The sequence below is a fragment of the Protomyctophum bolini genome, assembly GCF_963924005.1.
Source record: "Protomyctophum bolini genome assembly, chromosome: 11".
Classification (NCBI taxonomy): Eukaryota; Metazoa; Chordata; class Actinopteri; order Myctophiformes; family Myctophidae; genus Protomyctophum; species Protomyctophum bolini.
Window position 1 is genome coordinate 3,715,254 of NC_137872.1, and position 140,772 is coordinate 3,856,025.

At 43.3% G+C, this 140,772-nt stretch overlaps 6 protein-coding genes across 9 annotated transcripts; 5 read left to right on the forward strand and 1 right to left on the reverse strand.

The window, feature by feature from the left end:
* Positions 1-1,939: 1,939 nt before the first annotated feature.
* Positions 1,940-22,670, forward strand: LOC308323741 (casein kinase I). Its single transcript, XM_080775545.1, has 11 exons — positions 1,940-2,148; positions 7,201-7,292; positions 8,439-8,549; positions 9,533-9,681; positions 12,691-12,919; positions 16,324-16,494; positions 17,939-18,087; positions 19,827-20,031; positions 20,447-20,586; positions 20,900-20,962; positions 21,241-22,670. The coding sequence occupies exons 2-10, from the start codon at positions 7,217-7,219 to the stop codon at positions 20,930-20,932; spliced, it is 1,263 nt and encodes a 420-aa protein (XP_080631671.1). The 5' UTR covers positions 1,940-2,148; positions 7,201-7,216; the 3' UTR covers positions 20,933-20,962; positions 21,241-22,670.
* A 1,577-nt stretch (positions 22,671-24,247) lies between these two features.
* Positions 24,248-42,808, forward strand: LOC308323742 (transmembrane protein 184B-like). Of its 2 annotated transcripts, none has more exons than XM_080775547.1 (10): positions 24,248-24,347; positions 24,834-24,956; positions 28,376-28,615; positions 30,640-30,805; positions 33,693-33,783; positions 34,237-34,312; positions 34,765-34,856; positions 35,234-35,403; positions 35,773-35,967; positions 38,605-42,808. In XM_080775547.1, exons 3-10 carry the CDS (start codon positions 28,376-28,378, stop codon positions 38,832-38,834), a joined length of 1,260 nt encoding a protein of 419 aa, XP_080631673.1. In that variant the 5' UTR covers positions 24,248-24,347; positions 24,834-24,956; the 3' UTR covers positions 38,835-42,808. The 2 variants fall into 2 exon arrangements, with proteins under 2 accessions (XP_080631673.1, XP_080631672.1); XM_080775546.1 differs by lacking the exon at positions 24,248-24,347 and adding an exon at positions 24,392-24,503.
* A 1,351-nt stretch (positions 42,809-44,159) lies between these two features.
* On the forward strand, positions 44,160-60,552 carry LOC308323758 (putative ATP-dependent RNA helicase DDX5). The gene is made up of 13 exons (XM_080775565.1): positions 44,160-44,522; positions 45,259-45,418; positions 46,755-46,851; positions 48,148-48,281; positions 49,203-49,268; positions 49,357-49,498; positions 49,851-50,011; positions 50,858-51,030; positions 52,716-52,826; positions 52,936-52,997; positions 53,711-53,770; positions 57,811-58,065; positions 58,534-60,552. Exons 1-13 carry the CDS (start codon positions 44,473-44,475, stop codon positions 59,151-59,153), a joined length of 2,091 nt encoding a protein of 696 aa, XP_080631691.1. The 5' UTR covers positions 44,160-44,472; the 3' UTR covers positions 59,154-60,552.
* Positions 60,553-62,129: 1,577 nt separating this feature from the next.
* gga1 (golgi-associated, gamma adaptin ear containing, ARF binding protein 1) lies at positions 62,130-80,405 on the forward strand. The gene is made up of 17 exons (XM_080775543.1): positions 62,130-62,175; positions 64,255-64,339; positions 64,903-64,978; positions 65,879-65,977; positions 66,646-66,769; positions 67,886-67,986; positions 68,077-68,157; positions 69,087-69,224; positions 69,827-69,908; positions 70,483-70,596; positions 70,792-70,950; positions 71,207-71,280; positions 72,149-72,348; positions 73,432-73,679; positions 74,361-74,530; positions 78,982-79,092; positions 80,187-80,405. Exons 1-17 carry the CDS (start codon positions 62,133-62,135, stop codon positions 80,295-80,297), a joined length of 2,016 nt encoding a protein of 671 aa, XP_080631669.1. The 5' UTR covers positions 62,130-62,132; the 3' UTR covers positions 80,298-80,405.
* A 22,868-nt stretch (positions 80,406-103,273) lies between these two features.
* Positions 103,274-110,817, forward strand: polr2f (RNA polymerase II, I and III subunit F). Of its 3 annotated transcripts, none has more exons than XM_080775562.1 (6): positions 103,274-103,414; positions 104,429-104,498; positions 106,887-107,017; positions 108,619-108,690; positions 109,799-109,916; positions 109,968-110,817. In XM_080775562.1, the coding sequence occupies exons 1-5, from the start codon at positions 103,395-103,397 to the stop codon at positions 109,887-109,889; spliced, it is 384 nt and encodes a 127-aa protein (XP_080631688.1). In that variant the 5' UTR covers positions 103,274-103,394; the 3' UTR covers positions 109,890-109,916; positions 109,968-110,817. The 3 variants fall into 3 exon arrangements, with proteins under 3 accessions (XP_080631688.1, XP_080631687.1, XP_080631686.1); XM_080775561.1 differs by having other exon boundaries at positions 109,799-109,912; positions 109,963-110,817; XM_080775560.1 differs by having other exon boundaries at positions 109,799-110,817.
* Positions 110,818-117,149: 6,332 nt separating this feature from the next.
* On the reverse strand, positions 117,150-135,725 carry LOC308323734 (transcription factor SOX-10-like). Its single transcript, XM_080775537.1, has 4 exons — positions 135,610-135,725; positions 131,871-132,879; positions 122,659-122,909; positions 117,150-120,346 (listed from the first exon to the last, which is right to left on the reverse strand). Exons 2-4 carry the CDS (start codon positions 132,362-132,364, stop codon positions 119,541-119,543), a joined length of 1,551 nt encoding a protein of 516 aa, XP_080631663.1. The 5' UTR covers positions 132,365-132,879; positions 135,610-135,725; the 3' UTR covers positions 117,150-119,540.
* Positions 135,726-140,772: the final 5,047 nt, after the last annotated feature.

A 140,772-nucleotide genomic window follows, 5' to 3' on the forward strand; every position in this document is an offset into this window, starting at 1 on the left:
ACTAAAAACCAAAGCTTTTAGTAACTGAAACAACCAATCGACTACAGTTGTACAGTAGCGTATTTATTGAAAACTAACACTTTGTAGAATAAGCACAAGACGATACAGTTCAATACGAGGTCTGCTAAAAGAATTAAAAAACCCACGAAGGGTCCTCCATTTTCAATTCATCAGAAAATGATCATCAGTAGCCTATATGTGGGGTCCCTGCTTTGTGTCTCAACACTTGGATGGAATGAAATCGGACCTGTGATGTCGATGCCGTACTTTTTATTTTGTCATTAAGGTCCACAGAATGAGAGGCCTGCTCTGCCGGAAACATCGCGAAAAGAAGTTATGGCCATTTTTTGTATACCACACCATACTGTAGAGCGGCCGAAATGAGTTTTCTTCGACGGGTGGCTGGCATCTCCCTTAGAGATAGGGTGAGAAGTTCAGTCACACGAGAGAGACTCAGTAGAACCGCTGCTCCTTCGCCTGGAAAGGAGCTTTGGGGCATCTGGTTAGGATGCCTCTCGGGCATCTCCCTAGGGAGGTCCTCGACGCACGCCCCACTGGGAGGAGACGCCCCCGGGGCAGACCAAGGCGCAGTTGGAGGAAACACATCGACTCACTGGCCTTAGAATGTCTCGGAATCCCCCAGGAGCTGTTGCCCCCCCGCGACCCGACTACGGATAAGCGGTTGAAGATGGATGGATGGATGGACACCATACTGTAGACAACCAAAGGCAACATTTCCCAAATTTCACCATTTTACAATCCTTTAGCACTAAGACATTCTTTCATGATTCATCGTTATGTAACTTTTGTTTTGGATTTATGTTCTTATAAATTGTGACATGTCAAACTAGGGGGTTTTCATGATTCTGCATCCATTCCAAGCTTTAGTTTGGCATGAAAAACACTCCTTGGCCTAAATTCGGCCATAGCCACTTGCCAAAATGTGCCCAAATGTGCTGACCTCATCACATTTGTGATGAGGGCTATCTATGGCCGTTTTTAGGCCAAGGAGTGTTTTTCGTCCACTTCTCCTACATAGCAACTGTAACAAGTCCTTGACCGGAAGTCGGCATAATGCACTGGACTCAGGCAACAGCCTATCGCAGCTTTACTTATCTTAGTTAAATCCCTTTATTTTAGATCGTTTTTTTAGTAATAGCATTATGTTGGTGAATCAGTGGACCATGACAGAGCTTAAACACAACTCTTCTTTACTTTCAAAACTCAGTCAGAATATTAGAATAACAACGGCAAAAAGCAACATCATCACACTGTTGTGTGTCAAGACTGAAGTAGTCGATAATCCCCCAATCATCACAAAGGCAACACCGGAATATGCAACGAGCGCAGCACAATCAAACAGCTGTCAGTCAGGCAGACATAACAAGCACAACATAAACATAGTTGTCACTCACTAGTGTACAATACTTTGTCATGTTGCACACATGCGTGCCTAAAAGTGCTTGATATTTGCACCGCCCTCGTTGAAAACAATGCATTTCATTTTCCAACTCTAGCTTGTCTTGTCACCCTCCCGCAGGCTGCATGATGAACAGCGCGCTCGAGCGCACAGTTATCTGCCCCCTCAATGTCGTAAACTAGAATGTTCAGCACTTAAGACATTCTTTCATGATTCATCGTTATGTAACTTTTGTTATGGATTTATGTTCTTATAATAAAGAAAACAAGGGGAGGTCCAAACCTTGTATCATCATTTGTTTTCTCCAAATACCTTATTTTATGTCATATAATATAAACGTGCATTTTATGTCATATTTTATATTTTATAAATATTTAATATAAAGATTTAATATTATTTCATATAAATATTTTTCATTTTATATGTCATATTTTTATGTCATCATATAACGTGAATGACGACATCATCGATGTTGTCATAGTGCGTCGCACGAGAGGGGGAGACAGAGTCGAGCAGAGAAACAGCCTGGCGTTCTAATCGTTACCGGAGGCTCTCTCTCAGCTCAGGGACTTTCAACAGGGATTGTAAGCCGACGCAAGAGCAAAGAATCGGGGGTATGAGAGCCGCCAGAATCCGCTCCCATCCTTCTCTGCCGGGGTCCAAATCCAACTGACAACTATCGGATCACCACCTCCACCGAACCAGCTCTCGGACAAGCCCAATATCGGGTGAGTAGTGGACCGAGGAGCCGCAGAAACCAAGGGGGAAAGAGGGCCGGATCCGTCCGAACCAAAGGCTCCTATTTACGGGCTATAGGAGAGGGGGAGGGGGCGAGCAGAGATGGCTATCAACAGTAAGCTAACCCCGTACAAGAAGGGTGCGGTTACTAACAATACAGGGCACACGTTTGTGCGATACTTTAAAACTTCGTGCCAAAGAAATACATTTCGTAAAACATGGCTTTTGAATTGTTTTATATGCTTCGGGTTGTGTTTCAGCTGTTAGCCTAGCTGTAGCTACTACAGCTGGTACTGTAGCTACAGCTGGTATTGTTACTCAAGTATATATAATAATATATATAACGCAATACAAAACTCTCTCTGGAGAGAGCTTCTCTAAATTGTGCACATGCATAATTACACAAATCTTACCTTTTATGTGGTAAAATATAAGGTCAAATAATGTGGCTACTCTATGCGATTGTTACAATGTTTACCAAAAACTGCTTTGAGTGGCGTTAACTCCTCGTTTAATCTCAGCACAGGCGAACGGTCCTACCAGCTTCGGGGCTGTTTACATTACATGTAGTACAATTTACAAAAAAAAACCTGTTGTGATAATTCGTGAAATCTGTGCTGCTTGTCGAACTAAAGTTGGGTTTGTGTGGAGAAAACTTGGATGCTTAAGTTGTGCGATCGAGAGATGCAGTGTTTCTGTTGTTGAGGAATCACCATATCCCTTGGTTTGAGTTTCGGATAGTGACAGTACAGTACAGTACAGTACAGTACAGTACAGTACAGTACAGTACATTTTGTTACTTCTGTGAGGGTCACTATAGACTGGCCGAAGGTACAGTTGTCCTACTTCTGTCTCCTGGTAGAGGGGTCACTTCTTACTCTGAGTAAATATTGGTGTAAATACGAAATGCTTGCCTACCACCCTAGGGTCCCTAATTACAATGGGGTGGGGTATATATAATACACACACACACCTCCATAACTACCACGATGTCCTGTCCAACAGCCACAGTGCCTTTTAAACACACTACTGTACTTTCTTTGTATGTGTGTGTGTGTGTATATATATATATATATATATATATATATATATATATATATATATACAACCATAGCATTTGATATCATTTAGCCTTGCAGAGAATATCACATTGCTTATACTGTTATACATTCTGCACTCCCAGAATGGTGTGCTTCTCTTTTAACAACGGAGGGCTCTTCTTAGCGGGCTGTGATATAATAGTGATACTCTTGTCTACCAAAAGGAATTTCTATGAGATACAAACGGGGTGCATACTTAGTTTAGAGTCTATTCATTGGTTGGTGAGGGGTGCATTAAAACGACCGGATTGAGGTTGGTGAGGGGTGTGTTAAAACGACCGGATTAAGGTTGGTGAGGGGTGTGTTTAAAACGACCGGATTGAGGTTGGTGAGGTGTGTGTTAAAACGACCGGATTAAGGTTGGTGAGGGGTGTGTTAAAACGACCGGATTAAGGTTGGTGAGGGGTGCGTTAAAACGACCGGATTAAGGTTAGTGAGGCGTGCGTTAAAGGGTTGGGAGAGGGTTAAGGTTAGGTTTAGGTGTGCTGCCCCACGGGAGGTGAGGGTTTGAGATAGGTTGTAGGACTAATGACTAGTCTAACCAATGACTAGTCTAAACTAAGTACTGCACCCGATACAAACGGATATATAAATACATACATTAGGCCGGGGTCGTGTGTAACATAAAATGATGTGTCACCAAATTCCACACCAAGCGATGAATCACTGGTGCTTAGTGTACACCATCCTGATTAATGTTGTGCCCTACATCGGGTCCCTGCCTGGCTGCACTCCACTGTACTCTACTGTAATGAAACCTAACCCTTTAGTTTAAGCATTATGTTATACTTTAGCTATTGAAAAATAGCAGATCTACAAGGCTCGTAGCTTGTAGGACTCTGCTATTTTTGAAAAATCATGAAAATACGGAAACAAATCTTTAAATTATATATTCTTTCAGAGCAAATGTTTTTTTTAACTGTCTCAAATCTTTGCTTCTGAGGGGTTCCTGGAATAACATATTTTCAGATGGGGGGGGGAGGAGGTCGGTGGCCAATTACATATCATTTTTGGGGTCCTTGACATGAAATATGGAGCACCACTGATAAAGAAACATGAGGTATTTCAGAAAACAGTCAGCATTTAGAAGACATTGTTTTAACCCATTCTGAACGGGAACGCATTTTGGTGTTGGCATCATGTCATGCTTTAGCTATTGAAAAATAGCAGATCTACAAGCTCGTAGCGCGCCACCGAGTGGCGCGCTACGAGCTTGTAGGTCTGCTATTTTTGAAAAATCGAAGAACGACTGACATTTTTTAGAATCTGATCTCGGGTCAGAATGGGTTCATCAGACCAGTGTGTGTCCCAGTGGAAACCTCGTATGAATCTGATCTCAGGTCAGAATGGGTTAAATGTCGGGCCTAAATGGGTTAACTCGTCTATACATCTCGTCTCAACTAACTGGCTGGCCTACTAGTGCCTATAATGTCCCGTCATGTGATCTCTACCTAAAAACAGTTGCTGTGGCTTATTGAATCCTTGGCTTGTTTAACAACCTGATGTAATACAAATAAGTCTCTCTGCTAGAATGCCACCTTTTTGTTGCAGGGCAGGCCATAAACTACCCCCTATACAGTCTTACTGTTTGGTTTAATTTGGATCTTATCAGCGTGGCTCCTTGAAAGGTTTGGCCTGTTGGAAGTTAAACCTAAAGTGAAAAAAGACCTCCAAGGCAGCTTATGGAATATGTTTTTCGTAGAATAGCTGTAGGACAGTAGGAGTCCATTGTCCAGCTTGGATCCAGACCAGATGCAGGCAACAACAAGGCCTGCAGAATTGATTAATCTCTGCCCCATGCCTGAGTTGGTTTGCCCACAAAAACTGAGGTCGGTCGCCTTGAGAGAATGCTTTGTTTAGCAAACTCTCCCCAGCCAGCTCAGTCATGAGACTTCTCTTTTCTTGTCCCATCTTTGTTTTTGGGAGGTTTATGGTGGTAGAGGAGGCAGGTCTCTATTCATAAAGCAGCACGGAGGTCAATATAGATAGATGCTATAGTGTGTATACGCATTGCTGCTGTTGATTTCCCACTAGGCCACAACGCAAGCCCTGGCCTTGAAACAGGCCGGGTGGCTTAAAGATAGATTATTTTTGCATAACCTAACTTCAAGGCAGACAGTTGCACATTTTATATATAGTATAATGCAGTGTTTCTTTACAGAGCTTCCCCGAACTGATGGTGAGGAGGAAGCAACGTTCCTCCATAAATTACACCTTTCTCTGAGTGTCATCTGCACTTTGATGAGTCTCTCGCTCTCGCTCTCGCTCTCGCTCTCGCTCTCGCTCTCGCTCTCGCTCTCGCTCTCGCTCTCGCTCTCGCTCTCGCTCTCTCTCTCTCTCTCTCTCTCTCTCTCTCTCTCTCTCTCTCTCTCTCTCTCTCTCTCTCTCTCTCAGAAGTTCATTGCAGAGAAATCAACTCGGGGCTTTGACACAGATTCAGCCAAACCAACGCTCCTGCCTGCTCTCCCTCGCAGTGCCATATAGAACAGAGCATTGCCTTTTGCAGTGCCATATAGAACAGAGCATTGCCTTTTTTCAGTGCCCTAGAACAGAGCATTGCCCTTTTGCAGTGCCGTATAGAACAGAGCATTGCCCTTTTGCAGTGCTATATAGAACAGAGCATTGCCCTTTTGCAGTGCTATATAGAACAGAGCATTGCCCTTTTGCAGTACCCTGCAGTGCCCTGCACAATGTGGCGTGGCAGAGAGGGAGCTAAATAAATGATGATCATGCTTCCACCACGTCACGTGCAATTCGTCTCAGAAGACCCACCGGCTGCCCTCGTGTGTGTGTGCCAAGTCCTACTGCCCCATGCTACAGTTGATTCTTCTAGCCCAGTGGTTCCCAAAGTGGGGAATTAACATTTAAACATTGATTTTTACAATCTAAATTGGGGGTCCCAGAGATAGAAATGCCCTTAAATGGGGCGTCCGTATAGACTAATGGATGTCAAACTGGGGGTTCTTTGAAATTAAACTCTACTAAAATCTCCTCTCATGGGGGTCCTCCCTGGCATATGTTTTCAAATGGGGGGGTCCACGGGCTAAAATAGTGTCAATTTGGGGGTCCTTGACATGAAAAAGTTTGGGAACCACAACCACTGTTCTAGGCTAGCCCCACTCCTCTACTGACTTCCTGCTGGAACATCTATTTCCAGCCATCTCTCTCTGTTCTAACTTCTCTTGTGTGGAAGTCACTGCAACAACGGCCTCTCTCTGCACCCCTCCCTCCCTCCCTCCCTCCCTCCGCCCCGGCCTCCCTAATCATTTATGGCCGGTAACCTGACAGCTGTTTACTTATAATCAACTAGGCTAACCGAGTTCATGCTGCAAACTCGCATGATCCCCGCAAGCACACTCTCTCTTTGGTCAATTAATTTGTTTGGGATTGACTCATCGTCATGTGAGATAACGGTCTGACTGTCCACAACCGATAACGTGGTTATACAACATATAAGTTATACGTTCGGATGCAGTCGTTAACTTACAACCCTGAGGCAGAGGATATTATCTTTTGTCAGCTCCGACGGTCTGTCTTTTGTACAGTAGCCTATAGTGTTACTTAACCCATTCTGGGCGGGCACCCATTTTGGTGTTAGCACTATGTTATGCTTTAGCTATTGAAAAATAGCAGATCTACAAGCTCATAGCGCGCCACCGAGTGGCACGCTACGAGCTTGTAGGTCTGCTATTTTTGAAAAATCGAAGAACGACTTGACATTTTTTAGAATCTGATCTCAGGTCAGAATGGGTTCATCAGACCCGTGTGTGTCCGGTGGAAACCTCGTATGAATCTGATCTCAGGTCAGAATGGGTTAAGGATTTAGCAGTTAGCGTAAAAAGAGACTAGACAGAAGACATGGTAGCTGAGGTGTCGTGTGTCCTTTTCTTCGCCTGTACTTCTCATAATCCTTCTTTGTGCCGCCCATTGTTCTGTTCACAGCGTTCAACCTGCGACCATGGAGCTGAGAGTGGGGAACAAGTACCGGCTCGGGAGAAAGATCGGCAGTGGTTCCTTTGGAGACATTTACCTCGGTGAGTGGGTGTTTTTTTTTTATTGATTGAAATATTTATTAACAGTTCAGTGCAGAATTACAGTACATTTCAAGCACAAACTCAATACAACAGACTGTTAACTGTGAGTGGACGACCTAATGAAGCATTACACTTGTTTAATTACAACAGGGTCCACCTTGTTCAATTCATCAAAACAATTAGAGACGTACAAATAGACACTTCTATATAGTTAAAGAACAGAACATGAATTCATCATAAAGGGAAAAGAAACGTATACAGTGTGGGGAAAAGGGGGGGGCGGTGGTGGGGGGATTCAGATTTTACGGGGGCCAGTTTCGACGGCCAGCCGTCCGTAGGTGCCCTTTGAGAGCGGTTTTGAAGGAGTCAAGGGATTCACATGTCTTAATGACTGTTGGTAGGGCGTTCCACATTTTGGTGGACGGTGCAGGGCAGGCCGCCACTACTGTACGCCTACTGTACATTCAAGATTTTTCCACCTCGGTATACACTGAAATGCACAGTGTTCATTTACGAGTCCATTTGGTTACTTTTGTAAACTATCTGTGTTAAAAACCCATTCTGGGCGGGAAGTGAACCCCTTTTGGTGTTTTAAGCATTGTCATACTTTAGCTATTGAAAAATAGCAGATCTACAAGCTCATAGCGCGCCACCGAGTGGCGCGCTATGAGCTTTGTAGGTCTGCTATTTTTTTGAAAAATCGTGAAAATGTGGCACACATTTTGGAATGTATATTCTTTTCAAAGCGAACGTTTTTAACTCAAATGTTTGCTTCTGGCGGTTCCCTGGAAAAACATATTTTCAAATGTGGGGGTCCGTGGCCAAATATATATAATTTTTGGGGGTCCTTGACTTTCAACAGGGATTGTAAGCCGACGCTTACTGAGAAACATAGGTTTTTTCCAGCAAACTGTCATGACTTAGAAGACATTTGTATTCTTAAATGGGTTAACAGTCATTTTCCAGTGTAGTCTCTGGGTCTCCCCTTTCACACTGAGCAGTTTGTTCACCTGCCTCCCTGGGCCCTCGGCCTCATTTTGCTTCACATACACCCATTGTCAGGCTCTCTATTTCTGGTCAAATTCTGTGACACTTAACGTGTGTGTGTGCCGGCGGGCGTTTGGGTGTGTCCGTCTGTCTTCTCAGGTGCCAACATTGCCACGGGTGAGGAAGTAGCCATTAAGCTGGAATGTGTGAAGACCAAGCACCCACAGCTGCACATCGAGAGCAAGTTTTACAAGATGATGCAGGGAGGAGGTCAGTGATGCTGATTAGACATGTTTTATAATGTTCTCCCCGTGTCCCCTAGGGTAGGTACACTCACAAAAAACATGCAGTAATCCTGGTCTCTAAACTGCCTCCCCCTGGCCAGCCGGGGCGCCTGATGGAGGGGAAAGGAACTGGTTGGAATAACGTGTTCCTCCCACGCGCTATACGTCCAACCAGGGAAACTCCCCCCTGTCAGGTGTAAAAGGAGCAACTTGGACACTCGGGCATGGAGGAAGCATGAGTTCAAGTCCGTTGCTCTTTGATTGACACACGGGTGAAAATTGTGGGATAAAAAAAAAAAAAAAAAACGATAAATGAACCAAATAAAACAAAAGTAGGGTTTAGAGTGTTCAGCCGGGAAAGAGGTCTTTATTTATTAGGTGGAGAAAAGTCTGGTTCCGCAGACACATTGAACTCGGATTGAGTTCAAATTTCTTGTGGCCAGCTATTGCTAATGCAATATACTATAATGAATTGCATTTTTATAGCGCTTTTCCAAGTGCTCAAAGCGCTTTACAATGGTTCATTCATTCATACACTTCCCACATTCATCGACCGACTCATTGGAGGCAATGTAGGGTTCAGTGTCTTGCCCAAGGACACTTCCACATGTGGACATGTCGAACTGCCGACCCAGGGATCATTGGACGACCTGCTCGGGAGGCGGCCTTTTTTCCGACAGCATTCTAGCCGACGGGGCAACAATCCGATCCGCAGCGGGGGGACATTCGCTGCGATGCGAAAAAGCGATGGTCCGACATGCGCTGCTCCCGTGCTTGCGGTTTGGGTTAGGTTAGGATTGAGGTTTCGGATCAATATGCTGTCGGAAAAAAGACCTGCACCCGACCTGCTCTACCTCCTGAGCCACATATAAATTATAAACACACTAACTGTGTTCCTCTCTCTGTGTCCACCAGTGGGCATCCCCTCCATAAAGTGGTTAACTGTGTTCCTCTCTCTGTGTCCACCAGTGGGCATCCCCTCCATAAAGTGGTGTGGGGCTGAGGGCGACTACAACGTGATGGTGATGGAGCTGCTGGGCCCCAGCCTGGAGGACCTGTTCAACTTCTGCTCCCGCAAGTTCAGCCTCAAGACTGTCCTGCTACTGGCAGACCAGATGGTACGACACACACACACACACTAGGGGTGCAACGGTTCAGTTAGACCACGGTTCGGTTCGAACGTCGGTATGGGGGCCACGGTTTCGGTTCGGTTTCGGTACAGTAAAAAAAAATACCCCCTTGTGAAGTGATCCCCAGGAACGCGCCCTACTGTACCCTCTACTGTACTGTACTGTACTAGTGTCACTGTACTGGCACACACGAAATCATCATATATACAGTTAATAATCTGCGTGTGTGTTAGGTTGTGCACAGGTGGTGAAAAACAACCACGCTGTTTTCATGCTCATACCCAGCCAGCCAGCCAGGCAGTGGCTTGCACCACTCAAAAAAGTTTATTTATAGCATTTTCTTTTCTTCTCTTTTTTTAGCATATATTATTTTATTAGGCATTTCTGCCTTTTCATTATTTTGAACTTGAAAGGGGGAAAAATACCTTATATTGCTATTTTAATGTGCCTCATCATTATTTTCAAGGGGAAATAAATGCACCTATGCGCTCACACGGGGCATTAAGCACATGCAGGAAAGAGGAGAGGAGAGTGCCTCCTGGGAGGGGAGTCATTCACAGTGAATGCGTCGTGTCTCAGAAAAATAGCCTACAAAAGTTTACAATAAGTCTACATGAGGATTTAAGGATATTATGCTTATATTATTAGAAGAAGGGCTTCTATCTACAGTCATGGATTGGACATGGGAGTATTTTGTTGGTACTTTTCTGACGGAATGAATGTCCTGCTGCGGGTTGTTTATGCTCTCACTCTCCCTCTTAATTAGCACTCAAACAGCGAGTGCAGATGCAGAATCAGATCTGAACAAACTTACAACGACCGTGCTTAGAAGCCTGTTGGCGCGAGGTTACTCCGCTGTGTGTGTCTCTGTGTATGACGATCAATAATTATTCCAAGAACGACGTTTAAAGACGAGTGCTGGATTCTCCTCATCATGCCGTCTCTCTCTCTCTGTGTGTGTGTGTGTGTGTGTGTGTGTGTAGGGGGTGGGCCGACAGAGTGCTACACTTCTGTGACCGAAAGAGTGCTAGACTTCTTAGTAGGACGGTGTGTGACCGATAGAGTGCTAGACTTCTAAGTAGGCCAGTGTGTGACCGAGAAATACATTATTCGCAGCTGTAATAAATGAATTAACGCAAACCGAAATAGCGCGGTTCATTAGAGCGCATTGAACCGTGTATGTGGAACCGAACGGTTCGGTTTTCGGTTGAAAACCGTTGCACCCCTAACACACACACACACACACACACACACACGTGTACGCGTGGCCATTATATGAACTTTCAGGAAGTCCCGATTTCCTTAGTGGCTTCACAAAATATCTGTCTGACTGCCCCCCCTGGTCGCAACAACGCAACACATTGGCTACGCTATGGACAGTTAAATCCCCTTTTCATTCAGAATAAAAGTTAAATCCTATTAAAAGTTGTCATGTAAACACCTACAAAAACTTAAATCGGAATGAAAATGGCCAATCTGATTTAAACTTAGATCTGATGTAACTGACCGGATTATTCCATTTTTAAATCCTATTGAAACAATTGTGGACTCATGTAAACACTCATTCGGATTTAAGTTCATTCTGGTCTTTCTGTGCATGCTTGTTTCCATGTAATTGGTATGGCTATATTATGCTCTTGTTTTGCGATTAATTATAAGAAACTAGACATGTTTAATTTCACATCTCTGAGAGCAACCTCTCATAGGCTACAGGATACATCAAATATAAAGTAATATGGCATAAAAGTGTTTTTTTATTATTATTATTATTATTTTGTTTTACCTGAAATGTAGTGGAGTAGAAGTAAAAGTATTGGAAATTGGACTTTAGTAGAGTACTAAAGTACATATCCGCCCCGGTCCCTATCCAATCAGAAGCCTTCCCAGCCCCAAACCTGAGGAATGAAATAATGGGATTTAAAAGTATTGTCCATGTAAACACTCATTCGTAATGACCATTTCCCATGTAAACACGCAGCAAAAAAACTTACTTCTGAATTAATTAATTCTGAAGTTTTCATTCTGAATGAAAAAGCCCTCATGTAACCGCAGCCATTGTGAGCTTGCATTGCATTATTTGTACTTTTACTTTAAGTAAAACAACGGAGTACTTTTGTCTACCACTGGGCAGTGCTAGCCACCGGTCACGGTCATGCACACACTGGCAGCATGTGGAATCACTGTTGTGTGTCTCCTTAATAATGCATGGCTGTAACACTTAAACCGGGACAGTTTGACTTCTGAAGACACGGCATGTTTTATTTGATCATGTGGACTTCTGATTGGTCTCGGATCAGGACTCTTGATTCTTGCCAAGGACAAAGAATCACATTTATTTGCCATGTACTGTACTGTACATGTTGTGTGCACAAGACGTGCTGGCTGGGTGCCGAATCTGTACACGTAGACTACCGTACATGTTGCACAATTCACCAAGGATTCTATGGAGATGTACATTCTTTGAATGCCATTGTACTCTTCATATTGTACTCTTCATATTGTACTCTTCATATTGTGCTCTTCCACGCAAGCACAGCAGCACACTTTGTGCGAAGGCTGCCTTGTAATGCTGGCCTTTACTTGCACTGTGATATGTGCTATATATTGAAATATTATATATTTCATGTCTTTTTTTTTTAGCACACCTCATCTTATCTCCTTTTTTTATTAACCCCTTTTGTTGTTTTAAGCGTTACGTTATACTTTAGCTATTGAAAAATAGCAGATCTACAAGCTACGAGCTTGAAGGGGGGGGGGGGGTAGGGCACGGCACGGTAGTTGGTAGTGCTGTCGCCTCACAGCTAGAAGGTCCTGGGTTCGATTCCCTCTCGGGACGCTGTGGGTGCTGGCGGTGTGTTTCCTCCTCCAAGTCATTTCTGAAAATAGGCGTTTTTTAAACTAGCGCCATAATAAAAAAATAAAGGTACTATTTGACTGTCCACTCGTGAGGCTAATTCCATTCCCTCCCTCCCCCTCCCCTCCCCCTCCCCCCCTTAGATCAGTCGTATCGAGTACATCCATTCCAAGAACTTCATCCATCGGGACGTGAAGCCGGACAACTTCCTGATGGGTCTGGGCAAGAAGGGCAACCTGGTCTACATCATCGACTTTGGGCTGGCCAAGAAGTACCGTGACGCTCGCACCCACCAGCACATCCCCTACCGGGAGAACAAGAACCTGACGGGCACGGCCCGCTACGCCTCCATCAACACACACCTGGGGATAGGTAAGGCCTGACCTCAATTCAATTCAATTCAAAGGGCTTTATTGGCATGAGAAAACATACGTTTACATTGCCAAAGCAGAAAGAACAATACAGCAATACAATCGAAACAAAAATGATGTACATTTGAAGGTCAGAATCTTCAATAGATCACATTCTATGTACAAAGATCACTCGATGCAGGTATAGTGCAGGAATATTATTATAGTTTTAGTCGACGAAATCAACACTGGTTATTTGTCTAGTCACAGCTTTGACCAAAATGTTGTACCGACATTACTGTGTTTCCTCCAGGATTAAGTTCGCGTCACCGTCAGGGAATGTTCCCTTTTTAATCAATGAAGGGTGGCTCCACTGCCCGCGTTGTGTTGTGTTGCGTGACTCTATTACAATTCCCCCGGTTCGTTTTTTTGACGCACGCGCCAGAGACGCAACGCGCCCGGTGGAGCCCCGCCTTAAAAGGGCAGTTGTTTTACAGACGGGTAAAAGGGCAGGGGCTGAAGCCCCCTTTGATGTCTTATGTGTGCACCCTGGAGTGCCCTGAAGCATTTAATATCATACACATCTACTTTTTTATTTGTTTTTTGCCCTAAAAATAAGAAGTCTGGATTGGAAGGTTTTCATGCGGCGTCTCGATGGCCCTTGTCTGCCTCCAGGCAGAACGCAGCCTAGTATAGCCAATACCGGTGCATACTGACGCAAGGAAGCCTATAGGGGCCACGCGTCTCCTGTTTCTGTAGCGTGTGGCAGCTTGGGCAGTGTTGATTTCGTCGAGCTAAACCTATTTTTTTACACAATAATTCATGTGGTTGATGTGGGCTACCATCTGGTTAGAATCAGAACCTTGGTCCAACATTGGCCCAGACAGGGTCGGCAGCTCCTTCCCTCCTTTTGGCCTCTGCCAGCACCAAGTTGAATTATGATTCAACACAGTATGATATTAAATGTGTTTCTATGAGTCATCTGTATAGGCCTGAGGTGTGACGCATAACAGTGACAGGCTTTGGCTGTCATGGTGTATTATTGTAAGAGTAACACGCTCACTACCGTAGCTTAGTGTGAATACACGCTCACTACCGTAGCTTAGTGTGAATATTTCAATGTTTGGTTTTTCTTTTTGCTGTACTCGATGCTGCCTGTTCCATCCAGGAAGTTCCTCCTTCCAGCTTTACATTCCAGAAAGTATTTTTCCCATTGGCCCCCCACTCCCATTGGCCCCCACTCCCATTGGCCCCCCACTCCCATTGGCCCCCCACTCCCATCGGCCCCCCACTCCCATTGCCCCCCCACTCCCATTGGCCCCCCACTCCCATTGGCCCCCCACTCCCATTGGCCCCCCACTCCCATTGGCCCCCCACTCCCATTGGCCCCCCACTCCCATTGGCCCCCCACTCCCATTGGCCCCCCACTCCCATTGGCCCCCCACTCCCATTGGCCCCCCACTCCCATTGGCCCCCCACTCCCATTGGCCCCCCACTCCCATTGGCCCCCCACTCCAAACAACTCCCCTTTTTCCTCATATGTCGCTGTTTGGACCAGTGTTGATTTTGTCGACTAAAAAACTATGACGGAAAATGTTCGTCGACTACCTTTTTTCACTGAGGAGAACTAAATGGAAACTAAATGGAAACTAAGCTATGGTGACTAAAACTAAGACTAAATACATTGACAATTTCGTCAACAAATAAAAACCAGACTAAAATGTTAGGAACGGACTAGTAGTGGACAAGAGATCCAGTACAAGTCATTTTACACTTGCATGCTGAAAAAACAAGCTTGTACCTTGTAGATCGGCTATTTTCAGCAAGTGTAAAAACAGTCATTACGAAAATACATGTTGGTCAACTAAATCAACTGTAGATTTAGTCGACTAAAATCCTATGATATTTAGTCGACTACAACTAGACTACCACTAAGACATTCCAGGTGACTCAAATGTGACTAAAACTAAATGAAAACTATTCAAGAAAAGACTGACTAAAACAAAAAAATTGCTGCCAAAAACAACACTATTTTGGACATTGCAGATCTTCTCTCAAATCCTTTTTGTTTAAATACCAGTTAAATCCTTTTGTTTAAATTCCAGTTAAATCCTTTTGTTTAAATTCCAGTCCTATCTGATCTTACAGGAGAAGAAGTGAAGGTTGTGCTTATATTATGCAAGGGACAGACAATGTTGTGGCAAAAACTATCCAGGATGGAAAACAGTCACACACACACACCTACAATCTCATAGCGCGGCACGATTGTAGGTGTGCTATTTTTTTTTAAATCGCGAAAATGTGGCGCAAATCTTTGAATATATTCTTTCAGAGCGAATGTTTGTTACTCAGATCTTTGCTTCTGGGAGGTCCCTGGAACAACATATTTTCAGATGGGGGTCGGCGGCCAATTGCATATACTTTTGGGGGTCCTTGACATAAAAATGTTTAAGAACGACTGACATAGAAACATGGGTTTTTCAGAAAACTGTCAGGATTTAGAAGACATTTGTAGAATCTGTTCTCAGGTTAAAGTAACTCCTTTTGCCTAAAGAATGGTGGCCCATGATTGGCTGCTCCCCCTGCGCTGGTGCCTGTAAATTGGTATCGTCTGAAATCTTTTGATTAGATCCCATACACTGAGAGAACAGTGTCTGGGGTCAGTGAGAACAATATGTTCCAGTAATCCTTTTCGGATTTGAGCACGCATATCCTTTTATGAATTCAACAAAGTTAACCAATATTCAAATGAAAATGGGTAAACTCACTGAGAACCTTTTTGAAACTGAATACATACAAAGTATGACAACTGTACCATGATTAAACAGTTAGTCCCTAAGGGAGAAGCGGTTTCTTCCGGTTGGCGGGCTGTCCAGACTAATTTCAATAACCACTCCTCCCATAACTCCACTCGCTCTCTGACTTGGTCTCTCGTCCTGTCTCTCCTAATGTCTCTCTTAAGCCAAAAATGTGGCTTAAGTACGAAAGGACTAGTGAACTTTTATCGCTGTATAATTGAAAGTGTCTTAACTGGCTGTATCACAGTGTGGTACGGTAACACGCTGAACAGCTGACCTTGAACTGTATTGCACTGTTTTGTCACTTCACTTTTGTCTTTTTCTTGCACTATAGATGTTTGTTTATGTCCTGTGTATGTAAGACTGAGAGTGCTCTGAGCAAAATCATTGTCGTTGTATTTATACTCTGTATCTATACACATGACAAATAAACCTGAACCTAATGTCTCTCTGTCTGTCTCCGTGTCCACAGAGCAGTCCTAATGTCTCTCTGTCTGTCTCCATCCACAGAGCAGTCCTAATGTCTCTCTGTCTGTCTCCGTGTCCACAGAGCAGTCCTAATGTCTCTCTGTCTGTCTCCATCCACAGAGCAGTCCTAATGTCTCTCTGTCTGTCTCTCTGTCCACAGAGCAGTCAAGGCGTGATGACCTGGAGTCCCTGGGCTACGTCCTCATGTACTTTAACCTGGGCTCTCTGCCCTGGCAAGGACTCAAGGCCGCCACCAAGAGGCAGAAGTACGAACGCATCAGCGAGAAGAAAATGTCCACCCCCATCGAGGTGCTGTGTAAAGGTTACCCCTGTAAGTACAGTTTGTTTTTGATATCTCTCCATTACCTCAGACATTATTTGACAGGTCAGCCGAGAGGGATTATCCTATCCCATTAAAAAAGGAAAACTGCCTCCCCCTGGCCAGCTGGGGCGCCTGATGGAGGGGAAAGGAACTGGTTGGAATAACGTGTTCCTTCCACGCGCTACGTTACGTCCAACCAGGGAAACTCCCCCCTGTCAGGTGTAAAAGGAGCAACTTGGACACTCAGGCATGAAGGTAGCATGAGTTCAAGTCTGTTGCTCTCCCCTTGTCCCCCATATATGGGGACTAGGTTGGTGGAGGGTGTGTAGAGCCCAGGATCACATTAGATGATTGACACAGGGGTGAAAAATGGGTTACAAAATTGTCGGATAAAAAATATATTAAAAAAAAGGAACATTGCATTTTGGTGTTTTAAAGCATTGTGTTATACTTTAGCTATTGGAAAAATAGCAGATCTACAAGCTCATAGCGCGGCACTGAGTGCCATGCTATGAACTTGTCGTTCTTCTATTTTTGAAAAGTTGTGACAATGTGCGTCAGATCTTTGAATATATATTTTTACAGAGTGAACATTTTAACTCAAATCTTTGCTTCTGGGGAGGGTCCCTGGAACAACATATTTTCAGATGGGGAGCGGAAGTATATTACATATAATTTTTGTGGTCCTTGACATGAAATATTGAGCACCACTGATAAAGAAACAAGGTTTTTCAGAACTGGATTTTGAAAAGGAGACGAAGAGAGGATTATGATTAGCTAGTCAGTCAGGTTATCCATATTTATATTCTGTCTTTCAGCACCAGGGAGGTGGCGGTTATCTCTTGACACGGCTGTACTGTGCCGTGCATGTGTTTGAAGCACCGTTTACATAACTTTATTGTTCTTAAAGGAGAATTCCATACTAAAAGGCTTTCTTACCTTTCTCGTCGTTACGTCCCCACCAAAGAGGTCCAGGTGTTATTTTGTGCAAAACCTCCTTATTGGCTATTTCCCCTACCATAAGCCCTAAATTAATTGCATTGAATTGAATGGGAATTGAATGGGGCTATGGGGTGTTATGCTAATTCACTTATTGCCATCGCTCAAAATTATATTTTTTTGGTATATATCCTCTCTTCATAATGTAAATAATATCCCAAGCGGCACACTTTACTACTTATTTCGATGGTAATAAGCGAATTAGCACAACACCCCATAGCCCCATTCAATGCAATTCATTGAGGGCTTATGGTAGGGAAATAGCCAATAAGAAAAAAACACCTGGACCTCTTTGGTGGGGACGTAACGACTACAAAGAAAGGTAAGAAAGCCTTCTAGCATGGAATTATCCTTAAAGTGTGGACGCTAACATAATGATATAGTTATCGTGCTCTGTGTGAATGGCGCTTCTTTATTCTGTGGTTTTGTGTTTCTGCTTCTCTCCCACGTGTAGCCGAGTTCTCCACGTACCTGAACTTCTGCCGTTCGCTACGTTTCGACGACAAGCCGGACTACTCGTACCTTCGGCAGCTGTTCAGGAACCTGTTCCACCGGCAGGGCTTCTCCTACGACTACGTCTTCGACTGGAACATGCTCAAGTTTGTGAGTTTGTTTATTTACTCTTCTGACTGAAACTCGAAAATTGGTCTGATATAAAAGATTGGAAAGAAGTCAGAGGATTTCTAACCTATGTAATGAAGCCAGAATTGGAGATGAGTATCATGTTTTGTTGGAAAATACTGGCATTATGAATTTCAGGCAAAAATACCTGCCACTTTATTTTTTTACCCACCCTTCTATGTTTAAATTAATTGCATTACTAAAATCTGAAAAACAAAAAAGTAATCTATAAATTGGGTGCTTTTCTGAAAAATGTTCTTCCACTGTACAAATAGGGAAAGCCTTCCGATGTGTCTATGTATATCGTGTAATCTGTATTGTATTGTATACTTTCGATTGTATACTTTTATGAATCTGTGCTCCAAACCATGTGATCATGATTGTGAGTTAAATAATGATGATGATGAAAGAGCTACAATATGATCTAAACCAGGGGTGGGCAATTTCTACGACGGAGAGGGCCATTCTATTTCCATACTCACTCCACACATTGCATGCATCTCGTAGCAAAAATATCTATATTTGTATATACAAATCTAAATCTGTATATACGATCTACAACAAAATTAAAATACATTTGACATAAAAAAGACAATGACATTTTAATACTGGTAATTAGCTGAAACCAATAATATATCAGTATTCTAAAATTAATCTGAGGGCCACATTAAGTGAAGGTGGGGGCCGCATGTTGCCCCGCGGGCCGCCAGTTGCCCATGTTTGTATGACGTAAACATAAACTGTGATACAGCAGGTACGGTACCAGCAAAACGTGCGTTTGTGTCTGTCCTATGAAATTGAATAGAGCACCGAAGTCCTGACGTAACTCGCTCATCCCTTCGATTCCCCTGGTTCTAAAGTCCTGACGTAACTCGCTCATCCCTTCGATTCCCCTGGTTCTAAAGTCCTGACGTAACTCGCTCATCCCTTCGATTCCCCTGGTTCTAAAGTCCTGACGTAACTCGCTCATCCCTTCGATTCCCCTGGTTCGCGGAAGTAATTTCTCTATGGAGAATAACATGGGCTCATCTTAAAATCGTTTCATATAAGCGTTGTGGTCCAAAAATAAACAAGCTGTCTCGGCGTTATTGTTAGGGAGGTGTCTCTGTATCGTTATATTGTCAGGGAGGTGTCTCTGTATCGTTATATTGTCAGGGAGATGTCTCTGTATCGTTATATTGTCAGGGAGGTGTCTCTGTATCGTTATATTGTCAGGGAGGTGTCTCTGTATCGTTATATTGTCAGGGAGGTGTCTCTGTATCGTTTACGACAGTCAGTCACTCATATATGATACAGTCTGCTTCTAGCGAAAATGTAACTAATTCAGTAGCAGTAACATTAGCGTCAGTTGATTCTTCATATCCATATGAGTGAAGCGGCCGGGATGACGATGTTTATTTTTCAAACACAGTTCTTATATGAGGCGATCTAAAAAATCCCCCCTATGGGGATTATAATGCAAATAAAAAGTACATGAACCTGTGCATTTGCGCCCTCTACCGATATTGACGTCAGACTTCGGTGCTCTATATAGATCAATACGTAACATATTCCAGTATGATACAGACTCAGAGTCCGTGCCATTTAATTTCAGTGCATGTTGTTTTTTTTTAACCCTCTGGTGTTTCTGGCATTTTGTTTTAAAAACACAAAATCCTTTTCCTTCAGGGCTGATTCAAGGCCGATTCCAGAGGTTTTACTACTTGGTTGTTTTAAACTAGGGTGCCAGTCGAACGGCCGAGGACGGCGAGCGGGAAACGACGCGGAGGCCGGGAGACGAGGAGCGCGTGGCCGGCGTTCCCGCCAGAGGGTCTGCAGGGAGGGGGGTTCTGCCCCCCGGGCCCGCCCCGCCCACCGCCGCCAACAGGGTCCGGAACGGAGCGGAGCAGGCCGTCTCTAACCCCGCCTCCAGAGTCCAGCAGTCTGGTGAGTGTGTTCCCCTTTAAGCCTAACCCCGCCTCCAGAGTCCAGCAGTCTGGTGAGTGTCGTCCCCGCTAAAGGCTTTAATATATCAAAAAGTAGGAATTTAAAAAAAACTCCAAAAAGGTAGCGCATCCAAAAATGTAATAAATGGCGGGCGAAGTACTCACATTTCCATTTCTTTATTGGCACACACCAAAAAGGAAAACTTACGCGTTTCGGCTATGCAGCCTTCATCAGAGCATCCTTCATGCTCTGACGTTTCATGCACTTTACGTCATAACATCATTATCACCTAGCCTGTTACCTGTTTATCTGAATCCTGGTCCTACGACACAATTATTTTCTTGTGCTCCCCGTTTCCCCCAGAGAATGTATTTCTTTGTAATACTGAATGGAATCTTTGTACACCACCTTCCAGGAAACACATCACCCCGTGCGATATCTCGTGCCGAGAGGGAGAGAAAGGTGAGCATGCGTCTCCATCGAGGAGCGCCCGCCAACGTCTCGTCCTCTGACCTCACAGGCCGCCACGACCAGTCCCGGATCTCCACGTCGCAGGTAAGGAAACAGTTTACAGTCGCCTCGACTTTAACCCATTTCTGACCCGAGATCAGATTCTAAAAAATGTCTTCTAACATCCTGACAGTTTTCTGTAAAAGCCATGTTTCTATGTCAGTGGTTCTTCGATTTTTCAAAAATAGCAGACCTAGAAGCTCGTAGCGCGCCACTCGGTGGCCACTCGGTGGCGCGCTATGAGCTTGTAGATCTGCTATTTGAACTAATATTTTACAGATATTTTACTAATATTTGAACTAATATCATGAATATCGATGCCAACTTAATAAGAGTTGTCAAATTTCCATTTTTGCAGGTTAGCATGCCATATGAGCACATGGGAAAGTGAAATCCTCTTCATTTACATTGAGACTGACAGGTGAGACCCACTTCTACTCATTCATACATTATGCTACTTTGTCACATTACACATTTACATGTGTGTAACGTGTATGCAATTTGCTGTATGTTACGCTACGTTCAAACCTGAAGATATATATTTGTTTCCAGTCGCTTCAATCGCTTCACTTTGGTCGCTGGTCAGCGTTGATTTAAAAAAAAAAGGTCCCTTTGTTTCTGTAACTATTCGGGTCTGAACGTAGCTTTTACACAACTTTAAAATGATCCACAATTTAGTATCCCAATTGTCTTTTGCAGGGCTGCAGGGGATATCCATCACTCCTGTTTGGTTGTTTTTTTTAGGTTTTTTTTTTTTTTAACTTTTGTTTTATGAAGATGTTGCCAATGGGACAAAGACGATCTTTTTAGGAATGGACTGCAGATTAAAAAAGAAAAGAAAAAACACAAAGATCATTGGAAGTACTGTATATTGCTGGTGTTTACTACCAGCAACGATACACAAAGATACACAAAGATAAAGAATGATACATCCTCTTCTGTCCTCCATCCCATGGCCCTGTGGTTAGCTCATAACCACCTACTCTCTCTATTCCCCCTCACCTGTCAAATGTGAAGAAGCATTTGCATCAAGAAGCCAGCATTGACTAATAGTGGGGGAACAAGCACGTTACGGTTCACGGACACAAGGGTCAATTTCCACTTTGATGCAGGCTGAATAAAGATTTAGCGTCGTTTGTTTACACTGCAGAAATTGCAAAATGTTCTCATGTATTCTGTCACTGGTTAGCTTTGTCAGAGTAGTGAGGAGGAGGGGGCTAGTTGGCGTGTTTTCCCACTCCTGTTTGGTGAATACACCCCCGTTCATTGAAAAGGCCCTTTTTACAGGTTCCCCCTCCCTTTTGGTGAATAACACCCTGTTCATTGAAAGGGCGCTTTTTAGTTGTTTTGAGGATTATGTTTCATACATTTTTAATAATAATAATAAGAGGAAAAGTACAGCTAAATCATACAGGGTGGAGAGGTGCAGGTGAAAGATAGATCAGGAAAGAAAAGAAACGTTTGAAAAAAAGAAAGGATGAGCAAGTCATTGTTTTAGCTGTTAAAACTGGTGATGTATTTGAAGTAAACATTGGGCACACTTTGCCCCGTTGCTTTACGTCTTGTGAGCCTTTGAGGCCCGGGACCAAAAAGCACAGTGCATCTCAGTAAACCCAAGTTCCCTCGCGTTCTCCCAACACTTTTCTGTGCTATTTTATTCCTTGCTTTTTGGGGTTTGGTGGTTGTCACGAACGATGAGTAGGAGATCTAGAGATATTAACTGCAGATCTCTTAAAAGAGACACTCCGAGCCTAGGGCAAACAAAACAACCCTCAGGAAAGTTCTTCATATATTTGATCAGAGACCATAACAACCCATTTTTGGCTGATTTCTTTTTTTTGTGTTTCTTTTTTTTTTTTTTTTTTTTTTTACAATTGTTCCTAATGTCAGCCTTTTTTGTTTATTTTTTATGCTTTTGTTAATGGAGACTGCAGGCTCTGCAGTGGTTGAATAGAAAGGGGGTAGGGCATGACATGAAATTATTCTTTTCTTCTATCTCTCTCTACTTTTTATTTTATTTTTTATTTTTTTTAACTTCACTGTAAATATTTTGGATTTCCGTGTAAAGCCAAAATGTGGTTAGTCGATTTTAAGTTGTACTACGGTAGAGGTTATTAAAAAAAAAACAACGTAAAAACCAGGACTGGGTTCAGAATTTTAGAAATTACTACTAAAACGTACTAAATTTGGGATGACTTTGGCTATTTACTGTTTACACTGCCACCTGGGTCTCGGACCTGTGCGTGTGTTTCATTAATTTACAGGATCCCCTGCTAGCTAATACTGGATTTGCATCGAAATGTTTCCATTCTTGTATTTGTCTCCGCTTCCCTAACCCTGTTATTTATTTTTAAAATTGTCTTGTTTGTTTTGTCCGTGTATTCACAAACCCCTTTGTCCTCTTATATCCCTCTCCTTTTAGTTGCAATTTGTCTTAAAAATCGTGATATCACTTTCACAGACTTCAATATCCATTATCCAACCTAGCAGGGCTTTCCCTTAAACCCATTTTGAGGCTGGGAACCCCTTTTGTGGTGTTTCAACTAAGCATTATGTTATACTTTTAGCTATTGACAAATAGCAGACCTACAAAGCTCGCGCTACGAGCTTTGTAGGTCTGCTATTTTTGAAAAATCGTAAAAAAATGCGGCACAAATCTTTGAATATATATATATATATTCTTTCAGAAGACGTTAAAACACCAAAAGGGGTTAAAGTCCCATTTTGGGCAAAAAAAAGGTTCATTGATGTCCAAAACAGAGTTTTTATTGAGATGTTGAGGTTTCAACCTTGATGATGTCATTGATTGAGGGCGGGGGGGGGGGGGAACCCCAACCCAACCCAACCATGCCAGTTGCATGGATGTGTAACAACGACCTGTGTGTTTTGTATGGACCACAACATGCCATGACATCATGGCCCGGTGGCAATGTAACCATATTATGGGTTGGGGGGAGGGGGGGTGAAATCACTAGAAGTGGTTTGGTTCGGGGGGGGGGGGGGAGGGGGTTGACTTTATGTATTGTGTATTGATATCTTGTACAGTTTTAACACACTTTTAACTTTATTTACAACAGTATTTGTGTATATTTTATGAAGTAATAAAATGAATAAAAAAAAATGTTCCTCACACACTTTGGATTCTTATAATATCTTTATGTAGATTATTATTTATTCAGTTATTCATAAGTATGTATAGTTTCATTATATAGATATTCCACTGTTATACTTTCTTGGCTTACGCATGTTTCATGATAAATGCTTTTTATGTGATGTATTCCCATGCTTTTTTTTTATGTAAATCGCTCTGGATTAAGAGCGTCTGCTAAATGCCTAAATTGTAGATTATTGTTTATTCAGTCATTCATAACCTGAGTGAGTGAGACAAACTGATTGGAGGAAGCCTCCTTATTGAGGTGTGAAGTCGACGTTTGACGTTAATTTGGTGTGTGTGTGTGTGTGTGTGTGTGTGTGTGCGTGCGTGCGCGCGCACTGGCGCACACAGACAGCACAACAATAGCACATGCAGGACCAGCTGGCAGCTAAGTTGAGTTACATCATTTTTGCTCCCGAAAATGGCAGATCTACAAGCTCACGATGAGTCATTCGCGACGCACCGTGTGTGGTCTGCTGCAGAATTGCAGATATGCGAAACACTCCTAAGAACAGCGATGTCCGTCCTAACAACCTATGTGACTATGTTTAGGGTACCAGTAAAAGTGGTACTGTTGTGCCACTGTGCCAGAAAGAGAGAGAGAGAGGCAGGGGGAGAGGGAGTTGCACCACTCAGTTCACACTTCACACGGGTGTGATTTATTTATTTTTTGCCTGGCTGGTCTCATACTACTAGCCTACTGTGTGTGTGTGTGTGTGTGTGTGTGTGCTGATGTGGATAAGATAACGGCGCATCCAGTCGTTATTGACTTTCAGCAGCTATGGAGCAGGGATGGGGAACCGCAGCGGTTAGTGGTCGGTCTCGGTGACGACGTGTTTTTGTTTGAAGGAAATCATGGATCAATAATTCCTCCTAATCGTATTGTTTTTTCTTTTTGTTGTTGTTTCTTTCACCTCGCCTTATTCTGAGTTTAGTTTACGGGGGGCAAGCAAGACAGAGGGGGCTGGGAACAAGCTAACGGAAGCTACAGTTAGCATTTCGTTTTAACTAGCGATATACTTGCAATACGTACGGGAGCTTAATATCTGGGTATATAATATTAAAGAGAAAATAACAATGCAGTGGAATATATATGTTTAGTTTAACCTGCGTCGGCGTTAATGATTGCTTTGGACAGATTGGAGACTCCATCTTCACCCTGGCTTGCTGTCTATCGACACTAAGAGAAGTAATCAGATAAATTGATGCTTGGATTCAAACAACCGCAGCCCGTTCAGATCATCCAACAACTGCAGAGGAGGTAAGGAGCAGCATGATGCTGTGATACTGATTGATTTAAATATGTATTAACAGTTTGCAGAATTACGGTAGGCCTACATTTCAACTCAATACAAAGACTTAACTGTGAGCGGACGACCCAATAAAGCATATACACTTGTTGTTTACAAGAGAGGGTCCACCTTGTTCAATTCACCAAAGAAATGACCGTAATGAACACCCTTCATTCATTCGGCGCAGTCGTCACTCGTCATCTATTTACGCTAAAGCGCCTATACGTATAGAAAACATTGAAGTTACACAAAGTACGGATATTTATTTATTTCATAGAAATGCAGTGTAATGTTTTCAGGTGTAGGCTAGGCTACGGTATGTATGTTTTTGTATCCACAAACCACAATGCTAATCAGTCACACGAAGCTTCACCGTGTATGTCCAGGGATTATTTATAACTTGATTGGAAGACTATTAAAATTATTGTAGCCTATATATACTTCTATCTGTTAATTATCACTTGAGCGGAACGGTGAATCTCTTTCCATCTTTTATAGGTCAAGTTCTGTTATCAAGCAAACCGTTAAAGCAAAGATAAGCAATTAAACGTGTTTTTTTCCCCTTCCTTTTTGGTATGTTTACTCTTGAGCAGCACCGTCTGCAACATGTGTTGTTCATCTCTGCATCATGACCTAGGCTAATAGCCATTGATGCTTCATATGATAGGCCTACATGTCACAGGTCTTTCCCCTAGCTCTGGGCCATGGCCTTAATGCTTCTATGATTCTGCAGTAAGGCTATGGACCAGACCAGAGCTAGTCTTTCCCCTAAAGAGAGGCTTCGTTCTGATGTCGAGTCAAAAGCCTGCTGTTTGGATTTAGGTCAAAGTACAATAGATGTTTTGAAACGCAGCCTGGGTGCAGTCAGCGCGATTGATGAACTGCCCTGATGCCTGTATCTGTCCCTGCCGTGTCTATGCATCTGTCGGTCCCACTGGGGTAATAATGTACAGTATTATATTATACAGTAGCCTACATAGGTGTTATTTAGTGAATCTGTCAGTCCCACTAGCACTAGGATAATGTACAGTGCATGGGTGTTATTTAGTGAATCTGTCAGTCCCACTAGCACTGGGATAATGTACAGTACATGGGTGTTAGTTAGTGAATCTGTCAGTCCCACTAGCACTAGGATAATGTACAGTAAATGGGTGTTATTTAGTGAATCTGTCAGTCCCACTAGCACTAGGATAATGTACACTGCATGGGTGTTATTTAGTGAATCTGTCAGTCCCACTAGCACTAATATAATGTACGTACATGGGTGTTATTTAGTGAATCTGTCAGTCCCACTAGGATAATGTACACTACAGTGCATGGGTGTTATTTAGTGTTTGCGAACCTTTTTTATTGGAACTAATTGACTCTTCTATAGAACTATAGGCTAGGGCTGGACATTTAATTATTACCAGAAAATAAATCTATCAAAACTGACATTTAGAACCAATAACTGACTTAATCTTAAATCATCGAAAGCAAAGCTTTTTTTTTCTCCTTTTGTATAAAAGATTCAACATCAAAAAGTTGTAATGGATAATGGATTTTCTTTTAATAATTGACTAAATCAATCAGACTGATTGATTTAGTCAATTATTAAAATAATTTCAACCATTCCAACCAATTGCTTGGTCAGAAGAACTACCTGTAGTAATATACAAATATTTCATTCCACTTTTGTCTTTTTTTCTCCTTTTTTTGGGGCGACTCCTCTGTGTAACACTAGAGAGGGGCTCTCAAGTACCACCAGTGGTACTGGTACCAGTGGTGGTACGTACCAGTACCACCAGTTGTACTGGTACCAGTGGTTGGGGGAACCTCTGTTCTGAGGTACTGGATTGCTAGTAGCAACTGGCGAGTGCATGGCTTTGGCAATGATGTGTGTGAGTCCTCCACATCTTAGCCCCTCATATGAGACTTCCATTGGAAATGCATTGGGATCAGTAAACAAGTCTCATACATCTAGCATGCATCATGTTGTATGCTATAGATGGAAAGGTGTGAGTCAGGCCCGAGTCATATGTAGTGTTTCTGTTTGTGTCCGTGTCCGGGCCTAATTCACAGCTCCCTCGCACCTCCTCCAGCCCTCTGCAGAACCAGAATTTGGGTCCGCACCGGCCCCCATGCAGCTCATGGCTGTCACACACACACACCATGTGTTCTGTTTGACTGATGCAATTCTGCTCTCCCTTCCAGTTTGTTGTTATATTCAAATATTCACTGTCCATCCACTCCCCATGCACCCGCCTCTCAGACAGTGTTCCCCTTGCCGAAAATAGCAGATATACAAGCTCACACAACACGTCGCAGGATATAAGACTTATGTGTTTTTACATACTGGATCTCTTGTCCACTAGTCGACATCGATGATGTCACTGGTGGACGGGTTTCTGAACTGCCCACAGCCCTCCTACTATGAGACACAGACGGAGTGGAAGAAATGGTGCCATTTATTTTATCATGATTATTAGTGAGGACCTAATAGGTTGAAAAGTGGTGAAGTACGGTCGTTTTAAGGCTTAAACTAAACAGTTAACCATTAACCCATTCTGACCGGGAACCCGTTTTGGTGTTAGCATCATGTTATGCTTTAGCTATTGAAAAATAGCAGATCTACAAGCTCATAGCGCGCCACCGAGTGGCGCGCTACGAGCTTGTAGGTCTGCTATTTTTGAAAAATCGAAGAACGACTGACATTTTTAGAATCTGATCTCAGGTCAGAATGGGTTAATCAGACCAGTGTGTGTCCCGTGGAAACCTCGTATGAATCTGATCTCAGGTCAGAATGGGTTAACATCCCACCTCTCATTCTGTTACGTGCCCATCCTGCCCTAGTTTGCTGCTCAATGTAATCCTTGTTCTTCCGTCTGTCTCTAGTCAGTGGTTTCATTCTGAAAATCCTGATTGATCTTATACTGGTATTCTCTGCCATTCATGGTTTATTACCTATAGAAACACAAGACTTGTATTAATTAGCCCTTCACTAAATCCCACCCCAAGAAGCGATATTCCAATCAATGCCAATCCAAATAGATTATCAACGGTTGCTATGCAGGTCAAGCTTTCTTCGCTGCTAACATGCCTATTGGACAAGGATGGGTTGGGGAGGGACTTAGTGAAGGGCTAATTGCATCAGATATTTCTCATTGACCCTAATATTCTCATGGTGGCATTTTGGACTAATTAACTCATTTTGGGCTAATTAATTGCTTTGCACCTGACAGGGGGGAGTTTCCCTGGTTGGACGTAGCGGGTGAGGCCGTTTAGAGACCAGGATTACTGCATGTTTGTTTTTTCTGTTGATGTGAAGTCTTGTTTTACGCCGATGAGAAACGGAATCAATTTCCTCTCTTTCGTATCCAACCTTCCTCTATCTTGTCTTTTTTTGCAGATGAGTCAACTTTGGCAGGGAGGCGTTCCCCTATCGGAGAGGTTGGGCAATGACTCTCCCATTGGTCTGGTCCCCCCGGGACCCCCTGCCAGCATGGCTCCCCATGGGGGGTCCAACTCCTCCGTGGTACCAGAGACCCCTCTGGTCACCCCCGACGCGCCCGTGTTCCTCATGACCTCCACCGCCCAGACCATTTCAGGGTTCTTCGTTTGGACCGCCGTGCTAATCACCTGTTACCAGGTAAGGTAATCACCTGTTACCAGGTAAGGTAATCACCTGGTAATCACCAGTTACCAGGTAAGGTAATCACCTGGTAATCACCAGTTACCAGGTAAGGTAATCACCTGGTAATCACCAGTTACCAGGTAAGGAGCTCGTGGAGCAGCAGAGAATATTGACTAGAGACTAGAGTCTTTCTGATGAAGTCTCTGGTGAAGAGCAAACCACCGCTCCAGCCCTTCTCTCTGTTTTTACCTCACCACCGGAGCGGTGGTCAGCTCACCACCGGAGCGGTGGTCAGCTCACCACCGGAGCGGTGGTCACCTCACCACCGGAGCCGTGGTCACATCACCACCCGAGCGGTGGTCACCTCACCACCGGAGCGGTGGTCACCTCACCACCGGAGCGGTGGTCAGCTCACCACCGGAGCATACAGCAGATTTGGATTCAGCAGACCTTAATACCCCTAGATAACATGTAGGCCATAAATTAACACGATTTGCCTTCGGAGTTCATATATTTAGGAAAGTGACCCAGACTATGATGACTAAAACTAAGCCTATATATATTGACAATTTACGTCAACAAATAAAAACTAGACTAAACTTTCAGGAAGGGACTAGTGGTCAAGAGATCCGGTATAAGTCATTTTACACTTCATTTTTACAATCAACTGTAGATTTAGTCGACAGAACTAAATGAAAACTATTCAAGAGACTAATTATGACTAAAACTAAAATCTAAATTTGCTGTCAAGATGAACACTGATGTGCCCAAAGTGTGGTAATGTATGCGCCTAAGCGTTTACCATGTGTACAGTACAGTATTGTGTGTCCTTGTGTACAGTAGGTGAGCTCCAGTAAGTGATCTTTGTCTGGTTTTGAGTGTCCGGTTCTCGGGTTACACTGTTCTCTACATTCAACTTACATACTAGTACAGTGTCTCTTATTACGTTTTTGTGCGGAAGGAGATATTTTTTTAGCTAAGGGGCTTATTTAATCTCAGTTTACAATGTATATATATCCGTGTACGTGTGTAGTGTACGAAGTCTAAGGGCCGATTCACACTCCTATTTTACCGCTGTCTCGGCGCTGTAGAGCCGAAAAGATTTTGGCTCATCAGAAATGTTCAGTAGCACCGAAGAGACGACTTTAGGACGGTACCCGCCCCCCCCCCCCCCACCCCCCCGAACCTCAAATGACGTCACATTGTAGGCTCTACAGCGCCGAACCCACTTTTATTCGGCTCTAAAATAGGAGTATGAATCGGCCCTTACTATGCTACAAGTCTGAAGTCAGTCACCATTGTGTGCTGCAGCAGCTGCTGCTGCCGACTGTATTCACAAATGGTTAAAGATGAGCCTTCGGTCGCTCTGGCAACAAGTGTTCCTGCCTCGTGATGACATCAGCAAAGAGAACGGGAGGGGAGGGGAGGGGAGGGGGGGGGGGTCGCAGTCGCTTGGCAACAACCACTGCAATCGGTTTGCGTGCACTCTGTTAGCTAGATGTGTTATTATCTACTTGTTTGCTATCTTTCCTTTGTGTGCGTGCGTGTGTGTGTGTGCGTGTGTGTGTGCATATACAGGCCAGGAAAGGTTATACACGTATAGGTGTGGTTTTGTGTAAGCATAAGTGAACCAGACACACACACACACACACACACACACACACACACACACACACGCGCACATGCACACACACACACACACACACACACACACACACACACACACACACACACACACACACACACACACACACACACACACACACACACACACGTGGCACACACAAACATTACGTGTGTGTGTGTGTGTGTGTGTGTGTGTGTGTGTGTTGTGGCTTGGCCTGTTCTAGCGCCACCATGAGGCTTATTTGAAAACTGTCAAGTGGCATTTCTTCCAAAGCCAGTGGGAATATGCCCCCCCCCCCCCCGAACCTCAAATGAAGTCACATTGTAGGCTCTACAGAGCCGAACCGACTTTTATTGGGCTCTAAAATAGGAGTATGAATCGGCCCTTACCCGTCTGGTTGTCTCGTTAACAGATCTACATGCACCTGCGCTACTACAGCTCGCCCAACGAGCAGAGGCACATCGTGCGGATCCTCTTCATCGTGCCCATCTTCGCCTTTGAGTCGTGGCTCAGCCTCCTGTTCTTCACCAACGAAGAGTACTACGTCTACTTCGACACGGTTCGAGACTGCTATGAAGGTACGTGCGTGCTTGTAGATCAGCTGTTCCCAAAGTGGGGTCCGGGGTTCCCCCCATGCTAAATGATAATTATAACCAAATGGACCCTTTTTTTTATTTATTTGACATATTCATGATACAATTCATAGGAGAGCAGTACAGAATTATCAGGATTGCACAAAAGGTCAGAGGACTTTTTTCCATTGTGATCCAAATAAATGAATAAATAGTTACAGCATATGATAAGAAGAACATGTGTACTAACATTACAATACTGATGACATTTACCACCGGCCATCATAGATCAATAAACAAAAGACAACAAATGGATACAAATAGATAAATACAGCACTATACTAACTTGCCCATCAGCCACTTATATATTTTTTGAAAATGTTCAAAGACTGGGCAAATTTAACTTTGTTCCAGTCCTCCACCCCTTAGGGCTCTGTAACTCTGAGAGTGTACAAATGGAACCAAACGGACCCTAACGGGTCCATTTGGTTCCTTTTGTACACTCTCAGAGTTAAATTAACATTGATTTTACAATATAAATTGGGGGTCCCAGAGATAGAAATACCATTAAATGGGGGGTCCGTAGACTAATCAAAGTCAAACTGGGGGTTCCTTGAAATTAAACGCGTTGAAAATCACTGCTAGAGCCTTAAAGATCTTCTCTTATGGGAGTCCCTGGCATATCTTTTTGTGTCCTTGACATGAAAAAGGTTTGGGAACCACTGCTGTAGATGGAAGTGGAGGTTTATAGCCTACCCTCTAGTCACGGTAAAAATGGTAAATGGTGCATTTATATAGCGCCTTTATCCAATGCGCGTTTTGTTGGTAAAACTGTCTAATTGGCACATGGACTTTAGAATCATCCACAACACTGTTTTTATATTGTGTTCACTTGTACAGCACTTTGTAACGAAAGTTGCTTTATAAATAAAATGTACTTACTTACGTACTTACTAGCTCTGGTCCATAGCTCTAATAATGCATTGCATTTAGAGCTATTACTCTGGACTTCCGACACTCGCATAAATGCAGACCAGCCTCTCGTCTTTAGAAGTAAATAAAAAGAAAGTTTTTGCTACTCACCAAAACAACGGCGGGTTGTGTCATTAGAAAGCCTACGTTCCTTAGTGGAAGCTTTCTGAGCCCCCCTCCCCTCCCTCCCCCACCACACGTATAAACGGTATGGCAGAAGTGGAGAGTAACATAGCTCTAAATGCAACGCATTAGAGCTATGGACCAGAGCTACTTAATTACTTACCGGTACTTACTTACTGTGACCAGTAGGTGAAAACAATTAGCATGTTCCCTGCGACATTCCCGACTTAATTGATGAAGAGATCTTTCCCTGCGGATCACGACTTTTTGTTTTCATTGTTTAATTCGCTGTCTTTGATCACTTTTAAGAGATACATACTGTATGGTTTCCAGCGGACACAGTAGGATACGTCACGTGTATCACGTCATCACGTGTGATCCAAACAGCAGTGTTATTTCGTCAAAGAATAAAAACTCATTTTTTATTTCATCATTTATTTTACACTTGGTTGCATGCTGAAAATAGACGATCTACAAGTTACGATGGCATCAAGGCCCGCCAAAATACATTTTGTAAAACTAGACTAACACTAAAACATTCCAGGTGACACAAAAATGTGACTAAAACTAAAATGAAAACTATTCAAGAGATTAAATGAATAAAACTAAAAATCTAAATTTGCTGCCAAAAACAACACTGTTATAGAGGTGGAGGAGGCTGGCATTGGCCAGATGGGCAGTCAGTCCACGGCACACACACACACACACACACACACACACACACACACACACACACACACACACACACACACAGAATTCTACTTCCTGACTCCCTCCCAGCCCCAGGAGAATAATTGTCTGTTTGGGAATGTATTTGTTGTGATCCCCCCCAGTGGCAGATGGCCTTTCCAGTGTCCGCGTTTTACGAGAAACGTCCATCTTTGTTTTCCTGATGTTTCCTAAAAGGCCTATTGGGACTCTGCTGGGGAGGGGGAGGTGGGGGGGGGGGGGAGGAGGCTGTTGCCTAGCAACAGTATGCAAACGACCAGAAGCTTGAGGAGAGTTGCAAAAGGGACTCACTTGCTAACAGATAAATCGTTGGCCTTCTTGTAGCCCCATTAAGCCATTTTGGGCGGGGACCCCTTTTTGGTGTTTTAATTTAAAGCATTATGTTATAGTTTAGCTATTTGAAAAATAGCAGATCTACAAGTTCATAGCGCGGCACCGAGGGCCGCGCTATGAACTTGTAGGTCTGCTATTTTTTGAAAAATCGTGAAAATGTTGCGTCAAATCTTTGAATATTATATTATTACAGAGTGAACATTGTAACTCAAATCTTTGCTTCTGTGGGGGTCCCTGGAACAACATAATATCAGATGGGGTGGCGGAGGCTTATTACATATACATTTTGGGGTCCTTGACATGAAATATTGAGCACCACTGATACCGAAACATAAGGTTTTTCAGGAAAAAAAAAACTGATTTTGAAGACATTTCTTTTATTGCGATGTCAGAGCGAAATGGGTTAACCTGCTGACACAAGAATGTCTAGTAGTGTTTAGTGAGGCGTTTGAGTCGGTAAACAGCCAAGGCATTAATTATGCTTATGCAACGTTGGGTGGTGTTGTTGTATTTATAGTATTCTAGTATTTTATGTCTCGGAAGCAGAAAGACAGGTTCACTAAATCACTCTGTTTTTCTGCTGCAAGCCGTACATTATTGTCTGCTTTTGCTTTTGTGTTTGTGTCTGTGTTTTGTTTCAACTGTTTTTAACTTGGGGGGAAAAAAAAGAAAAAAAAACTGAAAGGCGCCTTTATATAAATAAAATGTATTATTAATATTATTATTATCTCTGCAGCCTTTGTCATCTACAACTTCCTCAGTCTGTGCTATGAGTACCTTGGAGGAGAAAGTGCGATCATGGCTGAGATCAGAGGGAAACCTATTGAGTAAGTCTGTGTTCTTTCTATATCTGATCTGAGATCTGTGTTCTTTCTATATCTATCTCACCAAAGCATTCTGATCATGTTGTAAGTTCTTTAATTTTATTTGTATACACCGAAATCATCTATTTTGGAAATTCTATGTTCTTGTTCTAAATGTTCTATTGTATATCTTACTAATAAGTAATAAGGTAGAGGCCCTTGGGAAGGCCCTTGTAGAAGACCCTTGGGCTTCTTGCCTCATCCTAGCCCTTTCCCCTTTCTACATGTTTGTGTGTGTTATCCTATAACTGTTAAAGAACTACAAGTTCAACTTGTAGTTCTGCTATTTTTGAAAAATCGTGAAAATGTGGTGCAAATCTTTGAATTCTTTCAGAGTGAACGTTTTTAACTCAAATCTTTGAATTTTTTCAGAGTGAACGTTTTTAACTCCAATCTTTAACCCGTTCCCTGCCGCAGGTCCAGCTGTGTCTATGGAACCTGTTGTCTGTGGGGCAGAACCTACTCCATTGGCTTTCTCCGCTTCTGCAAACAGGTACAGGTTATCACTGTGTTTGAGGGGCGCTAGCCCCTCCTATATACAGCTATAGGGGGCGCTAGCCCCTCCTATATACAGCTATAGAGATTTCTGTCCTAACGCAAACATCAAATGCCATTGACGTCTTATTATATTCGGGACAATACGGGGTAATAACGTTTTCAAATAATAATTCCACAAATGTCTCACCGTTTGGGACATCATAGTTATTATCACAGTATGACTTCCATTCTGTCCTTCCTTCCCTCCCAGCGATGGGATAGAGTTGCTGGATGGAAACCGCAAGGTTGCCAGTTCGAACCCGAGCTCCCCCAGAGTTAGTGTCCTTGAGCAAGACACTGAACCCCTAATTGCCGCCATGTATGGGTGAATGTAAATAATGCGCCTTGGATAAAGGCGCTATATAAATGCACCATTTATTTACCATTGTCGCTCATTCCTTCAACCAGGCGACTCTTCAGTTCTGCGTGGTGAAGCCACTGATGGCCATGATCACGGTCATCTTGCAGGCCTTTGGGAAATACAGAGATGGAGACTTCAAGTATGTTAGCCACCACACCAATCAAAATCACAAAATCATGAAAATGTTGTGCAAATCTTTCAGAGCGAACATGTTTAACTCAAATCTTTGCTTCTCGGTGGCGCTCATAGCGCGCCACCGAGTGGCGCTTCAAAAATAGCAGACCTTCAAGCTCGTAGCGCGCTACGAGCTTGTAGGTCTGCTATTTTAGAAAAATCGAAGAACGACTGACATAGAAACATAGCTTTTTCAGAAAACTGTCAGGATGTAGAAGAACATTTTTAGAATCTGATCTCAGGTCAAAATTGGTTAACTGGTTCTCCATGTGTCTGTGTCTGTCCCTCATGTGTCTGTCCCTCATGTGTCTGTCCCTCCGTGTCTGTCCCTCCATGCTCCAGCGTGGCCAGCGGGTACCTGTACGTGACGATCATCTACAACGTCTCCGTCAGCCTGTCCCTCTACGCTCTCTTCCTCTTCTACTTTGCCACGCGGGACCTGCTCGTCCCCTACAGCCCCGTGCTCAAGTTCTTCATGGTGAAGTCGGTCATCTTCCTGTCCTTCTGGCAGGGTGAGCAAACCGTATACACCCTTTTCATATGGCCTATAGGTCTTTGCGTTTGTGTGTTCACAGAGCCATCTAATAGAAGAGTTACGATATTGAGGGGGCAGAAACCGAGCGCTGTTCACGCAGCCTGAACTGAGCCAAGCTGGAGTTGGAAATACATTGTTTTCAACGAGGGCTTTTCCTTTTTCTAATTTGAAGTAATTTAACAGGCCAAAACGTTTGGGAACCACTGATTATAGAGAGATCTTTACTTTGCGATAGAATGAGAGGATTCAGGTTAAATACATGTGAAGTTCCCTTTAACATCTGCACAGTGGTGCTTGCTTATGTAGTCTGACTTAACTGATAATGACCTTGTTTCGCTCCATCCAGGAATGCTGCTGGCCATCCTGGAGAAGTGCGGCGCCATCCCTAAGATCAGGTCGGCCGAGGTGTCGGTGGGAGAAGGCACGGTCGCAGCGGGCTACCAGAACTTCATCATCTGCATCGAGATGTTCTTCGCGGCCGTGGCTCTGCGCCACGCCTTCACATACAAGGTCTACATGGACAAGAGGCTGGACTCCTACGGTAAGAGGGGAGAGTGTTATGGAATGTGTGATTTGCGTATCGAGTGTGTGGGAAAACCGTTGCTGTGGGAATTCTTGGTCTCAATATTGACAAGCAGAAGGAAGCATCAGAAACAGGACTCCAGCATCAAGATTCAGGCATCGGCATCTTTATTCAGAGTTCTCAGTCAGTACAGCAAAGTGGTAGCATTACTGCGTCCCAGTTCTCTTCCCCCAGCATCAATGAATCTGCACCCCTTTATTCCCTCCCAGATCCACATTTACACCAATAAAATAGACAGTCAGTAACAGGTGGTCATTCACCATGTCCTTTCATGGTTGTAGGTTGTCAGGGGAAGGCATAGGTGGCACCTACTAGCACCTATTAGGTGCTAGACTTGTTTCTGTTCTAAATGGGATAGTTACACAAATACACGTTTGCCAACAGTGGTATAGTAAGCATGGAGACTCCGCTGTTAGATTGACAGGTGCCGTTCAGTCAGAATTAGCTCAATGGTGAAAGACTGGATGGAAGGATGAGAAACACCCTAATAATGCATATGTATGATTCTAATATTTCCATTACAAAACATGGGGAAGAGGGAGAGGGAGTCGGTCCGAGTCACCAGTGTTGATTTCGTCGACTAATACTAAGACGAAAAATGTTCGTCGACTACCTTTTTTCACTGACGGAAACTGAACAAAAACTGAGCTATGGTGACTAAAACTAAGACTAAATATACTGACAATTTCGTCAACAAATGAAAACTAGACTAAAATGTTAGGAAGGGACTGGTGGACAAGAGATCCAGTATAATAAGTCATTTTACACTTGGTTGCATGCTGAAAATAGCAGATTGTAGATCTGCTATTTTCAGCAAATGTAATGTCATTACAGACTAGTATATAGCATTCAGAGAGTGTGGAATAGTTGTCTGGCTACGCGAGACTATGACGAAATCACACGAGTGTGATTTCTTTCCTTCAGTCTTTCAGTACTGACGTTGCTGTCTCTTGTTTCTTCCTGCGATTATTTCCATTCCCTGTCTATCTTTCACCACTGTTCTGCTCCTCTGAATATGGTTTGGAGGAGTAATCTTTTCCTCTCTGTTTTCTTCTTCCATTCCTCTCTTTTCTTTTTCTCCCTTTTCTCCATTTTCTCCCTTTTCTCCTCTTTCTGTGTCGTCTCTGTGCTGCTAAAAGGCTCGTTTCCGATCTATGGACAGTTCGGTAAGTTTACGTCTCCGTTGTGACCGTTTGTTATGCTTGCTTCTTTGTCTTCAGTTTGTGGTCTTTGGGCATAAATATATGCTCGACACGTCGGAGGTATATCAGTTCAAATTCAGACAATTCCACGTTAATTAGTTACCGGTATATACATTTTATATATTATTACTCCACTCATTTTGGTTTTTAATGCATGGTCGTTGTGGGTTTTGTTTTTGTTCTGTTTACAGTTCATGGATGCAGAACTGTCGACATTGTTTTTAGTTCACTTTTGTGTGTGAGCATCATTTTGTGTTTGTTCATTCATTCATCCAGGCTCAATGGTTTGTTCAGTCGATGGGTCTGAGCACACTTTAGATTCCGTGCGCGGACAGAAGAAGCTGTGTTTTGCGTCATTTCCGTTTTTTTAGACAGCTGGTGGACGGACAGATTCCCGGAAAAGCTTGTGGGTGCAGCTTCATTTCCATCCACCAGCTGTCTAAAAAAGCCGGAAATTACATAAAATACAGCTTCTTCTGTCCGCGCAATGGAAGTTCAAGTGTGCTCATAGGCTGAATGCATTCCCCACTCTTGACCGTTGTCCCAACTCTTTCGATATTGATCTATATCCATTGCTCCCAACTATGTCTCAATGTCCCATTTGAGACCATGAGGACCGGATTTTTCCACAAAATGTCGCGTTAGAATTAATCATACCTCCCGTTGTTGTTGTCGATCCCCTCGGGAGTGTTTTGGCTACATCTAGCTACTTCAGCTGTAGCCTGAGCTAACGTGTTAAGTTTCTGGTCTATAGGGGTGGGTCGCGGCTGAGATTTGCGCATGCCCTGATTGGATCTCACCGATCTGTCCGTCAGCCCTGGCCACTCCTCTCCCACCTAGTGAAGCGCTACGTCACATAATTTGGAGCGACGCCCACCCGGAAGCGTTGACTCCCACTTCTAGACCAAGGCAGCCAATGCGTTCCTCCAGGCTTTCATTTTTCGCGCAGACGAAATGAAAGCCTGGGTATCGAGGCTACTTCAGCTGCATCTGGGATAGCACTAAATGTGCTCCGTTGCTACAAATCGCTGGGCACTCTGATTTGATATTCCTAAGTACCCCCGGACGTTTAAAGGTATATTCAGTGATTTCACTCAAAAAACCTTAGGTTTCGTTTTTGGCTGTGGGACCTAAGCCTTCGTCCAATCAGGATAGAGAGTCAAAAACGAAACCTAAGGTTTTTTGACCCCCATGGGTTAACTGGGGACAGGGAGGAACTCCTTATATGGTCAGCACACTCTATAGTAGAGAGGATTATCACAACAAAACAAAAAAATAAGTGATATTTGAATTAAGTGAAATCACTTACTCTACCTTTAACGTGTTAACATTGTTTCACTATACTGATACTCTCTCTGTCTCTCCCTCTCTCTCTCCCTCTAAACGTCCACAGGTCGCTGTGCCCCCATGAAGAGCATCTCCAGCAGCCTGAAGGAGACCATGAACCCTGGAGACATGGTCCAGGACGCCATCCATAACTTCTCCCCGGCGTACCAGCAGTACACCCAGCAGTCCACCCTGGAGCAGAGCGGAGGCCCGCCGCTGTCCCGGAGCCACAGCAACCTCAGCGCGCGGGCAGACAACGAGAAGACGCTGTTACTCAGCTCCGACGACGAGTTCTGAGACAACGAAGAAGACCCTGTTAAGGCCTATTCATAGTCTGGACTTTCGGTGGTGAGGTGACCACCGCTCCGGTGGTGAGCTGACCACCGGAGCTGAAATAACGTTGAGCGGTGGTGAGTAAAAACAGAGAGAAGGGCTGGAGCGGTGGCGGTGGTGGTTTGCTCTTCACCGCGGCTCGTGACGTCATGTTGTAGTTCGGTGGTCACCTCAGTGACGTCATGTTGTAGTTCGGTGGTCACCTCACCACCTTAAATCCAGACTATGTATGAGCCTTTACTCAGCTCCGACGACGAGTTCTGAGACACTTAAAACCCATTCTGGACCGTCGGGACGGGAACCCCCTTTTGGTGTTTTTAAGCATTGTGTTATATGCTTTAGCTATTGAACAATAGCAGATCTATACAAGCTCATATTCATTCATTGGAATATATGCTTTCAGACTAGAGCAAACGTTTTTAACTCAAATCTTTATTGCTTCTGGGGGTTCCCTGGAACATCATATTTTTAGTTCGGGGGGGGGGTCCGACATAGAAAAACACGCGTTTTTCTGAAAACTGTCAGGATTTAGAAGACATTTTTTTAATCTGGTCTCAGGTCTTAATGGGTTAAAGGCTGGATTATACACATACACACACTTACTTACTTACTTACCCAGTTTCTACAGTATGCCTACTGTCTGTAGGCCACTGTGCAAAAGCGAATGTGATTCAGTTTAAATACAATACAGTTTAAAATGATCTAGCATATTATGCTAGATCATGTGGCGAAAGTGCAGCCAGCCTCACTTTAAACCATGTGGCATCCCCCGTCATGGGAGTGTTGCACAGTGATGTGTACGCCACACCCACACCCTCACAACTCCTTCCCAATTCTGCCTTCTTTACCGAAGCGTTGCCAAATAGAGGGAGGGATATCTTGTCCCAGCGCCCACAAGATGTTCTTCTATTATAAAGGGATTTATGGACGAGCTAGTGCCCTTGAATTACATGGGCCTTATTTTAATATAAGTTTTTTACCACAAACTATTCTTTATTATGTTTTATTATACCTTAAAAAGGTACTTTATCACGTGAAACTATAGCCTCTTGAAGAGCTGTATATTGCAGAGATATTATGTTTGGAGTACAACACACGTGTAAATGTTGTTTTGTGTATAATATTCACTTTGACCATAAGAAGCTTGCAACTCTATGATTCCAGCTGTTGTTGTTTCTTTGGGATTTCTGCCCTGAATTTGATGAAGTTAAGTAGTGTGTTTGACGAAGGATCACTGCTGAGTAGTGGCCTTTTGGCAGAGAGATTTGGGTGTGTACAAGCAGGTGGATGGATGGGTGGTTGAAGCACAGCACCCTGTGTGGCTGACAGATTAACCCATTCTGAACTAGCCTGGGCACCATTTCATTTCGGTATATGATCCGGGCTGGAGCCGGATGATATGCTTACGTCATGTTGTAGGCAATGGTTTGCCTACAACTAAAAGCAATAAAAGCTCTCGTAAGCGAGAGCTTTTATTGAGAGGGAAAAGGAAGTTGTCGCCGCCTGTTCCGACTACAAAACAATACTACAACATGACGTAACCACATCATCCGGCCCCAGGCGGGATCATACGGACTTTTGAAACAGAGACCAGGCTTTCCTCCGAGGCGGTGGAAAGCCTGGTGAGGCGAGGTTAATTCTGAACGGGAACTCATTTTGGTGTTAGCATCACGTTATGCTTTAGCTATTGAAAAATAGCAGATCTACAAGCTCATAGGCGCGCTACGAGCTTGTATGTCTGCTATTTTTGAAAAATCGAAGAACGACTGACATTTTTAGAATCTGATCTCAGGTCGGAATGGGTTCATCAGACCAGTGTGTGTCCAGTGGAAACCTCGTATGAATCTGATCTCAGGTCAGAATGGGTTAAGTGTGGCACCTCTCTCTACTGAGATCACCCAGGGGGGGCATTATGTGTGGCACCTCTCTACTGAGATCACCCAGGGGGGCGTTAAGTGTGGCACCTCTCTCTACTGAGATCACCCAGGGGGGGCATTACAGTATGTGTGGCACCGATCAAGCATGCTCCTGCATTAATAACTGTACGAACCAACTCCACAGACTCGTTCGTGACAGTCGCATAAATACATACATAATACATCAATATTCCCTAATTGAGCTTCATGGGTTATTATATACAGTAGATTGGACCTCATGCCTCATAGTTTTACACCCCCTGTAAGCAGTGGCGTGCACAGATAAGACACTAGGTGGTGCTAGAGCACCTGCCATTCTTTGCCCTCTGGACAGCAATGTGCCCTTTTGAAAAAAGATTTTTTTAAGGCAACCAAGCGGTTCCACGCGCTGCCACAAGGTGCCCTTTTTTTTCTCCACTTGAGCACGGCTGCCCCTCTAAATGTCTGTGCACGCCACTGCCCCGTTAAGCCCCGTGATATTACAGGTTCATGCTCAATACGTACCGGTAGTCACTGATGTGGCCATTTACAATGTGAAAGTGGTTATTATTGGCTTTGTTGCTGAAGCCCTATACAACTGTTGCCAAGATTTATAATAGTGGGGTATATAATTATGCGAATAATAGACTACAGTGATACTTATGCTATAGCTATAGCGTGCAACATTTTCCCCAAGTGACCAAAGGCTTAGTGTACAGTAAGTACAGGATCTAAAAGCATTTCATGAGAACATATTGTCTGACTTGCCGGCTCACTCACTGTCCCCGCCCCCGGGACGGTACTACTTACTAAAGCCTCGGAACTCCCTTTAACCCATTCTGGGCGGGAACCCCTTTTGGTGTTTTAATCATTAAACTTTAGCTATTGAAAAATAGCAGATCTACAAGCTCATAGCGCGGCACCGAGTGCCGCGCTATGAACTTGTAGGTCTGCAATTTTTGAAAGATTTTGAAAATTTGGCCCAAATCTTTGAATATATATATATATTCTTTCAGAGTGAACGTTTTTAACTCAAATCTTTGCGTCTCTGGAACAACATATTTTCAGATGGGGGGGTCGGCGGCCAAATTCAGATAACTGGGGGTCTTTGACCTTTGGCAAAAGGTTGAGAACCTGCACTAACATACGTAGAAACATGAGTTTTTGAAGAAAACTGTCAGGATTTAGAAGAGATTTGTAGAATCGTCCTCAGGTCAAAATGGGCTAACACACTTTAATAATAAACACCTTCCCACAGACACACTTTTCCAGAGCTCCAGGCCAGCTGCAGGTTATTCATCATCATGCTAACCCACTCAAAGCCTAAAATCTCAGATATGACAACGCTCCAGTGGAAAGCTGTACGTGGCTTATATACTGGTTTTAAACATACCATACAATATACTGGTTTTAAACATACCATACAATATACTGGTTTTAAACATACCATACAATATACTGGTTTTAAACATACCATACAATATACTGGTTTTAAACATACCATACAATATACTGGTTTTAAACATACCATACAATATACTGGTTTTAAACATGCCATACAATATACTGGTTTTAAACATACCATACAATATACTGGTTTTAAACATGCCATACAATATACTGGTTTTAAACATACCATACAATATACTGGTTTTAAACATACCATACAATATACTGGTTTTAAACATACCATACAATATACTGGTTTTAAACATACCATACAATATACTGGTTTTAAACATACCATTATGGCTTTAGTGATATCGAATCTGAGATTGGAATTCAATGCCTTAATTCTACTTCAAACCCCCAGCAGGTAAAAAGCATATCACGTCGTCGCTCGTGCATTTTTGATCACGCATTGTTGATCCTTTTTTGATACTGTGTGATCAAAATAAATCTTGTATCTTGATTACAAAAAGCTGAATATATTATTATTATACCAAGAATGGAAAGGATTGTAAATAAACGCTGCGAAAATGTTACTGATTATTATAATATGAATGGTTTACATACTTTGTTTTGTATTTTTCCATTACTTCATTTATTATACCGTTTACTCTTGTTTTATACTTTGATTCATTTGTATATTAGTATTGTTATTATTATTATTATCTCTTAGGTTTTGATGCTATTTGTCTTTGTTGATGTTGAAAAAATAAATAAATGATAAATGAAGACGTACTGTGCATATTCCTTTCCATGGTTTTCTACTGTATGCACTAACGAGACAGGTCAGGTTTTCTACTGTATGCACTAACAAGACAGGTCAGGTTTTCTACTGTATGCACTATCAAGACAGGTCAGGTTTTCTACTGTATGCACTATCAAGACAGGTCAGGTTTTCTACTGTATGCACTATCAAGACAGGTCAGGTTTTCTACTGTATGCACTAACAAGACAGGTCAGGTTTTCTACTGTATGCACTATCAAGACAGGACAGGTTTTCTACTGTATGCACTATCAAGACAGGTCAGGTTTTCTACTGTATGCACTATGCACTAACAAGACAGGTCAGGTTTTGGGTGCAAGGGAGACAAATGTCTCGTCTGGGTCTCGAGACCAAAGGTTTGGCAACCACTGAACTAGACCACCAATGGTACAGTACAGTACAGTACAGCACAGCACAGCACAATTATAGTACAGCACAGCATCACTCACTTCAGACGCAGGTCTGATTTTTGTATATATAAAATATAATATTATATGAGTGGTTAGTGCAAAATATAGTATTCTCATTCATTTCCCTAACTGAATACTGTCAGACATGAAAGACTGAATATAGAATATTTTAACATTAAGGACCGTTCACAAAAAGATCAATAAAACATCAATATAAAGCATAGAATTAGAATGATTACTATCAGACAACCTTTAAAATATGCTACACAATATTTTAAAAGTATAGCTAAAAAGGAAAATATTATTGCTGCTAGTCCATAGTCAACTCATTATTGATGAAGGAATTCATTTCATTTCAACATTTCAAAGGATGACACATCAAATATGTGGTATAGGCTATTCAAAATGAATAATTATATATAATATTACTTTATTAATATTTCAACATTTCACACTTCATACTGGGATAAATTCACATTGCAGATTGCAGATCCGATCTAGAGCGGACACGGAAACAGGTGAAGTGTATTATACGCAATTTACAGGATATAGTAGGCGGGACTCTAGACCGGATCAGAGCACACGATGTACTCTGCTGTAAAAAGACTGAAAATGCTACTCCTGTGGTGGAAGGTTTATCATATATTAATTAATGTATTTTTATTGACCCTATACATTTTTTTATATATGGCTTTTCTCATTTTAGTATTAAATTATTAAATAATGAGTCGAATGATTCTCCTTCCGGCGGCTGTGTCGCAAATCGCAATTATCAGAGAGAAAAATAATAACAACACACTGAGCATCATCAACGGTAGCGCTTGTACAGTACTGTTACCGTACAGTATACGTAACTTGTATTTGATTTAATACTTTGCTTTTGGACGGCAGAAGCTGACTATAGCTATCAATAATGTAACTTTTTTTTAAATTTTTCCGTCTGGGATTCCGCGTAGCCTACGTTAGCAAAAGAAAAAACACTCAAGCTAGCAAGGCCTAGTTAATTTAACACAACCAGCTTATTAAAAAGCAACACATCTGTTTTCTTTTCCGCACCTGCTTATATAATCGATCTATAGTTTAAAATGAGAGGCTCTTACGGGGACAGAGACAGGGAGAGAGGCCGGGACAGAGGGTAAGTAGGACGTTACTTGCATCACACCATGGGCTTAAACTTAAACTTTTTCATTTCAAGGACCCCCAAATTGACACTAGTAATTAGCCCCACGGACCCCCATTAGAAAAGATACGCTAGGGACCCCCATGTCTCTGAGATATAAATGCGATTAATAAATACCTTACCTACCTAACATAATTCATATGAAACTATCGCTGCTAGAGCCGTAAAAAAAAGGCATATCTCTTCAAATGGGGGTCCATGGGGCTAATTAGTGTCAGTTTGGGAACCAACAATCAGAATCCAAAGAATATCTTTATTGTCATTGTACAAGACAACGAAATTAATTTGCAATCCAGCTCAGTGCATTTAAAACAAAAGACATAATACTCTATATAAAATACAAACATTTATTGCACAGTAAGTCCTTTTAGTCCATAAAGTGTCAAGTGTAGTTCAAGTGTAGAGCTATGACTGCTCTGGGGGTAGAAACTGTCCTTCAGTCTGTTAGTCCTTGCCTTGATGACCCTATAGCGCCTCCCTGAGGGCATGAGCTGCAGCAGGTGGTGACCTGGGTAGGATGGGTCCTTGAGGATACTGTTGGCTCTCCTGCTACAATGTCTCTTGTAGAGGTCCTCCAGAGATGGAATTAAGGGGACATACCATGATCCTCTGGGCAGTGTTTATGACCCCCTGAAGGGACTTTCTTTCTGAATATAATTGTCACAATGTTTATGATGTTGTCGTCACCCAGAAGCCCTCGCTTCGGCTCCAGCAGAGGTGGAGGTCCCGCTGGCAAGAAGTTTGGCAACCCGGGGGAACGTCTACGCAAGAAGAAATGGGACATGGAGTCGCTGCCCAAGTTTGAAAAGAACTTTTATACTGAACACCCAGAGGTGCAGCGCCTGAGCCAGGTGTGTGTGTGTACTGTGGTGTGTGTGTGTGTGTGTGTGTGTGTGTGTGTGTGTGTGTACTGTGGTGTGTGTGTGTGTGTGTGTGTGTGTGTGTGTGTGTGTGTGAGAGAGACAATGTATCTGAATAAACTGGTCATTATACAGAACTGTGCATAGTAATTCAGTAGTAATTGCAATAGTACATAATGACAAGTTATTATATGTATGTACAGTATGTATATGGGCTTTCTATTCCATTCGAGGCCCTTAAACAATCCAACAGAGGGGGCACGGTGGCACAGTTGGTAGTGCTGTCGCCTCACAGCTAGAAGGTCCTGGGTTCGATTCCCGCTGGGGACGCTGTGGGCGCTGGAGTGGGCGTGTTCCCTCCTCCGCGTCATCAGTGCCCATACCCGAGGCGGGGGTTGGCGAAAGGGCCTTTCTGTGTGGAGTTTTTGCATGTTCTCCCCGTGTCCCCTAGGGTAGGTACCCTCACAAAAACATGCAGTAATCCTGGTCTCTAAAACTACCTCCCCCTGGCCAGCCAGGGCACCTGATGGAGGGGAAAGGAACGTGTTCCTTCCACGCACTACGTCCAACCAGGGAAACTCCCCCCTGTCAGGTGTAAAGGAGCAACTTGGACTCCTCATGCATAGAAGGAGGCATGAGGTCAGTCCGCTGCCCCCCCCCCCCCAGGTTGGCAGAGGAAGCGTAGCGCCCAGGATTACATTAGATAATTGGCACTGGGTGAAAAAACTGGGTTACAAAATCGTGGGATAAAAATTATAAAAAAAATTAAAAAAAACAATCCAACAGAGACCCTAGACAGACACGTCACATTCGACAAAAGAACAAAGGAAGCACCATTCGTCACAACATTGGTAAATGGTAAATGGTGCATTTATATAGCGCCTTTATCCAAGGCGCTTTACATAGATTGTGCATTACATTCACCCATTCATACACCGATGGCAGCGGAAACCATGCAAGGCACCAACTAGCACATCGGGAGCAATTAGGGGTTCAGTGTCTTGCTCAAGGACACTTCGACAGTAACTCTGGGGGAGCCCGGGTTTGAACTGGCAACCTTACGGTTCCCATCCAGGCACTCTACCCCTGAGCCACCGCCGCCCCAACATTGTCACGCTCGAGCGCTGCATTCCCCCTGGAATTATTTTGTGTTTGCCCAACATAAACCTTAACTTGTTATCATTTTGCTGAATTACTAGTAATTCATATTTCCCACATTCACTGTGTGCGTGTGTCTATAATTGTCTGTGTCTCGAGAACAGTCCGTCCGACTGACTTGTCGTGAGATGTTGTTGCAACTTGACTTTGTTGATGTGTTTGTTTTCAGTACGACGTGGAGGAGCTACGCAGGAAGAAGGAAATCACCGTGCGCGGCACCGGCTGCCCCAAACCCACCACGAGCTTCACTTACGCACATTTTCCTCGTAAGTTCAAACGAGAGCAATCTAACATGCATGTAGACCTTTTTTATTGAAAACATTTATTCCATACGAGTCATAATAACTATTACAAACTATAATCCAGTCTGGCTAGATTAATTTATTAGAACAACAATAGGAGTGGCAGTGGTTTGATTGATTGATTGAAATATTTATTAACAGTTTGCAGAATTACAGTACATACATTTCAAGCACAAACTCAATACAAAGACTGTTAACTGTGAGTGGATGGACGACCCAATTAAGCATTACACTTGTTTACAACAGGGTCCACCTTGTTCAATTCATCAAAACATTTAGAGACGTACAAATAGACACTTCTATGTAGTCAAAGAAGTGGTCAGATGGGAACCAGAGTCGGTGTCGAAGTGTCCTTGAGCAAGACTCTGAAGTCTGAACCCCTAATTGCTCCCGATGTGCAGGTTGTTGGTGCCTTGCATGGTTTCCTCCGCCATCGGCGTGTGAATGCCTGGCATGTGAACCAGGCATGTGATGCACGATCTATGTAAAGCGCTTTGGAGTAAAGCGCTATATTAATGCACCATTTACCTTTAAAAAAAAATTAATACTGTTTTTATTAGGCATTTTTTATATGACAATTTCAGAATATTAGACAATGATAAGTAATTCAGTTAAATAAAAATGAAAAATATAACAGGCAATGTAAATGTTCCACATACAGTATAATAAAAAAAGACATAAGTGTGATAAACATGAAAAAACAAAAAACAGTTAAACAATGACAAGTGTGAACAGACAAACAAAACAGACAACAGGACAGACACTCTTGCTCTCAAACTTCCAACATGTTGTTGTAAATAAAGTAAGTTACAGACATTCTTTTTTAAATAAGAAAAAATTAAATAAAGAAAAAACACTCAGTTCCTTTTCTTTCAGTTCCTTTTCTTTCTTTCCAATTTTCTATTGTGCTATCTATTGTGTAGGAGGGGTTAGCGTGCACCTATTGAAATATTCAATGAAGGGTTGCCATGTCTGGTAGAATCTATCTTCACTCCCTCTCAATTCAAACTTAATCTTTTCCAATTGTAAGTAGTGCATAACATCTCTCATAAGTGAAGTGTGAGTTGGAACCTGTGCTTGTTTCCAATTCAACAGTATCAGTCTGCGAGCCAGTAGAGTCACATATTTTACCATGTTATATTGGAAAGTAGACAGTTTGACCCCGGGCCCTGTGACTCCCATAATTGCTGTCAGTGGATCCGGGTCAAAAGGTCTCATTTACCATTTTTTAACATAATAACGTTTCTCCACCCCATATAGAATATGTGATGGACGTGTTGACGCAGCAGAAGTTCAAGGAGCCCACAGCCATCCAGGCTCAAGGTTTCCCCCTGGCTCTCAGTGGCAGAGACATGGTCGGCATCGCTCAGACTGGCTCTGGGAAAACCTTATCTGTGAGAAACATTTCCTCCTTATAATGAATACCGGAAAGCAAGGGCTTTTTAACTCGTCAAGGGTATGAATGAGGATTTACTGTACATCGTACTGTACACCAGAGTGCTTAGTTAGAACTTACTTATTATTGGAAACGGATACCAAACGAGTCGCCCCTTTACCAACTCGCCCCCTGTGAAGTGTTTTAACCCATTCAGGCCTGACGTCGAAATTAAAAAAAAAAAAGTTTTCTAAATCATGACGATTTTCTGAAAAATTTGAGATTTTAACGATTTTTCAAAAATAGCAGACCTACAAGCTCATAGCGCGCCACTCTGTGGCGCACTATGAGCTTGTAGATCTGCTATTTTTCAATAGCTAAATTATAACAAACAATGTTTAAAACACCAAAAGGGGTTCCCCCCCAAAATGGGTTCATGTAGTTAATTTAGTATTTCCCTCCCTCTCTGAAATCTGAAATGAATCCTTGTATACAGATTCATTTGATTGTATAGTAGTCGATCTCTATACTCTGTCAAATTAAGAAAGAACAACATGACACAGAGACGGCGACTGCTTAATTAAGTTAATTTAGGACCTTCTAGCAGTTAATTTCGTTTTATTATAAACACATTTCTTCCATGTAGCCCATGTTGTGTAATGGCATCATCATGCTATTATTCCCGTGGATATACAGTGTGAACTTAACAATGATAAATTAATATGATAATACCTTTTTATATAATCACCAACATGAATTATGTTTGTTATTTACAGCTAGGTATAGAGTATTGGGGCGAGATGGAAAAGGGGCGACCGTACCTGTTACCTTGGAAACAACGTTTTGTTACAATTGATGCAATCCCGTAAAATTGTTGAAGGGTAGTTTAAAAAAATATTTTAAAATATTTTATTAAATATTGTATCCTTGTGTTCCTCAGTATCTCCTACCTGCCATTGTGCACATAAACCACCAGCCCTACTTAGAGAGAGGAGACGGGCCCATCGTAAGTAAACCAGATGAACACAAAATGCCTTTATTAATGAATATTGCATCTGGACATTATTAATTGAGTGTCTTGTGTTCTTCTGCAGTGCTTGGTCCTGGCCCCCACCAGGGAGCTGGCCCAGCAGGTACAGCAGGTGGCCGGTGATTATGGAAAGTCGTCGCGTATTAAAAGCACCTGTGTGTATGGGGGCGCTCCGAAGGGCCCACAGATCCGAGACCTGGAGAGAGGTGAGGAATACTCCTCTCTTTTTTTCCCATGATTTTACAAAATCGTGGGATAAATAAAAAAAAAGAACCTGCTTTCTTGTCATGTTGCTCTGTACAATAATAGTAAACACTTCATTCACTTCAAACACTTCATCATTTTTCTAACTTTTGAATCAATATTTGAAGTTGTTCAGGAAACCTTAGGAAGCGTTTTTAGAATAGAGTTGATGCAGTGTAAATGGCCACTCAAGCACCAGTTTGTTTATTTCTTCCTTTATACGTGTATGAGAGTATATAACTATATACTATATATAACTATATATTATATAAAGAGGATGGAATGCAGATTACGGCCCTCTCCTTCCTCTCCTAGGCGTGGAGGTCTGCATCGCCACCCCAGGGCGTCTGATTGACTTCCTGGAGGCCGGGAAGATAAACCTCCGCCGCTGCACCTACCTGGTCCTGGACGAGGCTGACCGCATGCTGGACATGGGCTTTGAACCGCAGATACGCAAGATCGTTGAGCAGATCAGGGTAAACCATTAACCCATTTAGGCCTGACGTCGAAACTTTAAAAATGTTTTCCAAATTCTGACAGTTTTCTGAAAGATGTTTCTGTATCAGTGGTTCTCAATATTTCATTTTTGTAATTGGCCACCGACTCCCATCTGAAAATATGTTGTTCCAGGAACCCAGAAGCAGAGATTTGAGTTAAAAACGTTGGCTCTGAAAGAATATATATTCAAAGATGTGTGCCATATTTTCACGATAAAAAGAAGAATTGCAGAACTGTAAGCACGCCACTCTGTGGGAAAATCTTGAAAATGTGACGCAAATCTTTGAATATATATATTCTTTCAGAGCAAACATTTTTAACTCATATCTTTGCTTCTGGGGGGGGGGGGGGTCCCTGGAACAACATATTTTCAGATGGGGGTCGGAGGCCAATTACATATCATTTTTGGGGTCGTTGACAAGAAATATTGAGCACCACTGATAAAAGAAAAAACATAGATAGTTCAGAAAACTGTCTTAAAGGATTTATAAGATATGTTTTTTAATTTAAATGGGTTTTAAAATGAATTGATGCTGCAGGATTTGGATCTTATTGTGGTTCTTCACACAGCCTGACAGACAGACCCTGATGTTGAGTGGTCTAACTGCCTGTCTGTCTGTCTGTCTGCCTGTCTCTCTCTCAGCCTGACAGACAGACCCTGATGTGGAGTGGTCTAACTGCCTGTCTGTCTGCCTGCCTGTCTCTCTCTCAGCCTGACAGACAGACCCTGATGTGGAGTGGTCTAACTGCCTGTCTCTCTCTCAGCCTGACAGACAGACAGACCCTGATGTGGAGTGGTCTAACTGCCTGTCTCTCTCTCTCAGCCTGACAGACAGACCCTGATGTGGAGCGCCACCTGGCCCAAAGATGTCCGCCAGCTGGCCGAGGACTTCCTGCGGGACTACGTCCAGATCAACGTGGGCGCTCTGGAGCTCAGCGCCAACCACAACATCCTGCAGATCGTAGACGTCTGCACGGAGAACGAGAAGGAGAACAAGTAGGTGATAAATAACCCGTTCTGACCTGAGATCAGATTCTATACGTCTGCACGGAGAACGAGAAGGAGAACAAGTAGGTGATAAATAACCCGTTCTGACCTGAGATCAGATCGTAAACGTCTGCACGGAGAACGAGAAGGAGAACAAGTAGGTGATAAATAACCCGTTCTGACCTGAGATCAGATCAATGCATGGAGAACGAGAAGGAGAACAAGTAGGTGATAAATAACCCGTTCTGACCTGAGATCAGATTCTAGACGTCTGCACGGAGAACGAGAAGGAGAACAAGTAGGTGATAAATAACCCGTTCTGACCTGAGATCAGATTCTAGACGTCTGCACGGAGAACGAGAAGGAGAACAAGTAGGTGATAAATAACCCATTCTGACCTGAGATCAGATTCTAGACATCTGCACGGAGAACGAGAAGGAGAACAAGTAGGTGATAAACAACCCCTTCTGACCTGAGATCAGATCAATGCACGGAGAACGAGAAGGAGAACAAGTAGGTGATGAATAACCCATTCTGACCTGAGATCAGATCGTAGACGTCTGCACGGAGAACGAGAAGGAGAACAAGTAGGTGATAAATAACCCGTTCTGACCTGAGATCAGATTCTAACGTCTGCACGGAGAACGAGAAGGAGAACAAGTAGGTGATAAATAACCCGTTCTGACCTGAGATCAGATCGTAGACGTCTGCACGGAGAACGAGAAGGAGAACAAGTAGGTGATAAACAACCCGTTCTGACCTGAGATCAGATTCTAACGTCTGCACGGAGAACGAGAAGGAGAACAAGTAGGTGATAAATAACCCGTTCTGACCTGAGATCAGATTCTATACGTCTGCACGGAGAACGAGAAGGAGAACAAGTAGGTGATAAATAACCCGTTCTGACCTGAGATCAGATCGTAAACGTCTGCACGGAGAACGAGAAGGAGAACAAGTAGGTGATAAATAACCCGTTCTGACCTGAGATCAGATTCTAAAAAATGTTTTCTACACGCTGACAGTTTTCATTCTGACCTGAGATCAGATTCTACAAAATGTCTTCTATACATCCTGAGAGTTTTCTGAAAAAGCTGTGTTTCTATGTCAGTCGTTCTTCGATTTTACTAAAATAGCAGACCTGCCCCGCCGACCCCCATCTGAAAATATGTTGTTTCAGGGACCCCCCCAGAAGCAAAGATTTGAGTTAAAAACGCTCGCTGTGAAATAATATATATTCAAAGATTTGCACTACATTCCGAAAATAGCAGATCTACAAGCTCGTAGCACGGCACTCGGTGCCGCGCTATGAGCTTGTAGATCTGCCCAAAACTAAATTCAATGGACGGTTACATTACATTTAGTTTGAGATTTGAGTGTCTGTGCCTCTCTCTCTCTCTCTCTCTCTCTCTCTCTCTCTCTGTTAACAGAGCGAGCATTGCAGTGTAGGAAGAATCTAGACAGCCTACCGTAGGAGCTAGTCGGATATAAGTCGAATATACGGAGGAAATAAATAAGACAGAAGTAGGCAGCAGCGTCAGTTCACATCATCCTCGTCAGCTTCATGTTGACACACAACAGAACTTACGAGAAGCGTTTATTCAGCCAATTTATACATGCATCTCAGTCCTTCAGAATAAAAGGTTTCATATATGCACAATATAGATCATATCTCAACACTCTCTCTCTCTCTCCAGACTGCTCCAGCTGATGGAGGAGATCATGTCTGAGAAGGAGAACAAGACCATTATCTTTGCGGAGACCAAGAAACGCTGTGACGACCTGACGCGCAGGATGAGGCGAGACGGGTAAGTAACGCCTGGAAAAGGCTTTAACAAGTCTCCTAGATATTATTCAGTCGGAACAATAATTCAGATCTTAGTCACAGTGCTGACAGGTCTCCGGTTTGCCTCACAGGTGGCCGGCGATGTGCATTCACGGAGACAAGAGCCAGCCTGAGAGAGACTGGGTGTTGACAGGTTGGTAAAACAAAGATATGGAGGTTTGTCCACAGCAGTGGTTCCCAAACCTTTTCATGTCAAGGACCCCCAAATTTACACTAATTATCCCGCGGCCCCCCATTTGAAAATATATGCCCAGGGGCCCCATAAGAGAAGAGCAGTGATTCTCAACCAGTTTAATTTCAAGGACCCCCAGTTTGACATGCATTAGTCTACGGACCCCCATTTAATGGCATTTCTATCTCTGGGACCCCACATTTATATTGTAAAATCAATGTTAATTGAACTCTGAGAGTGTACAAATGGACCCGTTAGTGTCCATTTGGCTCCATTTGTACACTCTTGAGTTACACACCCATAAGGGTCCATTTGGTTCCTAACTATGGGGACCCCCTGGAACACCCTCAGGTACCCCTGGTGGTCCCCGGACCCCACTTTGGGAACCACTGGATTACAGTACCTCCACAGACTTCAGGCACTTTTTGACTGATTTTGGTATATTTGCTGATAAATGAGGCATAGAGCTCACACATCTCTCTGTTATCTCATAGAGCTCACACATCTCTCTGTTATCTCATAGAGCTCACACACCTCTCTGTTATCATAGAGCTCACACACCTCTCTGTTCTCTCATGTTCCATAGAGCTCACACACCTCTCTGTTATCATAGAGCTCACACACCTCTCTGTTATCATAGATCTCACAGACCTCTCTGTTCTCTCCTGTTCCAGAGTTCCGTAGTGGCAAAGCTCCGATCCTCATTGCTACCGATGTGGCCTCACGTGGTTTGGGTATGTCACATGACACACGCTCAAATGCCATGCATAGCTGATTACCACACACACACACACACACACACACACACACACACACACTCACACACACACACACACACACACACACACACACACACACTCACACACTCACATTTACACACACATGTACACACACATATTTGTTTGGTAATATACCGTATAATAAGGTAGATCACTATCCTTATAGCATGATGTCGTACATTAGGTTTGTAATCAATATTGTCAGCAACCATGATGCACATATTTAGCTTTCCTTTTTGTTGTGCAAAAGTGTGGCTTCTCTTAACAAAGAACATAACAAAGAACAACAATACTGATTGTAAAATGAGTAAGTATTATAATATGACACAGGTCTTGACATGTGTCAAAGTTTCAGGTCATTTTTAATCCTACTCGAATGAAACATAATATATATAAATTGTGTGATGGATTTGGTGAATGGTGGTTGTGATGAAGATGTGAGGGGTTGGTGATGTAGCCCCTTACACGATGACATTATCAACTATTTTAACCTAATTCTGTGTTCATTTGTTTTTCTTTTGATTTTATTATTTTTTGTTGTTTTTTGTTTTTGTTTCCAAAAGTCTCTCTTCCGGCAACCTAGACGCACGCTGTGGCCCTCGGGAGCCTGCAGCCGGACCTAGGCATGACTAATCGAAAACCTGAGAGACGGCCTGATTAATCAATCCCAGACACTGGCCTCATCTCTGCTGAAAACCCAGACCAGTGCCCTCAAACAAAACTCTCCCCCCCTTCCAGACTCTGACGGGTCGACCTGCAGGGTCGTCAAGGCCGGGGGGAGGGAGACGGGTGCTACTGGGATACCAAATTTGACCCCCGGGGTGGGGGGCGGGGGCTTAAGTCACTTAATAAGAGGGGGGTATGGACAGTGGGGCCTCAGCCAAGCCGACAGCCTGTTACAGTAACTGTTACAGTAACGCACCATAACAACCACAACAGTAACAAAGACACTCCTGTAAAAGCAGTTAATTTCATCCAGAGACTGTATGGACACCTTTTTCCAATATCGATGGCTGTATGCTATCGATTAAAGAAACCCACATAGCCTAAGCCTTTTTCAGGAGTTCTCTTATCATTCCCCAGCCCAGTTCATACTATATCAAAGCTAAAGACCCCTCCCTCCCTCCCTCCCCTCCCCAGAAATTGGACCATGGATGGACTTAGAGAGATTCTAGTGGTGCGTTTACGTTACGAGAAGACGCAGCGGCCAAGAAGTGGGCGGAGGAAAGCACCCAGAGCCGTGGTGGCGTGGACGGCTATGCTGGACGCTCCCCTCTGAACTGCCCCCTGCCTGCAGCCCCCCGATGCCCCCCCTGATGCCCCCCCTTACCCCCCCGACGCCCCGTCCGGCCTCTCCCTCTGGCTGGTCCCTGGTCCCTCTGTGGACGTCATGTCTGGTCCTGGCTGGCAGGAGTCCTGAGCCTGGAGGAGCCACCTCTCACTGCCCCTCTGTCTCTGTCCTCACTGCCCCTCTGTCTGTCCACTCTCTGTCTCTGTCCTCAGACCCACTCTCTGTCTCTCTCCTCTGTCCTCTTGTCCTCTGTCTCTGTCCTCACTGCCCCTCTGTCTCTGTCCTCACTGCCCCTCTGTCTCTGTCCTCACTGCCCCTCTGTCTCTGTCCTCACTGCCCCTCTGTCTCTGTCCTCACTGCCCCTCTGTCTGTCCACCATCTGTCTCTGTCCTCAGACCCACTCTCTTCTTGTTCACTTTCTATGTCCTTTCTCTTTTCTTTTGATCTGTTTTCTCCTCTTCTATTTATCTGCAAGTCCCCCCTTATCCTTTCCCCCTTTCCTTTCCTTCCTGAAGTCCTCTTTCTCTTCTATCTGACCCCTGTTTTACCTGTTGTGAACCTCTACCCCGCCTCCACAGTGTGTCCTGCTTCCATCTCCCTTCCCCGACACTTTGACACCTTTTCTTTCTTTGTGTGTGTCGTACACAAAACTACCAACCCCCGGGCTCTTCTGAGAAGAACCTGTAAATAAACTACCAACCTCAGGGCTCTTCTGAGAAGAACCTGTAAATAAACTACCAACCCCCGGGCCTGTAAATAAATCCTAGTCGTCATCGCTCAACAAGGTCTCGTTCACACAAGTTGAGTTCCCTAGCACTCTGTGTTGGGTTAAAAAACAGCCATACCGACAAACGACTCTTCTTTTTTTCTGCTCCAGTGTCTGTTTCTTGTTACTACACATTAATCCCTGGGCTCATGGATATCTCTGTCAAATTCTGGATATGCCCCGGGAGGCATTTGGATCCAGATCCTCTCTGTTTGTCTCCACCTGCTGCAAAACCCCAACAACCACCCCTGACACCTGACCTATAACACAGTTAGAAACCACCTTTTATGTCCGTGTTAGAAACGCTAGAGTTGAGACGTATTTGCTATGAAAAGCCACCAAAGGGAATTTGTACTCATCGCCACCCCAAAACTAACAATACCCCCAAAAAATTCCCATAGCTGAAGAAGGCTTGGAGACGTGAAGAGGCAGAGATACACAGCCCAGCCTGTGTTCTGGCCCCGGACCTTTCCAGCCATGGGAGGTTCTGAACACAGCCCAGCCTGTGTTCTGGCCAGGACCTTCCTTTCCAGCGATGGGAGGTTCTGAACACAGCCCAGCCTGTGTTCTGGCCCCGGACCTTTCCAGCGATGGGAGGTTCTGAACACAGCCCAGCCTGTGTTCTGGCCCCGGACCTTTCCAGCGATGGGAGGGATGTGGTTCTGAACACAGCCCAGCCTGTGTTCTGGCCCCGGACCTTTCCAGCGATGGGAGGGATGTGGTTCTGAACACAGCCCAGCCTGTGTTCTGGCCCCGGACCTTTCCAGCGATGGGAGGTTCTGAACACAGCCCAGCCTGTGTTCTGGCCCGGACCTTTCCAGCCATGGGAGGTTCTGAACACAGCCCAGCCTGTGTTCTGGCCAGGACCTTCCTTTCCAGCGATGGGAGGTTCTGAACACAGCCCAGCCTGTGTACTGGCCCCGGACCTTTCCAGCGATGGGAGGGATGTGGTTCTGAACACAGCCCAGCCTGTGTTCTGGCCCCGGACCTTTCCAGCGATGGGAGGTTCTGAACACAGCCCAGCCTGTGTTCTGGGCCCGGACCTTTCCAGCGATGGGAGGGATGTGGAGGAGTAGGCGAGGTGGGAGTAAGGACCTGTTTTTGGTGTCCTCCTACCCTTGCACACCTCCCAGGAAAGGTGAGGGGGAGGAGGGTGGGTTGGTGTCCTCCTACCCTGGCTGACCTCCCAGGAAAGGTGAGGGGGAGGAGGGTGGGTTGGTGTCCTCCTACCCTTGCAGACCTCCCAGGAAAGGTGAGGGGGAGGAGGGTGGGTTAACCTTTTAATCTGAGACAGGGTAAGTACGTTCAAACCCCCTGCCCTGCCCCACCCTCGTTCTTCCATCCAACCCGCATTAAGACAGAAGACCCCTCCCCCACCTTTTATTTCTCAGTCAACAGTGTTTTCAGAGCCCTTTTCAACTGCAATAAGAAACAGAAACTTAGACAAATAGATGTTTATTTTTATTAATAACTTCCAAGAGCGTCATTTTAATCGTCTGTCAACTCTTTTTTGATAGCTGCACATTTTAAAAGAATGATTCGTTGGTTCACTGTCTTCAAAAGGTGTTTGTCCCGTACACACAATTTAGTTGAAAGTCTTGAATTGGTATATTACATTTATATTACATGCTGTAGTTGCTGACTTGCTTTACCCTAAAGGGGAGTATAGAGTATTTGTCCAACTTAGGCTTTGCTGAATAGAATGCTCTGTAAAGCGACACAAACTTTAGCTGAAGTCTAAACAGGTAAGTGACGATGGGTGTCTCGGCAAGGTATAGACTAAAATAAATCCCAAATTCCCAAAGCAAGCATGATCATAATATCATTAAATGTACTGCATCAGTCAGGTTCCCTTTCTAATTTACATTTCTGTTTTTTCCCCTCCTCCTATATAAAATAACCCGCCGTGAACCCAAACGTTCTCCGTTCAACCACCAGACGTGGAGGACGTGAAGTTCGTCATCAACTACGATTACCCCAACTCCTCGGAGGACTACATCCACCGCATCGGCCGCACGGCCCGCAGCACCAACAAGGGCACGGCCTACACCTTCTTCACCCCGGGGAACCTCCGGCAGGCCCGGGAGCTGGTCCGGGTTCTGGAGGAGGCCCGGCAGGCCATCAACCCCAAACTGCTGCAGCTGGTGGACAGCGGCGGGCGCGGGGGAGGCGGCGGAGGAGGGGGAGGAGGAGGTGAGAAGCAGTGTCTGTTTTTTTTTGTTTTGTTTTAGTCATAGTCTTAAAATATATCTTTTATCCCACGATTTTGTAACCCATTTTTCACCCCTGTGTCAATCATCTAATGTGATCCTGGGCTCTACACACCCTCCGCCAACCTAGTCCCCATATATGGGGGACAAGGGGAGAGCAACGGACTTGAACTCATGCTTCCTTCATGCCTGAGTGTCCAAGTTGCTCCTTTACACCTGACAGGGGGAGTTTCCCTGGTTGGACGTAGCGCGTGGAAGGAACACGTTCCTTTCCCCTCCATCAGGCGCCCCGGCTGGCCAGGGGGAGGCAGTTTAGTGACCAGGATTACTGCATGTTTTTTGTGAGGGTACCTACCTACCCTAGGGGACACGGGGAGAACATGAAAACTCCACACAGAAAGGCCCTTTCGCCAACCCTCTCATCTCTGTGGTGTGTTTCTCCTGTGTGCAGGGGGCCGGCCTCGGTTCCGCGGCAACACCAACAACTCCTCCTCCAGCAGCAATCCCAACCTGATGTACCAGGACGAGTGTGAGCGACGCATGCGCTCGGCGGGTAGCGGCGGTGGCGGCGGTGGCGGTGGCGCCGGCGCCAGCAGTGCCAGCAGCAAGGACACCCACGGGGGGGGAAGCAGCGGCGGCAGCAGCAACTTCACTCGAGACGGGCGGGACGGCGGCCGCGGCAGCAGAGGAGGAGGAGGAGGAGGAGGAGGAAGCACCCGGGATGGCGAACGCTCCTCGTCCTCCTACAGAGACCGTGGTAGCAGGGACGGCGGAGGAGGAGGAGGAGGAGGAGGAGGGCGCGGCTACGGCCAGTACCAGAACGGCGGTGGCAGTGGTGGTCAGTACAGCAGCTCTAGAGGAGGAGGAGGAGGAGGAGGCGCTGCTGGGTCCGGTACCAGCGCTGGGGCCCAGAGTGCTCCTCCAGCGCCCACGTCTGGCCCACAGCCCCTCATGGCCCAGCAGTTTAAACCCACACAGCCCATGATGGGCCTCATGGGACACTCGCCGTTTACGTTCGCTCCTCCTCCTCCTGCTTCCTCTTCTTCTTCTTCTTCGTCGGCCAGGAAGTAATGTAGCCCACGTGCACACACTTAACACTCACACACACACACACACACACACACACACACACATACACACACACACACACACACACACACACACACACACACACACACACACACGCACACACAAATATACCGATGTTTGTGAAAATTAATGGAAAACGTTTGATATGTACCCAATGTTATGTAAGGATTTGGCTTGGGAACTTAGGTCCTTCTAAGTTGTGTACTAAATAGGAACTTAGTCAATTAGTACATGGTGGTCCCTGGACCACACACACACACACACACACACGCCATGTACCTTCTGTTACAACATTATGGGCGCGCTAACATTAGCACTTTGAAGTTTGAACTTACTTGTCATTTCATTTCCTCATCACCATAAAGTATTCTGTTGAGAGTAACATTAGGACAAAATACCCACATTGTGTAAAAATGTGAAACAGTGAGTTCTTCTTATAGCTTCTGTTTAGTTTGTGGATGTTTTCTCAGAATGCTGTTAACCCATTCTGACCGGGGACCCATTTTGGTGTCAGCATTATGTTATGCTTTAGCTATTGAAAAACAGCAGATCTACAAGCTCATAGCGCGCCACCGAGTGGCGCGCTACGAGCTTGTAGGTCTGCTATTTTAGAAAAATCGAAGAACGACTGACATTTTTAGAATCTGATCTCGGGTCAGAATGGGTTCATCAGACCAGTGTGTGTCCAGTGGAAACCTCGTATGAATCTGATCTCAGGTCAGAATGGGTTAAAAGCTAAAATGGACCCTTCGCTTGTCACAAGTTACTGACCTCATACGCAAGGGGGGGAAAAAAAGTCCCCACACTTGTTTATGTTACAAACCTTTCTCGTTTTGTATTTGTTAAGCTTTCTCTGTTGATGTACAGTAAGCTGCTAATAGTGAGTTTCAAAGTATCTGATTTTGCCTTTAGGTGTAACAAAGGTAGGTGCTTCAGTTACTTTTATCTTGTGTGTGATATCTTTACTGTAGCTGATCTGTTGTAGGTTTTGTACATAACTTTATTTTCATGGTATTTGTAAAGCACTACAGAGGAGTAGTTTTAGAGTACAATGTCTTATCTATCTACGGACTATAATCTCCTGTTGCTGTCGATTGACATTTAAAGGTTCACTTCTTTAAAGTTTAGTTTGCTACAATTTATATTTTTATTTGAGGAATGACTGACTTGTCACCCCCATCCATGCATGTAATGCTTCTTCCAAGTCGTCTTAGCAGTTTTTGTTGTATTCTCCAAATCTGCTGAGCTCCTCTTTCTGATGTCAGTTAATCACTGGTGTGATTTGCTTCTGTGATAAGCTGTGTATAGCTTACTAACACTATGTTCATGTTTTTACTGTCCTTGTTCTCTTTTTCAGGTTTCAATAAAGCTGTAAAGTTTACCATTGAGTCTTTTTTTTTTTTTACATTTTGTCCTAGTGATCTGCGTCATCATTCAACCTAGAATTTCTAATTATTATTATATTATTATGTCTACAGAACAAGAAGGCAGTGTTATCTTACCATTAATACACTTCTGGTGCATAACAATGTTAGACCTATAGATAGACGTCTTTACAAACACATGTAAGGTAATCATTATGTTCTGCATTCACAGTGTCACAGTGCAGGGTTCTGTAATTGATTCAAGACAAGACAAGGGGACATTAATGCATGATGAGATGTTGAAATGTGTGTGAAAATCACATAAATCGTTTCTTTCCCGTCAGTCACTCTCATCCCCATACATGTTAAGTCAGTCACTCATTATCCCCATACATGGGAATGCATGTCACAAGGTTGACGCGACATTGTAATTGGCTAGAAACATTAATTAGTGGGACGGGCCTAGAAAGAAAGTGACACTGAAAATAACACTGAAGCACTGAGAAAACAGTTTTCTCAGTGCTTCAGTGTTATTTTCAGTTTAACTTTTATTCATTTTTCACGAACAAACAAAAACAGACAAACAAATGGACACCACAGAGTATGTTGCCAAACATCTTATGAATTATAGAATAAAATAAAATAAAAATGCTTAATAGGAGATTTCACACAGACAGTATATTTCTGGAAAAGACAAATATACACATGCACACAAAGTGGGAATAGTATTGGACAATAAAGTACAACAACAGAGATTTGATCTTGTTTCTTTCTTTCAGACATTCAGTTTCATTTATACTCTAGGCCTACCTATATATCATATACGCTAAATATGAATATTTAAGCTAAGGGTTTAAGCATATCAAGACTAAGTGAACTAAGTGAGTCAGAAGTGAACCTAACCCATTTGTTTTCAAAAGACTCTCCATTCTTTCAAGTTAGCAGTCATTCCTCTCCATTTTAAAAGACTGGAACAAGAACCAAGAAGTCAGTCTTAAACAGATGGAGGTTCTGCCTGTAACTGTAACCATTATTTACAAGTAGGCCTAATGGCTTTTCCCCCTGCAGACATGATATGAATATTTTCATAAGCTAGCTGTCACTTTCTGTAATTTCATCTGGTAGTGGTAAATCTCCCAGATATAGCAATAAACAGGAATCTAATATTTGCATATCCAGAATCTCCTGCACTTTCTCCAAGACATGTCTTTCCAAAAGGTGTGAATTCCTTAACAACCACAGAAAAAACAGTTCCATTGAATGAATGAATTTTATTTATTTTTATAGCACCTTTCCAAACATAAAGTTACAACGTGCTTTACAGACAGGTTAGAAATAGCCCTGAAACATGACTGCCATGATGATTATCTCGTATGAATACGAGAGTCATGTTTCAGGGCTAGGTTAGAAACAACAATCAAAAAACAACATCAAGATTGATGATGGTTTGCTTCCACATCTCCACAGTTTTTCATGTACAATAAAAGTGATTAGTATTTTTTTTCCCTCTTTCTCTCAGCCTCCTTATCGTACGTGGTCCAAATAGTGTTTTCTCGCGAGATCCAACGCATGCATGACACAAAAAAATCCCGTAGTGATGGCTGCGCCGCCTGATGCGGAGAGTTTAGAGTCTCGTATCAGTAAGTATTTCAAAGTTATCCGTTGCACTGATCGCTCTTTAGGGGAGACGGCCGCGATAATGGCTGTCCGGTGAAGGGCCAGCGGCGGCCTGACAGCTCGTGTAGCGGTGGCTGCGGAGGAATATCGGCTCACCATCAGACCAGGATGCTAACGCGTTAGCTCCCCCTTAGTTAGCTGTTGTGCTAGCCAGCTGTCAACAGCCTTGTGTTAGGAGCGTTAGCAATGAAGCAATAAGCCCTGGCCGTTACGTTAGTGACTCCAGCCAGGCATAGCAGAGGTTACTGCCAAGACATAGTGAAGAAGACACCGGCCACCATGCTAACTTCTGCACGAGAGGGACTGAACCATTGACAGTCTCACTGAATGGGTGTCATGAGTCATGTATACATGTACCAGCACTAGGGATTCAATAAGTGTAGCTTTGATCTCGCTGCAAAGCGGGTGCCTACTGCCTATATATGCCGGGCTATGCTATAGTTCCAGACATTGGAACTATTCCATTGAGATAGAATGGTGGACCCTACCCCTAGCCCTGAAACAGGACTGTCATGAGCGTCATGGCTAGATGGACCCAAACATTGGAACTATTCCATTGAGATAGAATGGTGGACCCTAGCCCTGAAACATGACTGTCATGAGCGTCATGGCTAGGTGGACCCAAACATTGGAACTATTCCATTGAGATAGAATGGATGGTGGACCCTCTTGTAAACAAGTGTAATGCAGTTTATTGGGTCGTCCACTCGCAGTTAACAGTCTTTGTATTGAGTTGTGAACTTGTGCTTGAAATGTACTGTAATTCTGCAAACTGTTAATACATATTTGTATTTATTTATTCAGCACAGTATAAAAACAACACAGTGAACATATAAATATAAGAAGGGTAAAGTTCTAGGCTGAGGCAAAAAAGCCCAAGGGGCTTATATGAGGCCTCTACCTATATAAATTATAGAAAATAATAGATATTTCAATCAATCAATGAGATAGAATGAGCACTTCCGCATTCCATTGTTACAATGGGAGTCAGCACTATATAATAGTGTCGCCACTCTCTTACTAGATTACTCTGAATAAAACATAGCAGTGGTTCTCAACCAGTGGTCCGTGGACCGGCAGAGGTCCTTAAGGAGAGGCGGGGTTCCACTGTGGTAGCCTCGGTCCCAGCCTTTACTCATCCGAGGACCCCTCCTCATCTTGAGGACCCCCCTTGAAAAGGAGTTGCTGCAACTCGAGGGACAATCCATAGCGATGTTTCAAAATATAAATAAATCTGTGAAGACAAAGGGTTCCATGGTGGTCCCCTTAGCAGCTAAACCATGGAGAGTTGGTAACCAAACCAAATGGACCCTTATTAGATATTTAACCCATTCTGAACGGGAACCCATTTTGGTGTTAGCATCATGTTATGCTTTAGCTATTGAAAAATAGCAGATCTACAAGCTCATAGCGCGCCACCGAGTGGCGCGCTACGAGCTTGTAGGTCTGCTATTTTTGAAAAATCGAAGAACGACTGACATTTTTTAGAATCTGATCTCAGGTCAGAATGGGTTCATCAGACCAGTGTGTGTCCAGTGGAAACCTCGTATGAATCTGATCTCAGGTCAGAATGGGTTAACTCCTGAGTGCGTCAAATGAAACCTGTACGGGTCCATTTGGTTTAATTTACGCTCTCAATAATTACATTATTTTTTTAACATCTGCATTACTTACTTAAGTTAATTTACAAGAAGTCTACACAATTAGAGAATGTAGAATAATTATTTTGATCAACGTTTGCCTGTCGTCTCTCCTAATGGTACCAACATCAACACAGCACGGAATTGTGGACAAACGCTTATCCAACGACAACACAATATTCTACGTTTTCGGCCCGTAGAGGCTCAATCTCATCACATGGTGGTCTGCGGCTCAAATGCAGACTAATTTAAATAACGGCCTTTCTGTGAAAAGGGTTGAAAACCACTGAAACAAACCATGGGGCATTGTTGTAATATCAGTAAGTCAGACATAATGAATAGTCTAAATAATGTTGGATTCCTCCTCAACCACTTGACTTGACTTATGATGATTTCCATCAGACAGAGCCACAAACCCGTTGAACAGAGACACTGACTGGGCCAGCATCCATGCCTTCTGTGACCAGCTCAACAATGACTTGGAAGGGTAAGTGGACTGCCCAGTGATGGGGTAAAGTAGACCCTTTAAGCAGTTACCATTACTCATAAGAGTGTGCAGTGTGCACCCTAGCTGTGCTCAAGCAAGGTCACAGAGTGACCGAAAGATTCCTATATAGTGTCTGAAAAAGGAGAGACACGTCAGAATTCTCCAGGACAGACGACCTCTCTGCCTGGCCTGCGCTTCAAGGGGCGCCCCGATCAACAGACTGATATGATCTAATCTGATTCGTGATGTAACAAATGTCCCAAGAAACTAAATAGCCTAGCCACCGAGTTTGCTAGCGCTCTGGGAAAACAGAGCAGCTGAATTCTTTGTTTTGATTAGGTGGTGAACGGTGCTGGTTTGATCCACGGCTAGAAGCCGTTTCAACCAATCAGATTGCTTCCTCCAAAACGACCTGTTGTAGAACTGAAGTTAGGGGGCTTTGTGAATGATTACACCTTTTCAGCAATTGCTCTGACTCGTGCAAGACTCACTCGTGCAATCTGACCACTAAGTACAGTAGCGTGAAGAGTGAAAATTATTCATGACCATGACCTGTGTTCCAGACCTCAGCTGGCCACCAGGCTTCTGGCTCACAAGATCCAGTCACCACAGGAATGGGAGGCCACGCAGGCCCTGTTGGTGAGTTCAGAAACCAGAGACCATTGAATGAGTTACACTAACTTACAGGACCAGGATGTTGACGTTGTTTGTTTGTTTTTATTTATGTGCATGGTCTTTGATGTATACCGTCAAGAAACATGTTTGTAGATCTGCTCTTTGAAACGCTCATGCAAGTGAAACAATCCGTACTAACCTGGGACGTATTTTAGTGAATAATTTTTTATTTTAGCCAATCTGACAGTGTATGTGTTTTGGGGTACCACCATTTACAATTTAGGCATTTACTCAGACGCTCTTAATCCAGAGCGATTTATATTAGAGGAGAATTCCATACTAAAAGGCTTTCTTACCTTTCTTTGTAGTTGTTACGTCCCCACCAAAGAGGTCCAGGTGTTATTTTGTGCAAAATCTCCTTATTGGCTATTTCCCATACCATAAGCCCTAAATTAATTGCATTGAATTGAATGGGGCTATGGGGTGTTGTGCTAATTTGCTTATTTCCATCGCTCAAAATTATAATTCTTTGTACATATCCTCTCTTTATAATGTAAATAATATCCCAAGTGGAACACTTTACTACTTATTTTGATGGAAATAAGTGAATTAGCACAACAGCCCCATTCAATTCCCATTCAATTCAATGCAATTCATTGAGGGCTTATGGTAGGGGAAATAGCCAATAAGGAGTTTTTGCACAAAAAAACACCTGGACCTCTTTGGTGGGGAGAGTTAGTGTCGAAGTGTCCTTGAGCAAGACACTGAACCCCTAATTGCTCCCGATGTGCTGGTTGGTGCCTTACATGGTTTCCGCTGCCATCGGTGTGTGAATGGGGTGAATGTAATGCACAATCTATGTGAAGCGCCTTGGATAGAGGCGCTATATATAAATGCACCATTTATCATTTATTGTGTCTCCAGGTGTTGGAGACATGCATGAAGACCTGCGGGAAGAGATTCCACAGTGAAGTGGGAAAGTTCCGCTTCCTAAACGAGCTCATCAAAGTAGTGTCTCCGAAGGTAAGACCAGGGATGGGTTCCGATTAATCTAGTATTAAAGGGTCAGGACAAGGGTCCTCGTCTCCAACAAATCTCGCATTATTATTCCCACTTATTATTCCCACACGCTCAAAAATGCATTGCATGGGTGACGTGTTGGTCATGTTGTGAACGTGTAGATCGACTGTCGTTGCTACCTTCGCGTGACACTGTCAGCCGCTCTGCCCCTCACCTCTGGAACTCCCTCCCCTCACTGTCAGCCGCTCTGCCCCTCACCTCTGGAACTCCCTCCCCTCACTGTCAGCCGCTCTGCCCCTCACCTCTGGAACTCCCTCCCCTCACTGTCAGCCGCTCTGCCCCTCACCTCTGGAACTCCCTCCCCCCTGACATCAGAAACATGGACTCTATCACCATATTTCAAACTCACCTCAAAACCCACCTGTTTAGGCAGGCTTATGACTCTGTCTGTGTGACCTCTGTGTCTTCTGCTGCAAGCTGTGCCCTAGTTTTGTTCTGCTCTTGTTTTAACTGTGTTCTTGTACTGCTTTTAACCTGTATGTCGACCTTGAGTGCCCTGAAAGGCGCCTTATAAATAAAATGTATTATTATTTATTACTGTCGTGCGACAAAGTATAAAATAATCACTTTTAATCCTGATCTTCCTCCTCCTAACTCTATACCTGCTCCAGTATCTCGGCTCACGCTCTCCAGAGCCAGTGAAGAAGAAGGTTCTGGAGTTGATCTACAGCTGGACGTTGGGTCTGCCTGATGAAACTAAGATCACAGACGCCTACCAGATGCTGAAGAAACAAGGTACAATGGCTGTCTACGTTTTTTCAGCCCTAAACACACCAAAGGGTCACCATGCAACTCCTTCGGGTCCAAACGGTTGCAAGGAGTTAACGCTAAAACCGTCTCAACCCTTTGGTGTGGTTTTGGGCCATTGAATTCCATGCGTTGAATCACTAGGGTCAACGTGCAACAAGACATATCACACTGCAGTGGTTAGGGCAGGGTTCCCCAATAAATTTTCCTCAAGGGCCATATTTTGACTAGGGTACCAGGCTGGGGGGGCCGAGTCAGCACGCGCGAGGTCTTGGGCTGAAATTAATGTTCAGGGCAAGACCCCATTTGAAAAGGACCCCCATGTATGGGATGCAAATCCCATACATTTTCATTGCAGCTCAAAAGGCATCACAGACACAGAAAAAAAATCCCAGACCACAGAAAATCCACTGAATGTTCAAAGTTGAGGTCATGAAACCTAAAAGAAAAACGAAAAATTAAAATAAATGAAAATCAATGTCATGAAACAAGATTGCTCTCAGTCTCAAGCAGCGTAGCCTAGTTTACTCGGGAAAATTAATATACTAGGATCTCTGAAACTCATGTAGGTCAGTCTAATTTTGGTTAAATGCTTTTTGTCTTGCATGATATTTATATACTTGCGAAATGTCATTGCAAGTGAAATGTCATTGCCTGGTGACTGTAGACACATGTACTGTATGCTCCTTGGAGTACGAAGGTTCAAATCCGACTACTAAGGATAATGTCTCGTGTGTCTCCTCTCTCTGAACCCCAGGTTTCCTCTACCTTTTAGACTCTCCTATCGGAATAAAGCATGCAATTATATCTAAATATGTTCTTGTGATTAAGATTACTGTATTAAGCCATTATTTCTGACCTGAGATCAGATTCTAAAAATGTCTTCTACACATCCTGACAGTTTTCTGAAAAAGCTATGTTTCTATGTCAGTCGTTCTTCGATTAAAAAAAATAAATAGCAGACCTACAAGCTCGTAGCGCGCCACTCGGTGGCGCGCTATGAGCTTGTAGATCTGCTATTTTTCAATAGCTAAAGCATAACACAATGGGTTAATGTGTGTGTTAAATCCTTTGTCTTCTCATATTCTCTGTTTGAAACCCCAGGTATCGTCAAACAAGATCCAGACTTGCCTCCCGACAAACTACTGAACCCGCCCCCACCTAGACCTAAGAATGCTATTTTTGAGGACGAGGAGAAGTCGAAGGTGAGGATTTTTGCGAAAACAAAGCAGTTTGTTTCTTCTGGGGGTTTTTGTTCTGGTGGTGGATAATAAAACAATCCGTTGTTTTGTCAGATGCTGTCTCGCCTGCTGAACAGCACTCACCCCGAGGACCTGAAAGCAGCCAACAAGCTCATCAAAGAGATGGTCCAAGAGGTATATGGTCCATTTCATTCTCCTTTCCTCGTTAAAGTTTCAGAAAAAGTGCATAACGATTGATAACGATTATTATCGATCAGGCTCTTCTTATCGAGCTCACTATCGTGCATTTTCTATTTTATGAAAAGACGGGAGATGACAATAAATTGTGAACAGAACAGAACAGAACCTTTTGAACAGAACAGATAACAGATGGAAGTCTGCAATTGATATTTTCACTTTTGCAAAATAATTTTGAAGAAACTGTGAACCCATTCTGACCTGGGAACGATTCTATAAATGTCTTCCCAATCCTGACAGTTTTCTGAAAAAGCTATGTTTTTATGTCAGTCGTTCTTCGTTTTTTCAAAAATAGCAGACCTACAAGCTCATAGCGCGCCACTCGGTGGCGCACCGAAGTCTGACATCAATATCGGTAGAGGGCTCTATTTAAGTCCACAGGTTCATGTACTTTTTATTTGCATTATAATCCCCATAGGGGGGATTATTTTAGATCGCCTCATATAAGAACTGTGTTTGAAAAATAATGTCACCCCGGCCACTTCACTCATATGGATATGAAGAATCAACTGACTGAGAGAAAACTCTAATGCTACTGCTACTGAATTAGTTACATTTTCGCTAGAAGCAGACTGTATAATATATGAGTGACTGACTGTTGCAAACGATACAGAGACACCTCCCTGACAATATAACGATACAGAGACACCTCCCTGACAATAACGCAGAGACAGCTTGTTTATATTTGGACCACAACGCTTATAGTAGACGATATTAAGATCACCCCATGTTATTCTCCATAGAGAATTAGAACCAGGCGAATGGAAGGGATGAGCGAGTTATGTCAGGACTTCGGTGCTCTATACCTGTTTAAATTGTATAAAACAAATCCTTGGTGGTGTGTCCCCTCCCCCCCCCCCCCCCAGGACCAGAGGAGAGCAGAGAGGGTGTCGAAGCGCGTCAACGCCATCCAGGAGGTGAACGAGAGCGTCTGTCTCCTCACTCAGCTGCTGGAGGACTACGACCGGAACGCCGTTACGCAGAGCAACGGAGAACTCATACAGGTTAAAATAATATCTGGGATTTATATAGCGCTTTTCTTGATACTCAAAGACGCTTTACATGTGTTGGGGCCAGGGGGGGGGGAACAAGAACAAAAAAGGACAACTTTATTACAAATTTCAGAACCGCAATCGTCAACGCCTCGATCTGCAATTTCTTCTAACTGGTTAGCTGGTATGGCTACTAAAAACATCATCATTTCACATATTGTGTTAGGACACACGGCGCTATTGTGTGTGTGTGTGTGTGTGTGTGTGTGTGTGTGTGTGTGTGTGTGTGTGTGTGGCTTCTTTCGCGCTGTTATCCAAATTGTGGAGAGATTTTATTTTGCGTGGTGAACGTGGAAAGTAATGTTTACCGTGTTTCTTCACTAGTCCGATCCAGTTTGCCGGCCACTGCAAAGTGTTGAATGGTCTCTGTGTGTGTGTGTGTGTGTGTGTGTGTGTGTGTGTGTGTGTGTGTGTGTGTGTGTGTGTGTGTGTGTGTGTGTGTGTGTGTGTGTGTGTGTGTGTGTGTGTGTGTGTGTGTGTGTGTGTGTGTGTGTGTGTGTGTGTGTGTGTGTGTGTGTGTGTGTGTGTGTGTGTGTGTGTGTGTGTGTGTTTAGGACCTATACCAACGCTGTGAGAAGATGAGACCTACACTGTTCAGATTGGCCAGTGACACAGAGGACAACGATGAGGCTCTAGGTAAGGATTTATTTTTATATTCCTTTCACATCATGATGTTGTTTATTTTCCAGCTACGCACACTGTTGTGAAACAGCCTCTGGCTTTAGGCTTAAAGGAGAATTCCATGCTAGAAGGCTTTCTTACCTTTTATCAAAGAGGTCCAGGTGTTATTTTGTGCAAAAGCGCATTATTGGCTATTTCCCCTACCATAAGCCCTCAATGGTGGTTGGGTTTTTGTGCTAATTCTCTTATTTCCATCGAAATAAGTAGTAAAGTGTGCCACTACTTGGGATACTATTTACATTATGAAGAGAGGATTGAGCGATGGAAATAAGCGAATTAGCACAACACCCCATTGCCCCACTCAATTCAATGCAATTCATTGAGGGCCCCACGACGGCATCAAGGCCCGCCAAAATACATTTTAGTCGACTAGATCAACTGTAGATTCAGTCGACTAAAATCTTATGCTATTTAGTCGACTAAAACTAGACTAACGCTAAAGCATTCCAGGTGACTAAAGAAATGTGACAAAAACTAAATGAAAACTATTCAAAACTAAATAATGTAAATGTTGTGCTTTGTTCCCCAGCGGAGATCCTGCAGGCCAACGACAGCCTGACCCAGGTCATCAACCTGTACAAGCAGCAGGTGAAAGGAGAGGAGGTGAACGGGAACAACACCGCCAACACACACACACGCACAGGTGAGGAACAAATCCATGCCGTTACTGTTACACACACCTCCACATCTCCACTAGCTAAAGAGTGCTGGGTTGTGCTCTGAAAAAAGCTGATCTACAAGCTCATTGTGAGCTTGTAGATCAGCAATTTTTTGTCCAAAGGTGCCCTCTTCAGCCCCCGGCCCCTCTAACGCTCTCTGCCCGTCCTCCCCGCTCCAGGAGGAAGCACAGCATTGCTGGACCTGTCGGGGTTGGACACGTCGCCTCAGTCCCCTCCGGCCTTCCCAGAGTTCCCTGCTCCCGCCACGGACAACCTGAACGCTCCCTCCTCCCACGAGACGGGGATCAGTCTGCTGGACGACGAGCTCATGTCACTGGGTAACAAACACAGCAAACGTTGGGTAATCTGACCCAGTGGTTCCCAAAGTGTGGTGCACCTCCTTGTGGTGCGCGAACACAAGGGGTAATGGCGGTTTTATGGTGTTATTTAACAGAAACTAAGCTAACTAAGAAGCTAAATCCGGTAGACCACTGTTGTAAAGAGATGTATAGAGCAGTGTGGGAGTGTACAGAAATTGCAATATATTGATGCATGGAAGATATTTAATTTGTTACTTCTCTTTGTTTCACCCAGGCTTGAGTGAAGGTACCCACACATCCAACCCTGCCTCCCAGCCCGAGGACTCCACCGCATGGGACTCGTTCCAGGTGCCAGTGAGCAGTCATTAACAGTTCCATTTAGACCGGAACTCCATTCTACTAAATGTTTTCTAAATCATGACAGTTTTCTGAAAAACCTCATGTTTCTATGTCGGTGGTAGTCAAACTATTTCATGTCAAAGAATGTATGGAATGCATATGCTAATAAAAAAACAACTTAATACTTCCTATGGATAATATGAGCATCAAAGGAATATTTTAAATACTTTTTTATTAGCATGTGCATTCCATACATTCCATAGGGCTGAACCACACATGGACATAATGACAGCATCAACTTGCGACAGGAGCCGTTCCCATTGAGTGAAATATTCTCTTATTTATGAAAGAAATTTTAGTTACAGAGGGCAAGTATAATGTTTTAAGGCATATTTGTCTTTTTAGCCAGGGGATCCTTTTAAATATTCCGCGGATAGGTTTCGTAAATTTGTAAAATGGAGGGTATGCACATGACCTCATCGTACCTGGAAGTTATGTGGCAAAAAACTACTTTCTGGCCTTGACAGCCCATTCATCCAAACAGAAACAGTCTGATTGCATTAAACAATGTTAAACTCACCAACATTCCAGCTGTATGTCATAGAAATCCACCATAGAAACGATATGAGCTACTTTCTGTGAAGAAATGCCCTGCATTTGATTATTTTTTAAAGTGTCAGTGTTTGGAAGTGCTTGTTTTCAATAACATTTTGCTGTCTCCTGCATTATGTGACATTTAGAAACGGGTGGTCCGTAGGACGGTTGAGTGATTTCCAACGAGTGCTTCCAAACTCCAACACTCCTCCATGCTGCTCAATGTTTTGTCACTCAGTCTAGATGAGCACTAACCCTAACCCTGTCTGTCTCTGTGAAACAGTCGTCGGACAGCATAGACACAGACAACATCCCAGCAGCGCCCAGCTTACTCCTGAGCCCCGACCCTCCGCCCTACTCCTCCAACTCCCAGCCTCTCTCCTCGGGCTCCACGCCGGGCAGCTCGGCCCTGGACGAACTGGACCTGCTGGGGAAGGCCCTGCTGCAGCAGAACCTACCTCCACAGAGCCTACAGGTCAAATGGTAAGAGTGACTCTGAACTACTGCATGCTAAACCTAACACACATTCTCTCACTCCTCCGATAAAGTCCTTCTGTCTATTCCTACAACTAGACTCAAAACTAAGGGTTGTGGAACGCCCTGCCCCTTGAGCTGAAGAATGCAGAGTCTGTCGACGGTTTTAAGAAATTGTTAAAAACGTATTTATTTGGTCAGCACTTTATTTTATGATATATTTTTACTTGATTTGTTGCATCTCAATGTTTTACCTTCTATTGTTGTTTCATGCCCTTGTTTTAACATGATTGTTTTACCTTGTTGTTCAGCACTTTGTAACATTGTTTCGAAGTTTTCAGAAAAACCTTTTTGTTTCTATGTTCTCAAAAAAACATCGTGTCAAGGAGTTATTACTATATGTAATTGGCCGCCGACTCCCCCCATCTGAATATATGTTGTTCCAGGGACCCCCCCCTCCCCAGAAGCAAAGATTTGAGTTAAAAAACGTTCGCTCTGAAAGAATATAACATTCAAAGATCTGCGCCTCATTTCACCGAGTGCCGCCCTCTACGAGCTTGTAGATATGCTACTTTTCAATAGCTAAAGTATAGCTTGAAAAACACCAAAAGGGGTTCCGTCCTTCCTCCTTGGGGGTCAAGATGGGGGTCCGTGGCCACAAATACAGATAATTCTGCAGGTCCTTGACATGAAAAAGGTTGAGCACCACCACTGACACAGAAACATAGGTTCTTCTGAAAACTTTTTAGGATTCAGAAGAAATGTTTTCTCAGGTCTAAACTGGTTGTTGTTGTTAGCATTACGTTATGCTTTAGCTATTTAAAAATAGCAGATCTACAAGCTCATAGCGCGCCACCGAGTGGCGCGCTACGAGCTTGTAGGTCTGCTATTTTTTAAAAATCGAAGAACGACTGACATAGAAACATAGCTTTTTCAGAAAACTGTCAGGATGTAGAAGACATTTTTAGAATCTGATCTCAGGTCAGAATGGAATACTGTCAGGATGTAGAAGACATCGTTAGAATCTGATCTCAGGTCAGAACGGGTTAAGCAGCTTATTATTATTATTTTGTGGTGTGGTGGGGGCTTCAGGGACAAGCAGTCGTCGAAGCCCACTCTGCGAGACCTCCAGAGCATGTCTGGGTCCTCCGCGGCCACGCCCAGCCCCATCCCGGCCTTCATCTCTGAGCCTCCTCCTCCTGGGTCTCTCCTGGACGCGACGCCCAGCCTGGCTGCCTCGTTGCTGGACATGTCCCCTGTTCACTCCCCTGTGGAGACTCCCCCCGCTCCGGAGGTCACCTTGACGGATGTTTTTGTACCGCTGGAGTCCATTAAGCCCAGTAAGTATATACAGGTTTGCTGGGTTGGTGGCAGTGTTGATTTTGTCGACTAAAACTAAGACTAAAATTTTTCGTCTTAGTTTTTTTACTGACGAAAACTAAATGGAAACTGAATAAAAACTAAGCTATGATAATAATAATAATAAAACTTTATTTGTATAGCACCTTTCATGACATGAAATGCAGCTCAAAGTGCTTTACAGAGCAATGAGAAAAAAGAAAAAAAAAGCAAGGCATAAACATTAAAAAACAAGCAGTAATGCAATACAGTGAGGACATGAATAACAAAAAATAAAAGATCAATTAAAAGTAATGTTGTAGAAGTGGGTCTTGAGCTGAACTTTAAAAAATGTCTATACAGAGGCTGCCTGTCGAAGGTACAGTGGGAGCTTGTTCCACGCCGTCGGCCCGTAGAAGCAAAAAGCTGCTTCCCTGTATTCTTTTGTTGCCATTTTTTTAAGTAAAGCGAGCAGGCCAGCAGTGGAAGACCTTAGGGGGCGGTTTGGGACATATTTACTATTTAGGCAGGCAGTCATGTAGGTAGGTAGGAAGGTGCGAGACCATTGAGAGCTTTATACACAAGTAAAATAATTTTAAAGACTGGCATATGTATATATGGTATATGTTTTTCAAACGGACCACTGCCTCTACTCCATGTCTGTCCCCTCCTCTCCTCTCCAGGTAGTCTGTTACCCGTGACGGTGTTCGACGGCCACAGTCTGCGCGTTCTGTTCCACTTCGCCCGGGACTCGCCCCCGTCGCGGTCCGACGTGCTGGTGGTCATCATCTCCATGCTGTCCTCGGCCCCAACGCCCGTCACCAACATCGGCTTCCACGCCCCCGCCCCCAAGGTGAGGCTTAACCCCGTTCTGACCTGAGATCAGGTTCTAAAAAATGTCTTCTACATCCTGACAGTTTTCCTTTCTGACCTGAGATCAGATTCTAAAAGGTTCTTCTACATCCTGACAGTTTTCCATTCTGACCTGAGATCAGATTCTACAAATGTCTTCTACATCCTGACAGTTTTCCATTCTGACCTGACTTGTAGTATTATGGTGGTCCGTGCAATATACCAGAGGGCCAGTTCTAATACTAATTAAATGTCATCCCGCGGGCCAAAGATAATTCATTCACGGGCCGAGTTTGACAAATGTTCTATGGTCTCTGTATTCCAGTCTATGGTCATTACAGTCTATGGTCTCTGTATTCCAGTCTATGGTCATTACAGTCTATGGTCTCTGTATTCCAGTCTATGGTCATTACAGTCTATGGTCTCTGTATTACAGTCTATGGTCATTACAGTCTATGGTCATTACAGTCTATGGTCTCTGTATTCCAGTCTATGGTCATTACAGTCTATGGTCTCTGTATTCCAGTCTATGGTCATTACAGTCTATGGTCTCTGTATTCCAGTCTATGGTCATTACAGTCTATGGTCTCTGTATTCCAGTCTATGGTCATTACAGTCTATGGTCTCTGTATTCCAGTCTATGGTCAATACAGTCTATGGTCTCTGTATTACAGTCTATGGTCATTACAGTCTATGGTCTCTGTATTACAGTCTATGGTCATTACAGTCTATGGTCTCTGTATTACAGTCTATGGTCTCTGTATTACAGTCTATGGTCATTACAGTCTATGGTCTCTGTATTACAGTCTATGGTCATTACAGTCTATGGTCTCTGTATTCCAGTCTATGGTCAATACAGTCTATGGTCTCTGTATTACAGTCTATGGTCATTACAGTCTATGGTCTCTGTATTCCAGTCTATGGTCAATACAGTCTATGGTCTCTGTATTACAGTCTATGGTCATTACAGTCTATGGTCTCTGTATTACAGTCTATGGTCATTACAGTCTATGGTCTCTGTTGTAACATCTGTGCCCAGAGTCACATTGGTTCCATGCATTTTTTGTTTGCTATGCACCATTTTTCATGTATTTTATTATTTTCTACCAATCCGTTGCGCTATGAAATGTTTCTAATTATCTGCTGGACTATATGCTACAAGAAGCCAGTTGGATACATGGGTTGCTATGGCAACAGTCAGTGATTGTGAAGCCCCGCCCACAGCTCACCTGGGGTTGATGGGCAATCACAATGTTTGGGCCACCTGGGGGAGTTTGACTCAGGCAGTGCAGGGTGAAGGAGCAGGGAGACAGACAGGCAAGAGGAATATTTCCCATGTTCTTGCCTTTCTTTCCCTTTTGGATTGTTCCCTTGAATTTGGATTATTCCCTTGGATGTGGATTATACCTCTGGATTTAGAGAACTTCTTCCTTTCCTGGAGTGTGGATATTGGATATTTGACCAGACTTTTCCAAGGAGTTTAAGAGTGGCCAGAGGAGACTGGCCACACTCTACTGGTTTGGATTTGCGTTATTTTTGGGCACCTGAGTTTAGTTTGGACACTTTGAGTTTAGTTTGGACAGTGCTACCTTTTGAGAGTTTTATTTAATTTAACCATCACGTAGAGGCCTAAGCTTGATGTCCTCATCACCACACGCTGCACCTGCCTTTGTTTTTACCCACAAAGACAAAGTTCCACCATGTGAGTTTTGAGGTTTTGTCCCAGGGCCTTCAGCCACGAGATGACCAAATCCAGGGCTTGATGCGGCCTCCCGGCCCGTCGAAATGTCTCTTTTTTTTTAACTAAATTTTTATCCCACGATTTTGTAACCCAGTTTTCTTTTTCACCCAGTGCCAATTATCTAATGTAATCCTGGGCGCTACACTTCCTCTGCCAACCTGGGGGGGCAGCGGACTGACCTCATGCCTCCTTCTATGCATGAGGAGTCCAAGCTGCTTCTTTTCACCTGACAGAGGGGAATTTCCCCGGGCGGACGTAGCGCGTGGAAGGGACACGTTATTCCGACCAGTTCCTTTCCCCTCCATCAGGCGCCCCGGCTGGCCAGGGGGAGGTAGTTTTAGAGACCAGGATTACGGCATGTTTTTGTGAGGGTATCTACCCTAGGGGACACAGGGAGAACATGCAAACTCCACACAGAAAGGCCCTATCGCCAACCCCCGCCTCGGGTATGGGCACTGATGACGCGGAGGAGGGAACACGCCGCCAGCGCCCACAGCGTCCCCAGCGGGAATCGAACCCAGGACCTTCTAGCTGTGAGGCGACAGCACTACCAACTGTGCCACCGTGCCCCTGTCGAAATGTCTCTACACCCAAACTGAAAGCGTTGTTGAACAAATGTAGAGACTGAAGACTGAATTAAGTGCTGCAAGGATCTCAAGATCAGGTAGGGGGCGCACAGCCAAGAACTCTTCACACTTCCTCCCGGCCTGTCGAAATGTCTCTACACCCAAACTGAAAGCGTTGTTGAACAAATTTAGAGACTGAAGACTGAATTAAGTGCTGCAAGGATCTCAAGATCAGGTAGGGGGCGCACAGCCAAGAACTCTTCACACTTCCTCCCGGCCCGTCGAAATGTCTCTACACCCAAACTGAAAGCGTTGTTGAACACATTTAGCGACTGAAGACTGAATTAAGTGCTGCAAGGATCTCAAGATCAGGTAGGGGGCGCACAGCCAAGAACTCTTCACACTTCCTCCCGGCCCGTCGAAATGTCTCTACACCCAAACTGAAAGCGTTGTTGAACACATTTAGCGACTGAAGACTGAATTAAGTGCTGCAAGGATCTCAAGATCAGGTAGGGGGCGCACAGCCAAGAACTCTTCACACTTCTCCAGATAGGAGATTGGATCCAAGTCACTCCCCCTGTCGCCAAAACAAGGAAACTCCACCTTGACTGGAGGTTTCAAGTGATAGGCTGGGTGAACGACACTTCTCTGGCTGTCGTCTGACATTGTCTTTGCCCCAAAAGGAATGGGTGAACTCTGCTTTGAGTGAGACTTGGCAGATGGATGACCCACCGGCATGGGGGTAGAGGTGCTAACTGGCAGACGAGAATTCATCATGTCATTCCACCGAGCATCTCTCCGCTTCAAGCAGTTCACCATTACAGAGTCAAGATTCTCAATGGAGGACGAGACAAGATCTTTAAGAGTTGCGCACTCCTTGTCAATGCGGTGATTAAGTCCTTGCTCTCCTTTCTTTGCATCTGAATACAGAGCCCCAATATCTGCGCCCTGTTGCTGCAGCAATGCCTCCACTGCCACTAACCTTTGGCTGAATTCACCTTCGACGAGGGCTTTGGTGAGGTTACTATAATGACTGTACAGTTGAGTTATTAATGGCCCCACCCTGTCTTGTGATGAAGGTGGCTCGGCCTGTAAGTCAGTGTTAGTCACCCTACTAGCCCCATCTGCAGGTTCATGGCCAAGCTCGCACCTAAGTGGAAGGGCCCTGCTAAGATACAGAAAAGGTTAGGCCCTGTCAACTATTCTGTGTCACTTCTAGGGCCGAAAGACCATAGTGATGTATATCATGTGCAGAACCTGAAGGCTTACTTTGGCCCCAAGGAGCCTCTTCCATTAGGGGAGGGGAATATGTAACATCTGTGCCCAGAGTCACATTGGTTCCATGCATTTTTTGTTTGCTATGCACCATTTTTGATGTATTTTATTATTTTCTACCAATCCGTTGCGCTATGAAATGTTTCTAATTATCTGCTGGACTATGCTACAAGAAGCCAGTTGGATACATGGGTTGCTATGGCAACAGTCAGTGATTGTGAAGCCCCGCCCACAGCTCACCTGGGGTTAATGGGCAATCACAATGTTTGGGCCACCTGGGGGAGTTTGACTCAGGCAGTGCAGGGTGAAGGAGCAGGGAGACAGACAGACAGGCTGCTGCTGTGGGCAAGAGGAATATTTCCCATGTTCTTGCCTTTCTTCCCCTTTTGGATTGTTCCCTTGAATTTGGATTATTCCCTTGGATGTGGATTATACCTCTGGATTTAGAGAACTTCTTCCTTTCCTGGAGTGTGGATATTGGATATTTGACCAGACTTTCCCAAGGAGTTTAAGAGTGGCCAGAGGAGACTGGCCACACTCTACTGGTTTGGATTTGCGTTATTTTTGGGCACCTGAGTTTAGTTTGGACACTTTGAGTTTAGTTTGGACAGTGCTACCTTTTGAGAGTTTTATTTAATTGTGTTCTGATTAAGTGAACATTATGTGATAGAGCACTTGATTTTCTTTTGATTTAATAAATCACAGTTTAAGCTTATTTGCCGATTTGTTTAGTGATTCTTATTCTGAACTGACCCACCACCTCCCTCATTTTGCCATAATTGGTTTATTTAATTGTCATTATTGTAATCGTTATACTGTATTCCAGTCTATGGCAGTGAAACTGTACTGTGTATTGTCTCTGTATTCCAGTCTATGGCAGTGAAACTCCAGCCCCCGTCAGGAGAAGCGCTGCCTGCCTTCAACCCCATCCTCCCCCCTGCAGCCATCACGCAGATCCTGCTCCTGGCAAACCCTCAAAAGGTACTTTTAGATTTTACACCTGGGGGGGGAAGTGTTGTTTTCGTCGACTAAAACTAAGACGAAAAATGTTCGTCGACTACCTTTTGCCACTGACCAAAAACTAAATGGGAATTAAATGAAAACTAAGCTATGTGATCCTGGGCTCTACACACCCTCCACCAACCTAGTCCCCATATATGGGGGGGACACAAGGGGAGAGCAACGGACGTCGCGCGTGGAAGGAACACGTTATTCCAACCAGTTCCTTTCCCCTCCATCAGGCGCCCCGGCTGGCCAGGGGGAGGAAGTTTATAGAGACCAGGATTATTGCATGTTTTACCTACCTTACCTACCTAGCCCCACAAGCAGAACCCAAATGGTACTAAAGTTCTGGCATTTGGTAGACTTTACCCCATTGGGTCCTATTCCACGGTCGGGTGCCACCTGGTACCGAACAGAAATAAACATAAATACGTCGGATACGTCGTTGCGGCGCCGTTTGAGGGCTTCTGTTGGTTTGAGTTATTCTGAATGTGTGAACTATAAGTACCTATAAATACCGCTGCGAATTCTCCTGTGCCGCGGAAGCCGTTAAGTATTTTTAATCTATGTTTGATTAAAAATGTCGCTTCTTCCTACCTTGTTTATTGACACCTCATTGTACCGCCTATCTGGCTAGCTAGTGGTGCTATAGCTATGACGTTAGCCGGCAAAGCCAACCGCACATCGGGAGGCGGTACAATAAACGGTAAATAAACAAGAGGAAATCAAAGTGACATTTTTAATCAAACATGGATTAAAAATACTTAACGGCTTCCGCGACACAGGAGATATTCTCAGAGGTATGTATAGGTACTTATAGTTCGCACATTCGGAAACCATAACAGGAAAAAATGTAGTAATACCGCGCAGACAGACTAAACGAGGAGTTTGTTTATATCCGCGTTCCAACAATTGCATTAGAAAATTTTGTAATGTCGAGGAACCCTACATAAAGCGATCATCCAAATTTCATAAAAGCTTTATGGAGGGTTCCGAGAGGGGCTAGTACCTACCATAGTTTATGTTTATTAATTGACACACTTCTTATTTTCCTTTTCACCGTGGCCTCCCAGGAGAAAGTGCAGCTTCAGTACGAGCTGACGTTCACCATGGGAGACGACGTCTTCAGCGAGAGCGGCGTTCTAGAACACTTCCCCCCTCCTGAGACGTGGGGGGCGCTATAGCATCCATCACACAGGAACCTGTCTCTCTCTCTCTCTCTCTGTCTCTCTCTCTCTCTGTCTCTCTCTCTGTGTCTCTCTCTCTCTCTCTGTCTCTCTCTCTCTCTCTGTCTCTCTCTCTCTCTCTCCCTGCTTACGCCGCCCTATAGCATCCACACAGGAACCTGTCTCTCTCTCTCTCTCTGTCTCTCTCTCTGTGTGTCTCTCTCTCTCTCTCCCTGCTTACGCCGCCCTATAGCATCCACACAGGAACTCTCTCTCTCTCTCTCTCTCTCTCTCTCTCTCTCTCTCTCTCTCTCTCTCTCTCTCTCTCTGTCTCTCTCTCCCTGCTTACGGCGCCCTATAGCATCCACACAGGAACCTGTCTCTCTCTCTCTCTCTCTCTGTCTCTCTCTCTCTGCTTATGGCGTTGGAACCTGTCTCTGTCTCTCTCTGTCTCTCTCTCTCTGCTTATGGCGTTGGAACCTGTCTCTGTCTCTCTCTCTCTCTCTCTCTCTCTCTCTCTCTCTCTGCTTATGGCGTTGGAACCTGTCTCTGTCTCTCTCTCTCTCTCTGTCTCTCTCTCTCTCTGCTTATGGCGTTGGAACCTGTCTCTGTCTCTCTCTCTCTCTCTCTGTCTCTCTCTCTCTGTCTCTCTCTCTCTCTCTCTGCTTATGGCGTTGGAACCTGTCTCTGTCTCTCTCTGTCTCTCTCTCTGCTTATGGCGTTTGGAACCTCTCTCTCTCTCCCTCTCTCTGTCTCGCTCTCTCTCTCTGTCTCTCTCTCTCTCTCTCTCTCTCTCTGCTTACAGCGTTGGCTTCCCTCTTAAGGCCCTTCCCTATCTTCCACATTAAGACCTGAGGACCTAATTAATACAAAATGCCTTCGGAAATCCAAAACCGTTTTCTGAAAAAGAAACCTTATGCATGTGGTTCTCAGACCACAGTCATAAACCCCCAGAATGATTATGTATTTGGCCGCACGGACCACCATCTGAAAATATGTTGTACCAGGGGACCCCCCCTCCCCCCAGAAGCAAATATTGGCGTTATGAACGTTCGCTGTGTAAGAATATATATATATATACAAAAAAGATTGCCACATTTCCACGATAAAAAAAAAAAGCAGATCTACAAGCCTGCGGCACCTGCGGTGCGGCACTCAGTACGGGCTTGTAGATCTGTTATTTTTTTTCAACAGCTAAAGTTTTAAATAATGGTTAAAAGCTACAAGGCGACTCGGATGTGTCCTCGCGGGTCTTAATGGGGTTAATACTGCTGTACCGTGCAACTCTCCTACTCCACACTTTGCATAAAGCTGTCTCTCTTTTCTTTTTAACCTCTCTGTATTCTTCTGTATGATTTAATATTGATTGTTATCTTTGATTTTATATCACACTCGATCGGTGTATTGTGTTTACGCTATTTGCGCGTCTAAGAATAGTCCGGTATGTTGATCCTATTTAAGCCTGACGTCGAAAATTTAGAAGACATGTTTTAAACTTCGACGTCAGGCCTAAATGGGTTAAAAAACACCAAAAGGGGTTTCCCAAAAATGGGTTAATTAGAAAACACAAACTGCTTTCAACCGTTTTATTAACTCGACCATCCTAGTTGATTTTATTAACTGGGCCATCCTAGTTGATTTTATTAACTGGGACCAGCCTAGTTGATTTTATTAACTGGGCCATCCTAGTTGATTTTTTTTGTTTTAGTTTTTAAACCCGACATCCTAAATGCAACAGACTGTATGTATGCATTAATGAATTACTGTTGTAAAAGTTTGGGTTCGCTTGGTTTAGTTCAGCCAGTCAGAGTGCACAGCAGTGGGCGTTCTGTAATTAATTAAATCTTAAAGGATCATCCCCCTCCCCCTCCACTGAGCTTTTCTTTTTTTGGTCTAATATTCGTCTAAACTCTAAAGGGCCGTCTTTTATCGCTTTTTTTTTTTATCGCATTTTATCGGTCTAACAGCCGTCTATTGCTCAGAGGGCCCCCTCTACTTTTGCATGTTTAACCCTGGGGGGGCGCCAGGCCCTGGGGGTTGCCAGGCCAGCACGCTAAAAACAAGCACACCAAAAGTAGTGAGTATGCACTGGGAGGTACGTGGGTGGAGAAACTGCTACTGCTGCTTAGGGGGGAAAAAGATGGTTGTTGGGGGGAGGAGGGAGATTGTGATAACTTCCTTTTTTCTTTTAGTTTTTCTCTGTTTGCCTTGAGTTTGTTTATCTTGTGATTTAGGAATAACACTGACAGTTACCTTCGACAGTTATAATGATCTCAGTTTGATTTGCACATGGGTTTGACTTTAGTTTCTCTGTGACTTTATGTTCTATTGTGTTCCATCAGACTTCAGTTTGGGTCTGCCATATGTGCCTCTTCATGTAGCTTCACTTTGTCTTCATGTCCTGTTTCAAATCCAGTGCAGATGGATGGGTGGATGGATGGATGGATGGATGGATGGATGGATGATTGGTCTCGGTTTCTTGGTTTACAAGCTACGATTGCCTGTACAAGCAGTGTTGATTTCGCCAACTAAAATTAAGATGAAAGAATGTTCGTTGACTACCTTTTTCCACTGACGAAAACCAAATGGAAACTAAATGAAAACTAAAGCTATGGTGACTAAAACTAAGACTAAATATGTTGACAATTTCGTCAAATTTCGTCGGCTATTTTCAGTGTACTAAAAACAGTCATTACGACGGCATGAAGGCCCAGCCAAAATACATTTTCAGTCGGCTAAATCAACCGTAGATTCAGTCGACTAAAATCTTAACGACATTTAGTCGACTAAAACTAGACTGAACAACATTCCAGGTGACTAAAATGTCTTAAACTATCCAAGAGACTAAAATGACTAAAACAAAAATCTAAATTTGCTGGCGAAAACAACACTGCATGTCCAGGAACAGTCGAGAAGAGAAGCTTGTATGAGATGCACACACAACAAAGAATCACGCAGCATGTTTGTCCAAAAGGTTGAGGAAATAAAGGACCATTTTCCTTATCGTATGTGAGCTTTGAGTCTTTGGCAATTGGTCATTAATAATATGTATTGGCAAGAGTTCTAACCCTGGAGTTCTGGCCAATGAAACGCACACAAATGTAACCCATTTTGACCTGATTTCAGATTCTAAAAATGTCTTCTTACATCCTGACAGTTTTCTGAAAAAGCTATGTTTCTATGTCAGTCGTTCTTCGATTTTTCAAAAATAGCAGACCTACAAGCTCGTAGCGCGCCACTCGGTGGCGCGCTATGAGCTTGTAGATCTGCTATTTTTCAATAGCTAAAGCATAACATAATGCTATAACACCAAAAGGGGTTCCCGGCCAAAATGGGTTAAATTGCGTCTTAATCTTGCGGTGCATGTTAGCCTCACTGAGTTCTACTCTCTCCACCACGGCAGGCGCTCAGTCATGTTCCGCTGCACTACTAATAAAACTACAGTAAATAAAAGACTGCTTTGTAAATACTGTGAAAAATGGCAGTTCAAAGTTATGTACATTTTTGGCCCAGAGCAGAGATCATCATGACACTGAAAATATATGTATGTATGTAATGTATGTATCTTTAAAAAAAAAGGGTAATAAAACTTTTCTGGGGAATTTAAGACATCGTTTTGGAATTTTTTGTTGTATATTTTATTATACTAGTCCTTACCCGTTGTGAGATATTGACCCCCATAAATATATTTAATTGCTGTTCATTTATATATTTTTGTGTTTTTAGTGAATAAAAACGGCACTATAACATGAAAGTATTCGTACAAATGCATGGTAGGGAAATATGTTCACGGCAAGGACTGCAACATTTACACTTATTAGCCCACAGACCCTTATTTGAAAAGTATGGAGGCCCCCCAGTTTGGCATGCACCACAGTCAGACACTATGGACAGTCTGAAGGCCCCCAGTTTGGCATGCACCACAGTCAGACACTATGGACAGTCTGAAGGCCCCCAGTTTGGCATGCACCACAGTCAGACACTATGGACAGTCTGAAGGCCCCCAGTTTGGCATGCACCACAGTCAGACACTATGGACAGTCTGAAGGCCCCCAGTTTGGCATGCACCACAGTCAGACACTATGGACAGTCGCACAGGTACTCCCACATGTATTTTGTGAGACACAGATCAAATTGTAGCTGCATTTGCGTCCAAAATGTGCACAATTCTGAGCTCGATCTGTCTTGAGAAAACTCATGGCTTTTGCAACCTGTGATGTTGTGAGCTTGTAGATTAGCTGTTTTGACCATTTGAACATAGCTGATCTACAAGCTCACGATTCATCGCTATGCATATCGCCATGCAGATCTGCTATTTTCAAAATAATTTTATACATTAGAAAACTCGAAGTTGGACATTCTGCACAATGATTGAGTAATGAGTATACTTTTGGTACTTTATGTTTGATTGATTGATTGATTGAAATATTTATTAACAGTTTGCAGAATTACAGTACATTTCAAGCACAACTCAATACAAAGACTGTTAACTGTGAGTGGACGACCCAATTAAGCATTACACTTAATTGTTTACAAGAGGGTCCACCTTGTTCAATTCATCAAAACATTTAGAGACACTTCTATATAGCCAAAGAACAGAACAGGAATTCATCATAAAGGAGGTAAAGAGGGAAAATAAACAGTGGGGGGGGGGGGTGTGTGTGTGTGTGTGTGTCATGTGTGTGTGTGTTTGTTTGTGTGTGTGCCTAAAACACGAGGCATCAGCACAAACTATCTCTGACTTTGAAAAAGCCGTGTATATCCACGAACAAGAACAAAGGCAATTTAAGTACAGTACAGTAACAGAGTACTTTTCCCCACTATAGGCCTACTGGTCTGTTCACATCTGACTGAGAGATCAACTTGAAACAAGAAACCTGCTAAATTTAGCTCTGTTTAGGTCCCGTGTCCCCCTCAAGCGGTAGACACGGTGTACTACAGCTCACGTGAAACCTATTGGACACGTACAGTGAAGTATTAACGGTTTTGTTAAAGACATTTCTGTCTTCGCTCTTCTTTTGTTTGCGAAGAAATACTCTAAGAAGAATCCCTGGAGAACTCCACCACCACCAAGTCCCGCTATATGTTCCATTGCAGGTTGGATAAATCATCTCGAATGCGCGGAAGTTTCAACTGAGGTTTGTTGTGGTTTGTTTTGATTTTGAACAACGTACGTTTGTCTAGAACTTCAACGCGTGTACGAGGAAACGAAACGGTGGCGACTACAAAATGCCTTTGTAGTTTACGAACTACCGTTAGAAAAAGAAACCCTGCTGGCACTGAATTCAGTTGTTTGTTTGTTTTTAGTTTTTTTGCAATACAGGTTAGTGGGTTTTAGTCTAGCTACTAAAGATGACGCTATACATCTGAGTTTTTATCCGCTGCACGCAGGCAGGGAAGCCGTAAGCCATATGGCTAACAATAACATTGGCTTATCTTGGTTCACGAATCACGAAATCATGTTTCGATTCGAATGGATCGTTCATTCATTCATGCATTATTTTATAATGTACATTTTATCAGTGATTTATATAGAAAAGAGTGAGTGTCCGAGTCCGAGAGGTCGCAGTTCTGTGTAGCAATCCATGATCTGTTTGTGTCTGGAGTCTGGACTCTAGATTGTGAACGAACAAGCTTCTTGAGCAGTGGACACCTGTATCTATTCTGGATAATAAACTGTTATCCCTAATCTCTCTCTCTCTCTCTCTCTCTCTCTCTCTCTCTCTCTCTCTCAATTCAAAGGAGCTTTATTGGCATGAGAAAACATACATTTACATTGCCAAAGCAAAAGTGGAACAAAACAATAAATATTCATATTGATCCATATGCAATTTTCGCCTAGTGTTATAAAATAAAATGCATGATAGCGCTCATAAAGCTACCACTGGTGCAATGCTATCACATGATATTTTCTAACTCTAGACATGTATACCTTCGCAAAAATCACTATGAGCATTATTCAGCCCTACAGTCTACAGACCAACACCCCTGGCTCAATACATATCGAATATAAATAGGAATAAAATAAAGGTGTCAACAGAGCTGTGTTACATTAACACTTTGAGTAATACTAGTGTCTCAATCTCAATATGAAACTATAAAAAAATGGTTAGACATCCATATAGAAGAGGTTAGCTTTATACTTTTGAAAGTTGACAGCAGTAGTATTTCAATGTTTTTGTATTCACTTGGTATAAAACCAACAACATCTCTCTCAGACTCTCTCTCTCTCTCTGCTCCACTGTCTACTTCTGACTAGTCTTTTGACACTATCTCTCATTGTAAATGTATACAAACCACAAGATTCCACATCTGCCAAACATTTTCCTTCATTTCTTTAATTTTAAACCAAACTTTGACAGTTTGTGTGTCTTTGCTTTGCAGCCAGTCTTGCCAGTTTGCGGCCGAGTCACGTGGTGTCACACTCACACACTCATCCAGGAGGAGAGCAACACCTCATGATGAGTTTGAATCCCCCTAAAGGTAATAATAATTTAACAAACACAGTTATGCTAATGTCCTCACTGACACACACCTGCCTTTCCCCCCAACACAACACGACAGGCATCTCCAGGGACGTGCAGAGAGCATTAGAGGGGCAGGGGCTGGAATCCTGTTAAGAGGGGCACTTTTTGGACAAAAATAGAAGATCTACAAGCTCACAACACGTCGCGCTGTGATGCGTTGAGAGCTTGTGGATCAGCTATTTCCCAGCACTCTTTAGCTAGTGGAGAGATGCGGTGTAACGACTGAACAAATTTGTTCAACGCAAAATACTGTGTTCACGTTAAGGAGACTTAACACTTTCCACTTTCCAGCATGGCATGGAAAGGAGTGTGGCATTTGCATTTCTTTCACCATAGTAAATGCATGCATTCGTGGTCTGGAAAAGGGCAGTTGTTTAACTTGTTTTACAGACGGGGGGTAAAAGGGCAGGGGCTGTCTGAAGCCCCCCATGTGTCTATGTGTTCACGTCCCTGAGCATCCCAGCCCCAGCCTGGGGCCCCCCATGTGTCTATGTGTTCACGTCCCTGAGCATCCCAGCCCCAGCCTGGGGCCCCCCATGTGTCTATGTGTGCTCGTCCCTGAGCATCCCAGCCCCAGCCTGGGGCCCCCAGGCCCAGGTGAATCACCTTTTATAGTCCCTGTTTTATGGTCTGTTTTTCAGGGTGGAGAACGTCCCCTCTCACATCCAGCGTCTGTCTTGTATTTGGGAGCATTATTCCCACCTGGTCCAGAGACATTTGATAGAGAGGTAATAGTGTTGATTTTGACATAATAGTCATAATAGTCTTTTGACGAAAATGTAATTTACTTCATACGATAGTTATGTTTTAGTCATCTGAAATGCTTTAGTGTAAGTGTGACTGAAATGTGTTATGGCAGGCCTTGATGGTTTTCGTAATGCCTGATTTTACACTTGGTTGCACTCTGGAAATAGCCCAACAAGCTACAAACTCACATGTGAGCTTGTAGTTCTATTTGTGCTATTTTCAGAGAAACATAAAATGACTTTATTTGTTGACAAAATTGTCAATTGTAACTATAATATTTTTAGTCATCATAGCTTATAGTTCTTATTTCGTTTTTATTTCGTTTTCTTCAGTGAAAAAAGGTAGTCGAACGCTTTTCGTTGTGGTTTTAGTCGACACAATCAACACTGTAGAGATAACATAACATAACATATTACACATGGAAGCCAACGCTATATAATGAAGGATTTCTTTCCATGAAAATTATATTTTGGGAAGAAATAGTAAAAGCTCTATTCTAACAGACTGTACTGTGTAGCCGACATTAAGGGTAAATAATGTAGGTAACTCATTGGTAACTCTAAAATATGTAATATTGTATTTATGAGCTCAAGATATTGTGTATACTGTATGTGTACTTGTCTTACTCATCAACTTAAGTCTTTTTCCAAACCGGTGGGGATCTTCAGTTTTGTTATTTTTTTTTTAATGATTAATACTTTTTTATTGTTTTTCAATCACACAGGGTACAGAAAAAAAGTTTGCAATTTTGTAGAAACAGTTACTTAACTTCGGTTTATTCTTTGGCCTCACTGGGAAATGACTTCAGAATCAGAACTTTATCGTCAACATCACAGTTTTACAAGTTAAAAAAGTGTGTGAAATTCATTTCTGTGCATAGTTCCCTAGCCTGCATTCCACAGATCTGAAAATGTCATTCGCTGCAGCGAATCAGGCTGGAACCCAGGCTAATAGTTCCAATCGTTTTTCCAAGAAATTCAAGAAAGGGAAGAAGAGGGGAGGGAAGTTAGAGAAAGCGTAAAGTTAGAGAAAAGAAAATCGGTCTTTTGTATTAATTCTGTATTTCATTAATATGTAAAAAATCAATTACGAATGCCTCCCTGAGTCCCTATTGATATATTTCATTCTTGTTTTCAGATGTGGATAATGCAGGAGCAGCCAATTTCAAGGGTCTTATAAACAGGGGAATGATTCAGAGTCAGTGACGATCTGCACACTGTGTGCATGTACTGTAACAGACAGTGAAAAGGACCCCCCCCCGGCCTCTGTCAGCAAATTGGATCTTCTGAGCAATTTTCCCCAAATTGGAGTGTGTGTGTGAGGGAGGACTGTCTCTCTCATTCCACTGGTAAAACAGGGCCACGGGACACACAGAGCAGAGACGGAGAGGGGAGAGAAACACAAAGCAGGACAGGAGCTGAGACGTGGGCTATACTTACTGGGTCATGAGACAAAGTGAAGGCTCGAGCTCCACATAAACATATGAGTCGCAGGAGCTGGGGGAAAGCCCGTCGTCGTCCACGCAAACAAGACGTTGACTTGTAGGAAGAAGAAGCAACAAGAACAAATTAAAACAAAGTGTATACCACGTACTTTCAGAAGGAAGTGGTAGCAGGGCTTTTCATGCACAGAGTAACATGACACATACGCCTCCTGTTCCTGCACCCAGGACTAAAATACAGCAAAGAATGAACAGCTCTTCTGCTGCAGGTGAATATTAATCCATTTAGGACTGACGTCGAAATTTAAAAAAAATGTATTTTAAATCATGACAATTGTCTGAAAAAACTCATGTTTTTATATCGGTGGTTCTCAATATTTCATGTCAAGGACCCCAAAGAATATATGTAATTGGCCGCCGACCCCCCCCAGAAGCAAAGATTTGAGTTAAAAACGCTCGCTCTGAAAGAATATATATTCAAAGATTTGCACTATATTTTCACGATTTACAGTACAGTATATGCTGTGTTTACTGTGTATATAAAGTATTAGTATATTATGTTGATGATGACATGCTCATGGCTATTTTCTCTCTTGTAAAAATGATTTAAACCATGCTTTTGTTTTATTCTAAACCTAATCTATATTCTTTTGAGTAGGCAACTCGTCCAGCATTAGTGACGCCCCATCCAGCACCTCTCACACGTACGTATGTTTGTCAGTGTGTAAAACGTTTAGGCATCAACCACAATGTTGTCCATTGTTTCTTCTACAAACGTCTTCTAAATCCTGACAGTTTTCTGAAAAACCTCATGATTCTGTGTCAGCGGTGCTCAAACTATTTCATGTCAAGGACCGCCAGAATTATCTGTATTTGGCCGTCGACCCCCATCTGAAAATATATTGTTCCAGGGACCCCCCCAGACGCAAAGATTAACGTTAAAAACGTTATTCAAAGATTTGTGCCACATTTTCACGATTTTTCAAAAAATTGCAGATTTACAAGCTCGTAGCGCGGCACTTGGTGCTTGTAGATCTGCTATTTTCCAATAGATAAAGTATAACATAATGCTTAAGGTTAAGGTTAATCACTCCTTTCAGCCCAAGTTTGCCTAATTTATACTTTTCTTTTTTTTTCCTCCCTCCAGCCGTAAACCCAAAAGTATCCATCCATGGATGACTCTGGTCCACCCAGGCCCGTGGTCCCAGCTGCCCCCCGCCCCGGCCCCCGTGACCCCTCCCCCGTCCTGGTTTAAGCCACGGGTTCCTCCTCGCAATCCGTTTGGGGAGCCACGCCCAGAAATGAAACCCGATAAATCGATCAACGCTGATGACGACGATCAGCAAAATGACTCGCCTGACGCTCCAGCTCCGGTGGGCTCGAGTGACGCAGATAACACGACGTCTAGATCTGACCGAAAACCAGCATCCGCTGAAAAGCCCATTCCACCCGAGAGACAAGAAGGTTCCGAAGGTACCCAAACCCAACCTGCACCCGCTTCAGACTCCACTCAGAGGGATGAACCCACAGGTTCCTCTAGTCCGTCCACTCAGAGGGATGAACCCACGGGTTCCTCTAGTCCGTCCACTCAGAGGGATGAACCCACAGGTTCCTCTAGTCCGTCCACTCAGAGGGATGAACCCACGGGTTCCTCTAGTCCGTCCACTCAGAGGGATGAACCCACGGGTTCCTCTAGTCCGTCCGGTATTGGCAGAACTGCTGATAATGCTGCTAACGCGCCGCCAGCTGCGAATACCGTATCGAGCACTGAAGTTACGCCGGGAGTGTTTCATTTTTCGGGCACCGTTCGTGGCGATCCGGAGTCTGAAGGCGTGGCCAGTGGACCTGGAATACCGGAGTGGGAAGGAGCAGGTCTTTGTTTAGGGCCGGCAGTTGGTTTTGAACCTGACTTCGAAGAGGTTACTAGTGGAGTCGAGCTTCCAGACCTCAGAGGGTTAAGTAACAGACTTGGGGTATCTGACCTAGCAGGGGCAGTTGGTGGGGTTCCTAGCTTAGCAGGGGCAGTTAGTGGGGTTCCTAGCTTAGCAGGGGTAGCAGGGCTACCTCATTTGTCTGATGTCGGTGGGGTAGGTATTCCTGACATGGCTGATTTAGGGGCACTAGGAGCCCCTGATTTGGCTGGAGCAGGGAATCCCTTCGATGGATTAGGTGGACTAGAGGTTCCTGACCTGGCTGGAGCAGGGAATCCCTTCGACGAAGTACCAGATCTTTCGGATGCAGCCGGCAGACTCGGGATACCAGATCTAGGTGGAGAAAATGGCATGGGTGCACTTGGACTCGGAGACCTGGCTGCTGCAGCGTCTGGTGGTTTGGGAGAATTCGCCGGGAAAGGTGGATTAAGTGGACTAGAGGTTCCTGACCTGGCTGGAGCCTTGGGTGGTGTTGTTGCAGGAGAATCGAATGCAGCCAAGACTCCACTACCTCTAACAAAGAGTGTGTCTGTGCCAGCTATCTTCTCCAGCCTCCCCCAGAGTCCTTCTAAGTCCAACGACGGCCTACCAGAAGCATGTTTCAGTAAGGTACGATGAGCCTCTATAATGTTACACACTATATCAGTGGTGCCCAAACATTTTCATGTCAAGGACCCCCAAATTGACACTAATTAGCCCGCGGACCCCTAAATTGAAGAGATATGCCATACAGGCCTCTCTGTGTGTGTGTGTGTGTGTGTGTGTGTGTGTGTGTGTGTGTGTGTGTGTGTGTGTGTGTGTGTGTGTGTGTGGGTGCGTGCGTGCGTGTGTGTGTGTGTGTGTGTGTGTGTGTGTGTGTGTGTGTGTGTGACGTGTGTGTGTGTGTGTGTGTGTGTGTGGAGGATTTAATTGACATAACGACTAAATCGGGGAGAAAAAGGTGTAAAAAGCAACAACAAATAAGGAGGGGGAATTAAAAAGAAGCGTGTTCAGGCTTGTGTCAGATAGAGCCAAGCTGTATATACTGTACACAAAACAACAAATACCAGCCAGCATGATGGTATTTGTTTGAACAAAATCATGAGGCTGAATATGAATGACACAATATTTTGTCACTAGTATGGATAGAAGAAATTATTCCACACTCATTTACCATAACTTTACAGAACTATACTGATGAATACACATGCTATGCAAACATATCAGGTTGCTCAACCTGATATGTTTGCATAGCATGTGTATTAGCATAGCATGTGTATTCATTAGTTCGTAGCTAGTGGTTTCCAAATGCCACTAGCAATGTTGTCATCTCTCGTTTCCTTTTCTTTTTTTTAAATCAATATATTTATTGCATTTTCTTCTTTTTTTTCCTCCCACAAACGGTACAACAAAACAATACATGACAACACAAAATCAGACGATACAATCACTTAAAATGAGATGTCCGATATTGTTCAACTCCTAATTTACGATACCGATGTCAACCGATGCCGATTATATGCGGCCGTGAATTTTATTGCGACGCATTCATTAATGTTAAGGTTGTAAGGTTTTCTAAATAAATACATAAACCTATCTTCTTCATATCATTGGTAATGCTCACTAATGTAATGTTCATGATAAAATAGCACAATTCTTTTCTAGTGAAAAGTGATTTTCTTCCTCCGAATGAAGGCATCTAGTTAACTCCTTAAACCACTGGGCGATTCTCGGTTTGTCTATCTTTTTCCATGAAAAACGTATAAAAGCCCATTTTGCTTGTAATAAACATAAATCTACACATCTTTGTTCGCTACTCTTTATTTTATGGCCAGTTGGGTAAAGAGTAAAGACCTAATCTAGACCTATATTAGATCTCCCTCCTTTACCTCTTCCCAGAACTGTCTCTTTCACTCTCGGGCATGGCCACAAACAATGGAACAGTGTACCTTTTGTCATCTCCACATCTGATATACACCACGATTATACAGTACAAACGTCTTCTAAATCCTGACAGTTTTCTGAAAAACCTCATGATTCTATGTCAGTGCTCAGTGGTGCTCAAACTATTTCATGTCAAGGACTGCCAGAATTATCTGTATTTGGCCGTCGAAAATATGTTGTTCCAACTTCCAGGGCCCCCCTCCCAGAAGCAAAGATTTTAGTTAAAAATGTTCGCTCTGAAAGAATATATATTCAAAGATTTGTGCCACATTTTCACGATTTTTCAAAAAAATAGCAGATCTACAAGCTTATTATATTGCAATCATTTTAACCGAGAAATTGAGCCTCCCTGTTGTCATCTCTCTTGGTTTGTGTATAAGTCAGTAAATACATGAAGTTGCTTTTCTATTTTCTGTTTTCTTACTGTTTTCGACAGGCCTGCAAAGAGAACCCTTTCGATCGAAAACCCGGCATGCCTAAATCTAAGACTTTCCAGACCGGCACCCCGCCCCCTAAACGGTCTACTGCCCCTGGATATGGGTTCCCCCTTATCAAGAGGAAGGTTAGTCTTATTGACCATCAACTGTAATTACTGTACATCTATTTATTTATTGATGGATGCTTTTATTGACAAAATGAGTGTACAGTTACAGTACATGATGACTGACCACTGGTACATAATATCTGTCAAATTGTCAACATGCTAGATCAGGGGGTTCCCAAAGTGGGGTCCGGGGACCCCCAGGGGTCCTTGAGGGAGTTCCAGGAGGTCCCCATGCTAAATGATAGTTTGGAACCAAATGGACCCTTATGGGTCTGTAACTCTGAGAGTGTACAAATGGAACCAAATGGACCCCTTATGGGTCTGTAACTCTGATAGTGTACAAATGGAACCAAATGGACCCTTATGGGTCTGTAACTCTGAGAGTGTAACACATGGAACCAAATGGACCCTTATGGGTCTGTAACTCTGAGAGTGTACAAATGGAACCAAATGGACCCTTATGGGTCTGTAACTCTGAGAGTGTACAAATGGAACCAAATGGACCCCTTATGGGTCTGTAACTCTGAGAGTGTACAAATGGAACCAAATGGACTTATGGACCCTTATGGGTCTGTAACTCTGAGAGTGTACAAATGGAACCAAATGGACCCTTATGGGTCTGTAACTCTGAGAGTGTACAAATGGAACCAAATGGACCCCTTATGGGTCTGTAACTCTGAGAGTGTACAAATGGAACCAAATGGACCCCTTATGGGTCTGTAACTCTGAGAGTGTACAAATGGAACCAAATGGACCCTTATGGGTCTGTAACTCTGAGAGTGTACAAATGGAACCAAATGGACCGTTATGTTGTCTGTAACTCTGAGAGTGTACAAATGGAACCAAATGGACCCCTTATGGGTCTGTAACTCTGAGAGTGTACAAATGGACCCAATTAACATTGATTTTACAATATACATTGGGGGGTCCCAGAGATAGAAATGCCATTAAATGGGGGTCCGTAGACTAATGCATGTCAAACTGGTACAAATACCTCAAAATTGTACTTAAGTACAGTACTTATAAGTACATGTACTTAGTTACTTTCCACCACTGTGTAAAAGTATCCTGGCTGTTACAAGTCAACTGGTTTAAGTCTTGCTGTTTTTCTGCCAGCTCTTTATATGTGCGGGTGCTCCCTCTGGTGGAATAACCCAGTACTGCCATCACTATAACCTACAGAAAAACGGTAAAAAGTTAAAACTAGATATTTGGGGACCACCTTGTTTACAATCCTCGCCTTATGATTTACAAATGAGAAATCCATGATGAATTAAGTATTTTACTAATGCTTAACTAATACTTAATTGTGTGTATTGTTATTATAAAGTTCTACCTTACTTTCTAATCCGTGTTGGTGTTTTATTGTACTGATTTACTCTAACCACATAAATAATAACTGATGATGATATTTTTAACACTTGCTCTGAATAATAATAATACACATACAATGGTTTTAATATTTATATAATATATATATATATTTGTATAATGTAATGTATTAAAGCTGCTATAAGACAGGCAAATTGACCAATGGCAAAGCTTCTAGGAAAATCTTTGAATGCAGATTGTGTCACAGAGACTACAATTTTTACCCATTGCTGGCTGTCTGAATAAAAATAAATAAATAAAACAACAGCATTAGATATTTGACATAATATTCCTTATAGCAGCATTAATGCAGATAATTATTCTCATTATAATGATATTATAAATATAAATTATATATCATAAAGTATATATCAATTATTATTGTAATATTGAAGATGAAGTCCACGTTCCCTCTACTGTAGGTGCAGACAGACTCTGTTGCTCCCGTGGAAGACCTGGAGGTGGAGATGGGACAACTGGACAAACAGGTGGAGACACTGGATCTGAAAGGAATGGAACTGGAGAAAAGGCTGAGAAACTGCCAGAAAGGTCATTTAAAACCCATTTAGACCTGAGCTCGATTCTACAAAATGTCTTCTAAATCATGACCGTTTTCTCGAAAAACCTCATGTTTCTATATGTCAGTCGTTCTCAAACATTTTCATGTCAAGGACCCCCAGAAATATATGTAATTGGCCCCCATCTGAAAATATGTTTTTCCAGGAACCCCCCTCCCAGAAGCAAAGATTTGAGTTAAAAACGTTCGCTCTGAAAAAAAGTATATTCAAAGATTTGCGCCACATTTTCAAGATTTTTCAAAAGTAGTAGATATACAAGCTCATAGCGCGGCACTCGGTGCCGCGCTATGAGCTTGTAGATCTGCTATTTTCCAATAGCTAAAGTATAACATAATGCTTAAAACACCAAAAGAGATTCCTTCCCGCCCAGAATGGGTTAAGGAGATCCTATTTGTCTCATCCTTGTCCGTGTCCTCCACTAATCTGTCTCTAAGACTAAATTGTAACAGATTATCCGCTGGCAGGAATTTACCACCCGGTCACCAGTCACATGCAGCAACAAACCACCCACTGCAACACTCTGTATACCGTTCTGTACAAACTGAAAGAAAAGAAAAAAACGTTTTCAAGCTATAACAACACATCACATCTAATCAGTTATTTTTGGCAACGTCGTGCGTTGAAATACCAATTTTGTTATTCTATTTCTGTTTTGTTTTTTTACTCGTTCGCTTTAGATGAAGACGAGGAGAAGATGCTCGTTGACTGGCTGACTCTTGTCCGTGAGAAGAATGTGCTGGTGCGCAGAGACACAGAGCTGGTTTATCTGTGAGTGCATTTCATTGGTAGAGACACAGAGCTGGTTTATCTGTGAGTGCATTTCATTGGTAGAGACACAGAGCTGGTTTATCTGTGAGTGCATTTCATTGGTAGAGACACAGAGCTGGTTTATCTGTGAGTGCATTTCATTGGTAGAGACACAGAGCTGGTTTATCTGTGAGTGCATTTCATTGGTAGAGACACAGAGCTGGTTTATCTGTGAGTGCATTTCATTGGTAGAGAGAGAGACACAGAGCTGGTTTATCTGTGAGTGCATTTCATTGGTAGAGACACAGAGCTGGTTTATCTGTGAGTGCATTTCATTGGTAGAGACACAGAGCTGGTTTATCTGTGAGTGCATTTCATTGGTATTGATATTGTTGCCAGTAAAACATGTATTATGTAATTATGCCATCGCTGTCCACTATCATAATTCATAATTTCAGTACCCTTAAGATGGTTGCACACTGGACACGTTTTTCGGAAAACCCCGATGGAGAAACGCCGCTAAAAATCTGAAAAACGCGCTCGGTGTGTGGGGACCTTTTAATCCGAAAGTAGACATCAAAATCCTAACTTAAGAAAGGAAACATTCACAAGTTTTACGATCTCAGACTGGAACGGGTCTCAAAATCACACTTTTATGATACACACTTGACTAAAAGTGAACAAAGCAGATTCTGTTGTATATGTAATGTAATAAATGAGTCCTATCTGGTACACAACTCTTTCTGAGTGTCCCTGTAGTAGTGCTCTGTGATATTGGTGACCTATTGCTTCTTGATTACACTATACATAACTTCTGTCAAGGGTAAGATAACATGAATACAACAATTTGACTTTCCCAAAATTAAGTACCGTATGAGGGGCTGATGTCTTGGTAGAATTTGCTTGGTTTGCTAGGTTGCTAGGTAGCTCTACAACTCCAACATTCTACTATATACAGTAACAGTACCTATAGAGCACTGAAGTCCTGACGTAACTCGCTCATCCCTTCGATTCCCCTGGTTCGCGGAAGTAATTTCTCTATGGAGAATAACTGTTGTGTTGTGGTCCAAAAATAAACAAGCTGTCTCTGCGTTATTGTCAGGGAGGTGTCTCTGTATTTACGACAGTCAGTCACTCATAGTCATATATGATACAGTCTGCTTCTAGCGAAAATGTAACTAATTCAGTAGCAGTAACATTAGCGTTTTCTCTCAGTCAGTTGATTCTTCATATCCATATGTGTGAAGCGGCCGGGGTGACATGTTTATTTTTCAAACACAGTTCTTATATGAGGCGATCTAAAACCCCCCCTATGGGGATTACAATGCAAATAAGAAGTACATGAACCTGTGAATTTGCGCCATCTACCGATATTGACGTCAGACTTCGGTGCTCTATAGTGAGTGATGTTATAACTTCTATAAAGTCCGTTCTAACGTACAGTATGTCCATGTTGTCATGCCCCCCCCCCCCCCCCCCTTCCCCAGTTCAAAGCAACAACACTTAGAAGTAAGACAGTCAGATGTAGAGTATGGACTCCGATGTCTCCTCAACAAACCCGGTGAGTATTTCATATCTCTCTACTGTCGGGAAGACGCCACCTAACTCAAATGTTCATTTTTCAGAAGATGGAGAGAATTTTCTATATATATATTTAAAAAAAGGGAAATAAACCTTCCAAGGAAGCTATAGCACCTGACGAAGCTCACAGCGAAAAGAAATGCGTCGTGCTAATTAATATGTTGATGATGCAGTAAGTTGTCCGTCTTTATTCCCTGGAGTGTGCAGTCCCTTTCCTTGGAAGTTTTATTTCTCCTTTTTGAAGTCTATGCCTGCTAGCTAGACTTGCACCTCCCACATTTTGTTTGGATGTGCAGGAGTATATATATAGCTTTTTGCTACTTTTCATTGGTTCAATATTTTTTAACCAACACACAAGGGTGTTGGTTAAAATAAAACAATATCTCAAAAGCTCTCATAAATGGAGTTAGGGGGTTTCCGCCCGTCAGCAATGAATACTGTAAGCCGTAAGGTATATATTATATTGGTACATGGAAAAATCTGGATTTTCCGTGTGTGGTTATTGTGTATGTGACACAGTACTGTACTTCCCAGAGAGTGACTGGAGTCTGGAGGTTATTGTGTACACTACAGTATGTGATCCATCAGTACATGTACTTCCCAGAGAGTGACTGGAGTCAGGAGGTTATTGTGTACAGTATGTGACACATCAGTACTGTACTTCACAGAGAGTGACTGGAGTCTGGAGGTTATTGTGTATGTGACACATCAGTACATGTACTTCACAGAGAGTGACTGGAGTCAGGAGGTTATTGTGTACAGTATATGTGACCCAGTACTGTACTTCACAGAGAGTGACTGGAGTCTGGAGGTTATTGTGTACAGTATATGTGACCCAGTACTGTACTTCACAGAGAGTGACTGGAGTCTGGAGGTTATTGTGTACAAGTATGTGACCCAGTACTGTACTTCACAGAGAGTGACTGGAGTCAGGAGGTTATTGTTGCGAACGCTGTGAGCACTAACTATGAGACCTAGCAGAACATGTCTGTCTGTGTCTCTGTCTGTCACGCTGTAACACCACCTGCCCGCCACCAGAGGGCGCAGCTGTATCACACACAAAACACACACACACACACACACACACACACACAAAAACGTAACTTCAAAAAACGTAACTTTTTTTCTTTTTTTTAAACGTTTAAAACTTTAAATAAAAACCACACACACACGCACACATAGTCACATACACACACTAAAAAGAAATCTTAAAAACCCCAAATATGTACGAGCTGCGTTCGCTTCCCGCGGTTGCGCGTCTTACTTGTGTACAGTATGTGACCCAGTACTGTACTTCCCAGAGAGTGACTGGAGTCTGGAGGTTATTGTGTACAGTATGTGACACAGTACTGTACTTCACAGAGAGTGACTGGAGTCTGGAGGTTATTGTATATGTGACCCAGTACTGTACTTCACAGAGAGTGACTGGAGTCTGGAGGTTATTGTGTACAGTATGTGACCCAGTACTGTACTTCACAGAGAGTGACTGGAGTCAGGAGGTTATTGTGTACAGTATGTGACACAGTACTGTACTTCACAGAGAGTGACTGGAGTCTGGAGGTTATTGTATATGTGACCCAGTACTGTACTTCACAGAGAGTGACTGGAGTCTGGAGGTTATTGTGTACAGTATGAATGTGACCCAGTACTGTACTTCACAGAGAGTGACTGGAGTCTGGAGGTTATTGTTTACAGTATGTGACCCAGTACTGTACTTCACAGAGAGTGACTGGAGTCAGGAGGTTATTGTTTACAGTATGTGACCCAGTACTGTACTTCACAGAGAGTGACTGGAGTCTGGAGGTTATTGTGTACAGTATGTGACCCAGTACTGTACTTCACAGAGAGTGACTGGAGTCAGGAGGTTATTGTGTACAGTATGTGACCCAGTACTGTACTTCACAGAGAGTGACTGGAGTCTGGAGGTTATTGTGTACACAGTATGTGACCCAGTACTGTACTTCACAGAGAGTGACTGGAGTCTGGAGGTTATTGTGTACAGTATGTGACCCAGTACTGTACTTCACAGAGAGTGACTGGAGTCAGGAGGTTATTGTGTACAGTATGTGACCCAGTACTGTACTTCACAGAGAGTGACTGGAGTCTGGAGGTTATTGTGTACAGTATGTGACCCAGTACTGTACTTCACAGAGAGTGACTGGAGTCAGGAGGTTATTGTGTACAGTATGTGACCCAGTACTGTACTTCACAGAGAGTGACTGGAGTCAGGAGGTTATTGTGTACAGTATGTGACCCAGTACTGTACTTCCCAGAGAGTGACTGGAGTCAGGAGGTTATTGTGTACAGTATGTGACCCAGTACTGTACTTCACAGAGAGTGACTGGAGTCTGGAGGTTATTGTGTACAGTATGTGACCCAGTACTGTACTTCACAGAGAGTGACTGGAGTCTGGAGGTTATTGTGTACAGTATGTGACCCAGTACTGTACTTCACAGAGAGTGACTGGAGTCAGGAGGTTATTGTGTATGTGACACAGTACTGTACTTCACAGATAGTGACTGGAGTCAGGAGGTTATTGTGTACAGTATGTGACCCAGTACTGTACTTCACAGAGAGTGACTGGAGTCAGGAGGTTATTGTGTACACTACAGTATGTGACCCAGTACTGTACTTCCCAGAGAGTGACTGGAGTCAGGAGGATCGAGGCCGAGAGCAGAACCTGATGGATGAACTGGTCACCATCATCGAACAGAGAAACCACATCATCAGCAGCTTGGATCAGGACAGACAAAGGTGCTCGCCTGCTCGGCTCCATTTGGTTTTCCTGCTCATTTCTTCCCGTGACGATTGAACCACTTTGAAACCTATAGCACTGTAAATCCCTGGAACATGTGACGGCGCGTTTAAAACCTAAACACCAGTGTGTAATAATAAAATGCCAAATGTTTATTAATGGTCATAAAATACAGTAGAACACAAGTTCACTCAAACACCTCACGAGAACACCTAGTGTTCGAATTCTAAACACCTATATGACTGACTTTGATTGTAAAAACTAAACACGTTTATGTGTTTAAAAGGTGTTACTGTCGATTAAACATGTTCTTCTGTTTATAATCTAAACACTGTGACACGTTTAAAAAAGTGTTACAAATAAGTGTTTATAACCTAAACGCTTTGGTTTAGTGTAGGCTTTTCTGTGGCGAGCGTTGGATGAAATCAGCTGATCTACAAGCTCACAGCGCCTCGCTGTTCGACTCGTTGTGAGCTTTGTAGCGCAGCTGTTTTTGGTGAAGAGGGGGAAAAGGAGCAGACCCAACTATAGAGCCCTGGGGGACTCCAGACAACAGGGTTCATGGGATCAAATAAATGTGACTCATATCTTCTTTTGTTTACATTTTCAGTGAGAGGGAGGAAGATCTGTTGTTCGAAGCCATGATGAAGCGGAAAGGTGAGGAAAAGAGATATTTCTCCTTTAGAGAATGGCCCTCATGTTTCCTCATTGTAGATATTTCTCCTTTAGCCCATTGATGCCTGAGGCCAAATCTGGGAACGCCTTCTAGGGCCTGACCTAAGGTTTCTGAAAACCTTCAAATTCTGATGATTTTTTTTGTTATGTTGCTACATGTATAGCAATAGCTGATGAGACACAGAGAGCACGGCCGGCATCAAGGGTAGAACAACGTATACGTTACACCAGGCGTCAATGGGTTAAAGAATGGCCCTCATGTTTCCTCATTGTAGATATTTCTCCTTTAGAGAATGGCCCTCATGTTTCCTCATTGTAGATATTTCTCCTTTAGAGAATGGCCCTCATGTTTCCTCATTCCTCACTTGAATCCATTTTAAACTGCCAATTCCCAAACTTAGCTTGGTCCATTTATCTGTATACACTGTTGGTGACAAGTTCTGTTTTCCACATGTTCTGCTTCATTAAGACTTCCAGAAGGAGGGCCTGAAAGAACTAAAGAAGTCCAAGGGGAAGTTCAAGCTCATGAAAGTGATGAGGATGCTCAGCCTAAAGTCAGAGACCGCCAAAGACTCCAAGGACAAGAAGAAGAGCTGAGAGGCAGTGGGGCGTTATTCCATGAAGTCTCTGAATCCGTAGCCTGAGAACAGGGGCCTCAATGCTATGCACAGACATATGTAAATGACTTGTAAAATTGCATTTGTGAAATTAAAACAAGATGCGATATGGAAGAAATATCTTTTTAGATATGAAAGTTTTGAATGTATTATTTGGTATGGTATGTGTGTCTTAAGAGTCTCAGTGTGAATGGCACTTTACAGTATACAGTAGTGCAATTCAGTGCCTTTATTTATTTTACCAAAAGTACTTACTATAATATTGTTTAGTTATAGTTATTCTATTTATAGTGACTCATAGGAATAGACTATGTATGTGACAACCGGGTATAGTCTGGTGACCACCGGAGAGACGGGTGACAGCCGGAATGTAGACGGCACCCGGGTGAGCAGTACGGGTTAGGGTTAGCGCCCCAGCCTGTGTCCTCCGTGAGGAGGTGAGCAGTACGGGTTAGCGCCCCAGCCTGTGTCCTCCGTGAGGACTCAGGAGGAAGCCCAACAAACCTCGGTGAGGCCTTTAGGAGGGCCATTATAATCCACCACTCCTGAATGGAGTGCCTGGTGCTGGGAGTCGCCTGGTGAGAGCAGGAGTGGACCTGGTGAGACGTAGGACTAGGGACCCGGACAGGAGTCAACCCACAGAGCTTATAGTCCTTCCACACGCCAGAATTTGGTTCTCGCAGTCCCGGCAGAGTAGTTCCAGAGCAACGGATTGTGTGGCCTTGCTCATTCCCTGATGGACTGACCGAGGGTAGAGCTACTGGGACGTAAATCGGGATTTGATCAACCCTGGCTGTGTCGACCTGAGTGAGGGGTATGATGTTGAGAGACCCGAAACCCCGTTGACCTCAGGATACATCACTGAGGAATACGTCCCAGTACAGGTGCATCCATGCGATGTATTTTTTTTTGTTGTAGTTGGCCTAGAAATATCCAGTTTTAATATAATATACAATCATATGATTTGATTGTAATTAGATATTCATGCATGTGTTCATCTCTTTAATGTCTCAGGTGTGGGCTGATTTATTTTAATTACTTTATGCATGTGCTGCTGGCAAGCTCAACTATACATTATATTCATGAGTTAATGTAGGCTATATGTTTTATATTAATCTAAAGTAACTTGTAACTAAAATTGTCAAATAAGTGGAGAAAAAAGTTGAATAAGTGTAACGTATATATTTTTCATAATGTACCTGGACCTTGAGTGAATGTACTTTGTAAGTACATTTTCCAAATGTAACTTCACCACTGCTATTTATTTTTGTACATTTTAACTGTTTTATAAAATCTTGCACTTTTTGCCGTTTGCTGTGTTATTATTGTTTAAATGTGGTGGATTGGATATTTAATTTGTCAATATCTGTATATAATAAACGTGTATCTATGTTATATTTCGTCTGTTTGTTGATACATAAGAAGAAAACAAAAACTGTTTCTTCAGAGTATGTGGGATTAGATCGCAGAGCAAGTGGAACTACTCAGCGGGGTCTCCCCTCTCCCCCCTGTGAGTACCCGGAGAATCATTGTGGTAGCACATGCTTACCGGAAATCGTTCGTTCTTTCCGCTCATGTTGGAAACGCAGACGTTTTGTCAACAACTAGACTATTGAGTATCGTTTAAAGCTACGAATATAAATTAACTGGAACTATTTATACGACTTGAAACAGCAACATGTCAGACAATGAAGATAAGTAAGTAAACCAGCGACCAAGAGTTTAGAATAGAGTTGTTTTTTATTGGTATCGCGACAGCATAACGTGGTGTACTCGAGTAGCATGTTGGCGTACACGACGCGTCGACGACACAGCTTTAATAATAATAATAATAATGGCAATAATAATAATACGTCTTGGTTCTAATTGAGCTTTGCCGAGCCTTGTAGGACAGGAGCCTATATCTCGTATCTCCTGTTTCTGTAGCGTGAGGCAGGCTGGCAGCCTGGTTTGTGCAATTTGCACATTCTGATTAATTGAAAATGGAGGACCCTGAGTGATGTAAACAACAAGCCGCGTTTTTCGGAAAACCGATGGAGAAACGCCGCTTAAAAATCTACCAAAAATCTAATCTTAGGCTAGAACTGTTTCTACAAACTGAATAATAAATTATCAATCAATCAATCCCCCGTACATGACGCTAGTATATCGCAGGGACTTACTCCCAATCCAACCTTTGATGCTGAGTACCAAGCATGGATTGATTGATTGATTGAAATATTTATTAACAGTTTGCAGAATTACAGTACATTTCAAGCACAAACTCAATACAACAGACTGTTAACTGTGAGTGGACGACCCAATTAAGCATTACACTTGTTTACAACAGGGTCCACCATGTTCAATTCATCAAAACATTTAGAGACGTACAAATAGACACTTCTATATAATAGTTAAAGAACAGAACAGGAATTAATCATAAAGGAAGCAAAAAGGGAAAAGATACATATACAGTGAGGGGAAAGGGGTGGGGGGGGGATTCAGATTATACGGGCGCCCTTAGAGAGCGGTTTTGAAGGAGTCAAGGGATTCACTCCATTCACATGTCTTAATGACTGTTGGTAGGGCGTTTGTTGCACTCCCTCTGGTGTTGTGGGTGTGGACTTCGTTTACATTAAGGAAGGCACTGGGTCCCATTTTATTTGTATGACCCGGCCAGGGATCGTCTTGATTCTCTTAACAGTTAACATTTTTCTCCATTCGAAACTGTAGCTTCGATGATGGGGATTTCGATGAAGCCGACGATGACGATGGGATGGATGACCTGGAAAACGCAGAAGAGGTGAGTTTTTGTCGGCCATTGATTCCCCAGATGGGACTGAAATTGCATACATTTCAGGTATTCCTTAATATTATACACAGCCATAGATCTCTCATATGCCCTCCTGTGTCGGTCAATCAATCAATCAATAGTCTAATCCACCCGCTCCCTCCGCTCCGGTACATCTAACACTCTCAAACAACCAAGAACCAAACTCCGCACCATGGGGGACCGGGCCTTCTGCTCAGCTGCCCCTCGGCTGTGGAACGCCCTCCCCGACCATCTGAGAGCACCACAGTCCGTGGACGTTTTTAAAAAGGGACTAAAGACTTTCCTTTTTAGTAAGGCATTTGCCCAGTCGGACTCTTAAGCTGCCCTGTTTTTAACTGTTTTATTCTTATTTTTATTTTACTTTTTTAATCTGTAGCACTTTGAGATTTGCTTCAAATATAAAGTGCGTTATAAATAAAATTTATTATTATTATTATTAATCAAACAATCCTTTTCTTAGAGTTAGAGTAAAAGCTTTTTCCGGCACCCTTCCGGCACCCTTCCGGCTCTTTCCGGCACCTTCCGGCACCCTTCCGGCTCTTTCCGGCACCTTCCGGCTCTTTCCGGCACCCCAGAGCTCCTATTTTGAAGGAATCCTGGGAATGATTGTGTTAAATGAATTACCCGTTCATTCACACGGCACATGGCATATGTGCACGTATACAGTATACACACATGCAATATTACAAGTGGGACATATATGTCCTTTAGAGCTATTTGAGATATTTGTCAGGACTAGGGACATGATCCAACATGAAACTGGGACAATCGTCCCGGACAAATGGGTCCATTTTGGTTCCATTTGTACACTCATAGTAAGGGCATTTGATCAGGTATTTGACCAATCTGGGAACTAAATCGTTACCAAGAAATTTCTTCACCAATGTGTTTCTAAAGGTGTCTAATAACATGTACTAAAAGTTTGAAATTCAACTCCCGGGGGAAATTGAGTTATTAGCATAATATGTAACCATACCCATAAGCATAACATTGACTTTTTGGTCTTATATAGGATGTTATGGGTATGGTCACACATTATGCTAATAACTCAATTTCCCACAGGAGTTGAATTTCAAACTTTTAGTACATGTTATCACATTTAGAAACACTTTGGTGACGAAATTTCTTGGTAACGATTTAGTTCCCAGATTTCCATAGATTTCTCTTACTATCAGAGTTAAAATAACATTGATTTTACAATATACATTTGGGGTCCCAGAGATAGCAATGCCATTAAATGGGGGTCCGTAGATTAATGCATGTCAAACTGTTTGAGAATCACTGCTAGAGCCGTAAAGCTCTTCTCTTATGGGGGGTCCCTGTATGGCATATCTCCTCAAATGGGGGTCCGGGGGCTAATTAGTGTCCATTTAAGGGTCCTTGACCTGGAAAAAGTTTGGGAACCACTGTTTTAGTCGACGAAATCAACACAGATCTGTGGTGAATAATGTGTTCAAATGCTTAACCCATTCTGATCGGGAACCCATTTTGGTGTTAGCATCATGTTATGCTTTAGCTATTGAAAAATAGCAGATCTACAAGCTCATAGCGCGCCACCGGGTGGCGCGCTACGAGCTTGTAGGTCTGCTATTTTTGAAAAATCGAAGAACGACTGACATTTTTAGAATCTGATCTCAGGTCAGAATGGGTTAATCAGATCAGTGTGTGTCCAGTGGAAATCTCGTATGAATCTGATCTCAGGTCAGAATGGGTTAATCAGACCAGTGTGTGTCCAGTGGAAACCTCGTATGAATCTCATCTCAGGTCAGAATGGGTTAAGTTCCCGAGCATAGAAAATGTATATTGCAAAATATCTGTATTGGAATTATTTTTTTAGCAGTAGTCCTTACTGTATGGTGTGTGAAATGTGAGCCGACCATAATCACAGTAATCCTTAATATTCCATATGGGCTTTTGGAGAGAAATTAGCTTTAAGCTTCAGTCAAGTCAAGTACACATGTTGAATTTACTTGTAACGAGTATTTCTATATTGCAGTATTAATACTTTTACCTAAGTCAATATTTTGAGTACTTTTTCCACCACTGGAAAAAGACTGCATATATCGGTTGATATCGGTATTGGAAATTACCGGGATATCGGTAAAAAAGTAAATGTCGGACATCCCTAGTTCAAATGCTTCTCTCTTTCCCCCCCGGGTAACGTTTTGCATTCTTCTTATTAATTGGTCCCCCTCATATGATGTTTGTACTTTTGTATCTTGTTCTACTGTCTGAATAATATGTGATGTGAATATGTGTCTTTTTCTATGTCTGTTTTTAGTGCACTGAAACAAATTCCAATCAACTCTAGTCTGTTGACATGACAATAAAAGTCTTGAATCTTTCATCTTTTACCAGGAAGACCATGAGAATGTGCAGATCCTGCCAGCAGGACAGGTGCACGGTGCCAACGCCAAGAGGATCACCACACAATACATGACCAAATACGAGAGGGCCAGGGTGCTGGGGACCCGGGCCCTTCAGATAGCGTGAGTAAAGGCACTTCTCAGCTGGAACCATTATTATCCCATTTAGGCCTGACGTCGAAATAAATATAGAATTTATATTCAAAGATTTGTGCCACATTTTCACGATTAAAAAAAAAATAGCAGACCTACAAGCTCATAGCGCGCCACTCGGTGGCGTGCTATGAGCTTGTAGATCTGCTGTTTTTCAATAGCTAAATAATGCTTAGTTAAAACACCAAAACGGGTTCCCGTCCAGAATGGGTTATTATATCCGTTATTTGTAACCAGACAGTGTTGTTTTCGTCGACTAATACTATGACTAAAAATGTTCGTCGACTACCTTTTTTTCCACTGACAAAAGCTACTTAAAAATGTAATATAAAACTTAAGCCATGATGACTAAATATACTATATAATGTTAGGAAGGGACTAGTGGACAAGAGATCCAGTACGAGTCCTTTTACACGTGGTTGCATGCTGAAAATAGTAGATCTACAAGCTCACAACGCAGTGACGCGTTGTGAGCTTGTATATATGGCTATTTTCAGCAAGTGTAAAACAACAGTCATTACGACACCATCAAGGCCCACCAAAATACACTTTTAGTCGACTAAATCGACTGTAGATTTAGTTGGACTAAAACAGTTCCGTTCCGGACAAAAAAACGGGAGACATATTGTTGCTTGCTTACCTCGCTATCGTTACGATGACATCGCTGAATAATCCCTCGCTTCATATTCTGAACGAGAGGCATGTTGTTGAAGTCAGGAATGAAGAGCTTTAGTTTAGTATATCCATCTGGTCAAAAACACAGAGAGCTCCTTAGATTACGCACGCCGAAGCCTTTCTTTGTGAACGGTAAACAGGGAAGTGAACGAGTTATGGTGCAGAAGGAGAGGCCAACTAAAAATAATAAATCTGAATATTTCTCTCTCGTTTGATATCAATGAAAATGCGCTAGGACGCGTGTCGTGTACACGTCCTTTGGATCCGTCGGTTGGATTAGTTATGACGTTCCCACACGTAGTACGCCGTACGGTCTGAATGGGTTAATGGCGTTCTACGTCCGTGACTCCGCGCTACACACATCGGCAGAGACGTCGCTGTCGAATCCTTTGTTATGCTTATTGTATTCTTTATCGTGTTTTAGTTTAGTATGCCGTCACGCTCGTCTTGCGCTAGTGAAACACTAAACGGGATTATTGTTTCATGTTCGACGTTCAACTATGGGAAGATCAGAAGATGTAACCCAGGTAAAGTAACGCATCACTATGCAAGTTTAACTAAAAATGTCACACCGTGTCACTGTCTAAAGTAATTGCACCACTCAGTTCACACGGGTGTGATTTCTGAATAGCTAAAGTATAGCATAATGCTTGAAACACCAAAAGGGGTTCCCACAAGTGTTGCCACAAGTCCTTGATTAAGTGCCACAGAAGATAAAGTCCACACTACATTATTCAACAGGTTTTTTTTTGTGGTTTTGTTTATGTTTCAGTGTCATTTGACCATTCACTTTTATCATAATTCAATGGTTTGCTGAACTTCTCCTCTTTTTTCTAGGATGTGTGCCCCAGTTATTAGTTAGTTATTAGTTATTTAACTTCTCCTCTTTCTTCTAGGATGTGTGCCCCAGTTATGGTGGAGCTGGAAGGGGAGACGGATCCTCTGCAAATTGCTATGAAAGAGCTTAAGTAAGTAAATAGTTTAACAATGGTTCGTAGGGGGGGAAACCCTTTATAATTATACATATTTCTTTATTTTTATGATCAGTACTTTATTTAGATTTTTTCACAAACACAGAAAACATAAAATACAAACACAAGCAACAACAACAACAGAATACATATTCATGGACATTATGTATGAACACAGAAACATAATATAAAACAAGGATAGACAAGATAAACAAATAAAAATAAATCAAATTAAAAGTTTAAATTAGTTTACACGACCAAACGGGCAGCATCATCAACCGTATCATATGTACACCAAAGGACCTGCAACATGACTGAGGAACACGTTCCACTTCGAATCACATTTATCCATAATTATACATATTTCAACTAGGGCTGTGAATCTTTAGGTGTCCCACGATTCGATTCGATTCCGATTCTTGGGGTGACGATTCGATTCAAAAACGATCTTTTCGATTTTTCCGATTCTCGATTCAAAAAAGATTTTTTTCGATTCTAAAGCAGTTTTTTTTTTCAATTAAATAGAATTTTAGCATGATCTACTCCAGTCTTCTGGCATGAAAGCAGAGTACATTTAGTAAAAAGCTTGTATAATTGTAAAGGTTTTATCAACTGAATGATTTAAACACACAAAGGTTAAATTTGAACCAGTACAAAAGTTACAAAATCTCTTCTCACTCAATACCAGAACATTAGTATTAAAACAGGTGTAAAATAAATACAATTGGCAGGCATAGCTTAGCTGGTAGTAAATGCACTATGCAGAAACCCAGGCCATAATGCATTGCATGCACAGGTACAAAAAACAATTTGCTACTGATTAGATCAGTGGATTATTGAACTACTGGCTTTCAGCGGTAACAACACACAAAGGTGGGATTATTTTCATGTTGTCATTTAATAATAATAATTTAAAAAAGACATAAAATGATCTATCTTTGTTCCTTCACACACACCTTTCTCAGTTGGCGTTCTCCCTCAAGCATAGCCAACACACGTTAACCGTACACCTGCAAAAGTGATCATGAATAAGTTATTAAAGAGTTTGTACAAGACTTTATTTTAAAGAGTTTATTGAAACCACCGTTCCATTCTTCTCATACAGGTGCAGAAAGATCCCCATCATCATCCGACGGTACCTGCCCGATGGCAGCTATGAGGACTGGGGCTGTGATGAGCTCATCATTACAGACTAAACACCTGGGGAACTAACCACACTGTAGGCTGAACATCAGTGTAGGCTGAACATCAGTGTAGGCTGAACATCAGTGTAGGCTGAACATCAGTGTAGGCTGCACTGAGGGGGAACGCTTCCTCCACACCATACTCTGGAGATTTATTTGTCCTGGGTTTGATTCAGAGAAGCCTGGGCACCATTTCACTTAAGGGTGTATGATCCTGTCGGGAGCGGATGATATCCTTACGTCATGTTGTAGTATTGTTTTGTATAGTCGAGAGGCAGGAACAACAGGCGGCAACTTTATCGAGGGAAAAGGAAGGTTCCTTCCTTTTTTTTTTCAATAAAAGCTACAGGCTACGAGAGCTTTTATTGAGGGAAAAAGGAAGGAACCTTCCTTGGCTTTCCCCTCAATAAAGTTGCCGCCTGTTGTTCCTGCCTGTCGACTACAAAACAATACTACAACATGACGTAACGATATCATACGGACTTTTGAAACAGAGACCAGGCTTTCCTCCGAGGTGGTGGAAAGCCTGGTGAGGCCAGGTTTGATTCAGAGCCAGTTTGAGCCTGTATAATATAAACCCATTCTGTTTGATCTACACACCATACACTATAGTTCTAAACGCAGCGTCTGGGCTGGCCACGTTGTTGTGTTTTTTTTATACAGCGTAGAAGAACACCATTCTCTGGTTTCCTTTTGTCTTTGATTATGTTTTATCTACACAAACCCAAGTTTATCTGGTCCTCCCGGACTGCTGTTATTATTCAAGGTGCATTACAACTTGCTTCCACAAGGGGGAAATGAAGTTCAAAGTCAGACATTTACTTTTACAAAATAAGTTTTCTTTTTTTTGTACTTCTAGTTTGTGTGTGAAGCAAGAACTGATACTTGTAATGAAACTGTTTTACTGTTAGAATGAATAAATGGTTTTGTATTAAATGGCCATGTCACTCCTGTCCCATGAAGTATAATCTGAGGTGAATGTTTACTTCATAACCACGTTGTTTAAAATGCAGCTGACCACGGTGGAAAGTAGAAAAAATACTGTAAAAGACTTGAAGAAGAAAGAATGGTTCTAACTTGGTTCCTATCAAACCAGCTTGTATGTTTATTTATTTTAATGTTGGAAGCAAGGCACACCGACTGACATTAAACCTTTCAAAGTGTTAATAAGTTCTGAATTAAATTGTGTGTTATTTGAGCTCAGAACATGCCATTAATATGATGCGTAACTACTCCGAACGGAAATAAAAGCCTGGGGTACTGAGGCTACTCCTAACCCAGACAGGCATCATTCAGGGCAACTGTTGCTACTGATGAGTGAAGACATGCAACTATCATAACCCATTCTGACCTGAGATCAGATTCTAAAAAAATGTCTTCTACATCCTGACACTTTTCCATTCTGACCTGAGATCAGATTCTAAAAAAATGTCTTCTATGTCAGTCGCTCTTCGATTTTTGCAAGAAATAGCAGACCTATAAGCTCGTAGCGCGCCACTCGGTGGCGCGCTACGAGCTTGTAGATCTGCTATTTTGCTAAAGCATAACATAATGCTAACACCACAAAAGGGGTTCCCGCCCAAGATGGGATAATGTTCTCCCTCCCACGCCTCAAATGTCCCCCAGACAAACATGTACACACACACACACACACACACACACACACACACACACAGTAGGCAAACAGGCACCTCATTGTTTCAGGGAAATGGGTTGTTACCTAGGCGACCAGAAGCCTGATGCAGGATGGGAGAGATAGGGCTGGAAGGTTTGCTACTAGTATGAGAGAATTAACAAGTTTGTATAATTAAAAGGAATCTATATCGTTACAATGACACTGGGTGGGATTTATTTATTTGTGAATATATACTGTTTCTCTATCTTATGTTATGATGTTAAAAGATGAAACTTTTGTGGTGATTTGTAAAGTGAAGATATTGTTCTTTATTCTGAGCTGGCAAATAAAACGGCCACTTTTTGTAGATCAGCACAACAACATTCTCGTCGGTGCCAACTAAGCCCAAACCCATGACATCACATAACTGCACGTTTTAAAGTGGAAATTAGGTTATATCCGTTAACGATGACGGTATGTGAATTATGTCCCATCTTATTCCACGCCATCCAAATCAGCCGAAGTTCCTTGTTGATTAAATCCCCCAAATGCAGATACTCTCCACTAAACTGAAGCATTGTGGTGCATTATATCATTATTACTACCATATCTGTACACAGGCCAATTCAATCCTGAACCTCACGGCTCACGGGTCAAACTGTACACTAGTGGTGAAGTAAAATGAACAAGACATGTTTCTCTGTGTCTGTTCTGTTGGAGAGAGCGGGCTAGAGATGCTGTATCTATTGATCACGAAGCGCTGTGAGCATGTTGATCATCTATTTCTGCTAAATGTTTGCCTCCGGAATAGGGAAACTAGACAAATCTGCCAGAGCTAATAAGAAAATAGCCTGGCATGCCAGACTAATGTCTTAGTCCCAAACCCATCTACCATGCCAGGCTATAATGTGTCAGTCCCAAACCCATCTGCCAATGAATACTGGACTACTCGCCCCAGTGTTTGCCCGTTTTTCCTCCTGGAATTTTCCCCAGTGAGGGGGATAACTTTGTAATATGCTATTGGCTGTTTGTATTCTTTTTGGAAAAATATAAAAAGATACTGCTGTGGAAAGGCTATATTATTTGACTTATATTGAACCCTATAAACAATTTAGTATTATGTAAGGTTTTGCCCACTCAAATGGTACCTCGTCAGATAATCCCCACATATCCTACAACAACTTCTGTGAACTGACTTCACTGTAGTAGCTTTTCATAAATTATATTTGTACTTATATTTGGCTGTTCTGCTGTCATGAAAGTTTATAGTTGGAGAAATTCAAAGTCCAGCCGTCTGCTGTCCAGCCTCTCCCACCAACCCCTCACTGGGGGAAATGATGCAGGCTAATGCAAAGGATAAGGTACCGGTATAGTGAAGTATTGGCAAATGCTTTGTGGTGATTATTTGATCTCTATAGTCCAAAATATACTTGCGATACTGGGACTGGTACAGTCTGTATCCCATACTCCATATAGGTACAGTCTGTATCCCATACTCCATAGGTACAGTCTGTATCCCATACTCCATAGGTACAGTCTGTATCCCATACTCCATATAGGTACAGTCTGTATCCCATACTCCATAGGTACAGTCTGTATCCCATACTCCATAGGTACAGTCTGTATCCCATACTCCATAGGTACAGTCTGTATCCCATACTCCATAGGTACAGTCTGTATCCCATACTCCATATAGGTACAGTCTGTATCCCATACTCCATAGGTACAGTCTGTATCCCATACTCCGTAGGTACAGTCTGTATCCCATACTCCGTAGGTACAGTCTGTATCCCATACTCCGTAGGTACAGTCTGTATCCCATACTCCATAGGTACAGTCTGTATCCCATACTCCATAGGTACAGTCTGTATCCCATACTCCATAGGTACAGTCTGTATCCCATACTCCGTAGGTACAGTCTGTATCCCATACTCCATAGGTACAGTCTGTATCCCATACTCCATAGGTACAGTCTGTATCCCATACTCCATAGGTACAGTCTGTATCCCATACTCCATAGGTACAGTCTGTATCCCATACTCCATAGGTACAGTCTGTATCCCATACTCCATAGGTACAGTCTGTATCCCATACTCCATAGGTACAGTCTGTATCCCATACTCCGTAGGTACAGTCTGTATCCCATACTCCATAGGTACAGTCTGTATCCCATACTCCATAGGTACTGTTGTTGTTATAAATACCATGTACACAACGTGGTGGGAGCTGTTGTTGCTAAGTAGGGATGTCCCCGGTCACCTTTTTTTCCTGCTATTCTTTGAAAAATCGTGAAAATGTGGCTCAAATCTAGGAATATATATTATTTTAGAGCGAATGTTTTTAACTGAAATCTCTGCTTTGGGCGTCCCTGGAACAACCTAGGAAAGAGAGGAGAGGAGAGGAGAGGAGAGGAGAGGAGGAGAGGAGAGGAGAGGAGAGAAGAGAGGTGGGACAGGAGAGGAGAGGAGGGGAGAGGAGAGGAGAGGAGAGGAGAGGAGAGGAGGGGAGGGGAGAGGAGAGGAGAGGAGAGGAGAGGAGGGGAGGGGAGGGGAGGGGAGAGGAGAGGAGAGGAGGGGAGGGGAGGGGAGGGGAGAGGAGGAGAGGAGAGGAGAGGAGAGGAGAGGAGAGGAGAGGAGGACCATAGTGGTACAGTGGGGGGTTGTGGTGGAGGTCTATGGGCCTGCTAGCCCCGTCTAGCCCATTCTGACCGGGAACCCATTTTGGTGTTAGCATCATCTCATGCTTTAGCTATTGAAAAATAGCAGATCTACAAGCTCATAGCGCGCCACCGAGTGGCGCGCTACGAGCTTGTAGGTCTGCTATTTTAGAAAAATCGAAGAACGACTGACATTTTTTAGAATCTGATCTCAGGTCAGAATGGGTTAATCAGACCAGTGTTGTGTCCAGTGGAAACCTCGCATGAATCTGATCTCAGGTCAGAATGGGCTAGTATGAGAGTCCCTTTGTATCCACGGTGAAGCTACAGGCCAGCCAGTTCTGGGTATATGCTCCCTCCTCTCCTCCCCCTCTGCGCCCTTTCAATGGCTCTCTTTGTCTTTACAAAGTATCACACAGCCGATTAAATAGAGGGAATTAGGAGTCAGGCTTAACGCATTCTGACCTGAGATCAGATTTTTTTTTTAATCTTCTACATCCCGACAGTTTTCTGAAAAAGCTATGTTTCTATGTGTCAGTCGTTCTTCGATTTTTCAAAAATAGCAGAGCTATACAAGCTCTTAGCGCGCCACTCGGTGGCGCGCTAAGAGCTTGTAGATCTGCTGTTTTTCAATAGCTAAAGCATAACATAATGGCTAACACCAAAAGGGGCTCCCGCCCAAAATGGGTTAACGCACGCACACACACACCGCACACACACACACACACACACACACACACACACAACACACACACATACTCACGCGAGCGCACACAACACATGCATGCACAAGTATGCAAGCAACATATTAAAAAAAAAAGTCATACAAGTGCATAAGCATGCATGCGCAACCGATGACACATTCTGGAATTTGAAAGATTCAAGTAGCAACAGAGACGGGCTATTATTGGCCCACACCACAGCCCTCAGCCTATAGGCTAGCCCCAACAGAGACGAGGCTATTGGCCCACACCACAGCCCGGCCTATAGGAGCGCAGCCCTGCAGGGTTATAATGTGACAGGATAATGTGATGTATATCCATGTCATCAGTGCCGGTTCTAGGCCTTTTGTGGCCCCAAGCGACATATTTTTGTGAGGTCCCCCTCCAGCTTGGCCATGACGGTCCAGAAAAAATTGTAAATTTGCCATGAAAATGCTTCAATCTGGTGCACTTTGAGATCAAAATTAAGAGATACATTAAAAAAATAAAAATCTTCTCCCTGTGACGAGGCCCCCTCAGTCGTTGAGGCCCCAAGCGACCGCTTGGTTCGCCTATGCCTAGAACCGGCCCTGCATGTCATGTCCTGATCTTCTCAGAGCCGCCCATAGCACATGATGATTGATGCGTGTCTCCCTGATCTAATGGAATGCAACACTGCAGCCACAGTTTTATTCATTGAATGTCGGGGAGGGAAAAACCACCTAACTCCATTTAAAAAAAAACCCATTTAGACCTGACGTTGAAAAAAAAAAAAAAAAGTTTTCTAAATCATGAGAATTTTCTGAAAGATTTAAGGCAAATTTTAACAGTTTAAAAAAAAATAGCAGACCTACAAGTTCGTAGCGCACCACTCGGTCATGGCGCACTATGAGCTTGTAGATCTGCTATTTTTCAATAGCTAAATTATAGCTTAATGTATGTAACCACCAAAAGGGGTTTAAGGTTTTTGATTTTTTTACTCTTCTTCATATAAATCAATGCTATTGAACACCCTTTACGTCTGTGTTGGTTTAAATAAATATTGAACCAATGAAAAGTATTATAAAGCACTTTACTGACGAAAACCTCTTAACTCCATTGGACCCTCAAAATGTCTGCTAACTCCACCACCTCTCCCCCTCTCATGCAAGTAATTGGCAATATATATATATATATATATATATATATAAAGTCACAACACCAACTTTGAGTTTGCTTTCTTCCTTTTCCTGAAAAAGTTATATTTTTTAATTTCCTGAATGAACATTTCTGAGTTGGGCGGTTTCTTCGCGAGATATCCAGTTGGTTGGCTGGATGATGGTCAATTGTGGCTCGTAATAGTTTTAACTTAATTCAGGCCTGAGAAAAGATTCTACAAATGCCTTCTAAATCCTGTCAGTTTTCTGAAAAATGTTTCTATGCCAGTTTTGTTCTCAAACATTTTCATGTCAAAGACCCTCAAAAATATATTATGTAATTGGCCGCTCCCCCAGAAGCAAAGATTTGAGTTAAAAATGTTCGCTCTGAAAGAATATACATTCAAAGATTTGCACCACATTTTCACGATTTTTCCTAAAAAATAGCAGATCTACAAGCTCGTAGGGCGGCACTCGGTGCCGCGCTATGAGCTTGTAGATCTGCTATTTTTCAATAGCTAAAGTATAACATAATGCTTAAAACACCAAAAGGGGTTCCCGTCCAGAATGGACTAAATCAACTCCTGGGCCAGACAAAGTGAATTATCCATTAGATTGAATAGATTATATTGAGAATATCACATGGAAGTGCATCATTCAATTCAATTACATTATGTCACAATTTGTTAATTTTCTACATTGTCAGGAATATTATTATATTAAAATATAACCAGGGAGGCATTTCATATACTTGTTTGGGGAAATTGGATAATCAATTGCTCTCTCTCTTGTCTGGGGGCTATAGGCATTTGTCAGTTAATGCCATTATCCCCGCGCTAACAAAGGCAAGTCCCCCGAAAGGAACTGGTTGGAATAACGTGTTCCTTTCCACGCGCTACGTCCAACCAGGGAAACTCCCCCCTGTCAGGTGTAAAAGGAGCAACTTGGACACTCAGGCATGAAGGAAGCATGAGTTCAAGTCCGTTGCTCTCCCCAGGTTGGTGGAGGGTGTGTAGAGCCCAGGATCACATTTTTAGATGATTGACACAGGGGTGAAAAATGGGTTACAAAAATCGTGGGATAAAAAAATATATTAAAAAAAAATCAAAGGCAAGTCCCATTATGTTAGAATGAGCTATAGCAGGAGACAGACTTGTACAAAAGCAGAGAGAATACAGCTTTATTTAGTGTCAGAGAAGGTCATTAGTCATCACATATACCTAAGGTTTTCATTCCTGCTATTATTTACACGTTTTGCTGGGCCGGACATCCGTTATATAAGCATTGTAAAATACAAAATAGAAAAAACAATTATACAATAATAGTCAAAAAAAATGTTTTCTTTCTGATGGAGAAGAATCAGTCAGCGCAACACAAAGTACAACACAGGCAAATATAAATAATGAAGGTAATATTCATAATAATAGCAACAACAGATACTTTTGCACAAACAGCAATTAGGACATAAAACATTTCCTTTTTTTTTCTTTTTTTTTCCAAAGGCACATAATAGTTAATTGTGATCACAAACTGTAATTGTTGACAAACCAGAAATGCTTCACGAGGAGTGTTCAACTACAGACCCAGAAGCATTATGCTGTGGCCCATGGGTATATTGTCAAATAACCATACTCAATATTACAGTAATACACATGTCAATACATAAGAATAAGGAAAGGATTTTACTTAAGACTTCATTCACATTACAAGATGGAGGATATATCCTATACCCAAATTACAGTTTGTCACAGAAGTGTTGGCGAAAGATTATTTTCCAGGTTGCCAACATGTAAAAAGTCCAGGCCTAAATCAGGTGCTTTATGGATTCCTCAACATTTATGGCTGAATGAATGTCAAAGCAATGATGCATTATTTATTATTCAATCAAATTTGAATCAAATTTTTTAACATACTGTAAACCTTTTCTTTTTTTATTATATATATATTTTTTTTTACACAACTTACTAATTGCTGTTTATGTTGTAGGAATTTAATTAGGACAAAAAGCATGTTTGGTATTCAATGTAACGCATAACAGCATAAATTCCAAATGCAAATATCTTTATCAACTGTATCAGTAATGGCATCTCGGACAGAGAGACTGAATGAATGTTATACAATTACTACTATACCTACAAATCTGTCATTGTAGATTGAATGCACTATACTGTATATATACTGTATACACACACGATGTTTTTATGTCACACGAAATAACTGAAAAATAAGGCAGTGGTGCTGATGTTTTTGAAGTGAAAATAATAATGGCAACAACAAAAAAAAAAGCATTTGACAGAATTAACAACAACAGTACAGCGACTTGTGTTAGAACACCGAAAGGAATGTAAAGGAATATGTATTTCTGACCTACAGACAGACCATAATGTAGGTCAGTGAAAATGGATTATCTGTACAGTATAAATAGAATTGTCCGTCGTCATGAATGAATGTCCTTCATGAATAATAACACCAAATACTTATTCAACAAAGCCACACGTCAGTGCCACGTTATGTAAAATATCCAAAGTATTAGGTGGAAAACTAATACGACACAAATTGAAAACAATTTTTGACAGCTTAAAGAAGGACTAATTTGCTACGAAAGCTAAGGTAGTTTGACTGTCACGTTGGGGAGAAGAAACATCTCGGAATTAAGATTCTTTCTCAAAGTGTAAAGATTTTGGTCTCAAAACTTTGGTAAATTTTAAGAAAATCAAACGTCTCCCAAATTATACCTTATATAGACCTCAACCTGTGTACACGACAAAATAAACATTTTCAATTTTTCAATAACATTCAGTAAAGATATCCTGATATTAGTCAATAATTATTTTATAATGAAAATTATTTTCTCAAAAAAAAAAAAAAGAATACTTCTTAACCCGCGTGAGGTTTGATGGCATTTCTGATCCATAAGCCCTCATGTGTAAAAGAGAGAAAAAATTGAGAGAGAGACAGAGACAGAGAGAGAGAGAGATAAAGTATTGTAAGAGAACACTACAATATTTTGTATCGACATTGGAACAACATAAATGTGCCTCTGAAACCATAACAGAAAGCTATTAACATATCGTACTGATTTCCAAGACAATCAATACTAACACGTTTTGCTATCAGGTAAAACTTGCCTGAGATGTGAATGGGACAATTATAGCCAAAGCAGTTTGGCACTCTATATTCTTCTGACATCATAAAAACCATGTTATACGACAAGATGAGTTTGGCTATCTCCAAGTAGTTATCCAAACCTTTTTGAGGTTTTGAAATTGAAGCACACACTCGTTGACTCTTCTACTGCTCTGTTGTGTGACCCCAAATAGTCCTGCCACACTCCCCCAAAAGCTCCACACTCATCCCGGGGCCACGGCAGCCGTCCTGCCTCGTCTCGACTGGTATAGACCGGAAGGGTGTCTCCCCCCTCCCGCCTCCCGCCTCCCAGGCCAGACCACATGTACTCCTACCTCCACCGCCACTTCTGTTATTACCCCGGGGAGGTCTGGCGTTGGGGGGGGGGGGCTGAACCTGCCCTAGTGCCCTCTATAGTCCTGGGGTCTGTCAAGGCCGTGACAGGGTGGTGTACACGGGCTGTTCCCAGTGCGGGGGGCTGTGCGACTGGGGAACAGAGGCCGGGTCAGTGATGGCGGTGTACAGGGGCCTCTGGGAGGGGCCCATGTAGGAGAAGGCAGAGTACAGCCCGGAGGCCTGGCTGGAGTGGGCGTAATACGACCCGGAGGCCTGGTGGTCGGCGTACTCGGCGAACTGAGCCCTGGAGGCCAGCGAGGGGAAGGCGGAGCTGTAGTGGGGCAGGCTGAGGGGCGCGTAGGTGACGTGGGGGCCGACCGCCGAGGACGCCTCGGAGAAGTGGGCCCCCCCGGGGGGCCCCGCCGAGGCCTCGCTCTTGATGTGGGCCACCTTGGAGGGGTCGGAGGTCACGTGGTGATGCTGCTGCTGCTGTTTGGTGAGCCAGGCGGCGGAGTGTCCGCTGGCCGCCGCCAGAGCCGAGGAGATCCCGTAGGCGTACGGCGAGGCGGACACGGAGCCCACGCCCGCCACCGAGGACACGCCGGCGCCCTGCCCGATGCCCGGGTGTCCGTTGGGGGGGAGGTACTGGTCGAACTCGTTGACGTCGAAGGGCTCCATGTTGGCCATCACCTCGTGGCTCATCTCGCCGATGTCCACGTTGCCAAAGTCGATGTGGGGTTTCCCTCCCGGAGCCCCGCCTCCCGGGCCTCCCTCCGCCATCCCGCCGCCACGGGCCGACACGCTTCCACCGCCGCCTTCCCGCTTTCCCTCTGTCGTCTTCCCGGACTGGAGCTCTGTTTTGGGAGTGGTGGGAGGGGTGGGAGGACTGTGGCTCTGCCCTGTTCACACAGACAGGAGAGAGAGAGAGTTATGGTGGTTATGGTGGGAGGACTGTGGCTCTGACCTGTTCACACAGACAGGAGAGAGAGAGAGTTAAGGACTGTGGCTCTGACCTGTTCACACAGACAGGAGAGAGAGAGTTAAGGTGGTTATGGTGGGAGGACTGTGGCTCTGACCTGTTCACACAGACAGGAGAAAGAGAGAGTTAAGGTGGTTATGGTGGGAGGACTGTGGCTCTGACCTGTTCACACAGACAGGAGAGAGAGAGAGTTAAGGTGGTTATGGTGGGAGGACTGTGGCTCTGACCTGTTCACACAGACAGGAGAAACAGAGAGTTAAGGACTGTGGTTCTGACCTGTTCACACAGACAGGAGAAACAGAGAGTTAAGGACTGTGGTTCTGACCTGTTCACACAGACAGGAGAAAGAGAGAGTTAAGGACTGTGGCTCTGACCTGTTCACACAGACAGGAGAGAGAGACAGTTAAGGTGGTTATGGTGGGAGGACTGTGGCTCTGACCTGTTCACACAGACAGGAGAGAGAGAGAGTTAAGGACTGTGGCTCTGACCTGTTCACACAGACAGGAGAAAGAGAGAGTTAAGGACTGTGGCTCTGACCTGTTCACACAGACAGGAGAGAGAGAGAGTTAAGCCCAACACACACCGGGTGCGCAGCGACACGGCACAGGCGTTGCCGCGCGGCAACGCCTGGAAAATAGAACGGTGGCGCATCGGAACATCAGGCGAGGCGTGAACGCGCGTCGGACGCCGCCGGTGTGCGATAGGTTCATTGAAAATAACGGAGGCGGCTGTTTCGACGCGCGCCGTTCACAGACGGTGTGTGAGGCCCTTGAAGGTGGTTGCACGCTGGACGCGTTTATCGGAAAACAGACAGAAAAAACGCTGTTAAAAATCTGAAAAACGCAGAAGTGTGCAGGGACCTTTAGTCTTTTGCACAATGGTTAGAATAGCAGTGGAGTAAAGTAACTAAGTGTAGAATTTTCAATACTTTCACCCAAACATTGTACTTTTACTTTTACAATTATTTTGAAAACTTTAGTTACTATTTGTAGATTTTGATTTTGATTAGAAAACATACATTAACCACATCAGCCATATATACATTTCTGCCATTTGAAAATAGTCGATCTACAAGCTCACAATGCGTCGTGATGCGACGCATTGTTAGCTTGTAGATCGGCTATTTTCAAAAGATTAGCATACATTTGGAAAATTATGACATTCTGCATACTTTTACATATTACTAAGTATACATTTTGTGATGCCAATACTTTTATACTTTTACTCAAGTATATTTTGAATTCCGGACTTTTACTAAGTAAAACATGTGAGTTATTTCCCTACCACTTAGAATAGCTGTGTGTGTAGTGTACCATATGTATGTATACATTATGGGTCAGACAGTTTGCAGGCACTGTTGATTTTGACAGTACATATACATTACATACACAACACAACAAGTACGTCCCTATCCATCCCTCTAAGATGACCCTTTATAGGGGAACCTTTTCCAGTAGCCATTTTTTAGTCTTCTGTTTAAATGTCCTCAAATTGTAGGTCAGTTTAACACTGGTTTCCAGGCTGTTCCACTGTGTGGCTCCTATATAAATGAATGAGCCTTTTGCCCACTTTACTTTTAAAAGCAGGGAGCACCACATCTGCAATACTGGCTCTGGTGAAATGGTTGTGTACCTCGTTTACCTGCCTGAAACATGTTCTTAAAACTGCTGGGACCTCTCCGTATTTAATTTACCATGTACCATGTTTAGTCTGGCCATTGTAACCTTGACATGAAAAGGTTTGGGAACCAGTGGTTCTATTCTATTCTAGCCCCACCTGAAGCATGCGGTGCCAACAGAACCAGTGGTCCATTCTATATTCTAGCCCCAGTACCTGAAGCATGAGGTGCCAACAGAACCAGTGGTTCTATTCTATATTCTAGCCCCAGTACCTGAAGCATGAGGTGCCAACAGAACCAGTGGTTCTATTCTATATTCTAGCCCCAGTACCTGAAGCATGAGGTGCCAACAGAACCAGTCGTTCTATTCTATATTCTAGCCCCAGTACCTGAAGCATGCGGTGCCAACAGAACCAGTGGTTCTATTCTATTCTAGAACCCACCTGAAGCATGCGGTTCCAACAGAACCAGTGGTTCTATTCTATATTCTAGCCCCAGTACCTGAAGCATGAGGTGCCAACAGAACCAGTGGTTCTATTCTATATTCTAGGCCCACCTGAAGCATGCGGTGCCAACAGAACCAGTGGTTCTATTCTATATTCTAGGCCCAGTACCTGAAGCGTGCGGTGCCAGTGGCGAGGGGGCGGTCCTCCCGCTGTGGGCCACGTCCAGGTGGAGCCCCTTGTACCCGTGGCCCACCTCTCCCTCGGAGAGCCCGTCGGCCTCGCTGCCCGAGCCCGAGCCCGGCTTGCCGTTCTTGCGGCGGCGCGGCTGGTACTTGTACTCCGGGTAGTCCTTCTTGTGCTGCTTCCGGAGACGCTCGGCCTCCTCGATGAACGGACGCTTGTCACTCTCATTGAGAAGCCTTGGAGTGGGTATATGCAGACAGACAGGCAGAGAGACAGACAGGCAGACAGACAGACAGACAGACAGACAGACAGAGAGAGAGACAGACAGGCAGACAGGCGGACAGAGAGAGAGACAGACAGAGAGAGAGAGAGACAGACAGGCGGACAGAGAGAGAGAGAGACAGACAGACAGGCGGACAGAGAGAGAGACAGACAGACAGACAGAGAGAGACAGGCGGACAGAGAGAGAGACAGACAGACAGACAGACAGACAGGCAGACAGACAGAGAGAGAGACAGGCAGACAGACAGACAGACAGACAGACAGACAGACAGACAGACAGACAGGCAGGCAGGCAGGCAGGCAGGCAGACAGACAGACAGACAGACAGACAGACAGACAGACAGACAGACAGACAGACAGAGAGAGACAGGCAGACAGACAGACAGACAGAGAGAGACAGGCAGACAGACAGAGAGAGACAGGCAGACAGACAGACAGACAGACAGAGAGAGAGACAGACAGACAGACACAATCTTTTTAACACACACCACTTAATGGCTCAAATCATCATTCAATACAAATCGTATGATCACATTACCATTACAGTATATTATCACATGAGCAGTTTTGATTTTGTGACATACAAACAAAAGGCTTTACTTGAGTATTTCCAATATTCAATAGTTTCACTTAGCTACACTTCTATCTCAGAGCCAAACATTGTACTCCACTACAATTATTTGAAAACTTGAGTTACTATTTGTAGAGGGCCTCCTGTCTTATTTATCATGTTCGTTTCCTCTTCCGTTTATGTACTGGAATTTGATCATTATCTTACATATTGTTATCTGGAAAATGTCCCGGTAATCAGTCTAAAAACAGATGTTCAATACTTTAAATAGATACTGTAGGTCTAGATACATTGGAATGTAATTCGGAGTCAGGAAATAAATCAGTGTTGCGTCATGTCATCAGCGAACATTTCTGCCAAGCTTCAGTATTAAGCTAAGTACGTTTTAAACTGCACTATAACAGCCAAAGGATTTGAAGAAAAAAGTGTTGAATTGCAATTTAGGTAGCTACTCGGATGGTAAGAGGAAATGATAGCCACCTGAGAACATTTAGAGCATGTGTGTGTTTGGTAACATGAACAGTACTATGAATGTATGTTAAGAAAACACACGCAGGGCTGATTTTATTTTTTAAGACCATCAATAGCCTATTTTTCTATCGGCAGCGTTGACCACCAACAATCAAACATCATTCCATGTCTAGGTAATTAGCCGGGAGCTCGATGAGCCAATGGAATAGGTAGATACCACTAAAACCCCAGCATCTGTAAGACAATTAATTTTACATCATAGTGTAAAAACAAACATTGTGTAACACAAACATTGTATATACAGGTATAGAGCACTGAAGTCTCAAGTCAATATCGGTAGAGGGCGCAAATTCACAGGTTCATGTACTTTTTATTTGCATTATAATCCCCATAGGGGGGTTTTAGATCGCCTCATATAAGAACTGTGTTTGAAAAATAAACATGTCACCCCGGCCGTTTCACTCATATGGATATGAAGAATCAACTGACTGAGAGAAAACGCTAATGTTACTGCTACTGAATTAGTTACATTTTCGCTAGAAACAGACTGTATATCATAATGAGTGACTGACTGTTGCAAACGATACAGAGACACCTCCCTGACAATATAACGATACAGAGACACCTCCCTGACAATAACGCAGAGACAGCTGGTTTATTTTTGGACCACAACACTTATATGAAACGATTTTAAGATCACCCCATGTTATTCTCCATAGAGAAATTACTTCCTAGAACCAGGGGAATCGAAGGGATGAGCGAGTTACGTCAGGACTTCGGTGCTATAGGTCTGCTTTCAACTCAGCTGTCCGTAAGAAGTCCGTGATGATGATAAGAGCGCCCCTCACTCTCGGGTGTGATTTTTAACTATTACATAACATGTTCAGATTAGCCCGGGCACCATTTCATTTAGGGTGTATGTTCCTGTCGGGAGTGGATGATATCGCTACGTCATGTTGTTTTGTAGTCGACAGGCAGGAACAACAGGCGGCAACCTCCTTTTCCCTCAAACCGATTCTTCTCAATAAAAGCTACATGCTACGAGAGTTTTTATTGAGAGGGGAAAAGGAAGTTGCCGCCACCTGTTGTTCCTGCCTGTCGACTACAAAACAATGACTAGAACATGACGTAACGATATCATCCGCTCCCGACAGGATCATACAGACTTTTGAAACAGAGACCAGGCTTTCCTCCGAGGTGGTGGAAAGCCTGGTGAGGCCAGGTTATGTTCAGATCATTTACCCACTCCTACCCACTCCCACTGGATGGATGCACAGCTGCCTATAAAGTGACCCTGGCCAGGAGACTTTGACTGCAGGACAGTAATGCAATTATGAAGTAGGCCAAAGATGCATCCTGTCTGCAGGCTGGAAGGCCAAACGTCCATATCACTACTGCCGATTAGCCTGGGTAAACCCCTCCCCTTTACCCAGGCTAACTGCCGACAGGACTGACGTGAGAAGAGCCCGACCTTTGACCTATTACTGCTGCCGACATAGGACTGACGTGAGAAGAGCCCCGACCTCTCTCCGTTTCCCAGTTCATCATGTTTCTGGGCCAATTAACCAATCGGGTGGCCTGAGCCCAGGGGTCAAGTCTTCATCTAATTAATTAATAATGCAGTCTTTACAAGGTTAATACATTAACCCGTTCTGACCTTCTGTTCGGCTAATGAGTGTATGCTGTCTGTGGGAGGCGGCGAGGAATGATGTGAGCGGGTGATGGGTGTCAATGACCAGGAGTACATGTACTGTAGGGATACCTGTATTTAGCTGTTTAACCCATTCTGACCTGAGATCAGATTCATACGAGGTTTCCACTGGACACACACTGGTCTGATTAACCCATTCTGACCTGAGATCAGATTCTAAAAATGTCAGTCGTTCTTTGATTTTTTTTAAATAGCAGACCTACAAGCTCATAGCGCGCCACTCGGTGGCGCGCTATGAGCTTGTAGATCTGCTATTTTTCAATAGCTAAAGCATAACATGATGCCAACACCGAAATGGGTTCCCATTCAGAATGGGTTAAACCAGGAGTACATACTGTAGGGATACCTGTATTTAGCTGTTTACATCATGACCCAATATTATATCCATATAACACTTGATCGGGACATCCCTAGTATCAATATTATATCCATATGATGATATTAGACTGGATATTCGGAACCACAGGTTAGTCTTAACCAGCAGCAACGCATGTCGGAACCACAGGTTAGTCTTAACCAGCAGCAACGCATGTCGGAACCACAGGTTAGTCTTAACCAGCAACGCATGTCGGAACCACAGGCTAGTCTTAACCTGCAGCAACGCATGTCGGAACCACAGGTTAGTCTTAACCAGCAGCAACGCATGTCGGAACCACAGGTTAGTCTTAACCAGCAGCAACGCATGTCGGAACCACAGGTTAGTCTTAACCAGCAGCAACGCATGTCGGAACCACAGGTTAGTCTTAACCAGCAGCAACGCATGTCGGAACCACAGGTTAGTCTTAACCAGCAACGCATGTCGGAACCACAGGCTAGTCTTAACCTGCAGCAACGCATGTCGGAACCACAGGTTAGTCTTAACCAGCAGCAACGCATGTCGGAACCACAGGTTAGTCTTAACCAGCAGCAACGCATGTCGGAACCACAGGTTAGTCTTAACCAGCAGCAACGCATGTCGGAACCACAGGTTAGTCTTAACCAGCAGCAACGCATGTCGGAACCACAGGTTAGTCTTAACCAGCAGCAACGCATGTCTGAACCACAGGTTAGTCTTAACCAGCAGCAACGCATGTCGGAACCCACAGGTTAGTCTTAACCAGCAGCAACGCATGTCGGAACCACAGGTTAGTCTTAACCAGCAGCAACGCATGTCGGAACCACAGGTTAGTCTTAACCAGCAGCAACGCATGTCGGAACCACAGGTTAGTCTTAACCAGCAGCAACGCATGTCGGAACCACAGGTTAGTCTTAACCAGCAACGCATGTCTGAACCACAGGTTAGTTGCGAACGCAGTGAGCACTTACTATGAGACCTAGCAGATCATGTCTGTCTGTGTGTGTGTCTGTCTGTCTGTCCGTCTGTCCCGCTTTTGTGCCCATATATGGAGCTGAGTGATTACGTCACCATGACTCAGCCATAACCATATAAGGAGTCCCCAAAGCAGCTATACGTCCAAAACCCAAATATGTACGAGCTGCGTTCGCTTCCCGCGTTTGCGCGTCTTACTGGTCTTAACCAGCAGCAACGCATGTCGGAACCACAGGTTAGTCTTAACCAGCAGCAACGCATGTCGGAACCACAGGTTAGTCTTAACCAGCAGCAACGCATGTCGGAACCACAGGTTAGTCTTAACCAGCAGCAACGCAAGTCTGAACCACAGGTTAGTCTTAACCAGCAGCAACGCATGTCTGAACCACAGGTTAGTCTTAACCAGCAGCAACGCATGTCTGAACCACAGGTTAGTCTTAACCAGCCACGCATGTCTGAACCACAGGTTAGTCTTAACCAGCAGCAACGCATGTCTGAACCACAGGTTAGTCTTAACCAGCAGCAACGCATGTCTGAACCACAGGTTAGTCTTAACCAGCCACGCATGTCTGAACCACAGGTTAGTCTTAACCAGCAGCAACGCATGTCTGAACCACAGGTTAGTCTTAACCAGCCACGCATGTCTGAACCACAGGTTAGTCTTAACCAGCAGCAACGCATGTCGGAACCACAGGTTAGTCTTAACCAGCAGCAACGCATGTCGGAACCACAGGTTAGTCTTAACCAGCAGCAACGCATGTCTGAACCACAGGTTAGTCTTAACCAGCCATGCATGTCTGAACCACAGGTTAGTCTTAACCAGCAGCAACGCATGTCGGAACCACAGGTTAGTCTTAACCAGCAGCAACGCATGTCTGAACCACAGGTTAGTCTTAACCAGCAGCAACGCATGTCGGAACCACAGGTTAGTCTTAACCAGCCACGCATGTCGGAGACACGGGTTAGTCTTAACCAGCAGCAACGCATGTCGGAACCACAGGTTAGTCTTAACCAGCAGCAACGCATGTCAGAACCACAGGTTAGTCTTAACCAGCCACGCATGTCGGAACCACAGGTTAGTCTTAACCAGCAGCAACGCATGTCTGAACCACAGGTTAGTCTTAACCAGCAACGCATGTCGGAACCACAGGTTAGTCTTAACCAGCAGCAACGCATGTCGGAACCACAGGTTAGTCTTAACCAGCAACGCATGTCTGAACCACAGGTTAGTCTTAACCAGCAGCAACGCATGTCGGAACCACAGGTTAGTCTTAACCAGCAACGCATGTCGGAACCACAGGTTAGTCTTAACCAGCAGCAACGCATGTCAGAACCACAGGTTAGTCTTAACCAGCAGCAACGCATGTCGGAACCACAGGTTAGTCTTAACCAGCCACGCATGTCGGAACCACAGGTTAGTCTTAACCAGCAGCAACGCATGTCGGAACCACAGGTTAGTCTTAACCAGCAGCAACGCATGTCTGAACCACAGGTTAGTCTTAACCAACAGCAACGCATGTCGGAACCACAGGTTAGTCTTAACCAGCAGCAACGCATGTCGGAACCACAGGTTAGTCTTAACCAGCAGCAACGCATGTCGGAACCACAGGTTAGTCTTAACCAGCAGCAACGCATGTCGGAACCACAGGTTAGTCTTAACCAGCCACGCATGTCGGAACCACAGGTTAGTCTTAACCAGCCACGCATGTCGGAACCACAGGTTAGTCTTAACCAGCAGCAACGCATGTCGGAACCACAGGTTAGTCTTAACCAGCAGCAACGCATGTCTGAACCACAGGTTAGTTGCGAACGCAGTGAGCACTTACTATGAGACCTAGCAGATCATGTCTGTCTGTGTGTATGTCTGTCTGTCTGTCCCGCTTTTGTGCCCATATATGGAGCTGAGTGATTACGTCACCATGACTCAGCCATAACCATATAAGGAGTCCCCAAAGCAGCTATACGTCCAAAACCCAAATATGTACGAGCTGCGTTCGCTTCCCGCGTTTGCACGTCTTACTGGTCTTAACCAACAGCAACGCATGTCTGAACCACAGGTTAGTCTTAACCAGCAGCAACGCATGTCGGAACCACAGGTTAGTCTTAACCAGCCACGCATGTCGGAACCACAGGTTAGTCTTAACCAGCAGCAACGCATGTCTGAACCACAGGTTAGTCTTAACCAGCAGCAACGCATGTCGGAACCACAGGTTAGTCTTAACCAGCAGCAACGCATGTCTGAACCACAGGTTAGTCTTAACCAGCAGCAACGCATGTCGGAACGACGGGTTAGTCTTAACCAGCAGCAACGCATGTCGGAGCCACTGGTTAGTCTTAACCAGCAGCAACGCATGTCGGAACCACAGGTTAGTCTTAACCAGCAGCAACGCATGTCGGAACCACAGGTTAGTCTTAACCAGCAGCAACGCATGTCTGAACCACAGGTTAGTCTTAACCAGCAGCAACGCATGTCTGAACCACAGGTTAGTCTTAACCAGCAGCAACGCATGTCGGAACCACAGGTTAGTCTTAACCAGCAGCAACGCATGTCGGAACCACAGGTTAGACTTAACCAGCAGCAACGCATGTCGGAACCACAGGTTAGTCTTAACCAGCAGCAACGCATGTCTGAACCACAGGTTAGTCTTAACCAGCAGCAACGCATGTCGGAACCACAGGTTAGTCTTAACCAGCAGCAACGCATGTCGGAACCACAGGTTAGACTTAACCAGCAGCAACGCATGTCGGAACCACGGGTTAGTCTTAACCAGCAGCAACGCATGTCGGAACCACAGGTTAGTCTTAACCAGCAGCAACGCATGTCGGAGCCACTGGTTAGTCTTAACCAACAACGCATGTCGGAACCACAGGTTAGTCTTAACCAGCAACAACGCATGTCTGAGCCACTGGTTAGTCTTAACCAACAACGCATGTCGGAACCACAGGTTAGTCTTAACCAGCAGCAACGCATGTCGGAACCACAGGTTAGTCTTAACCAGCCACGAAATGTTGTTTGGTTAAAATAAAGAAAAGACGGTGAGCCAACATATTGTGTGCTGACATGTTTTCTTCATTTGACTATGATATGATACTGACAACACAACAATACACAATAAAATAAAGCTTACACTTTAGTTGCGTGTGCAAGGGACCTGGATATCGGATAGGGGGAACCGGCCCCTATCCGATATCCCTCGTTCGGCAGCGGTGGCCGAACGGTCTGCGGAGCGTTCTTGATATCGGAAGGTCGCTATAGTTCGTATCCCCGGACCGGCACGTTAAAATTACCACCGCTGAAGTGCCCTTGGACAAGGCATTGAACCCCTACCATGAAATGTTCTATGAGCAGGGCCTGGCTGTAAACAAGTTCTTGAGCTTAGTCCAGTTACCCTGCAGGGTAAACATGGTACCTTTCCTTTCCTTTCCTTTGCCCACATAGGATTGAGAAACACAGGTGTAGCTACTGTACTTGCTTATTGGTTTCACAACACAGCCATTAATGTAAAGGAATGCCACAGAGAGAACACGCACCATGCCGAGGTAACTCACTCTAATGTTTACTGTAAGTTATGTTTACACGCTGGCTTTATTACGTTAAATGCCATATAAGATGCATTGGTTAAACTAAAGGATCGAATGATTATCCATATAGCAATAATAACCAGTCTCCCAGCAAACTATACTACAGAAAATAGAGTTTATATTTATATATATATAAAGTATACTACAGAAAATAGAGCTCATGAGCTTTATATATTTTCTTTGGATTACAAATAGACACAATTCTGCTAATTTAATGTAATATTTCCAATTGTAAAAAACATTATAATATATCTTTATATATAATGTATAATATATAAGCCGTTTGCAAGGAGACCTACAGGCCAATACTTTGTAGTTACCGTATGCTACCATGAGTTGTTGATGGAAAAGAACCTTATGTCATTTTTGTGCTATAATAATCTTGAGTCGTAAAAACTGAGCCAAGGGGCTTTTTTTTTTAAAAACACATGCAATTCCCTCTGGAGCCATTTTCTCCAACTAAAGGCCAGAGAATTAAGTGGTCTATGAAATTAGCCAAGGATTCAGAAACATGTGACTGTGACGCACTCTCCCTTATACGTATGTAATGCAGACATACCACTCCGAAACAAGTGTTTCTGAACTGGCGTTATATACTGGGATCTGAAAGCGGGTTATGAATTGTTTGACACAAACAACATTGATATAGGCTCAAGTTTCTGTTTTGATATAAAAGCCACCTGACATCCATTGCTTTAGTACTGTTTAATTCCACTAGCATATAACAACAAGAAAGGAAGTCTATGCCAGCACACATACCTTCACACGTATAAAACTATAGATGGATGGATAGATAGATAGATAGATAGGTAGGTAGGTAGGTAGGTAGGTAGGTAGTTAGGTAGGTAGGTAGGTAGGTAGGTAGGTAGATAGAGGCTATAGGTTAGGTATATGAAACGAGGTGTGTTAAAACATTTCCCCATCCTTATTTCTGTAGCTTATCGGCTACTCACCAAACCATTGCGTTTGATCCTGAATATTATTTTAAACCAATGATAGATGATTGGGTAGGAATAGGATATAGGCAGTCAAATGGAAAAAGGCTAAACTGATGATGGATCGAATTTGCACTTTTGACTTTGTTCTTTGTTCAAGTATTTGTGTGTATGGGGGCTATCAGCCTATTATATTCTCTATATCATGGTCCTATATCAGCCGGGTGTGTATAGCAGATCTCAGATCTGTGTATAGCTCACATTCTCTAGTCTATATCATGGTCCTATATCAGCCGGGTGTGTATAGAGCAGATCTCAGATCTGTGTATAGCTCACCTCCACAGCTTGCCGAGGGTCTTGCTGAGCTCGGCGTTGTGCAGGTGAGGGTACTGGTCGGCCAGCTTCCTCCGTGCCGCCTGCGCCCACACCATGAAGGCGTTCATGGGCCTCTTGACGTGCGGCTTGTTCTTGCTGCCCGTGTTGACGCGCACCGGCATGGGCACCAGCGTCCAGTCGTAGCCGTTGAGCACCTGGCTGACCGCCTCGCGGATGCCGATGGGGAAGCGGTCGTCGTCCTCGAGGTCCGACTTGACGCTGCTCGCCGTGCCTCCCGAGGGCGAGTCGCCGCCTCCGCCTCCGCCGCCGCCTCCGCCTCCCCCTAAACCCACGAGCTGGGACGACTGTTGACCGCTGCTGGGTAGGGGGGAGTCTCCCCCGCCCGGGGGGCCACCCCCCGAGGAGTGGCCCCCCGGGGACAGGGAGTGGCGGCTGTCCTCCGAGACCCCGGGACTCAGCTCCACTTCCGATAGACTCTGCTCCTCTCCGGACATTGTTTGCGTTTCGCTCAGAAGCCCTCGGTAGCTTCCAGGCGTGTACAGGTGGAGTTTATTCCTTATGCACACGATGAAGCCCACTTGGGGAGGAGGAGGGGGGTGGTGGGGGGGTGGGACAGTCCCTATGGTTGATTAAGAATTGTTGCACTCTTTACTATACTTTCTTATCCCGCTATAAAAATGAAGGCAGCGTTTAGAGATAGGAAGTTATAGGGAAGTGTTGATGAAGTATAGGCTTGTTGTTGATATCTCTTTGCTCTGCTCCGGAGGTCCAGCTTATCCTTTATAATATAAACTGCCAGTCAGTCTCCACTCTCAGCCTCCGTTCCAGAACTCTGTTAGGGTTCAACATCAAAGTTATTTCCATCAGGGTTGTGGGCATCATAAGCCCCAAGTAGTGCAGCACCTTAATGGATCCAAGTTTATACCTCTCGCTGCTCGCTTTGTCTCTGAACCAATTAGACTTATACTTCCACTGTGACTGTATCTCCTCAGTTTGGCCTGGCAAAGTCCTGAAAAACAAAACAAAAGTGGACATACTTTATAATAGGCTATAATATATACACAAGACAAGAAGATATAGCATTTTATGTTGCAAATAATAGCCTATACAATCTCCAGCTGTGTTTATGATTGTGATTATGTTATGGGTGTATGAGTATGAATGTGTATAACGCCCAGGATTCGAACTCGGGCGAAAGTCCAACATCTTAACCACTAGACCAAAGGGATATCCCTATGGAATGTGGGAGATATTAGAGATATTAGCCATCAGGCAGAGGCTATATGTGAGCCACTCTGCCTTATGTAATGCAGCTAAGATATAGCTTGAAGAATATGATTGCAAACTTTTCTGGTATATATGCCTATATATCTATATGATAAATGGGAATAATTAAAGCAGCCCTATACTACACAGGAGTATATAGACCTATAACAATTTAGGTTTAAAAAGCCCTATATAACACACGAGGCTGAGCGGGTGCCACTGTTATTGCAGGGCTCCGCTTCTCGCCTAACAAGCTACTGTTTAAGGTCTGGCAGTTATTCCAAGCTCCCCGGAGAGAGAGTGCTGGAATAATATGAGCCTTTGCACCAGCACAGGCGGTCAATTTATAACCCTGTACCTCTTGGATAAACACGGGCATGGCGCTGGAAACGTAAACCGCGTGTGGGTAGCGCTGTCTGCAGTCAGTGCGCCTTGTGCGAATTATACAGACACAGCCTGTTTGTTAACGTATATATATATATATATATATATATATAAGGCCACGTCTATTGGGGACAGAATGTGACGTTGTTTTGGCCAATAAAATTAACACCTTGTGCAGTGACCTTTTTTTAAGGGTTCTTTTTTTTCTCTTTTCTTCAAATTGACCGAACTCGCATCATGCAGTGAACCACCTCGACAAGAACATATACTTGTTTGTGTTTTGGAGCTTGGCCTTGGTTATCAATATCATAATTATTGCTAAAACGCTGAATCTTTCTTCATGCATGCCCGGCCCCGTTATCACCCGCGTGCAATCCTTTAGAGAGAACCTGTCGATTTGAGATGATCATCATAGTAGCTATAGGCCTATAAATTAAATGGGCTGCAGCCTGCAGTCCATGTTGTGGTCCAAAAACTGTAATAGGCTAAATATACACTAATGTCAATCAGATTAATGTAGGCTAATATGTATTGATCAGCATTCAGCAAATATTCACAAAGGCCTGCATGCATGTGCGTATAATTGCATAATTCACTTTGAATTAACATATGCCGTGCTTGATGTATCGTAATTTGCAATTGCACACCTGTTGCTGAGGTATTCGCTTAATTGCATAAGTGCATATCATCATCATGTTGTCTCTTCATATTGCAGAAACAATGTCCAGAGGCATATATATATATATATATATTATATAGGCTATAGCTACTGAATGCGCGACATGTGCGCTTTATTTTCCACCTGGATATGCCTGATTAGACATATTTAGCCTGACAAGTGTATAACTGTTGGCATGCAGGCGAACTTGATTTTATGACAATTACAGGCCTATATAGCACTTTTCTGGAAATATATATATATATAGTTAATATAGCCAACTATTATATAAACGGATTAAGTTTAGCCTATACACGCCTTAGTGAGATTGGGAGGACGTGACAGTGACTCATGAGTGAGAGTCAAACACATGCTGTCTGTTCTCTGATTTACAAATGAGTTGCATGCCAATGTGAGTGCATGAATGAATGTGTAGCTACAGTATAGGCCTATAGTGTGTGTGTGTGTGTTAGGCCTGGCCTATACACCATATATATAAATTGTTTCTGGGGGGAAAAGCTGTCAAAATGTGTTTCATTTCGGTTTAATTTTCATCACCACACCAACTGATTTTGCTGCATGTGACATTATAATGCATTTTGACGGGGAAATCTTTCTCACCAATCGGCCTCATGTCAATATCGCGTGACATTGCTATACAAATATGGTGTCTCGACAGTCCCACATTAACAACCAATTAATTAATCCAAATTAAATTAGATAATGGACATTTCTTATAACCTGCAGGCTAAGTTGCAGGTTAAGACACTTTTATGCACTTATTGTCGAAAATCCAGTTCCAGAGACTTGCTTAAATTATAGGCATAATATATATAGGTAATATTACAATATTGACAACACGACAATAAAAACACCTCACTCAACTGAAACATGCTCAAGCTAAGTTGTGTAAAAGAAAAATACAGCATTGCTTGAGCAGATGTCACGCATGAAAACACAAGATATATATAGAGGAATATAAACACATGGTATTCTTTCTGTCCCAAACTGATCTGGAATCAGTCGTGATTCCAGATCACGACTGATGTTATCAGTCGTGCGTGAGGGGTGGAAGATGTCACCGAAATACATCTATTATTGGCTAAGCTACGGTCGAACAATTAACAGGCCTATAATTCACAATAATTAGATCACAACTAGCATGGCTGTTATTCGGCATGCCACAGAATCACACCAATAAGCATCATTAGGCCCCTTAACATGTCTCCAATTTAAGAGTTGTGGGGTCTTTCCCCGCATATATAAACACTTTAACAGGCTTAAACCGAAATATAGAAATAGACATTGGGTGGAATGAGATTATGAGATCCGCATCCACGGCAGAGAGAAACAATTAAACAACAACAGACTGTTAACAGAGTATAAGAGAGAGGAAAAGTATATATTTTCAAATCATGCTAAGCGCCTTACTTTTGGAGAAATGAGAGAAACTCGGGTCGCCTGTGAAACAATCCGTGTGTCGGTTCCGTGAGTCTCCTGTGTGACGCTCCTGTCCTCGCAGCTCCCCAGCCCCCTCTCACTCTGCACGGCCCTGGGAGCTATGAATGCCTGCTCTGTGCTCCGGACAAGAGCTTAAAGGGTCCCTTGTATGAGGCAGAGAGAGAGAGAGAGGAGGGGGGGGGGGGGGGGGGAAGTAAAGTAGGGGGGGAAAGTTCTTAAAGGAACAGCAAAGTTGTGCGGAAGCAATACACTGGGATCTCTGCGATTGGCTGGCTGGTTATTCTTTTTTTTTTACTTAGTTTCCTGCTGTCGCGAGGGCGGGATTATATGGGACCTCTAGCTCTCTCTCTCTCTCTCTCTCTCTCTCTCTCTCTCTCTCTCTCTCTCTCTCTCTCTCTCTCTGTCTCTCTCTACCTCTCTCTCTCTACCTCTCTCTCCCCCCTCTCTCTACCTCTCTCTCTCCCCCTCTCTCTACCTCTCTCTCTCCCCCTCTCTCTCTCTACCTCTCTCCCCCCTCTCCCTCTCTCTCTCCCTCTCTCTCCCCCCCCTCTCTCTCTCTACCTCTCTCTCTCTCTCTCTCTCTCTCTCTCTCTCTCTCTCTCTCTCTCTCTCTCTCTCTCTCTCTCTCTCTGTCTCTCATAGGGTCAGTACTCAATATCGATGATGATGATCGTAATTGATTATGTAATTTCTTAGATTGCTCGGGTCATATTGGAACTTGGAAGATAAATCTATTCAAATATAGCCTATATTGCATGGTTTTAAAATGTACACACAAGGTTTACAGCCATAACAGAAGCCTATATATATATATATCATATAGGGTTTTTGTGAGTTTGTATCTTTTTACGATTTGTGTTTTGTGATAATTTAGTGATAATGTTGAGTTGACCTCCACGATAAACATGTATATGTTGTTTTCCCTATAGCCCTTATTCCCTATAAACAAAAGTCTGAGAGGTCATTTTGACAGTTTTCTTTTAGATTTTGAAGTTAATTATCTTTGGCTCATGAATTAAGCTTTCCCTTCCATGACAAATCATCATCCATCACCATTCCATCATCTCAGAATCTTTTGACATCTGAAACATTTTCTAAATATGAATTTATTAAGCACATGCTACTTCTGTCTGATTTTACTTCAGACATGCTGTAGTGTAAACGAATCTGTCTGCATGTTTTTCGTTTGAAATGAAATTTGAGAGGCGGAGAGAATTCGAGCGAAATCGGGGAAAAAAAGAAAAACATGAAAAAATATGAAAACATATATGGCTATAGGCCTGTAGGCTAAATGTGGCAGATAATAATATTACACATGTGTGTTTGGTGAGATATTGGGTAGAGCATGCATGAATCTTTATTCGTTTGTTTGTTTATTTATTTATTTACAAATGTATTTATTTATTTACAAATGTATACAAATTATTTATTTACAAATTTATTTAAATGTTAAACTGTAGGCTAGCCTATACTTATATAATGTTTACTTTATATTGACTTTGTATAGTTTGCAATACTTTATTACGTTTTATTCGAAGTAATTATTTAGCCATTACGCAGATCTCGTATACGCACTATATTACGCATGCGGATGCGGGTATATTATAAGCCCAAATGCTTGCATATTTATTGAGCATATATTGATATTGAATAAGGAATAAGCCATTTATCGATAATGACCACCATTAAGGATTATGACCATTATGGTGTGTCTGGTTAAGAGAAAATTAGGCCCACTTGACTCTTGGAGAGATGATATGAATGCACTGTGTCGGGACTCGGGGCGGAACAGTGCGTTACTTCATCGTTATGTGTGAGTTTTATAATTGCATCAGTGCACACTCACTTAGATACACAGAGCCCACATTTAAAACCAACCAGCATTTGCAGAAAAATATAGAAAAAGGCAAAGAAGGGGCGAGAGAGAGAGAGAGAGAGAAAGAGAGAGAGACGGGAGGGGACATTATGGGCCGAACGCGGATACAAACACACGCGCTGTTCTTATCCACGCACAATGACCCCTTGTATCTCTCCTTCGCGCGACACACTGCCCCCATCCCAAAAAAAAAAAAAAAATCACCGCTTTTTTCATTACCCATGAATGTTGACTGTGATAAGGCAATCCTGACCATGAGTGCATCTCTCTGTCTGATTCCCTCTCTCTCTCTCTCTCTCTCTCTCTCTCTCTCTCTCTCTCTCTCTCTCTCTCTCTCCCTCTCTCCCTTTCATTCCCTCGCTCCTCGCCTCCTTTTCTTTGCGCCCTTTGTTTTATCTTCAGGTGAATTGTAATCATGTGATCAAACGAGCACCCCCCTTCCATTTACCCCCTTAAATGAAAAAATGAAGGAACAAAAAGCAGTTCTGTGTGTATAAAAAAGAAAGGGAGAAAAGAGAGGGAAAAACGTCTTGTGTCTCCTTACTTACTCCATGCAGCCCAAACGCTGCGCATTATAGAGGGGGAAAATGCTCCCGGACGGGACGGCGGCTATATACTTTTGCCGAGGGATCATGATCTGTGGTTCGGTTGGTTGGTACTGTCTGTCCGGCTTCTGGAGCTTTTAGACCGGGGACACTTAAAACGCGACTCCGGGGACTCCCTCCTCCTCCTCCTCCTCCTCCTCGTTCAGGGATTTGTGGCCTGGCCTCAGCTTGAAGTGAGTTTTTAATGTGTGGTAGAATAGAGGCTATATAATACTCGAGCAGTGAAGGTGCACGGGAGAGCAGACGGATGGATGGGTGGATTGGCTGATGGGGCCTGGGAGGCCGCAAAATGCATCATTTATTTGGATGTATTTGTCGCACAGATTAGCTTGAGGTTTCTGTGACTGTCACAGACAGACATGTCAAAGTGTGACATGTCTGTCTTTGGGCAATGATATTATTATTATTATATTATATGCAAATTGTACAAAAAAGATGTATTATTGACTATTATAGAAAGCAACTATAGGCGACCTAAATGTCTTTAAAACTGCATGTTGCATGGTTGCACTCATGCAGGGAGATGGTAGCCTATATAATTTTAAAAATGTTGAATAACCTATTGCTTTTATAAACTAATAATGAACAACCTGTGTTGACGTTATATATTATGCGCTGGAAAATTGATTAGTTGGGTTTATAAAAAACGTATTCAGAACAGCTTGCTCACACGGCAAAAAAAAGAAGAAAAAAAAATCTGACTTCCACAGTGGAAGAAGTACTATACTGTGATACTACGATTCAATTTGAAAATAATTTAATATCAAATGTCGAGGGAGTTGGCAGGCCTGACACTGTGAGAGACACATTAGTGTTGGCCCTGCAGGGAGTCGGGACTGGGAGGAAATTTTCTTCTATTCGTGCGTTGTGTGGATTAAACGAAAATTGATAGTTTAGAATATTTATTATTATTTATTTTTCAACCCGTTCGTTCTCTTGAAAACAATTAAGGTCATTGTCAAATCTAAAATATGACCTTGACAAATTTCGTTATCTAAACTCCTAAACGCAACACAATACAGTATATATAGAATATAATAATATGAAAATATTGAGGACAATTAATGCAGGATACATTGTTTTAACGATTTGAGCATATATTTAATTTCTATTAATCTGCACATATATAGGCCTATAACCCATTTCTCATAATATATATTTTTATATATATATATTTATATTAAAGGCCTATTATTTTACTTCAAATGAAATCATATCCAATTTCCATTGCAAAAAAAAAGTCATAAAAAAACTGAACAAATTAAAAGAAAATCATGAATAGCCTAATTGATATGCCCCATAGCCCGATTTACAATTATTCACACCAACATATTTATGCACCTTTGAAGCACGCATGACCCCAAAACGTCATATATAAGAAGAACTTGTAAGACCTTTTAACAGTTTGATTTGACCCTTTTGATGCATTAGTTCACATGATTCGAATCCTGCAGGATATTAATAATTAATTAATACTTTGTCCTGTTACAAGCTCTTAGCTCATCAATAAGCTTAATTGGCAAACATGTGACAAAAGCATAAATTGGACTTTTCGTCACAAAACACAGGACAGCACAGATTTCACCACTGATTCAAATATAATTAATAACCATCCTATGGCTATACAGGGATACTAAAATGCCTGTGTCACCACATGTGGTACCATTGTAAATATTTACGGCCTGTATGACCTATTCTGTTTGTTTGTCCAGATCATACATGCATGGGCAACTGGTGGCCCGGGGGCCACATGCGGCCCCCACATTAATGCGGCCTGCATGCAGGTCAATATCCCAACATTGATATATTATTGATTTCAGACTATAGTATTCTAATGTTATTGTCTTTTTTTGTATATGTCCAATGTATTTGTATTTAGTTCTTAACATAACTATATGCATTTGAAATTACATAAAAATAGCTGATCCGAGCTTTATATACATTGGCTATTTTTGCTATACGTAATATGCAATATAGTGGCCCTCTGGAGTGAGTGTGGAACTATAGTGGCCCTCTGGAGTGAGTGTGGAACTATAGTGACCCTCTGGAGTGAGTGTGGAACTATAGTGGCCCTCTGGAGTGAGTGTGGAACTATAGAGCGCCGCAGTCCCCGCCCCCTTTCAGAAAAGCGAGTGGCCCAGGAAGTGAAAGCCCCATGCATTCTGCCATCGGCACTTTTAATATAATTTATTTAAAGACGGTTACGCCGCGGACAAAGCCAATTCGGATCGTGACGAATCATGACAATGAACACAATATTTTGGGACGATCAAATCATTAGAAAGAAGAAAAGAAAGTCAGGAGACAACACTATTTGTTTTATTTTTCGTCTTATAAATTATTTGATCGGCCCAAAATATTGTGTTCATTGTCATGATTCGTCACGATCCGAATTGGCTTTGTCCGCGGCGTAACCGTCTTTAAATAAATTATATTAAAAGTGCCGATGGCAGAATGCATGGGGCTTTCACTTCCTGGGCCACTCGCTTTTCTGAAAGGGGGCGGGACTGCGGCGCTCTATAGTGGCCCTCTGGAGTGAGTGTGGAATTATAGTGGCCCTCTGGAGTGAGTGTGGAACTATAGTGTCCCTCTGGAGTGAGTGTGGAACTATAGTGGCCCTCTGGAGTGAGTGTGAAAATATATAGTGGCCCA

What these genes read in the sequence shown, in the direction of transcription:
- LOC308323741 (XM_080775545.1), top strand. Translation starts at nt 7,217, where the DNA reads ATGGAGCTGAGAGTGGGGAACAAGTACCGGCTCGGGAGAAAGATCGGC. An exon ending in GCTGTGTAAAGGTTACCCCT is followed by an intron (nt 16,495 to 17,938) that starts GTAAGTACAGTT and finishes TCCCACGTGTAG; the next exon opens with CCGAGTTCTCCACGTACCTG. An exon ending in ACTGGAACATGCTCAAGTTT is followed by an intron (nt 18,088 to 19,826) that starts GTGAGTTTGTTT and finishes GTTTTAAACTAG; the next exon opens with GGTGCCAGTCGAACGGCCGA.
- LOC308323742 (XM_080775547.1), top strand. Translation starts at nt 28,376, where the DNA reads ATGAGTCAACTTTGGCAGGGAGGCGTTCCCCTATCGGAGAGGTTGGGC. An exon ending in TTCTCCGCTTCTGCAAACAG is followed by an intron (nt 34,313 to 34,764) that starts GTACAGGTTATC and finishes TCCTTCAACCAG; the next exon opens with GCGACTCTTCAGTTCTGCGT. An exon ending in CTTCCTGTCCTTCTGGCAGG is followed by an intron (nt 35,404 to 35,772) that starts GTGAGCAAACCG and finishes CGCTCCATCCAG; the next exon opens with GAATGCTGCTGGCCATCCTG.
- LOC308323758 (XM_080775565.1), top strand. Translation starts at nt 44,473, where the DNA reads ATGAGAGGCTCTTACGGGGACAGAGACAGGGAGAGAGGCCGGGACAGA. An exon ending in AGATCGTTGAGCAGATCAGG is followed by an intron (nt 50,012 to 50,857) that starts GTAAACCATTAA and finishes TCTCTCTCTCAG; the next exon opens with CCTGACAGACAGACCCTGAT. An exon ending in CGCAGGATGAGGCGAGACGG is followed by an intron (nt 52,827 to 52,935) that starts GTAAGTAACGCC and finishes TTTGCCTCACAG; the next exon opens with GTGGCCGGCGATGTGCATTC.
- gga1 (XM_080775543.1), top strand. Translation starts at nt 62,133, where the DNA reads ATGGCTGCGCCGCCTGATGCGGAGAGTTTAGAGTCTCGTATCA. An exon ending in AGGCCACGCAGGCCCTGTTG is followed by an intron (nt 64,979 to 65,878) that starts GTGAGTTCAGAA and finishes TTGTGTCTCCAG; the next exon opens with GTGTTGGAGACATGCATGAA. An exon ending in TCCTGGCAAACCCTCAAAAG is followed by an intron (nt 79,093 to 80,186) that starts GTACTTTTAGAT and finishes GTGGCCTCCCAG; the next exon opens with GAGAAAGTGCAGCTTCAGTA.
- polr2f (XM_080775560.1), top strand. Translation starts at nt 103,395, where the DNA reads ATGTCAGACAATGAAGATAA. An exon ending in ATGTCAGACAATGAAGATAA is followed by an intron (nt 103,415 to 104,428) that starts GTAAGTAAACCA and finishes TCGAAACTGTAG; the next exon opens with CTTCGATGATGGGGATTTCG. An exon ending in ACCTGGAAAACGCAGAAGAG is followed by an intron (nt 104,499 to 106,886) that starts GTGAGTTTTTGT and finishes ATCTTTTACCAG; the next exon opens with GAAGACCATGAGAATGTGCA.
- LOC308323734 (XM_080775537.1), bottom strand. Translation starts at nt 132,364, where the DNA reads ATGTCCGGAGAGGAGCAGAGTCTATCGGAAGTGGAGCTGAGTCCCGGG. An exon ending in ACCCTCGGCAAGCTGTGGAG is followed by an intron (nt 122,910 to 131,870) that starts GTGAGCTATACA and finishes ACCCACTCCAAG; the next exon opens with GCTTCTCAATGAGAGTGACA. An exon ending in ACTGGCACCGCACGCTTCAG is followed by an intron (nt 120,347 to 122,658) that starts GTACTGGGCCTA and finishes CTGTGTGAACAG; the next exon opens with GGCAGAGCCACAGTCCTCCC.